This window comes from Thalassophryne amazonica, chromosome 3, assembly GCF_902500255.1.
Source record: "Thalassophryne amazonica chromosome 3, fThaAma1.1, whole genome shotgun sequence".
NCBI classification, from domain to species: domain Eukaryota; kingdom Metazoa; phylum Chordata; class Actinopteri; order Batrachoidiformes; family Batrachoididae; genus Thalassophryne; species Thalassophryne amazonica.
In genome coordinates, this window is record NC_047105.1 from 64,978,247 (window position 1) to 65,107,433 (window position 129,187).

At 41.2% G+C, this 129,187-nt stretch overlaps 2 protein-coding genes and 1 long non-coding RNA gene across 6 annotated transcripts in view; 2 read left to right on the top strand and 1 right to left on the bottom strand.

Moving 5' to 3' along the window:
* LOC117506906 (S-adenosylhomocysteine hydrolase-like protein 1) overlaps nucleotides 1-1,939 on the top strand; it is a 58,526-nt gene extending 56,587 nt beyond the window's left edge. The window contains exons 16-17 of the mRNA XM_034166583.1: nucleotides 44-164; nucleotides 1,234-1,939. Of these exons, the coding sequence (XP_034022474.1) occupies nucleotides 44-164; nucleotides 1,234-1,240 (128 nt within the window). The 3' untranslated portion in view covers nucleotides 1,241-1,939. The remainder of the gene's footprint in view (nucleotides 1-43; nucleotides 165-1,233) is intronic.
* The window catches only part of LOC117506907, a 14,250-nt gene extending 9,493 nt beyond the window's left edge, over nucleotides 1-4,757 (bottom strand). The window contains exons 1-2 of one of the 2 annotated variants that reach the window (XR_004559574.1): nucleotides 4,747-4,757; nucleotides 3,317-3,513 (exon numbers count right to left, since the gene is read on the bottom strand). This is a non-coding gene — a long non-coding RNA (uncharacterized LOC117506907). Of the gene's footprint in view, nucleotides 1-3,316; nucleotides 3,559-4,746 lie in introns of those variants that run through there. The other variant, XR_004559573.1, reaches the window with a different exon arrangement.
* Nucleotides 4,758-11,468: 6,711 nt separating this feature from the next.
* Nucleotides 11,469-81,934, top strand: strip1 (striatin interacting protein 1). Of its 3 annotated transcripts, none has more exons than XM_034166580.1 (20): nucleotides 11,469-11,642; nucleotides 12,944-13,013; nucleotides 13,970-14,044; nucleotides 14,158-14,292; nucleotides 17,071-17,191; nucleotides 19,441-19,616; nucleotides 19,700-19,827; nucleotides 19,914-20,096; nucleotides 20,587-20,807; nucleotides 29,901-29,966; nucleotides 30,083-30,146; nucleotides 30,254-30,325; nucleotides 30,724-30,798; nucleotides 31,448-31,545; nucleotides 33,153-33,279; nucleotides 36,062-36,162; nucleotides 36,253-36,319; nucleotides 36,405-36,509; nucleotides 36,597-36,801; nucleotides 80,071-81,934. In XM_034166580.1, exons 1-20 carry the CDS (start codon nucleotides 11,484-11,486, stop codon nucleotides 80,316-80,318), a joined length of 2,496 nt encoding a protein of 831 aa, XP_034022471.1. In that variant the 5' UTR covers nucleotides 11,469-11,483; the 3' UTR covers nucleotides 80,319-81,934. The 3 variants fall into 3 exon arrangements, with proteins under 3 accessions (XP_034022471.1, XP_034022469.1, XP_034022470.1); XM_034166578.1 differs by lacking the exon at nucleotides 80,071-81,934 and adding an exon at nucleotides 39,964-40,428; XM_034166579.1 differs by lacking the exon at nucleotides 80,071-81,934 and adding an exon at nucleotides 39,967-40,428.
* Nucleotides 81,935-129,187: the final 47,253 nt, after the last annotated feature.

The window sequence follows — 129,187 nt, forward strand, 5'->3', positions numbered from 1 at the left end:
GTTTGTTTCTTTCATTTACTATAGCTGTATCTGTGCGTTTCAGATGAATATGTTGCCAGTTTGCATCTGGCTACGTTTGATGCCCACCTCACAGAGCTGTCTGATGAGCAGGCCAAATATCTGGGCCTGAACAAGAATGGTCCTTTTAAACCCAACTACTACAGGTACAGACCTACACATATGAATGCTCAATTTTGAATTTTGCTGCAGCTACTGTCTACAACTAACTATTGGTAATCCAATATAATTCATGTTGTTTTTTTTTTTGTTTTTTTTTTTGTTTTTTTTTAGAAATCTTGCTGCTAATCCTATTTATTTTATCTGGCCATAACTGATCTAATTTAAATTATTCAATTTGCATTCATTACAGAATACACTAATCAAATCTTTACACATGTCACTTCAAATAGAGCTGGGGAATATGGCAAAAAAATGCTGCCAGTTTGAAAATTATCCTGATAATTGAAGAAACAAGAGGGTTCAAGTTACACTTTTGTCTTTTATTGTCTCTTATTTTGGAAAACACTTTGCACATAAGGCAATAAAGCGGCACACAAATAAATGGTTGATGCTGTTGTAGCAGCAGCGCATAGCTAGAGCGTGAAAGGACAGGCTGGAATGTTTTAGCCTTTTCCCTACATTTGGCTTGATGATGACTTCAGTGCAAAAAAAAAAAGTTCTCTTCCCACAGCTGAGTCTTGGTGTATTTATTCTTCTATTGTGCTATAAATATTACCCCAGCTGTAACCATCGGTTAAAGTTACTTTTTTGTCAACAATTTCCACGTTTTTTGAGATGTCAAAAGTTTAATTTCACAGTCACTTTTCATGCCCATCACCGGTTCCTCTTTTGTTTACCCAGCCTTATATTCTTTGCTTTCTTCACTAAACAGCTCAAACAACACTTTACAGTAGGAAATGGTTATGCACTTTGATGTGCAAGTGAAAAACTGCTGATATTGTTCTCGCCTTCATTTCTTCTGTGTAATAGACTTACATCTGTTCATATTGAGTGTAAAGTCCAAAACCTTTTGTTATTGAGTTAAATTGTATTGCAATACATTATGGGGGTTGTTTTATTGCCCAGCCCTAGCTATAAATAAGTGTTATTGTATTTTGTGCTCAATATATGAGATTTGGTTAGTTCATACTCACACAAATCTATAAAAGATGATGCTCACATTTTGCTGTTCAGATTTTTTTCGTCCACTGAATCTGTGTTTGACTTTTACAGGTACTAGTCTACAAAGGAACCCACCATTGACTAACCTGAAGACAGTTTTGTGTTTCATACTCGTCATGAGTATATTTAGCTGTAATTTACTACTTATGCCTCACTTGCTGCTTCCTGGAGAACAGCACATGGTATTCATTTGGCTGTGAAAAACTTAAGCACAACACATCTGCTGTCTTGTCAAATGTCTTTTTTTCATAAAAAATACCATTTTCAGATATTAATATACAATATATCATTATAATGTGCCAAATAACTGTGAGAGGGGGTATTTGTACATTGTTATGAAATATGAAAGGTTGAAAGACCACATTAAGGGATATTTTTGATAGTATATTGAATCAGAAGTTATGTGACACAGCTAAAGTTTTCTTTTTGCTTTGACATGGCAGTGCAAACTCGGCTAATGCATTCCATCCCCAAGAAACAGCAAAAATGTTTGGACCTCAGTTCACAAAAAGAAAAAGAACATCAATAGTCCAGTGTACCTCAGGGCATTCAGTTATCTCAAACTGTAATTTGATTTGTACCCCAAGCTGTGCTTTAGAGTCAGTCTGATCAGCCTTCACCACGTAGACCTCTGGGTCTGTTTTCTTTCAACTCTGATTTGACTCAACCCATCCACCTTTGCTTCAGCCTTCCCCTCCTTTTCTTCTCTCTGTGCTTACATTTTTTAAATGATTTGTGCATTTTTGTGTCATCACACTAAAACTAATCGGAAGATATCCATCTGATCTGTTTCATCCTTGTAAAATTACAATTTCCTGTGACTCAAGTTATGAGCGTTTGCTGCCTTTATGTCTAGTCAGCTGTTTATTTGAGTCATTTTTTTTCTCCCCTGTGTCAGACATGGGCTAAATTTGGTACAGTGGATAAGGATAAGACAATGACTTAAATAAGTGATATAAACAAACATTTGCTCTCCTTCTGATTTTTTTTTTTTTTTTTTTTTACTTTTGGTTATATCTCATGCTAAATATTTCAAATACCCAAACAAAATTTGATATGTCAGAACTATGGAAGTAAATCTGTGCCATCAACCTAAAAAAAAAAATTTAACCTAAAAAAAAATTCAACCTCAAAAATAGAAAAGCAGGGAGAAGCAATCAATCCCTGTCTCAATCGTCCTCGCATCTGTGGTTGCCAGTGACGACAAGCAGTAAATTCCAGGTCTGGCTTGGTAAACTTTGGCTGTCTTCAGCCAAAGCACACTTGCCACCTAGCAGATATGGTGGTTTGTGCACCAGCTGTACTGCCGTTAATAAAATTTGCCCAAAAAAAATGTAAAAATTAATGCGGCTGACGGGGATAATAAACTGTTTGTTTTGTTTTTGTTTTTTTATGGGGCCATAGTGGTTGAATGAGTTTATCTTTATAGAACCTAAGTAGTGTGTACATAGTTATTTTACTGAATTTTAAGCTCTTAAACGCATTTTTACAAACTGTATTGCACCCTAGTGTGTGTCTGTGCACGCAAATCCATGCAGTGCAGATGTGTCTCCGTCCCCACCAGCACCTTGCTACCTGAAGTTGTACACAAGTATTTACCAGCGACTGCGTATAAAGCATATTTTATATTATCTCTTCAGTTTCTGTTCACTTGCAACACCTTTCACAAAACTAAAAACATAAAACAGATATTTTCTGTTTAATGTTTGTGAAGTAAGGTTTTTTGTTTTTTTTTGTCTGTATTGGTTGATTTTTTTTTTTTTGGTCACTTGACCCGGTTATGTATTGAATAGTAGCTGATAGAAGCTACATCAGTGAGAGTACTTTCATTTTGCACTAAAACAGCTTTAAGGGCTTCAAGCCGATAGTTAGTGGTCAGCTGACGGTGTCTTGTCACTCAGTAATTCATTTTCATGTGGTAATACCCAACATGGCTCTATTAATCTGCAATATTCAATTAATTGCTATGCAGAAACACTGTCTTTTTCTGTCAGATGTATTGGATTTCTGTAATGTAGAAAGTTATACAAATTGGTGTTTTGCAGTACTTTGTAATGCATTGTAAGACATCTGATCATTTTAAAAATTGCATTACCTGTGTACCCCTTTTTTTTTAGGGGGATTTGTATCCTACTTATAAATAGAAAATTTAAATTAGTTTCACAATAGCACTTAAACCATTTAGGATAATTTTCTTATTTTTTTTTTTTTTGCACCAATCCTAGTTTCAATATTATTTGTATGTATGCTGATCAATGAATGTGTAATTGCTGGACTTGTCTAATCAAGGTAGTTAAGACATCACTGTAAGTGTTATTTCTGTCTCTGTATCTTAAGTCTATGTGCACAGCTCCCTTTAATAAACTTCGATTTAAATTTGAACATGCCTTGTGCATCATTGTGCAGGCAGTGTTTACCCAGTAAATGATTGGATAACATTTACCATTTGTTTTGAAACCCACTATAAATAAAATTCAGTGAATGTGGAAATTGGCAAATAGTTAGTTTTATTATTTCATACTAAGAGTTCATGTTCTCTTCACACTGGGGGGAAAAAAAAATCTAACAAATTGCTCCAAAATAACACAGTTTCAAAATAGGGTAAATGTGAAATTCCATGCAAGTAGTGAGGATGGAGGAGAAGTAATGCAATTAGCTAGTTAAGGTTCAGTTGTTAGTACAACCCCAATTCCAATGAAGTTGGGATGTTGTGTAAAATGTAAATACAACCCCAGTTCCAATGTAGTTGGGACGTTGTGTAAAATGTAAATAAAAACAGAATACTGTCATGATTTTGGCCTGATCAGGGCGTTGAGCCCACCCCCTTTCTGTTGTCCTCTTTCTGCCCCAGCTTTGATTTATTAGTAGTTTATTTTCATCTTGGTTTATTCTCTTATGTTTTAAGTTGTCATTTTGTTTTCCTTTATTATTTACTTTGGCCGTTGATTCTGTTCTAGTTTTCTTTAGTCAGTTGTGTTTTAATTTTTTTGTTCATTCATTATCACTTGTTTATCTAGTTCCCCTCATTTGTAATATTTGTTGTGCTGTAATGTCAGGATTTGTTTTCTGTTATTGTTTAGTCACTGCTTTTCTTATGGTTTGTTTTACCTCCTTGTTTTCTTAAGTCAGTTTCTGTTTAATTTAGTTTTAGTATTTCTCTATTTTCTCATGTAGTTTTCATTAGGTTATCATTAGGTTAGTTTTGCTTTAGTATTCATGCTCCATGTTTCCCAATCAGTTCTCATGCAGTTTCTTTTGCTCTCATGTTCATGCCTGCTTCTAGTTCTCATCATAGTTATATTCTGTGTTAGCTCGGTTCATAGTTCCCTGTGTTCCCTCACACCCATCCCATTATGTTCTCACTTGACATCTCTGCACCTGTCTCATGTCTTTGTCTTTCACTTTTTCTGTCCACTCTGTGTTTTCTTTCACTCTCACTCTTGGCACTTCCTCACGCATCTTTGTATCCTATATCACTTCACTTTGTGCACTCTTCTTCCCCATCTTGCACAGTGTTTAAGCTTTGTTCACTAGCCACGCCCCCTTTCTAGATTGTTCCTGCACCTTGTTAACTCCTGTCCTATTTAACCACCTCCCAGCCACCACTTCCCCGCCAGTTTGTCGTCATTCATATACATCCTAGCTCTTGTTTCCTGTCCTGTTTTGCCTTGCCGTGTTTTTTGAAATCTGCTCTGTGTTTTTGACTACGTCTTCTGCCTCATCTCTGAATACTGTTTGCTCGTGCCACGAACCCCTGCTTGATTATGACTGCGTATTTGCCTCACCCTGTTTATACCTTTGCTCCGCTGACTGGCAACCTGTGTACCGAACTTGAGCCTGAATTACAGATGATGACTTCTGTTACACCTAAACCTGGTCTGGGAGTCTGCATAGAGGGTCCACCCTCTTGGGGTGCCTGGCACCCGCCCGGCTTGTCAAATACAATGATTTGCAGATCCTCTTCAACCTATATTCAATTGACTACACCACAAAGACAAGGTATTTAATGTTCAAACTGATAAACTTTATTGTTTTTGTGCAAATATTTGCTCATTTTGAAATAGATGCCTGCAACATGTTTCAAAAAAGCTGGGACAGTGGTATGTTTACCACTGTGTTACATCACCCTTCCTTCTAACAACACTCAATAAGCGTTTAGGAACTGAGGACACTAATTGTTGAAGCTTTGTAGGTGGAATTCTTTCCCATTCTTGCTTGATGTATGACTTTAGTTGTTCAACAGTCCAGGGTCTCCGTTGTCGTATTTTGCGCTTCATAATGCACCAAACATTTTCAATGGGCGACAGGTCTGGATTGCAGGCAGGCCAGTCTTGTACCCGCACTCTTTTACTACGAAGACATGTTGTTGTAACACGTGCAGAATGTGGCTTGGCATTGTCTTGTTGAAATAGGCAGGGACATCCCAGAAAAAGATGTTGCTTGGATGGCAGCATGTGTTGCTCCAAAACCTGGATGTACCTTTCAGCATTGATGGTGCCATCACAGATGTGTAAGTTGCCCATGCCATGGGCACTAACACACCCCCCATACCATCACAGATGCTGGCTTTTGAACTTTGCCCTGGTAACAATCTGGATGGTCTTTTTTTCTCTGTTGTCCGGAGGACACGTCCATGATTTCCAAAAACAGTTTGAAATGTGGACTCATCAGACCACAGCACACTTTTCCACTTTGCATCTGTCCATTTCAAACGAGCTTGGGCCCAGAGAAGGTGGCGGCGTTTCTGGAGGTTTTTGATGTTTGGCTTTCACTTTGGATGGTAGAGTTTTAACTTGCACTTGTAGATGTAGCGATGAACTGTGTTAACTTACAATGGTTTTCTGAAGTGTTCCTGAGCCCACGCGGTAAGATCCTTTACACAATGTCTGTTTTTAATGCAGTGCCGCCTGAGGGGTTGAAGGTCATGGGCATTCTATGTTGTTTTCGGCTTTGCCGCTTAGGTGTAGAAAGTTCTCCAGATTTTCTGAATCTTCTGATTATATTATGGAATGTAGATAATGAAATCCCTAAATTCCTTGCAATTGAACGTTGGAAAACATTGTTCTTAAACTGTTGGACTATTTTTTTTCCATGCAGTTGTTCACAAAGTGGTGATCCTCACCCCATCTTTGCTTGTGAACAGCTGAGACTTTTAGGGATGCTCATTTTATACCCAATCATGACATTCACAATTAGTGTCCTCAGTTCCCAAACATGTTAGAAGGAAAGGTGATGTAACAGTGGTAAACATACCACTGTCCCAGCTTTTTTGAAACATGTTGCAGGCATCCATTTCAAAATGAGCAAATATTTGCACAAAAACAACAACGTTTATCAGTTTGAACATTAAATATCTTGTCTTTGTGGTGTATTCAATTGAATATAGGTTGAAGAGGATTTGCAAATCATTGTATTGTTTTTATTTACATTTCACACAACGTCCAAACTTCATTGGAATTGGGGTTGTAAAATGACCAAGGTATTTATTCCTTTTACAGGTCTTAAGACTAGAGCAGGGGTAGTGGACAAGTGGTTTGTGTGATTGGTTTCAGTGCAGAAGGTTTCCGATTCAAACCCCACCCCTGCCACATTTATCCATGTAATGTAGACTTGCGCCAGGAATGTGCCAAATCAACATGCAGACCCAACTTGGATCTGCTGTGGTGACCCCAAGTGAAAACAAGGGAGGAGCTGAAGGGAACAGGTCTCAAGACTGTTGTTGGGCAATTTGAATGCTGAAATTTTAGCTATTTGTCCTGCTTGGTTCTATATATTAAAACATTTTTGCTAGCATTATATTTAATATATTGGACACCATGTTCCGTATGTACTATATATTATCTGTATATTATGTATATATATTATCTCTTTGTTCTGTTGTTCTTTACAGAACAACATGGTTTTAGAGGGGAGTGAAGGAAGCATTGTATGTGAAACAGTTGAAACACAGCCTTAACCGGGGAGGGGGGGGTCTGAGACATGCTTTGTCCCCTGTTTACAATGGGGTACTCAGGTCAAAGCAGTTTCAGTCTTTTGTTCATGATAATGGGTCATTCACATCCTCAGGAGAGGCGTCAGTCCCATTGTTAGGAGGGACAGCTACCCTGTCATTAGGAGGGTGCTAACTAGAGTACAATGGGTGCTAATTAGAGCAATTGTTAGTCACTAGCCAATAGCAGTCTGCCTCTCAGTAGGAGGGGTCTGGTTAGGTTTAAAACTCCAGCTTTTTCTGGCTTCTGTTGTTCTTTTCTACAAGAGTCGAGACAGAAGTAGACTACCAGAGCAAGAAATTTAGCTGAGGAAGCTTCTGCGATTAGAAGTCCAGTCGAAGATTCGAGCTTCTCTAGTATAATTATCTAGGCAACCTTTAATAACTGGGAGAAGTGAGATATATAGCATTGAATGTCGTTGTACATATGCCATGGATCATAAACCCAGTGAAGATGACGGCGAGGAGCATAGCTGGCCTTAAATAAGCATTTTTCAAATGTTCAGCAGTAATTAAAGTCCATACCACATGCTTTGTTGTTAGGCAGTTTATGCATGGCGTCATACACCTCGTGTCATTGTAAACATCACTCATATCCTGTCATCCACATAATCCACCCGGCATGGTGTGATGGTCGTCTGGACTATAAGAATGCACTATTGGTTACAAAATGAGCCTACTACTCAGATTTTATTAAAAACAAGTAGAATTAAAAGTTTTTGTTTGGCACTGTGGCCACACTCATTTCAGGGTGGCCACCTGTAAGGCACTCTTCATTTACTACTCAGGATTTCTTAGATTATTTTGAAGAGAAAATAGAGGATATTAGGTCAAGTATATCTCAGCATGCTCTAGTTCCACCACTTGATCCTGCTACTGACGTGGCTGCCATCCCTGATAGGATGTGGAGACTAACCAAATTTGATACTGTTCCACTCGCAATGCTGATGAAACCTGTAACTTCTACTCAAAGCACAACCTGTCTTTTTAACCTGATACAAACTAAAATGTTTTCAGGATCTGTGGGCTACGCTTGAGCCTACTATGCTGGAAATTATTTACCTGTCATTAACCGTGAGTTTTGTACTCAAGAGTTTAAAATGTGCAATAATTAAACCAATCCTTAAGAAACCTAACCTAGACTTGAGGGTTACTGGAAAACTATAGATGAATATGAAGGCTTTCGCTGTAAAGTCTTTGAAAAAGTGGTTTCACAGCAGCTTGTGGACCATCTTACTGAGAATAACCTCTTTGAGCCACTGCAGTGCACTGATTTTAGAATGCACCATTCCACAGAAACAGCACTTAAGAGCCTTTCACACTGCACGTGTTTAGGGCATTAAATGCATCGCAGATCGCTCTAAAACACATTTTCAATACGACATGTCGCATCAAAAAAGGAGCTGACGTGACACTCCGCCGGGAACGCACATTGCTGTTGTCATCAAGCTGCCTTGGTGAAAGTTCAACCCAATGCAACTTTTGCTGATGCACGCTGTGATCTTTGCGTTGTCCAATAGAAACGAGGCATCAGGTCAAAACGCCAAAGACTACAGTGCAGAAATGTGTAACAGAACTACTAATTTATACACAGCGGTTTTATAAAGAAAAATCCTTACAAATGTTTTTTTTTTTTTTACCTCAAGATTAATTTCTGATTACTGTGCATTTTGAAGTTAAAATCTTGGTTCATCTGTAAATTAAAACCATAAATAACATGTTGTTTCAGATGAGATGATTGCTTGATTAACATTATAAGGAACCTTGGACATTTATTTTTAGACAAAATCGCATGAAAATTAATGTGTACATTTTAAGTCTGGTAAATTCATTCTTAGCTTCATTTCAACCAGGAAAAAGACATTGTGAATAAATACAAATATTTATTACCTCCGCCAAGGAGGTTATGTTTTCGGTCGAGTTTGTTTGTTTGTTTGTCTGTCTGTTTGTCAGCAGGATAACTCAAAAAGTTTTGAACGGATTTTGATGAAATTTTGTGGAGTGGTTTGAAATGACAAGAGGAACAAGTGATTAAATTTTAGTGGTGATCTGGATCACGATCCGGATCCAGGAATTTTTTTAAGGATTCTTCACCATTGCGGGATAGGGGGAATTTTGACATTCTAGTTTCTAACTCCACAAAAACAAGGCAGAAAGGCTTGAAAAAAATTAGGGTGTAACATAGTCAAATGTTCTATCAAACAACAAAGTTTGGTGATGATCAGATCCGGATTCCGGATCTGGTGATCCAGAATATGCAAAAATATAGGGAAAATAGAAAATGTGTCAGTGTGAGGTGACAAATGAAGCTAGAGATGCACAACTAACACCAAATTGTAGCTGAATATGTACTGATTCAGTAAGGTGTCATCAGATTTGATGTAGCTTCAAATGTTATGGAGCTAGATCCAGAAGAAAACCGCCATTACCGAAAAATCGTTTTTAACTTTTGAACTAATAAAGACATAAAAGTGATTCCAAGTTCTAGTGGTATGTTTTCATGGTCAAGGATGTCAAATATAAAGGAAAGAAAAGTATGTATCATAGTTTTGGTTGTAACACTGAATTGTTGAATAGATCACTGTGCCAAGGAGGGAATCTCTTTAGGTTCAGTGACCCTATGGCATTGTTAGTAAACGATGTCAAATACAACACACTGCAAAGAGGAAATCCCTCATGACAAACTATACAGGGCTGGGGAGCACAATGAATTTATTAGATGAAGGACTATCATTTGGCATTATTATATTTTAGTGGCAATGAATATCACTATCCAGATTACTTCATTTAGCAAAAGCAAAGTGATGAGTCAGCAGTGTACTCAGCAATGGTTAAGTTCTGGTTCAGTGCACATCACTGAACAAAATACACAAGGTGCAAAACCCACTCCCAGGTGTTGATGAATCACGCCTAGGATCCAGAAAACCCAGAGGCTGACATCAGCATCTTACTGTCGCATATATTATGCTTCGGTGCACTTCACTGAATATATATAAGGTGCACCTCATTATGTAGCACATGCAACACTTAAAAATAGTTCTATTTCAGAATTTACTGTTATTTATTTAGAGAAGTGTTTCATAAATGTTAAAAAATTCAGATATTTGCAGTTTAGTTGAATAATAAATTGAATTTTGTCTCATTTGTTTTTGTCTATAAGCACATGCAATATCAATATCAGTGCTCAGATGACAGTAGCTTCTGGGAAAGGTGCAAGTTGCAATAAACTGTGATGCCAAGTGCTAAGGATACATGCTATCCAGTCACAGCAGATGAAACTTTTTTTTTACTACTGAGCAAACATCATTGTTAGACTTTTTTAGGTTCAATGATTCCACGGCGTGTAGATGTTATGGTGTCAGTGACCCCATGGCCTTGGCGGAGGTTTGCACTCTCTGAGTGCTTCTAGTTATAAATGCAACAGGAGATGATGGAACAATGACTATAGTGCATCTATTAATTAGGATCAAATTAAATCTTTTTTTTTTTAATTTAGTCATTTCAACTTTTAATTATGTCCTCATTAGGGATGGGTATTGATAAGAGTTTATCGATATCGATGCCATTATCGATTCTGCTTATTGACTCAATTCTTTATCGATTTCCTTATCAATACCTCTTGTGAATTTTCTGTATACTAAAAGTAGGCTTTACCAGTTTTCTATGTCAAGAACATTTTATTGAGTCTTAAAAGTAAATAAATATGAAATTGGTCACTGGATCCTGTATCTCTGAACATAAATAAAATCGACGTGATGGATCCTAGATCTCTGGACAGAAATACAAATAGACAAGCTGAGATGATGACTCGAGTGCAGTTTTAAGCAGAAACAATGCGATAATCGGTGAATTGCAGCCAATGCTCTGAAGTGATGCATGTGCAGTGAAGGCAGGGGGCCAATTTTTAGAGGGGACCGTTTGGTCGGCGACACCGACTGGGTAAACGTCTGCCGTCGTCAGCCAAAGCATACTCCCTACCTAACGGACGTGTGTTCTTGCACCAGCTGTATCACCATCAATGAAAACTCGCCAAATAAATAAAATTAATGCAGGCTGATTTCAACATGTGGGCGGGGATGCTAAACTAATGTTTTTAATGGCGCCTAAACATGATCATGACGACATGATGTTTGTTAACTCCTCACCAAAGAAATTATTTTGGTACTGGTAGCTCACTTTACAAGTGAAAACCCTCCAGTTCTGTTGAAACTTGCTAAGACCCCGGCCATGTGAAAGTACGGAAGCGTGTGTGAAACGCACACATTCACCAACTGGGAAATGGCACCGTTGTTACCATGACAATCACGCAGCAATGACATCCTGTAATCTCGCGAGAGGAGACGTTTCAGCCAAAGAAATTATGGATGTCGGTGTGAACGGTGGTGTGTTACCTGTCAACAATAAACAGAGAGCCATGATACCGAATAAAAGCAGGGGCGAATTTATCCGCAACCAAAGAAAGGATTCAGAGGTATGTACGAAGAAGAGTGTACTTTTATTTTTCTATGAAGCAGAAACAAGACGGGCCTTTACAGCTGTTGCTACTTCAAATCACATTAGCATTAGCCAGGCTTACATGTAAGCTGAGTTATTGCTAATAAAATTGTAAAATGCCATCAATAGCCACATTGATTCTGTGTATCTCTGACATAACATTCACCCAAAGCTTCAGTGTTTCACTGTATTTAGCTGTTGTTTAACGTTGAGTGAGTTAGGCTGAACGAAGCCAGTTAGCTGCTGATTGGAATCCACAGGCCAGGATGAAGTGTCGAAATGTGAACCATCTAAGTCTGGTCGTTTCATTTTAACATATTTACCTGTTATGTTATTGTTATTCTAAGATGTAACGAAGGTATCACCTGTCTCTGAAGGTAGTTATTGAGTTACTGTTATTTAAAAAATACAAATATAGGGTTATATCGGTTTATTTTAGTAGTGGTTTAAAGATTATACAAGGGTTACATCTAGCGATTGATTCACTGTTGATTATAATTCATAATTCAATAATTCATAATTCATTCATTAGTGTGAAACATGTATACATATGTATAATAAAAGCGCACATTAGTACAATGTACATGTCAAAACAAAAATTTGACGTAAAACGTAAAAACAAGACATAAGAATCACATCTTAGAGATGGTTATAATTAGAAGCACACATCCAGCCTCAATTAAAATCAAAGTTAAAATGACAGTCAAATTGAGGTGGTATAACAGTGTATTAACAGTTTATTATGTAAAGACATGTTAGAAAATAATTCATTTGTTTATACAGTGCTAAATCACAAGTCATCTCAAAGTGCTCTACACAAAAAAGGTCTGGGTCTTACCCGCTCCTTGAGCAAACACAGTGGCAAGGAGAAACTCCCTCAGTGTTTTTTGATTATTGAAGGAAGACATCTCAAGCAAGCCAGGCTCAGTGGCGTGCCATCTGCTGTTGCCATACTAGCGATACAAAACAAAAGCATAGCACATATTTGAAAGGGCCTCCTGAGATGGTAATTTGACGGTGTTTGCCTGGAGAGTGGGCCGTGAGCCATGAGGGACAGTTGAGTTCTGATCTTTTTGGGTTTGTTTTCTGTTTTCTGTTGGTGTGTTACCCATACCAGCATTGGAAAGTTAAGTATAAAAGATTGGTCCTTTAAAAGAGTTTGTAGCTATTAACTGTATAACAAACAAAAAGGTATTCAAATCTGTTTGTGTAATTTATTTATGATGAAACTATTCTATCCTCAGTGATGGAATTAAATATGCGGTGTGTTGCGCACAGGGCCTCTCCGAGTCACCAGACCTCGAGTTTGAATATGCTGATACAGATAAGTGGGCTGCAGAGCTGTCAGGTGTGTGGATTCTTGTCAATTTTTGTTGTTTGACACTGAGAGTTCCCCCTCTTTCTCTCTGTCTCTCTGCCCCCCCATCTAGTCATTCCTTGAGAAAGTGCAACATACTTTGTGTCCACATTACTGTATTTTCTGGACTATAACTCATGACTTTAATAACCTGTTTGGCTAATCCTGTGACTTGTATTTTGAAGCAGTTTGTATGTCAAAAATATACTGCATTATTAATTATGGCCACAAGACTACATGCATGACAAGCTGCTTCTATAAATTGATCTGAATGAGGTGCTGTCTTGTCTGAAATCTGGAACAGAAGCAGGTGGTAACACACCATTAAGCTGGATGCTAACCACCTTAAATTAAGAATTGTTAATATAATAATATCTTAATGAGAAGGGTGTGCTAGGTCTCAGAGAGTGAGGGAAATTAATAAATTATGGTATTAAAATGAAATACCACACTCTTAAACAAAGAGAGAATAACCTTTATATGCTCTTGAATAAACATAGGAAATAATCTTCATACTACTCAGTACTTGACATGTTTACACTCACTAGGACAGCTAGAACTGCACTATGGAGGGTATAATAATTTTAAAACTGTAGCTGTTTTATTTACATTTAATGAGGTAAACATGTTCATGTTTAGTGCTGCTTTGATGTATTTGTTTGTTCAGTGGCCAAAAGAAGCAGTTGACTCTTGAGTTATTTGTGCCTTCTACAGTAACCTTAATTAGCCTTTTAGCTTCTGCTCACTAATGCAGTGTTTGTATGATTCACCAATTAAATTCACATTGCTTCTTGTTGCATGAAGCAGCAGCAGCACCACATCTTAAAAATAAGTGTGACTTATGGTCAGATGCAATGTCTGTCTCCCCCCTCCCTTTGTGATGCATTTTTGGACAGATGTGGGACATAATCTGAAAAATATTTTTTTTCTGTGTATATATGTTGTAGAGCTCTACAGTTACACAGAAGGACCAGAGTTTGCCTTTAATAGGAAATGCTTTGAGGAGGAATTTAGGGCACATGGTGAGTGGTAGCAATGTAGCAGCTCAATTGTGATGGCAAAAAAACTTGATATATCTACAACGAAAAATCCACTTACAATCTTTATGATTCTCTTACATTCCTTTGGGTCTTAGTGGCTGATACAAAGTGGATAGAACTTGATGCCGCACAGCACAGAGCACATGCCATGCGGCTTTTGGACAGCCTGGAGGTGATTGCCCGGGAAAAGCGGCTAAAGGTTGCCAGAGCCATTCTTTACATGGCTCAGGGTTGGTTCAATTTACTATAAACTGCTCTAGCATGAGTTGATACTGATCAGAATTCACATTTCCCTAAAGCTGGGCCCATGCTACAAGTTATTTTTTTGTGTTTGTTCAGAAGAACCACATGCACACTTGACAGCCAATATTTTTTGGCTTTGTCCAACTCTTTTCTATACACACATACAGTGAGGCAAATACGTATTTGATCCACTGTCAATTTTGTAAGTTTTCGCATCTACAAAGAAGGGAGAGGTCTTACTGAGGGAACGAGGTTGTTTGCCAAAATGTCGCGATACATGACCCCATCCATTCTCCCTTCAATACAGTGCAGTTGTCCTGTCCCCTTTGCAGAAAAGCACCCCCAAAAATGATGTTTCCACCCCCCCATGCTTCACGCTTGGGACAGTGTTCTTGGGGTTGTTCTGATCCTCCAAACATGGTAAGTGGAGTTGATTCCAAAAAGCTCTGATTTAGTCTCATCTGACCACATGACCTTCTCCCATGCCTCCTCTGGATCATCCAGATGGTCACTGGTGAACTTCAAACAGGCCTGGACATGTGCTGGCTTGAGCAGGGGGACCTTGCGTGCCCTGCAGGATTTTAAACCATGACGGCGTCTTGTGTTACTAATGTAATCTTTGTGACTGTGATCTCAGCTCAGTCTTTGACCTGATCTCCCGTGTAGTTCTGGGCTTTCTCAGAATCATCCTTACCCCACAAGGCAAGATCTTGCATGGAGCCCCAGACGAGGAAGATTGACAGTCATCTTGCATTTCTTCCTTAGATTCTGTCTCTCACAGTGTACCTACGATAAAAATTACAGACCTCTCCATTCTTTGTAGCTGGGAAAACTTGCAAAATCAACAGTGGATCAAATATTTACTTGCCTCACTGTAAACGGTGTCTTGACAAAAAAAGGGTAAATGTATAGACTGAGAACAACAGATGCAATTGACTCCATGCATGATATTGTGACTATATGGTAAAATTAGCTGCTGGTTGTGATTTAAAATTTTTTTTTTCAAATAAAAGTTCTTTATTAATGCAGTAATTTTTGTTTAAAAAACTTACATGATTAAACTTACATTAATACAAAATGAATGTGATGAAAGCTGTGGATCATGAAATTATGAAGCTTTTTGCCCCCCCCCCCCAAATAAAGTCATGTTCAAGCATGACTTTATTGGGCTGCACACATTTGAATGAATTGTGCCATACAAAATACTGGGCCTGATTTGGATTTGCACCAGTGGTAAGCAAGTAAGTAAAATTTATTTGTATAGCGCCTTTCAAGATAAATTCACAAAGTACTTTACAACAAAATAAATACAAATAGAAACACAGAACTTAAAACAGCAGTAACATAAAACTAATTAAAAGCAAGCCTGTAGAAATGGGTCATGAGCTTCTCTTTAAAAGTTTCAACAGAGTCCACAGAACATAGATGTAATGGCTGTACATTCCACAGTTTGGGAGCCACAACCTCAAACCTCTTTTGGTCTTCACTCTTGACCTAAGGACAGCCAACTGGTTCTGGTTCGAGGACCTCAGAGACCTGCTTGTTGTAACCTCCTGGCTTCCAGGACATATGTATTTACATATGTCCTGGTAGTCATGAGACTATATGGGGTGCAAGAGTACACTGATATAGAGAGGCATTTGACCGTGCAGAGCTCTAATAGTCATCACTAGTATTTTAAACTGCAGTCTGAACTGAATGGGGAACCAGTGCAAAGAGGACAAAATGGGTGTTACATGGGACCTCTCAGAGGACCTTGTAAGAAACCTTGCAGCAGCATTCTGGTCCATTTGTAAACAATCCAGAGAAGACTTACTGAGGCTAGGAAAGAGTGAATTACAATAGTTGAGATGTGATTATAAAAAGCATGGGTGATCATTTCCAGCTCAGCTTGAGACACAATGTTTCTAAGATGGGCAGTGTTCCATAAATGGAAGAAGCAAGATTGTACAAGACGGGTAATGTGTGTCAAAATTGAGAGACTGATCAAATGTAACACCCATATTTCTGACCTTTGAGTGAACAGAGGAGGACAGAGAGCCAACGTTCTTAATCACTGAGGGAACAGACTCTTCAGGGGCACAAAGAAGAACTTCAGTTTTTGTGGTATTAAGCGACCTTATGACATTATGACATTAATATAGTCTGAAGGACAGATACCTTTGTAACATTCTAAGGAGCAACCGTGATGTTCAGCTGAATATCATCTGCGTAACATTATGAGACCTCATCAAAATAATTCAAGATGTATCGAAGTGGGAGCAAGTACAATGCAAATAAAATCCCAGAATGGAATCTTGGGGCACACCAGAGGACAGAATGGTAGAAGAGGACATGCATTTAGCTGCAGCAACTGAGAAACTCCTGTTACAGGTAGGATGAGAACCAATCTATGGCTCACCCAGAGATGTCCTTTGTCTCTCAATCAAAAAACTGTAATTGTGCTGCAGACAGAGCCAAAAGTACAAGTACTGAATATTCACCTGCCTCTCTGCCCATTAAAATATTATTTGAAATGCTAAGAAGAGCTGTTTCATTAGCATGCTTGTGACGGAACCCAGATTCAAATCTGTCAAGAACATTGTGCTGGGCTATGTATGCATTAAGTATGCATTGCAGTGTTGGATTTTTCCCACCCTCAAAACCATTTTAAAATGTTTTTTTAATTGTGTAGTGTGGCCCCAGCTTAAGAGAAACATTTAGTTTAGGAGGATTATTTAATTAGTTTATTCATTGCTGTGTAATTTATTCAATTTTGTCTGTAGGAACTTTTGCTGAATGCAGCTGTGAAGCTGAGGTGCAGCACTGGATGAGATACAATATCCTTCTGCTGTTGGATGTGGGGACCTTCTCTGCTCTAGTGGAACTACTTAACATGGAGATCGAGTACGTTTTTTGGGGGGACAGCTGTCTACCCCTGACGTGAAGAGCAGAAGTCTACCTTCACTACAGGATATTAACCCGTTTATGCCCAGATTTATTTATTTATTTTTATAAGTGGAAAAAATTGCATGAGTCCCTTTTGAGATTTTTTAGCGTGAGTAGAAAATGACAGTGATACATTTCGGCAACAGTTGTTGCCAGTGGGGCAAAACATGTTAATCCATTATTCAGGCAGATGGGAATTCCACAGATTTGTGAATTTCTGTGGATCTACTGACCAAAATGTCCATTTCTGTGAGTCATTCAAATCTGTTAATCCTGGCAGGCAACATAGGAATTTCACAGCGGCCATGACGGCCTGAAAATTATTGGGCACCTTATGGCCGTCATGGGCTTTGTGTTACAAGTCTAATTTTCAGCTACTTTCAACTTAATTTGTATCCTGGCTTTAGCAGACATCACATGACTAGCGCAAAGTACTTTTAATTTTTGAAGCACTTTTCAAAGCTGAAGTTTTGCTCTTTAGTTTTGAAGAGCGCTCAAAATGCCTATCAGTATTAAAAAAGAAGCAGTTTATGGACCATAGCTGCTGGTTAACTAAGGTGCAGTATCTAGTTATTGATTGGAAACATTACATATCAAGGTAACATTGGGTAATCCACTGTATTAACAGACACCTATGCTTTAAGCTGCACTACCAACCATAACCAGTGGTTTTGTAGCAGTGCGCTGATTCACTATTATGCTAGCATTCAAATGGTTGTGCTAACTACAGGAAAAAAGTTTGCGAGAATCTGCACCAAAAATGCATGTGGCTGGATGATTTTGTTAAGCAGTGAGTTTTAAAACATTTCCATGATTCAGCTGAATATGCTCAGACACACAGTCTCATTTATTTCCAGGCAGAAGAGGATAAGTAAGTGAAGGGAAGCCTGTATTTAACAATCACTAGAAATATAGAGAAAGACAGAAGGAGTTACATTGTGTGATTGTGGAGTTAGGGAAAACTAATGGCAGGGCACCAAGAGAAGACTTGTGGTATTGCATGAGGAAGTCGAGTGGCAGAGAAGTGTGTGAGGATGGTGCAGGGTATGTACAAGGACAGCGGTGAGATGTGCAGTAGGAATGACAGATGCATTTAAGGTTTAGGTGGAATTACATCAAGGATTAGCTCTGAGCCCTTTCTTGTTTGCAGTGGTGATGGACAAGATTAGACAAGAGTCTCCATGGACTGTGATGTTTGCAGATTATATTGTGATCTGTAGTGAGAATAGAGAACAGGTTGAGACTAGCCTGGAGAGGTGGAGATATGCTCTGGAGAGAAGGGGATTGAAAGTCAGTAGGAGCAAGACTGAGTACATGTGTGTAAATGAGAAGGAGCCCAGTGGAATAGTGCAGTTACAAGAAGTAGAGGTGCTCAAGGTAGATGAGCTTAAATACTTGGGGTCAAATGTCCACACTAAGAGAGAGTGTGGTAGAGAGGTGAAGAAGAAGGATCTGCAAGAGCGAAGGGGAAAGTTTACAAATAGTGGTGAGACCAGCTGTGTTGTACGGCTTAGAGACAGGTGGCACTAACAAAAAGACAGGAGACAGAACTGACAGGTGGCAGAGCTGAAGACACGATGATTTTCTTTGGGAGTGATGACGTTGGACATATTAAAGGAGCAGCTCAGGTAGAACAGTTTAGGGACAAATTCAGAGCGGGGAGACTGAGATGGTTTGGATGTGCAGAAGAGGAACCCAGGGTATATGGGGAGCACGATGTTGATGATGGAGCCATCAGGCAGGTGGAGAAGAGGGAGGTCAAAAAGAGGTTTATGGATGTGTTGCTGGAGAACATGCAGGTGATTGGTGTGACAGGGGAAGATGCAGAGGACAGGGTGAGATAGAAACTGTTGACCTGCTGTGGCGACCCCTAATGGGAAAAGCTGAAAGAAGGAGAATTTAGCAGTCACGATCACATCCATGATTATTTGAAAGCTCCACAGCTTTAAGGTGGAACTGTTGGTAAGCTGTGAGGCAGTGGGTCCCTCGTGTTTTTTCAGAGCCATTACAGAGCAGCTAATACGACTGTGGAGTAAATGGGAAGAGGAAATAAATTTTAGCAAATCCAGTTTGGTCAGGGAAGAGGATCATGGTTTCTAAGGGTAAAGCCAAGTATTTCTTCTTTTTTTATACTTCTTTCTATGAGAACTTCTGTTGAAATTCCTTTGAGGAAATACTGTGTATTCCATAAATTTTCTCTCTTTCAGTAACAGTGCTGCATGTAGTAGTGCCGTACGGAAGCCAGCCATCTCCCTCGCAGATAGCACAGATCTCAGAGTGCTCCTTAACATCATGTACCTCATGGTGGAGACCATTCAGCAGGATGACCCAGCAGACAGGCCTGAGTGGAGAGTCATCAGGGAGACCTTCAGAGCAGAACTGGGTAAACTGAGATCAGTGCAGTCTCACCATATTTAGGGGAATAACATATTAATAGGCTTTTTCCACTCTGTGTCTCTACTCCAGGATCTGCTCTGTTTAACAATGAGCCTGTTTCTGTCATGCTCTTTGGTATGGTGACCAAGTTCTGCAGTGGCCATGCTCCACACTTCCCAATGAAGAAGGTGTTACTGCTGCTGTGGAAAAGTATACTGGTGAGAGAAGGAAGTGTCATTGCAACAATAGATTCTACTATTTAACCTTAAAGAAATGACTCAACAACTCCTCAATTTTGTTCCAGTTCACACTTGGAGGTTTTGAGCAGCTCCAAAGCATAAAAGTATGTAAACGAGAGGAGTTGGGATTGCCTCCCATGCCAGAGGACAGCATCCGAGTAATTCGCAGCATGAGGGCTGCGTCTCCTCCTGCGTCTGCATCTGATCTTATAGAGCAACAACAGAAACGGGCACGCCGTGAGCACAAGGTAGACATTACTACTCTCAGAAGAAATATTATTGGTAAATGCTCATTACATAAAAACAAGATTGTTATCCTCGTTGCAGGTGTTGTGCAGTTACATTTTTTAACAATTTAAATGTTTCTCTATCAATACAATAATATAGGAGAATTCTGGGATCTCAAAAGTGATGGCATTGTTGTGCATGCGCACTGCACTAACTATCAGAATGATCTCAGAGTTCATTTGTTTGCTACCACTATTAATACATGTGCAGTAGGTTAACTGCTTGAAAACCTGCACTGGTGACTACTTCTGCTGTATAAATACATGAAAACATGCTTTTAAACTGAATTTGCAGAATAGGGAAATGGTAATATTCTGACAGGGGACTCATGTTATAAGTAATTAAACTAAATGTCTTATGATACATTTAAATGTTGATGGCATGTGTCAGATGGTAAACTAGATGCTCTGAATGTTTTTTTTTTTTTTCTTCTTCTTCTCCCTCACACAGGCGTTGATCAAACAGGACAACTTGGATGCATTCAATGAGAAAGATCCTTATAAAGCAGATGACTCTCGCGATGATGAGGATGACAATGATGACAATGACAACTCCTTAGATGCAGAAACATTCCCGCTGGAGAGGGATGAGGTGATGCCTCCACCTGTTTCTCACCCTCCATCAGAGAGGGTCTCCTTCCCCAAAGGGCTGCCGTGGGCTCCGAAAGTCAGGTATTGTTCAGTCTGTCAATAAATGCCACTCTCTGTGTGGAGATGATTTTTGTTTTGGCTTTTATATTCCAGGAAAAGGAATTTCATGGTAATTTTAGTGACCTTGATATTCTAAGTTCTCTGTGAAGCCCGTAAAATTTTCACCGAAAGCCAGATACATTTTTCGAATAGTTTCCAGGTGCCAGTCTCTAACAGCTTCTGAAAAAATTCTGATGGAAAAAAACCCCAAATCATTCCGCCATTTCCAGACAATGAAAATCCGACGACGGGGCGGGACCACTCCTTCCACAAGGCGTGCTCACAGGCGAATGACGTCACCGACAGGCGTGGAAAAACTCACACATGCGCACAAGGGTTCAAGCTTGTCTGACGTGAAAACATATGAATCAAATCCATATAGTTTAAAAAAAAATAAAAAGGTACGATACTTTATGGACAGACCTCGTATATATAAGTATTTGAACACCCTGCAGTTTTGCAAGTTCTCCCACTTAGAAATCATGGAAGGGTCTGAAATTTTCATCTTAGGTGCATGTCCACTGTGAGAGACATAATCTAAACAAAAAAATCTGGAAATCACAATGTATGATTTTTTTTTTTAATAATTTATTTGTATGTTACTGCTGCAAATAAGTATTTGAACACCTACCAACCGGCAAGAATTCTGGCTCTCACTGACCTAATTAATTTTTCTTTAAGAAGCCCTCCTATTCTGCACTCTTTACCTGTATTAATTTCACCTGTTTGAACTTGTTACCTGTAAAAGACACCTGTTCACACACTCAATCACACTCCAACCTGTCCACCATAGCCAAGACCAAAGAGCTGTCTAAGGACACCGGGGACAAAACTGTAGACCTGCACAAGGCTGGGATGGACTACAGGACAACAGGCAAGCAGCTTGGTAGAAGACAACAACTGTTATGATTATTTATTAGAAAGTGGAAGAAACACAAGATGACTGTCAATCTCCCTCGGTCTGGGATTCCATGCAAGATCTCACTTTGTGGGGTAAGGATGATTCTGAGAAAGCTCAGAACTACACAGGAGGACCTGGTCAATGACCTGAAGAGAGCTGGGACCACAGTTACAAAGATTACATTAGTAACACATGATGCTGTCATGGTTTAAAGTCCTGCAGGGCAGCAAGGTCCCCCTGCTGAAGCCAGCACATGTCCAGGCCTGTTTGAAGTTCACCAGTGACCATCTAGATGATCCAGAGGAGGCATGGGAGAAGGTCATGTGGTCAGATGAGACCAGAATAGAGCTTTTTGGAATCAACTCCACTTACCATGTTTAGAGGATGAGAACAACCCCAAGAAAACCATCCCAACCGTGAAGCATGGGGGTGGAAACATCATACTTTGGGGGTGCTCTTCTGCAAAAGGGACAGGATGACTGCACCGTATTGAAGGGAGGATGGATGGGGTCATGTATTGCGAGATTTTGGCAAACAACCTCCTTCCCTCAGTAAGAGCATTGAAGATGGGTCCAAACATGAAAGATCTAGAGAAGATCTGACTGGAGGAGTGGACCAAAATCCCTGCTGCATTGTGTGCAAACCTGGTGAAAAACTACAGGAAACGTTTGACCTCTGTAATTGCAAACAAAGGCTACTGTACAAAATATTAACATTGATTTTCACAGGTGTTCAAATACTTATTTGCAGCAGTAACATACAAATAAATTATTAAAAAATCATACATTATGGTTTCCGGATTTTTTTTGTATATTATGTCTCTCACAGTGGACATGCACCTAAGATGAAAATTTCAGACCCCTCCATGATTTCTAAGTGGGAGAACTTGCAAAACCGCAGGGTGTTAAAATACTTATTTTCCTCACTGTTTTTATATATATATATATATATATATATATATATATATATATATATATATATATATATATATATATATATATATATATATATATATATATATATATATATATAATATAGTGTTCCTGTTCTACTCTTGGAAGTTAATTCCATTGACACATCCATAGATCGCATACACTAAAAAAAAACTGCACACACTAAAGCACTGGCTAAAATATGTTAGAGAGAAGCGTGCATGTACAGTATTGTTCAGAATAATAGTAGTGCTACGTGACTAAAAAGATTAATTCAGGTTTTGAGTATATTTCTTATTGTTACATGGGAAACAAGGTACCAGTAGATTCTCACAAATCCAACAAGACCAAGCATTCATGATATGCACACTCTTAAGGCTATGAAATTGGGCTATTAGTAAAAAAAAAAAAAAGTAGAAAAGGGGGTGTTCACAATAATAGTAGCATCTGCTGTTGACGCAACAAACTCAAAACTATTATGTTCAAACTGTTTTTTTTAGCAATCCTGTGAATCACTAAACTAGTATTTAGTTGTATAACCACAGTTTTTCATGATTTCTTCACATCTGCGAGGCATTAATTTTGTTGGTTTGGAACCAAGATTTTGCTCGTTTACTAGTGTGCTTGGGGTCATTGTCTTGTTGAAACACCCATTTCAAGGTCATGTCCTCTTCAGCATAAGGCAGCATGACCTCTTCAAGTATTTTGACATATCCAAACTGATCCATGATACCTGGTATGCGATATATAGGCCCAACACCATAGTAGGAGAAACATGCCCATATCATGATGCTTGCACCACCATGCTTCACTGTCTTCACTGTGAACTGTGGCTTGAATTCAGAGTTTGGGGGTCATCTCACAAACTGTCTGCGGCCCTTGGACCCAAAAAGAACAATTTTACTCTATCAGTCCACAAAATATTCCTCCATTTCTCTTTAGGACAGTTGATGTGTTCTTTGGCAGATTGTAACCTCTTCTGCACATGTCTTTTATTTAACAGAGGGAGTTTGCAGGGGATTATTGCAAATAAATTAGCTTCACACAGGCATCTTCTAACTGTCACAGCACTTACAGGTAACTCCAGACTGTCTTTGATCATCCTGGAGCTGATCAGTGGGTGAGCCTTTGCCATTCTGGTTATTCTTCTATCCATTGTGATTGGTTGTTTTCCGTTTTCTTCCACACATCTCTGTTTTTTTGTCCATTTTAAAGCATTGGAGATCATTGTAGATCATAGGTGTCAAACTGATTCCTGAAAGGGCCAAGAGGGTGCACATTTTCTTTGTAGCCACCAACTCCAGCAGGTGATTTCACTGACGAACTCTTCCCATCTGCTCAAAGTGATGTTCATCAGTGTAATCACCTGCTGGAGTTGGTGGCTACAAAGAAAACCTGCACCCTCTTGGCCCTTTCTGGAATCAGTTTGACACCTATGTTGTAGATGAACAGCCTATAATTTTTGCACCTGCGTATAAGTTTTCCCCTCTCCAATCAACTTTTTAATCAAACTACGCTGTTCTTCTATACAGTGTCTTGAACGTCCCATTTTCTTCAGGCTTTCAAAGAGAAAAGCATGTTCAACAGGTGCTGGCTTCATCCTTAAATAGGGGACACCTGATTCACACCTGTTTGTTCCACAAAATTGACGAACTCACTGACTGAATACCACACTACTATTATTGTGAACACCACCTTTTCTACTTTTTTTACTAATAGCCCAATTTCATAGCCTTAAGAGTGTGCATATCATGAATGCTTGGTATTGTTAGATTTGTGAGAATCTACTGAATCTACTGGTACCTTGTTTCTCATGTAACAATAAGAAATATACTCAAAACCTAGATTAATCTTTTTAGTCACATAGCACTACTATTATTCTGAACACTACTGTACCTCTTGGTTCCGGTGTCCTTAAGATGTTTCCTTAAGGTCACTGGAACTTGGGTTTACCTGACCATGTTTAAGTGGCTTCTCAGATGCATCGAGTCTGGCTAGAAATTTGTACATTGAGTTTCTGACTGTTGCTTGACAGTTGCAAATTCTAAAGTTTCACAACATCAAACTGGCACTGTGGTTGCATTATATGCAACAAAAGCTTGCATGTAGAAATTTAGCAATAGTTCCTCTTCAGCTGCGCACTATACATTGGAGAGCAGAATGCTACCACATATATGGATCTTCTGTCCTCCAGAGCTCATAATGAACGGCCTTTGTCATTGAGGTCTGAAATGTAATGTCCTAAATACATAATTTCTCACTGCTGCTTTAATGCCTAGGAGTTTTAAAGGATTTCTCAGATTTATAGCTGTATATCACTGGCAGCCTTAAGTACCTTTTGGCCAGGTTGTAGTGTGTCATTCACATACAGTGAGGAAAGTAAGTATTTGAACACCCTGCGGTTTTGCAAGTTCTCCCACTTAGAAATCATGGAGGGGTCTGAAATTTTCATCTTAGGTGCATGTCCACTGTGAGAGACATAATCTAAAAAAAATAAATAAAAAAAAATCCGGAAATAATAATGTATGATTTTTTTAATAATTATTTGTATGTTACTGCTGCAAATAAGTATTTGAACACCTGTGAAAATCAGTGTTAATATTTGGTACAGTAGCCTTTGTTTGCAATTACAGAGGTCAAATGTTTCCTGTAGTTTTTCACCAGGATTGCACACACTGCAGCAGGGATTTTGGTCCACTCCTCCATACAGATCTTCTCTAGATCTTTCAGGTTTGGAGTTTCAGCTCCCTCCAAAGATTTTCTATTGAGTTCAGGTCTGGAGACTGGCCAGACCACTCCAGGACCTTGAAATGCTTCTTACGGAGCCCCTCCTTAGTTACCTGGTTATGTGTTTGGGGTCATTGTCATGCTGGAAGACCCAGCCATGACCCATCTTCAATGCTCTTACTGAGGGAAGGAGGTTGTTTGTCAAAATCCCATAATACATGACCCCATACATCCTCCCTTCAATACGGTGCAGTCGTCCTGTCCCCTTTGCAGAAGAGCACCCCCAGAGTATGATGTTTCCACCCCCATGCTTCACGGTTGGGGTGGTTTTCTTGGAGTTGTTCTCATCCTCTAAACATGGCAAGTGGAGTTGATTCCAAAAAGCTCTATTCTGGTCTCATCTGACCACATGACCTTCTCCCATGCCTCCTCTGGATCATCCAGATGGTCACTGGTGAACTTCAAACGGGCCTGGACATGTGCTGGCTTGAGCAGGGGGACCTTGCTGCCCTGCAGGATTTTAAACCATGACAGCATCATGTGTTACTAATGTAATCTTTGTGACTGTGGTCCCAGCTCTCTTCAGGTCATTTACCAGGTCCTCCTGTGTAGTTCTGAGCTTTCTCAGAATCATCCTTACCCCACAAAGTGAGATCTTGCATAGAATCCCAGACCGAGGGAGTTTGACAGTCATCTTGTGTTTCTTCCACTTTCTAATAAATAATCATAACAGTTGTTGTCTTCTACCAAGCTGCTTGCCTGTTGTCCTGTAGTCCATCCCAGCCTTGTGCAGGTCTACAGTTTTGTCCCTGGTGTCCTTCGACAGCTCTTTGGTCTTGGCTATGGTGGACAGGTTGGAGTGTGATTGATTGAGTGTGTGAACAGGTGTCTTTTATACAGGTAACTAGTTCAAACAGGTGCAGTTAATACAGGTAAACAATGCAGAATATGTGTGTGGATCGGGAGGTTTGGGCGGCTTTGCTTGAGCTGCTGCCCCCGCGACCTGACTCCGGATAAAGCGGAAGAAAATGAATGGATTGATGGATGGATGGATGGATGGAGTGTAGAATAAGAGGGCTTCTTAAATGTCAATGAATAACCGCTATCACGTGATTTGCGTTTGTTTGATAGCTAGTCCATGTATTCACAAAAACAACATGTCTTATGCCTTTATTGACCTTAAACATTAACAGGCCTGTGTGAGCCAGAATTCTTGCTGGTTGGTAGGTGTTCAAATACCTATTTGCAGCAGTAACATACAAATAAATTATTAAAAAAATCATACATTGTGATTTCCAGATTTTTTTTTTTTGTTTTGTTTTTTTTAGATTATGTCTCTCACAGTGGACATGCACTGAAGATGAAAATTTCCATGATTTCTAAGTGGGAGAACTTGCCAAATTGCAGGGTGTTCAAATACTTATTTTCTTCACTGTATCTCTAAAGCTGCGTTCACACCGGGCGCGACGCGAGCGACTGCAGCCACAGGTTGCCATGTAATCCTTATGCCAAACCGCGCAGCGCGACGCGATGGACGCGAGTGAAGCGATTTTGAGCGTTTTGCGCATTTGTGGCGCGATATTGCGTCACGTTGCGTTGCCCTCCTCCCCAAGTTCAAAAATCTGAACTTTTTCGTCTTGTCGCGCCGCGATGACCAATCAGGGACTGAATATGTAGTGACATGGAGATGTCTGGAGTTTGACTGAAGATGTGAACATGTCCTGTATCTGGTAACAGCCTGTGAGCAGGACTTATGTCTCTTTTGTCCTTTATTTCACAATCATGACAGAGTTTTTGGAGCAAACAGCAGCACCACAGCAGTGGGGAGCGGAGTTTCTGTTTATTTTTATTTTACGTACGCGCGCGCGAATCGTCCTGGAGATTATTTTACTTATTAACTACACAGCTGTATAATAAAGCAAATGGTGACTGGTTTCTAAACACAATTATGACAGAGTTTTTGGAGCGAGCAGCAGCCCTACTTGCAGCAGCGGGTGCGGAGCTTTTTCCTTTTCTTTTTTTTTTACGTGCGCGCGCGAGCGAATCATCTGTAGAGAATATTTTATTAATTAACTACACAGATGTATAATAAAACAAATGGTGACTGGTTTCTAAACACAATTATGACAGTTTTTTTGGGGAAGAGCCAGCTGCAGCAAGCAGCAGAGTTTCCTTTTTTTATTTTTTATTGTTTACATGTGCGCGCGCGAACGGGACAGTTGATCCTCAAACTGGGTCCTGCAGAGGTGGAAGGACCGCTGAAAGCGGCCGTCACCCAGACACAGCTCCTGCAGCAAATAATGATACTCTCTATATTGGGAGCTTTCCACAGCAACTCGCTCCGTGTAATCAAGGTCCGTCATGTTAGCTTGACTGACAACCGGAGCCGGCGAGCGGAATGGAAGCTCCTCCTATTTGATGACGCACCGGGCGAATTTTCACAGCGAAAAGTCCACCCAAGCAGAGCGACACACCGGGCGAAGGAGGCGCGTCCGCCTGGCGACCCACGCGAATTTGTAGCATCTGATCGCACTTGGTGTGAACGCGGCAGCAGAGTCAATGAATAACCGCTATCACATGATTTGCGTTTGTTTGATAGCTAGTCCATGTATTCACAAAAACAACATGTCTTATGCCTTTATTGACCTTAAACATTCCACATAGTGTATCACCCTACCAAATTTCTACCCCATGTTTTCCCGTACTTGTAAGTCAGAATTCCAACAATGTAATCAGGTACATTGCTTAATTCTCACTCATCTCACTCATCTTCAACCGCTTTTCCGGGTTTGGGTCACGGGGGGTTGCTTAATTCTAATTAAAGAAAAACGTTTAGTATGGTTACTGTAGTCTTGGTTAAATGGCTTGGAAGCATCCAGAAAACAAATAAACATGGATGCATTCATGGACCATCATTGACTATGGTTTCGGTTTTTGTACATATATACACATTTGTACATTTGTACACATATATAAATATATATCTATACGAGGTACTTATGCTTAAAGCCAAACTGATTGGCGCTTGTGTCCAGATAAGCTTCCAGCCATGACATCAGAATCTTTGACATGACACTTGCAAGTGCAATAGATCTGTATTCTCCTTGCTACTAAACTGATGTGTTTTACTTCTGATGAATAAAATGGTCAAAATCATTGTCAGGTAAAGGATGATATACATGAAAACCTGTCAGGCAGAGTCCCAGCAATGAGAGTTCCTTTGTGCTAGCATACATGAGATGCTCTTTGTTCAGATGCAACCCAAAATTACATGTGATGTATTGTACGTCAGCATTTTCATTTTAGGAGGAGTAATCTTTCTAGGAACTAACAGGCAAAAACATAGCCTTCTTTGTGCAGGTAAATTGACTTTACTGTGAGGGTAAGCAGCCAGTCAGAAAGCTTTCTTTGGTGGCTCCCCCAATCTTGTTAGTGTGCACTCAGTCAGATGTTTTGCCTCAAAAGGGGGAACAAATTTCACAAATTCTGGCAGAGGTGGGACGAAGTCACTGTCAGGTCATTCTCAAGTCATCAATCTTCAAGTCCCAAGTCAAGTCTCAAGTCAGGTGGCAAACAATTGGTCATTATGACATGAGACTTGCCGATTCATGACTTCAATCAATCAATCAATCAATCAACATTTATTTATAAAGCGCTTTACAGCACCGACTGGTGTCCAAAGTGCTTAACATTAAAAACACAAATTTACAAAAATAAAACACATATAAAATAAAATTTTAAAACAACACATAAAAGAACATAAAAATAACAGAACATGTCACCTCCCCACTAAGTGTTAAAAGCCAGTTTAAATAAATAAGTCTTTAACTTAGATTTAAAAAGTGCTAGGTCAGGAATAGTACGTAACTCAAGAGGTAGCTCATTCCACAGTCTTGGGCCAGCTACCGCGAAAGCATGATCACCCCAGCGTTTATATCTTGACCTTGGAACATCTAAGTAAAGCTGGCCACTTGCTGGACTTGAGAGTGACTTGATGGTGACTTCATCCCACCTCTGAATTCTGGGCATGCTAACTTCTGCAGATAGCCTCCACAAGTGGGCTGAAAATCAGTTAGTGTATCAAGTCTCTTACCAGCTATGAGAAGATGCACACTTTTGTGATTCAACTATAACTAAACTTTAGAGAATCTTATGTTGTTGTCATTTCGGCTGCTCCCATTTTGTTCGGGGTGACCACAGCAGATAAAGCGAGATCCGCATTGGTATTTGGCACAAGTTTTACGCCAGATGCCCTTCCTGACGCAACTCCAGTGTAACCTGGAGAAACACATGCAGCCGCTGGTATTCCAAAGAGGTCTCCCATCCAAGTACTAACCAGATCCCACACTGCTTAGCTTCTTAGCTCTGACAGTTGAGGTTTACACAGAGCAGACCAGCTGCTTAGAGAATCTAATTATATGGTTCATTAATTTGTCATACACAAATGGCAAACATTTGATGAGTGTAGACAGACATTCAGTACTGTTTATGTCTTTGCCATATGTCCTTCAACAGGGAGAAAGACATTGAATGTTTCCTGGAATCAAGTAGAAGCAAATTCATTGGTTACACACTTGGAAGGTCAGTTTCCTTTGACTGTAAACAAAGCGAGAACACAATGGTGATCAGTGATTACTTCAATGAATATCTATGAGTGCGTTGTGTGTGCATTGATGTTTTTTGTGCATATCTTTCAGTGACACAGATACAGTTGTTGGCCTGCCAAGGCCAATTCATGAAAGCATCAAGACATTAAAGCAGGTGTTGCATCATGATGATATTTTATTGTTCTTTTTTACAGCAGTTGGTGCAGCACTGTAGTGATGGATTTTTTGATTCTCCCCCTCCTCCTCTTTTCTTCCCCCCAGCACAAATATGTGTCCATCGCTGAGATTCAGATTGCCAAAGAAGAAGAGTATCAGAAAACTCCCCTTTCTGGGGTAAGTTACAGCTAATACCATGAAGTTTATTTATTTAAACAAATACCACAATTCATTTTGACAGAATAACTCATAGGTAAGATAGCCAGACAGTTTGTTTATTTATTTAACCTAATACATGAAAGGACAAATACAAATTATTTCAAAAGATGTAAACATGGCCCAAAATAGAAGGTTCACAGGTCCACAGATACCTGCCAGAAACCACATTTGTTTTATATATATATATATATATATATATATATATATATATATATATATATATGCAGCATAATTACACAAATGCCATGCCAAACATTTTTGCAGTGTTGGTAGTTCTGTATACCACAGTTCCAGAACATGTTTTGGTGTGAAGCAGTAATTTAATTGTGTGTGTGTGTCCTGTGCTTCATTGCCAGGGTGAAGAGGAGTTGGAGATGTGTGCCACTGAGCTGCTGTATCAGGGAATTCTTCCCAGTTTGCCTCAGTACATGGTTAGTGTTGCGCAGCAAGACAGTTAAACAGTGGGGGAAAAAAAAAAAAAAAACTTTATAATGAACAAACAAATACATGGTTTGAGTCTGTACCTGGTTTTGTAGATACTGTATTGTATTTCCCCAGTTGTTCCCTGTTTGGGGAGTAAGGGAATGTTTGGGCAATCCCCAGTGACATCACAGGGAGCCAACAAATATGGCTGCTCTTAGTGTTGAAGTCTGATGCAAGAAGACTAAAAATGTGTCTCACTTTTATGGCACAAAAACACTTGTGGTAATATTGAGGCAAAATATCAAGTAGGTACTGGTACATTTCTTGACATTTGTCACTTTTATTTGGAAAAAATTGGGGAGTTATTGGAGAGAATGATAAAGATGCTGGAATATGCCAGAGGCTCTGGCGTTTTTCAATGTTGACATTGTCCTTCAAGGACTTTAGCTTCACAGGAACTTTATGATTTTACAGAAGAGGAATGAACAATATAGTGAAGGTAGTATAAAAGATGATTATTATTTTGGACATTTGCTTTCAGAACAAATAGTAATTACCACCACTGTTCATTTGACTGTTGATTCAGCACTGTAGTGGCAGCTGAGTGTCTGTGCTGAGTTGTATTTTTTTTTCTCTCTCTCGCTGCATAATTTCCAGATTGCATTACTGAAGATCTTGCTCGCTGCTGCACCAACCTCCAAGGCCAAGACTGATTCCATCAACATCCTGGCAGATGTGCTGCCAGAGGAGATGCCGTACGTGATTTTCCCAATGAAAATGAAATGCGCTTATTCAAACCTTCAAAGTTTTAATAGCTTTCCTGCTTTATTTCTCCACCAGTGGAAATATTCATGTGATGTTGCAGTCTTGAAGCAAAATCGTCAACATTTTTGTAAAATTTGCATCTCAACTGGAAAGCATTTGCTGCTGTCTAATGTTTATGCAGTGTATTACTGGATTACAGATTTTATTTTTTTTCCACAATATTTTTTATTTTATTTTCAAGTTTTACCACTTTTACATACAGCCTTTACATTTGTATAGCTTCATTAAGCTTTCATACTATAAGTTGCTGCATTTATTTAGAGACAGAAATAAAAAAACAGAACAAAACATAACGCTCAAAACACTCAAAACAAGAATGCTCCTCCTGTTAACAAAGATGGTAATCTATATATAACCAAGTTTTGTTTGTAATTAATGCAAATTAAAACACATATATAGAAAAAACAATATAAATCCCACAAGATTGGGAACTGCATTGTCCAAAAAGACTAGTCATCCATTACTTCGTCTGATAAATCCAAGTTCTTAATGTAGATAATGAAAGGGCTCCATATGTCCTCAAATACATGCCATTTTGCCTTTAATATGTAAGTTATTCTCTCTAATGGAAGGCTTGCTAACATCTGTCTTATCCATTGAGTAGTACAAGTACTAGGTCTATAAATTGTTTTCCACAATAGTGCAACACATTTCTTAGCATAAAGCAAGCTGAGGTCTATAAATGCCCGCTTATTCCTACTATAGTTATGTTTGTCTGGGTATAGGCCCAACAAAAAAAGTTTAGGGTCCAGTAAGATTTGTTTTGAAATAATCTTCTTGACTATAACTCTTACCTCTTCCCATAAAATTTTAATGTTTCTGCATTGCCAAATGCAGTGAAATAAAGTTCCTCTGAATTCCATACATTTTGTGCATACATCTGGTATATTTTTATTGTATCTATTTAAATCTATCGGTGTCACATAGTTCTGGATTACCCATTTGTACTGTATAAATTTAAGATGTGTATTTATAGACATAGTGTGAGCCTTAACACAGGCTGCTTTCCAATCCTCATCTAAAACTTCTTGATGCAAATCATCTTTCCATGCATTCAACTTATACTGTGCATTTTCTGATGAATAAGATGTCAGCAACCTGTAGACTTCCGAAATAATACCCTTTCTTAAACTGTTCTTTATCATAATTTCCTCCAGGGATGAATGTGGGGGTAAGCAAATTATTTTGATTTGCTCTAACAAAACATCTGAGCTGGAGGTACATGAAAAAGTGTTTCCTGTTGAGGCCAAACTTAAAGCTCAACTCCTCAAAAGACATAATATCTGAGTCTGTCCAGATTTTACATTTTGATGTAATTTTTCAGCGCAAACATTTTCTCCATCATGAAACGAAGCGGCACTGGAATATAAAGACAGTTTCACAAGTGATGTTGTACCTTTGAAATGTTTTTAATTCAGTAAAAGTATCAAAAAAAAAAAAAGTAAAAATTAGGGTTATGTGACCTGCTACATGAAAGCCTTTGAAGCTTTGGTTCTGGATTCTGGGATTCAGTCTGATTATTTGTGTTTTTCTGCAGGACCACAGTGTTGCAAAGCATGAAACTTGGTGTTGATGTGAATCGACACAAAGAAATCATTGTGAAGGCCATTTCTGCCATCCTGCTGCTGTTGCTGAAACACTTTAAACTAAACCACGTTTACCAGGTACGGTGGCCAAGCACCTTTCACATTTAATTATATGAGGTGTTTCCTTAAAGGTACTCAGTCACTTCCAACAGTGTGCATGTTTCACTCTGTCAGTTCATTTTGGCTTCATGCAGATGTTTCCTGGTGAAACCACCCTGAGTTATGAGCTTAGTATCTCTTATTAACCCGTTTTTTACACAATGTTTTGGTTCTTTGTGCTAGTAAACACAATTCACGTCAGTTTACAGTAACTGTGCAAAGGTATGATCATGTACATGGGTGAAAAACCACAAACTGAAAATCAGATAAGAAAGCGTTACAGTCTCAGATGAAGTGTTAGGAAACGAAAGAATGGTTTTGAGGGTTCTAAGTGTTTAAACTAGAGTCACGCTTGGGAGGGATAGAAAGACGTTGGTGCACACTAAAGATGGCACTAATGTTGAGTAAACATTCAGATTCTGCTGTCAAGCTAATGGAAGGGTTATTTATTATTTATTAATAGTAGTTTTTGACTGGATGATAAATGACGATTATGTTGTGCTCTTATAGTTTCTTAAAGCTTCGCTGAAATGGTACCAGTACAAATATCCTAATGAGAGTGAACAGTATTTTTATTGCCGGTATTGATTGCGTGGTAAATTTATTAAACCACCCAAAAATGACATTCCCTCTGAAATGGCTTTCACCAGTGGACCCACATCCATAAATTTGTAGTTTTACACAATAATAAATGATTACATCCGACATGTTTTCAGTTATTTCTTTTTCATCAACATGAAATATAAGACAGCTTCAGTTCACATTTTCTTTTTCTTTCTTACCAAACCAACTTGCATGGAATGAATCACAAATAAGTATTTACATTGAGCTAAACTTTTTTCACTTCTCGTTTCAACTGTATGTATTACTGCAATGCCACCACCAGATGGCGGGTGCACTATGTATTCACAACTTAAATTGATTGTGACTGTTTTTTTAAGTACAGTAAAACTCCTCTAAACCATTATCGTATAAACTAAATACACTGACCGGACAAAAGCAAAAGTCCCAATGCTTCTGTATGGTTTTCCATGTAATAAACGCCGTATATACCAGATATTGTATAACAGATTTTTTGCCGGACAGAGAGGTCTGAGCATGCCCAGTAACAGAGGTATGAAATGAAGTTAAGCACTGACACTTACCAATTCAAAGAAAGTGGGTACCGTATGTCCTTGATTAATCGCCCAGCCATTTATATTTTCAAACTGTGCCCAGACCCGCCTCCTATGCGAGACAGGGCGTAATTCATGGCCAGTGATTATTAACAAAATGCTGCTTGCTGCCTGCACTGTAATATGGTGTTAAGTTTCACACATATCCTTGGGTGTGACGAACCAAGCCACTTTAGATCAGAGCCCTTTGATTGTGTGTGAACTCTCCCTGGAGCCTGGTGTGCACCTGCTAAACCTTCATGCGCATGCGTGAGTTTTTTCACGCCTGTCGGTTGCGTCATTCGCCTGTCGGCAGGCTTTGAGTGAGCACTGGTCCACCCCCCTCGTGGGATTTTCATTGTCAGGAAAATGGCTGAGCGATTGGAGCAGCGCTGAATCAAATTTTTCCAGAAACTGTGAGAGACAGCCGGGTGGAACCATTCGGAAGATTCAGACGGCTTTCGGTGAAGATACTCTGGGCATCACACAGATTAAGGATCATTACAACCGGATTAAAGACGGCCCACAGTGGCGCAGGGCGCGCCGCGCTACGAGCGGCCATCGACAGGCTGAAACGACCAGATCATTTCCAAAGTGAAGGCTGTGTTGATCCGGGACCTCGTCTGACTACCAGAGAAAATTGTGGAAGAGGTGTACATCAGCACTTTTGCAGCACATTCCACTGTTACAGGAGATTTTGTAATGAAAGACGTGCGGAGGAATTCGGGCGTCGGGATGGAGCCGCTAATGGCGCACAACAAAAAGCACGTCCGTGTTGGAAGTCTCACAGGACAAGTTGTGACATGCCCAGCTGTTACACAATTTCTGGATACTCACTCGACTGAAAGCCACCGAAAGCTGTCTGAATCTTCCGAATGGTTTCCAACACGGACGTGCTTTTTGTTGTGCGCCATTAGCGGCTCCGTCCCGACACGTGAATTCCTCCGCACGTCTTTAATTTCTCTGGTAGTGAGACGACGTCCCGGATCAACACAGCCTTCACTTTGGAAATGATCTGGTCGTTTCAGCCTGTTGATGGCCACTCGGAGCGCGGCGCGCCCAGCGCCACTGTGGGCCGTCTTTAATCCGGTTGTAATGATCCTTAATCTGTGTGACGCCCAGAGTATCTTCACCGAAAGCCGTCTGAATCTTCCGAATGGTTTCCACCTGGCTGTCTCTCACAGTTTCTGGAAAAATTTGATTCAGCGCTGCTCCAATCACTCAGCCATTTTCCTGACAATGAAAATCCCACGAGGGGGGTGGACCAGTGCTCACTCAAAGCCTGCCCACAGGCGAATGACGCAACCGACAGGCGTGAAAAAACTCACGCATGTGCACGAAGGTTCAAGCTTGGCTGATGCAAGCGCACATGATTTAAGTCCATATAGTTTTTTTAAAAAAATAAAAAGGTCTGATAGTTTTCTAACAGACCTCGTATATATAGTTGTGCAGGGCTATCAAAGCAGTTTCAAACTGAAATCTTGGCAGATATCTTTATATTTCCAGGAGAAAGCACTGTATTTCATTTCATTTGTATTTTAGTGAGCTTTTTGCACATTGTTATATTTTCCACTTATGTGTTTGTCTTTGTGTGCTTGGTTTCATAGTTTGAGTACATGGCTCAACATTTGGTGTTTGCAAACTGCATTCCGCTAATTCTGAAGTTTTTCAACCAGAACATCATGTCCTACATCACAGCTAAGAATAGGTAATGACCAACATTGGTTGACAGAAATTCTGATTCCTGACATGAATAAAGTAATAAGCTGTATTTAAACATCAATGTTTCCTGTTTTAGTATTTCAGTACTTGATTTTCCTCACTGTGTGGTGCACGAGCTGCCGGAGTTAACTGCAGAGAGTTTGGTAAGTTCTCTGCTTTGATCAAACTGCTGCTCTAACTGTACGGTTGGTGTGATGTCATTTTTTGTGGTTATTCCAACTTTAACAGGAATCAGGAGACAACAATCAGTTTTGCTGGAGGAATCTGTTTTCGTGCATTAACCTGCTGAGAATCCTCAACAAACTGACAAAGTGGAAGCACTCCAGAACCATGGTGAGAACACTTCTCAACAAAAAGCTGTTGCCATAAACACACAACATACAAACGTTTAACTCCTCACACTAATCTTTGCTCCACAAGATGCTTGTAGTGTTCAAGTCAGCTCCCATTCTGAAGAGGGCGCTAAAAGTCAAGCAGGCGATGATGCAGCTCTACGTCCTCAAACTCCTCAAAGTGCAAACTAAATATTTGGGCCGTCAGTGGAGGAAGAGCAACATGAAGACAATGTCAGCCATCTACCAGAAAGTTCGACATCGCCTCAATGATGATTGGGCCTATGGAAACGGTGAGTTACAAACAAAATTAGTGCATCAGGATCTGTAGCATTGACCATCAGGTAGCTATTGTTTAAAGACATGGTGGTGAGCACAACTTTGAACTGATCGTAGCTGACTTGAAATTTTGTGTATGCACACACACACACACACACAGTAGTGTTCAGAATAATAGTAGTGCTATGTGACTAAAAGATTAATCCAGGTTTTGAGTATATTTCTTATTGTTACATGGGAACCAAGGTACCAGTAGATTCAGTAGATTCTCACAAATCCAAGACCAAGCATTCATGATATGCACACTCTTAAGGCTATGAAATTGGGTTTTTAGTAAAAAAAAAAGTAGAAAGGGGGGTGTTCACAATAATAGTAGTGTGGCATTCAGTCAGTGAGTTCGTCAGTTTTGTGGAACAAACAGGTGTGAATCAGGTGTCCCCTATTTAAGGATGAAGCCAGCACCTGTTGAACATGCTTTTCTCTTTGAAAGCCTGAGGAAAATGGGACATTCAAGACATTGATCAGAAGAACAGCGTAGCTTGATTAAAAAGTTGATTGGAGAGGGGAAAACGTATACGCAGGTGCAAAAAATTATAGGGTGTTCATCTACAGTGATCTGCAATGCTTTAAAATGGACAAAAAAACAGAGATGCATGGAAGAAAACAGAAAACAACCATCAAAATGGATAGAAGAATAACCAGAATGGCAAAGGCTCACCCATTAATCAGCTCCAGGATCAAAGACAGTCTGGAGTTACCTGTAAGTGCTGTGACAGTTAGAAGATGCCTGTGTGAAGCTAATTTATTTACAAGAATCCCCCGCAAAGTCCCTCTGTTAAATAAAAGACGTGCAGAAGAGGTTACAATTTGCCAAAGAACACATCAACTGACCTAAAGAGAAATGGAGGAATATTTTGTGGACTGATGAGAGTAAAACTGTTCTTTTTGGGTCCAAGGGCCACAGACAGTTTGTGAGACGACCCCCAAACTCTGAATTCAAGCCACAGTTCACAGTGAAGCATGGTGGTGCAAGCATCATGATATGGGCTTGTTTCTCCTACTATGGTTTTGGGCCTATATATCGCATACCAGGTATCATGGATCAGTTTGGATATGTCAAAATACTTGAAGAGGTCATGTTGCCTTATGCTGAAGAGGACATGCCCTTGAAATGGGTATTTCAACAAGACAATGACCCCAAGCACACTAGTAAACGAGCAAAATCTTGGTTCCAAACCAACAAAATTAATGCCTCGCAGATGTGAAGAAATCATGAAAAACTGTGGTTATACAACTAAATGCTAGTTTAGTGATTCACAGGATTGCTAAAAAAAAACAGTTTGAACATAATAGTATTGAGTTTGTAACGTCAACAGCAAATGCTACTATTTGTTGGGAAAGTGTAGTGACATGGACCCACAACAGGGGGCGCAAATGAACGGACAATGGAGGAAGTCAAATAACACTTTACTGTTGTGAATAAGCACAACAAACACAGCAGATTACAATAATAGTCAATGAAGTCAATTCACAAAAATGTGTCGCGTGGGCAGGCTCGAAGATAAGAGACGTCTGTCCAAAGCAGAACCGGAACCACACGATTTCCTCCGCCACTGAATCCCGGGAATACTGGAGCCGCCAAGTCCCGAACTCCCAGGTGGCCACTGCCTCCGCTTGTCGGATCTGGTACTGCTGGCGAGGAACAAAAACAGTTAGATGTGGGTGTGTCTGCACCCAGCAACACGTATGGTGGAAAACCACCTCCACCTCTCGTCGGAAAAAAGGAACAAAATATCTGCTATCCAACACACAAAGTAACAGGTATTCCTGTCAGGAAGACAACAAAGTCGGCTGAGTACGTTACCTCCTCGGTAGAGCGATATCTCGGCAAAGAGGTTGAGATGTCGTCCTGCTGATATACCACTGCTGATTGGATGATTGGTGACAACTGTTGTAGGCGATAAGTGACAGCTGTCACCCCGGCTGCTCCTGTGAGGCGGCGCCCTCTGGTGCCTGGAGCCCGCACTCCAGACAGGGCGCCCTCTGGTGGTGGTGGGCCAGCAGTACCTCCTCTTCAGCGGCCCACACAACACTATTATTGTGAACAGCCCCTTTTCTACTTTTTTTTTTTTACTAATAGCCCAATTTCATAGCCTTAAGAGTGTGCATATCAGGAATGCTTGGTCTTGTTGGATTTGTGAGAATCTACTGAATCTACTGGTACCTTGTTTCCCATGTAACAATAAGAAATATACTCAAAACCTGGATTAATCTTTTTAGTCACATAGCACTACTATTATTCTGAACACTACTGTATGTGTATATATACGAGGTCTGTGATAAAACTAACGTACCTTTTTATTTTTTTCAAAAACTATATGGATTTGAATCACGTGCGATTACATCAGACAACCTTGAACCCTCGTGTGCATGCGTGAGTTTTTTCACGCCGTCGGTTACGTCATTCGCCTGTGGGCAGGCTTTGAGTGAGGAGTGGTCTACCCCTCCTGTCGGAATCTCTTTGTCTGACTTCTTCCTGAGAGACTGACGCTTTGCTTGATCAAAATTTTTTCAAAAACTGTGAGGCACATCGAAGTGGACACCATTCGAGAAATTCAGCTGGTTTTCTGTAAAAATTTTAACGGCTGATGAGAGATTATGGACTGTTGCTGTCGCTTTAAGGACTGTCCACGGAGCGGGACGTCGCGACGCGCCCTGAGCCGCCGCTGCAACAGCAACAGTCCATAATCTCTCAACAGCCGTTAAAATTTTCACAGAAAACCAGCTGAATTTCTCGAATGGTGTCCACTTCGATGTGCCTCACAGTTTTTGAAAAATTTTGATCAAGCAAAGCGTCAGTCTCTCAGCAAGTTCTCAGACCAAAGAGATTCCGACAGAGGGGGGTGGACCACTCCTCACTCAAAGCCAGCCCACAGGCGAATGATGTAACCGACAGGCGTGAAAAAACTCTTTGCATGCCCACGAGGTTCAAGCTTGTCTGATGTAATCGCACGTGATTCAAATCCATATAGTTTTTGAAAAAAATAAAACGGTCCGATACTTTTCTAACAGACCTCTGATTTTCAGTGTCATTACTGAATTTGGTCATCCTTAATCAGAGAAAACTAGAGATTAAAAGTGCCCAAAATATGACTAGTCTTTTGCAATTCTGGCAGCAGATTTGGATGCTCGTCCATGGACTTCCAGGCGGAGGAGTGTGCTCTGCGGGCTAACATTGAGCGTTTCAACAGTCGCCGCTATGACAAAAACTACAGCAATCCAGACTTTCTGCCTGTAGATAACTGCCTGCAAAGTGTTCTCGGTCAAAGAGTGGACCTGCCAGAGGACTTCCAAATGAACTATGACCTCTGGCTGGAGCGTGAAGTCTTCTCTAAACCTATTTCTTGGGAAGAACTGCTGCAGTAAGAACCAACAACTTTCAGAATTGTCCTTTTTTTTTAATATAAATACATTGAAACTGTTTGAAGTAGGAATCCAGTTTTTACCAACACTAGAAAACATTATATTGTGAGTTCTCTATGGAATGAGGATGGGACTTATTCTGAGAAATCACCTGGATATTATCGTCATGTACCGTTGTATTATTCTTGTTGGGTTGGTGTGGTTTGTGAACAGGACTACATGCTTTCCATGATGATATGTGCTTTTTTAACAAGTTTTGAAATATTTAGATTCTTTTGGGCAGCGTGGTGGCTTAGTGGTTAGCACTGTTGCCTCACACCAAGAAGGTCATGGGATTGATTTCCTCATGTGACCTTTCTCTGTTCTGCCTGACTTTGTGTGGGTTCCCTCCGGGTGCTCCGGCTTCCTCCCGCATCCAAAAAGACATGCAGGTTAGGTGGATTGGAAACTTTAAATTGTCCGTAGGTGTGCACACAGGTGTGATTGCGTTTGTTTGTCTATATGTGGCCCTGCGACAGACTAGCATCCTGTCCACGGTGTACCCTGTCCTCATGCCCTATGACTGCTGGGATAGGCTCCAGCCCCCTTCCCCCTGGTTGCCCTTGGAGCAAGTGGTTGCAGATGAGTGAGTCAGTAGATTCTTTTGTTATTACAAATGATGTTAATTTTACCTGCTTGAAGACTGTTGAATCCTGCTCCAGATTTTCCAGTGAACAAGTACACTCTGTGATCTGTGTGCTTTGACGCAGTACATTATGTTCACATTATTTAAAATGATTCCATGGAAGAGGGTTTATGGTTTAACTACCCGGATGCAGCACAGATGACGGTGCTTTGTGTAAATGTATTGAGCCTTGGCTCAACAAACTCACGATAGAAAAAAATTTAATGTGTGACGCGTAGCATCTTCAGGGATGTTAAAATGGTCAGCCATAATGTAAATATGTACAAATACAAAACAGGTGTTACTTTTAGTAGTTAGAATCTGAAGGCCCCAAAATTATTGTACATTAAGAAGCCTTTGTTGTTAACCTGCTGAGTTAGCATGGTTGTGTTTTTTTTTTTCCCTGAATGAGTGAGAGTTGCTTTCCCATCTTTGCTGTGAAAATGTAATCATTCAGATATTGACTGAATAATGGGTTGGATTAACATGAAATAAAATAATAAGACCTTAAATTTGCAATGAAAGCAGTCGTCCTCCAAAATTCCTCCTTCATAAGTCAGAAAATAGCTAAGCCCCACTTTCAAATAGTATTTCATATTTCTTAAATGTTGTGTAAAATGGTATCAGAAAGGCCCCATTTTAATGAAATGAAAATAAATTTTTTAAAAGTACACAAAGGTGCCAGGAAACAGTATGGTAGATACTAAAAACCTGCTCACAAAATAAAATGCGTGAATTTCTTCTGACACCATTCAGAAGAATTTCCATATGGATCTGTTGTATAAATCACAATTGCTGAGACTGCACACATGAAAGAGTGGTGAGAGCAGTTTGTACACCATGAACATCCATAGAGGAGATTTTGGTATTTTATCACAAGGTTGCAGCTTTTGAAAATGCCACAATGCCAGTGGTGATGTCAGCATCACGAAACACAACAACAGATGATTATAGATTAAAAAAAAAACACTACATCCGGAAAATATTCACAGCACTTCAATTTTTCCACATTTTATGTTACAGCCTTATTCCAAAATGGAGTAAATTCACTTTTTCCTCTCACAAGTCTACTCACAATAACATGATTTTTTTGTACAGTTTATTAAAAATAAACAAAACAAAAAAAAAATCACGTGTACATAAGTATTCACACCTTTTGCTTGATACTTTGTTGATTCACCTTTGGCAGCAATTACAGCCTCAAGTCTTCTAGAATATGATACCACAGTTGGTGCACCTATCTTTGGGTAATTTTGTCCATTCCTTTTTGCAGCACCTCTCAAGCTCCGTCAGGTTGAATGGGGAGGGTCTGTGCACAGCCAATTTCAGATCACTCCAGAGATGCTCAATCGGATTCCGGTCTGGGCTCTGGCTGGACAATTCAAGGGCATTCACAGAGTTGTCATGAAACCACTCCTTTGATATCTTGACTGTTAGGGCCATTGTCCTGCTGAAAGATGAACCGTTGCCTCAGTCTGAGGTCAAGAGCGCTCTGGAGCAGGTTTTCTAAGCTGCAGAAACATCTCAAGAATGAGCAGTGGAAACAGGATGCATGTGAACTCAATTTTGAGCTTCATGACAAGGGCTGTTTTTATATTTGTGTACATGTGATTTCTTAGTTGTTTTTTATTATTATTATTTTGAATACATTTTAAAAAAAAAAAATCACATTGTCATTAGACTGTATGTAGAATTTTGAGCAAAAAAATAATTTCATCTATTTTGGAATAAGGCTGTAACATAACAAAATGTGGAAAATGAAATGCTGTGAATACTTTCCAGATGCACCGTACTATTTGACTGTAATTTTTATGTTATTGTAGCCACAAGCTGCCCTTCACATTTCTTTTCAGCTGAAGAACAATGCCCCCTCCCCTCCCGACCACTTTCAGAACCATCAAGCTAAAGAATTTGATTAAAAAAAAAAAAAAAAAAGGATTTGCTTTCAGTATAAGTGGGCGTGAGGTCACTTCTAACCTTGTGACAGAAAATAGAAACAAAGCTCTGCGACTTGTAGTTGGACATCGTTCTTCTGGTTTCTGATCTCTATAAAAAATTAGGCCAATCGGCCGACTTCCCCCCCCCCCCCCCCCCCCCCCCCCCCCCCCCCCCAAAAAAAAAGAAAAAGTGAAAGGACCATTTCCCAATTGTTTACTTTTAAATTTTGGTTGAGGAAAGAAAAAGACAAATTGTGAAACTTATTTATCATGGCTTTTGTCACCATTTTCTAGTTAAATGCTGTAATAAAATGATACTGCCATTTGTCTTGAATTCTTGTTTTTCTAGATTAATGTCTGAATAATATTTTTGGAGTCCATTGTCATTTCCACAGGAAAATTCTAATAAGTTTTTCAAAAGGCTATTTGATATTTCTTCACTCATCTGTGTTTCTTTTTTATAGTCATTGTAGAAAGGATAACCTCAGCCACATGGGGTGTGCAGCCAGTACATTCTGAGTGTCGGTCCCAAGCTCGGATAAATGAGGAGGGTTGCGTCAGGAAGGGCATCCGGCGTAAAACAAGCCAACCCAACTATGCAGACTAAGAATCGAATTTCCATACTGGATCGGTTGCGGCCCGGGTTAACAACGTCTGCCACCGGTGCTGTTGCCCAACAGGGTGCCGGTGGACATTGGGCTACTGCTGGGCGAAGACGACGAAGAAGGGGAGGAGAAGAAAACTAGAAAGGTGGAAATGAGAGTGGGGACTTTGAATCTTGGTAGTATGACTGGTAAAGGGAGAGAGCTGGCTGATATGATGGAGAGGAGAAAGGTAGACATATTGTGTGTGCAAGAGACCAAGTGGAAGGGAAGTAAGAGCAGGAGCATCGGCGGTGGGTACAAGTACCATGGTGAGGACAGAAAGAGAAATGGTGTTGGAGTCGTTTTAAAGGAAGAGTATGTTAAAAGTGTGTTAGGTTAAGCGAGTGTCTGACAGGGTGATGAGTGTGAAGTTGGAAATTGAAGGGGTGATGATGAATATCAGTGCATATGCCCCACAGGCAGTAAGATGAAGGAGAAAGAAGATTTTTGGAGTGTGTTAGATGAGGTGGTGGAGAGTGTGCCCAAGCATGAAAGAGTGGTGATAGGAGTGGACCTGAATGGGCATGTTGGTGAAGGGAACAGAGGTGATGAGGAAGTAATGGGTAGATATGGTATCAAGGGTAGGAATGGGGAAGGACAGATGGTAGTTGATTTTGCAAAAAGGATGGAAATGGCTGTGGTGAACACCTACTTTAAGAAAAGGGAGGAGCACAGGGTAACATACAGTGAGGAAAATAAGTATTTGAACACCATGCGGTTTTGCAAGTTTTTCCACTTAGAAATCATGGAGGGGTCTGAAATTTTCATCTTAGGTGCATGTCCACTGTGAGAGACATCTAAAAAAAAAAAATCCAGAAATCACAATGTATGATTTTTTTTTTTTTTACTAATTTATTTGTATGTTACTGCTGCAAATAAGTATTTGAACACCTGTGAAAATCAATGTTAATATTTGGTAGAGTAGCCTTTGTTTGCAATTACAGAGGTCAAATGTTTCCTGTAGTTTTTTCACCAGGTTTGCACACAATGCAGCAGGGATTTGGTCCACTCCTCCATACAGATCTTCTCTAGATCTTTCAGGTTTGGAGTTTCAGCTCCCTCCAAAGATTTTCTATTGAGTTCAGGTCTGGAGACTGGCCAGATCACTCCAGGACCTTGAAATGCTTCTTACGGAGCCCCTCCTTAGTTGCCCTGGCTGTGTGTTTGGGGTCATTGTCATGCTGGAAGACCCAGCCATGACCCATCTTCAGTGCTCTTACTGAGGTAAGGAGGTTGTTTGCCAAATCTCGCAATACATGACCCCATCCATCCTCCCTTCAATACGGTGCAGTTGTCCTGTCCCCTTAGCAGAAGAGCACCCCCAGAGTATGATGTTTCCACCCCCATGCTTCACAGTTGGGATGGTTTCTTGGGGTGTTCTCATCCTCTAAACATGGTAAAGTGGAGTTGATTCCAAAAAGCTCTAATCTGGTCTCATCTGACCACATGACCTTCTCCTATGCTTCCTCTGGATCATCCAGATGGTCACTGGTGAACTTCAAACGGGCCTGGACATGTGTTGGCTTGAGCAGGGGGACCTTGCTGCCCTGCAGGATTTTAAACCATGACAGCATCATGTGTTACTAATGTAATCTTTGTGACTGTGGTCCCAGCTCTCTTCAGGTCATTGACCAGGTCCTCCTGTGTAGTTCTGAGCTTTCTCAGAATCATCCTTACCCCACAAAGTGAGATCTTGCATGGAATCCCAGACCGAGTGAGATTGGCAGTCATCTTGTGTTTCTTCCACTTTCTAATAATAATAACAGTTGTTGTCTTCTACCAAGCTGCTTGCCTGTTGTCCTGTAGTCCATCCAGCCTTGTGCAGGTCTACAGTTTCATCCCTGGTATCCTTAGACAGCTCTTTGGTCTTGGCTATGGTGGACAGGTTGGAGTGTGATTGATTGAGTGTATGAACACGTGTCTTTTATACAGGTAACAAGTTCAAACAGGTGCAATTAATACAGGTAAAGAGTACAGAATAAGAGGGCTTCTTAAAAAAAAATTAGCAGGTCTGTGTGAGACAGAATTCTTGCTGGTTGGTAGGTGTTCAAATACTTATTTGCAGCAGTAACATACAAATAAATTATTTAAAAAATCATACATTGTGATTTCTGGATTTTTTTTTTTTTAGATGTCTCTCACAGTGGACATGCACCTAAGATGAAAATTTCAGACCCCATCCATGATTTCTAAGTGGGAGAACTTGCAAAACCGCAGGGTTGTTCAAATACTTATTTCCTCACTGTATAAGAGTGGAGGAAGGTGCACACAGGTGGACTACATTCTTTATAGGAGATGCAAGCTAAAAGAAATTAGAGACTGTAAAGTGGTGGCAGAAGAGAGTGTCACTAGACAGCATAGGATGGTTGTTTGTAGGATGACTTTAGAGGTGAAGAAGAAGAAAGAGAGCTCAACGAATGATCAGATGGTGGAAGCTGAAGGAGGAAGACGTGTGAAATTTAGTGAGCAGGTGAGAGAAGCGCTGGTTGGAGGGGAAGCAATTTTTGACAACTGGAAAAGTACTGCAGATGTGGTGAGGGAGACAGGACAGTACTGGGTATGACATCTGGACAGTGGAAGGAAGACAAGGAGACTTGGTGGTGGAACGAAGAGGTCCAGGAAAGCATAAGGAGAAAGGTTGGCGAAAGAGTTTTGGGATAGTCGGAGAGATGACGAAAGTAGACAGGAGTACAAGGAGATGCGGCGTAAGGCGAAACGAGAAGTGGCAAAAGCGAAGGAAAAGGCATATTGCGAACTGTACAAGAAGTTGAATAGTAAGGAGAAAGAGAAGGAGAGAGAAGGAGAAAAGGACTTGTACCGATTGGCCAGACAAAGGGACAGAGCTGGAAAGGATGTACAGCAGGTTAGGGTGGTAAAAGATGCACATGGTAATGTGCTGACAAGTGAGGAGCGTGTGCTGAGAAGGTGGAGGGAATATTTTGAAGAGCTGATGAATAAAGAAAATGAGCGAGAGAAAAGGCTGGATGATGTGGTGAGAGTAAATCAGGAAGTACAAGAGATTAGGAAGACGTGAGGGCTGCTATGAAGAGGATGAAGAGTGGAAAGGCAGTTGGTCCAGATGACATTCCAGTGGAGGCATGAAAATGTCTAGGAGAGATGGCAGTAGAGTTTAGATTAGTAGATTGTATAATAAAATCTTGGAAAGTGAGAGGATGCCTGAGGAGTGGAGACAGTGTGCTGGTTCCTATTTTCAAGAACAAGGGTGATGTGCAAAGCTGCAGTAACTACAGAGGCATAAAGTTGATCAGCCACAGCATGAAGTTATGGGAAAGAGTAGTAGAAGCTAGGCTTAGAAAACAGGTGAAGATCTGTGAGCAGCAGTATGGTTTCATGCCGAGGAAAGAGCACTACAGATGCAATGTTTGCTCTGAGAATACTGTTGGAGAAGTACAGAGAAGGCTAGAAAGAGTTACATTGTGTGTTTTGTGGACTTAGAAAAAGCTTATGATGGGGTGCCAAGAGAAGAGCTGTGGTATTGTATGAGGAAGTCTGGAGTGGCAGAGAAGTATGTTAGGGTAGTGCAGGACATGTACAAGAATAGTGTGACAGCGGTGAGATGCGCAGTCAGAATGACAGACTCATTCAAGGTGGAGGTGGGATTACACCAAGGGTCAGCTCTGAGTCCTTTCTTGTTTGCAGTGGTGATGGACAGATTGACAGATAAGATCAGACAGGAGTCCCCATGGACTATGATGTTTGCAGATGGACATTGTGATCTGTAGCGAGAGAGAGCAAGTTGAGTCTAGTCTGGAGAGGTGGAGATATGCTTTGGAGAGAAGGGGAATGAAAGTCAGTAGAAGCAAGACTGAGTACATGTGTGTAATGGGAGGGAGCCCAGTGGAATAGTGCAGTTACAAGGAATAGAAGTGGTGAAGTAGATGAGTTTAAATATTTGGGGTCAGCTGTTCAAAGTAATGGAGAGTGTGGTAGAGAGGTGAAGAAGAGAGTGCAGGCAGGGTGGAGTGGGAGGAGTGATTTGTGACCGAAGAAGGATCTGCAAGAGTGAAGGGGAAAGTTTACAAGACAGTAGTGAGACCAGCTATGTTGTACGGCTTAGAGACGGTGGCACTAACAAAAAGACAGGAGGTGGAGCTGGAGGTGGCAGAGCTGAAGATGTTGAGATTCTCTTTGGGAGTGATGAGAATGGACAAGATTAGGAATGAACATATCAGAGGGACAGCTCAGGTGGGATGGTTTGGAGACAAAGTCAGAGAGGTGAGATTGAGTTGGTTTGGACATGTGCAGAGGAGGGACCCAGGGTATATAGGGAGAAAGATGCTGAGGATGGAGCCACCAGGCAGGAGGAGAAGAGGGAGGCCAAAGAGGAGGTTTATGGATGTGCTGAGAGAGGACATGCAGGTGGTTGGTGTGACAGAGGAAGATACAGAGGACAGGGTGAGATGGAAACGATTGATCTGCTGTGGCGACCCCTAACAGGAACAGCCGAAGATGAAGTCATTGTAGAAAGGATGATGAAGCGGCCAACAGTCCTTGACTGTTTTACTCACTGCCTATTCTTATTCACCTTCAGCAGGTGCATCAAACCCATCGATTTCTATTTAATCACTAGATGGAGGAGGACCGGCCGATCCGCTCATTCGCTGGCTGTTGCCGCCATCTTGATTAGCGTCTAGGAACCAGGTATAAATAGAAATCGATGGGTATGATCAATGTTTTCAAGAGAGTTTCACAATAAATCTGCATTATCTGTGCTGTTACTGTGCTGTTACATTTACGAGGTCTGTTAGAAAAGTATCGGACCTTTTATTTTTTGCAAAAACCTGATGGATTTGAATCACGTGTGCTTGCTTGCATGAGCCAACCTTGAACCTTCGTGCGCATGCGTGAACTTTTTCACGCCTGTCGATTGCGTCATTTCCTGGTAAGCAACCTTTGTGTGGGACGTGTGTTGTGCGCTCAGCGGATTTTCATTTCAAGGAAAAAGACGGAACGACTGGAGCAGCACCACATCAAATTTTGCCAGAACCTGGGCGACAGCCAGGTGGAAACCATTTGGATGATTCAGACCGCTTTCGGTGACGATGCTTTGGCATCACACAGATTAAGGAGCGGTACAACTGGTTTAAAGACGTCCACACAACAGTGGAGAGCGAGCCATGCTCCAGTCGGCCATCAACATGCTGAAATGACCAGATCATTCCAAAGTCAAAGCTGTGGTGATGTGGGACCGTCGTGTGACTATCCGAGAAATTGCAGAAGAGGATATCAGCACTTTTTCGGTACATTCAACAGAAGATTTGGTCATGAAAGATTGGTGGTGAAATTCATGCTGCTGCTGAGTTGGAAGTCTCACAGGAGATGCTGTGACATGCCCACCTCTTCCACAATTTCTCGGATACTCACACGACTGAAAAGTCACCGAAAGCTGTCTGAATCATCCGAATGATTTCCACCTGGCTCTCGCCCAGTTTCTGGCAAAATTTGATGCGGTGCTGCTCCAGTCGTTCCGTCGTTTTCCTTGAAATGAAAATCCGCCGAGCATGCTACACACATCCCACACAAAGGCTGCTTACCAGGAAATGATGCAATTGACAGGCGTGAAAAAGTTCACGCATGCGCACGAAGGTTCAAGGTTTTGCTCTTGCAAGCACACGTGATTCAAATCCATCAGGTTTTTGCAAAAAATAAAAAGGTCCGATACTTTTCTAACAGACCTTGTATTCAAACTCAATCCCACATTTGTACAGCCAATATTTGTCAAAACACTATTTTTCATCCTAGTTTCTATTGCAGCATGAGATATTATTTGTGCACTGCAGTGGGATAGAGTGAGCAAGTTTACACCGCTAACATGACTTTTCCCCCATTATTCTGTTCGCTTTGTTATGGTAGGATGTTAAAAGATAGATATTTTTCTTGTCAAAGAACTCCTGGGAACAAGCACTTGATGAAATCACGAAACAATAGAAAGAAACTGTTCAAGAAGACTGAAGGGCATCCAGAGTAAACCAAATCAACATGCAGACCCACCTTGGATCTGCTGTGGGGACCCCAAGTGAAAATAAGGGAGCAGCCAAAGGAAGTTACTATATTTGTGTCCATGCAAATTCAACATGAAAAGACCATTAAAATTACAGTTTAATTTATTTATTTATTTGTAAATTGCAACAGGTTTAAACTTAAAAAAAAATCCATATTTTGTGTAAAACTCTTTACATATTCACTGTAATTTTTTTTACAGAATTCCCCTAGCAACAATTTTTTTTCTTTGTTTTTTCAGTGAACAACATTTGTTGATGAGCAAAGGCTGTTCAGTTAAAAGCAGTTCTATACATTTCGGGATATGACCAAACGTTGTTGGATACAAACATGGAACTAGTACTGCATCTATGGCTCAGGTTATGAAGGCTTCTAATCTGTACCTGCCAGGGCAGATGCAAGTGTTTACTGTATCTGTGGCATGTTGTCTCGGCACATACACTGGCATCTGTATGTGCCGTGCCAGATGCCAGTGGTTTCTGTATTTGTCACGCCAGCAGATGTGCCATCATTTTCTGTACCTGCCCTGGCAGATGGCAGTGTTTCGCCACTTGCCATAAATAAAGTTGATCTTTTTATATATATATGTTTTATATATATAAATAATATGTATATATATGTACATTATACAAAGCTATATCTTCACTATGTCACCTATTTTAAACTACAAGTGAATAACTCCTATGGCAGCTTGATGACAGCTGCCTTTTATCAGCGGTCATTATGAGGCTATAAATAGAGATATGTTTACAGTATATAGATTATACAAAGCTAGGTCTTCATTATTTCACCTGTTTTTAACTACAAAGGACTACTCTCAAACAACAAACTGTGGTGCTGCTACTTTATTCAGTCCTAAAATGATGAAGGTGGGTTCTGATGAATTGTCATTGTAAGCAGTAAGTCTCAGGATCTGAGGTCTACAAGGAGAAACATAATATGGCAAAAATTATATGTTAACAAGAGCAGCCAAGAGATTTCTGACTTTCGTAAATCCAGATCCGGCTCACCTCCAAAATTCAATGGCGTCTTCCATGCCTTAATATCTATATCTATCTGTGGTGCAAATTTGGTGAGAATCTGTGACATAGTTTTGGCGTAATCCTTCAAACCAGAGTGAAGTTGGTTACCAGTTACTTATATATACAGATCAGTATATATACAGATCAGTGATCGTGCCCCCAATGCATTTTTTGAATTTGTACCGCAGAAGGTGTATCCCCAACTACAATAATCCACAGCTCCCCAAATTTTACTCGATTTTCCCACAGTTTGGTTTGTTAGAAACAGCAGAGATTCAGTTACGATACAGGATGCTGTCACACATTAAAAATACATACTTTATGCTGAAAGACTTTGTCTTACGCTCTTTAACAAAGACATATTTTATGGCATATAGATAAATATATAAATTAATTTTATAATTTAGTAAAGAAACAAGTTTTTATTGAAAGAAACAAGCTTTTATTAGACACTGCTTAATAAAAAATAATAATAGCTTTTTACTGCATGGGAGTGCTTAGGCTGTGCGGATTTTTGCTTTATTGACTCTGTGAAGAGACCCATCCAATATGGCGGCGACGCTGAATCACGTTGCAGCAAGTTATGAGGCGTCTCCGTATATAATGTCTATGCTTGCCCCTGCTGCGCACTCTCATGAGTAGAAGTGGGCGATACCGGGAATTTTGGTATTGATCGATACCAAATAAATACAGGCCCAGTATCGCCGATATCGATACAGATACCGATACTTTTTCATATTGTTGTGAAAGTGTAGGAACACGGACCCACAACAGGGGGCGCAATGAACGGACAATGGAGGAAGATAAATAACAAGGTTTACTATTGTGAAACAAGCACAATAAGTACAACAATCACAATTTGGGTCGAATTTGCTGGTGTCGTGTGGGCAGGCTCGAAGGTAGGAGACGCCCGTCTCAGTCGAACCGGAACCACCCCGATCTCCTCTGCCACCGAACCCTGGAAATACTGGAACCGCCAAGTCCCGAATTCCCAGGTGGCCACTGCCTCCGCTCGTCGGATCCGGTACTGCTGGCAGGAGAGAGCAACAACACACAGGTGTGATGCGACAGCACCCAGTAACGAAGAGGGGAGAAGCCGCCTCCACCTCTTGTCAATGCACAACAGGAAGGTGAGTACTTATCCAAGCAATATAGCTTTTAGCAGTCAACAATCCTGAAAAGGTTTAACAAATGATTAGCTGGTTAATCAGAATAAGAATGCAGAGATACTACCTCAGTCTTAGGCGATATCTCGGCACTGAGGTGGAGACGCCGTCCTCCTGATATACCTTGGTGCCGAGTAGAAACAGCTGTGTCCAATAATGGGTGACAGCTGTCACCCTGGCTGCTCATCTCAGGTGGCGACGCCCTCTGGTGCCTGGAGCCCGCACTCCAGGCAGGGCGCCCTCTGGTGGTGGTGGGCCAGCAGTACCTCCTCTTCAGCGGCCCACACAACACATTTAATCTTCATAGATCCAAAGGACCCAAAAGACCTAGGATAGAATTTCGCCAAACACTGTACATGACAACAAAATACTTTATTATCAGAAACAACATTTTTGTTAAAAAAAATATCACTCAACACAACTTAAAATCTCCTGAGGTAGAGGGCTGACAAACCACAATACAAAGGTGCGCTGCTCCGTGTTGTGTGACGCAGCACAGCGCTGCTCTTACAGACAGAGAGTAGACTTTGATGAATCTGCGTGCGCAGCAGTCAGTGCGTGCTTGAGAGAAAAAAAAGCTTGAGTATCGATCTTTTTACACGAGGATTGTTCAATATCAATACCAGAGTTGGTATCGATATTATCGATATTAGGATCGATCCGCCCACCTCTACTCACGAGCGCCACCAGCTTAGCTTATGACAAGCAAAAAGTGGACGCTCTCGTTATAGCCGAACAACTGTTCAGTTTCTGGGTATTTTGTGTTAGTACGCGCCCGCGGCCGATGTGCTTGAGGAATTCCTGCCCAAAAAGTAATTCCCAGATAATTGTGATATATTCCTGTGAGATAATGAATATATCTCATCTAAATCAATTCTAAAATTTACCAGTAATAAAGTTAACTGAAGTTTTAAGAGTGGCCAAAAGAAATATTTAAGAAACTTAAAGTTTATGAGCAACTTCACCTGCTCAAGCACATTGTAAACATAATTGACACGATATTGTTTGATGCGGAAGAGTTCAGAAAAATACGATTGAAATGTTTTGATGAGGTTGAGGTTCTCTTATTTAACGTGGGTCACCAACGAAAGTCTCAATGAAGGACTTATTTCCAGAAGGAAATAAGAGTTAGTGGTTGTTGAGAGTGCCAGTTGGGAACGTGGCTACGAACGGGAGGCAAACCCGAGTCGCTGGCGTCCCAGTCCAACATGCAATCTATTACGCCACCACCACTTACAGTTGGTGATGAAAAACTTGGGTGTTAACTTCGTGTTAAAGTCAGAACAAGAAGCTGCACTGGAAGAGTTCTATCTGGGAAGAGACACATTCTGTGTGTTGTCGCTCCATCGAGAGCGGCGCGCAGAGCAGTGTGGTGAAAGTAGTCCGGCTCTCATGACCGCAACTAGCTTAGCTTATGAGAAGCTAAAAGCAGACGTATGCACCCGTGGCCGACGTGCTTGATGAATTCCTTTGCAAAAGTAGTTCCCAGATACTTGATAATGAGTATATCTCATCTACATTAATTCTAAAATTTACAATTTACTTTATAAAATTATAAAGATAACTGAAGTTTTAAGAGTGACCATAATAAATATTTAAGAAACTTAAAGTTTATGAGCAACTTCACCTGTTATTGCTCAAGCACATTGTAAACATTGACACAATGGAGTTTGAGCCGGAAGAGTTCAGAAAGATACGATTGAAATGTTTTGATTACTATTTGCAGTTGGTGATTAAAGACTTGGTTGTTAACTTTGTGTTAAAGTCAGAACAAGAAGCTACACTGAAAGATCTATCTGGGAAGAGACACATTCTGTATGTTGTCGCTCCAACGAGAGCGGGACGCTGAGCAGGGTGTTATGAGGCGTCTATGTATATAATGTCTATGTTTGTCCCTGCTGGTGCTAAGATTGATTGAGCAGAATCCACCACCATTAATAACTGACATGAAGACATGAACATCTTTGTTCATGCGGTCTGCAATGAAATAGATGTGGAAGCAAATGTAAGAATTACTTTTTTGTTGTTGTTTTTTTATAGGCAGTGGATATTTTGCCAGATACGGCAAACACGCACCTAGTGCTATTTGACCAGATCTCCTCGCTGATTGGCTAGTTCAAATGACATCATCAAAGAGTTTATTTCAACATGGTGGTGCTCTCGACAAAGTTGAACTGGACGATATTTCACTGTACGTGGCACTGACAAAATAGCGGGTTGCGCTGTTTTGCCAGCTGTCTAAATTTATTCACGATGGAACGGGACAGAACGGCCGCGGTCGGGCAGGAACTTAATGGCGATCGGAGTTTAATATCTTCTTATTTCACATTCATGATAGTAGCTTGATATTGGTGATTTTCATTATTGAAAATTGGCATATTTTACCATTCACTATTTTCAGGGGTGGACTAATCGAAGGTTTTGCAGACATGACACTGACAGAGAAAAAACAGGATAAACACACGTGCTGACGTGGACTTTCGTTTTTATTCTGTCTTGAATTTGCAGGTTTTGGAAAATCTAAGAAGAAGAAAGAAGGGGGACCGGAGGGTGTGTTCCAACTATAGGGGGATCACACTCCTCAGCCTCCCCGGTAAGGTCTATTCCAGAGTACTGGAGAGGAGAATTCGACTGATGGTCAAACCTCGGATTCAGGAGGAGCAGTGTGGTTTTCGTCCTGGTCGCGGCACACTGGACCAGCTCTACACGCTCCATCGGGTGCTCAAGGGTTCATGGGAGTTTGCCCAACCAGTCCACATGTGTTTTGTGGATCTGGAGAAGGCATTTGACCGTGTCCCTCGGGGCACCCTGTGGGGAGTGCTCCGGGAGTACGGGGTCCGGGGGTCCTTTGTTAAGGGCTATCCGGTCCCTGTACGACCGCAGCAGGAGCTTGGTTCGCATTGCCAGTAGTAAGTCAAACCTGTTTCCAGTCCACGTTGGCCTCCGCCAGGGCTGCCCTTTGTCACCAGTTCTGTTCATTATTTTTATGGACAGAATTTCTTGGTGCAGCCAGGGTGTAGAGGGAGTCTGGTTTGGGAACCACAGAATCTCGTCTTTGCTGTTTGCGGACGATGTGGTTCTGTTGGCTTCGTCAAATCAGGACCTTCAGCGTGCACTGGGGCGGTTTGCAGCCGAGTGTGAAGCGTCCGGGATGAAAATCAGCACCTCCAAATCCGAGGCCATGGTTCTCGACCGGAAAAAGGTGCTTTGTCCTCTTCAGGTGGAGTGTCCTTGCCTCAAGTGGAGGAGTTTAAGTATCTCGGGGTCTTGTTCACGAGTGAGGGACGGATGGAGCGTGAGATTGATAGACGGATCGGTGCAGCATCTGCAGTGATGCGGTCGCTGTATCGGACCGTCGTGGTGAAGAGAGAGCTGAGTAGGGGGGGCAAAGCTCTCGTTTTACCGATCGATCTACGTTCCGATCCTCACCTATGGTCATGAGATTTGACTCATGACCGAAAGAACGAGATCGCGAGTACAAGTGGCCGAGATGAGTTTCCTCCGCAGGGTGGCTGGGCGCTCCCTTAGAGATAGGGCGAGGAGCTCGGTCACTCGGGAGGAGCTCGGAGTCGAGCCGCTGCTCCTCCACGTCGAAAGGAGTCAGTTGAGGTGGCTCGGGCATCTTTTCCGGATGCCCCCTGGATGCCTCGCTGGAGAGGTGTTCCGGGCACGTCCCACTGGGAGGAGGCCCCGGGGAAGACCCAGGACACGCTGGAGGGACTACATCTCTTGGCTGGCTTGGGAACGCCTTGGGGTTCCCCCGGAGGAGCTGGGAGAGGTGTGTGTGGATCGGGAGGTCTGGGCGGCTTTGCTTGAGCTGCTGCCCCCGCGACCCGACTCCGGATAAAGCGGAAGAAAATGGATGGATGGATGGATGGATGGAAAAATCTAAGAGATTATTTCTGTTTACCATGGCATTTTGAATGTTTTATCATGTTAGCTACACAAAATGAGGCCACTTAAGGCAAAAAAAAAAAAAAAAAAAAGTTGTTGATCATCCCCGCCCAACAGAACATTACCAAGACTGCAAAAATTATTTACATCGTGCCCGAAATTATTTCCACCACGTGGCGAAAAGCACCGGTGGAAATCATTTTGGGCACGGCATCTGTTCCGATTCAAACGACTTTATGGCACCCAAAACGGCATAGAATCCCTCTGACTTTATGGCACCCAAAATGGCATTAAAAGATGAAAATTAGCACCAACACTCAATGCCGAAGGCGCCGCCATGTTGAAATAAACTCTTTGATGATGTAATTTGAACTAGCCAATCAGCGAGGAGATTCGGTCAAATATCGCTAGGTGCATGTTTGCCTATCCACTTTGTTTTTGATATGCTTTTTTTTTTTTGGGGGGGGGGGGGGGGTTATTGTACTTCCTCACTGAAAGTACATGAGTCATCCTGCTTGTCTGTGACCTTTTAGTCACACCCATGTCTGAATCAGTTATGAATGAAACTAAAGTTGTTCCAAAGCATGCGTTCTGTTCCATTTAAAGTTTATTGAAAGTTTATTCTCATAAAAACAATAAAAAACATAAAATCAGGGGTGTAAGGAACATGTGTATACTCCCCCTTGGGATTAATAACATACAATAGCAATTAACATAAATCATCAGTGTTGAAAGTAACAGATTTCATAAAGTGTTTAAACTGGTTGACTGAGTTACTGTTCACAATTTTAGATCCAATTTGTTCCAATATTTCACTATTCTATTGCACCAAAAATGTTTTCTAGCATCAGTTCTACTATAATAGTTATACAAGTGTTTGTTGTGGCCTCTACTACTATTAAATGGTTGTAAACTGCCTGGTACATTAATGCATGTAATGTTATTGAGAACTTTATAGTACAACAATAAATCTGCTTTAATTCTCTTGCACTGAAGACTTTCTAATTTAAATAAATCAAGTCTAGTCTGGACAATTTGAGAAACCTGGAAGTTTTCTTGTAAAATACCTTTGAACTAATTCTCGTTTAACAATATTGCCTTTCAGATAAGGTGACCAGACTTGGCTTGAGGACTCAAGGATTGGTCGAATATAGGTTTGGTACACGCTAACATAGAAGTCTACTTTATGACCTTTAAATCTATTAAACAGATTTCTAATGTTGAAATGACCCTTTCTTACAATATTTTTACATTGTGAGGTAAATTTCGGGTCAGATTGCATCTGAACACCAATATCACAAACAGTGTCAACCTTATCAATTTCAACTCCATTCAAGTAGTACAAATTAATGAATTCATTTTTACCAATTCTTAAATATTTGTTTTGTCAGGGTTAAGCCTGAGCTGCCACAAGGATGCCCAGTTGTATACATTGTTTAAGTCTATTTGGAGTAAGTTGCAATCATCAGCAGTTTTCATTTCCCTGTACACTTTCGTATCGTCTGTGAACATACTGACAGTGCTATATTCAATAACAGAGTTTATATCACTGGAAAAACACAAAAACAACAAGGGGCCCAACACTGTGTCCTGTGGAACACCAGATATGACAGTTTGTGGAGAAGACAAGCAGCTCCCTATTTTAACATATTGTACCCTTTGTATTAAACATTCAATCCATTTAAAGGCACTGTCAATAATACCATATTGTGAAATTTTGTAGAGTAATTTGCTATGTACCACCCAGTCGAAACATTTTGAGTAGTCTAGATAAATCACGTCCATCTGATAACCATTGCCATAGTTTCTAGTCCATCTGTCAAGGCACTTTATCAAATTTGAGACAGTAGATCTTCTAGACAAAAAAAAAAAAACAAGAACAACAACAACAAAAAAAAACATGCTGGTTTACAGGAATAATTTTTTTTTTTCAAAAAAGTAATCTAACATTTGCACACATACCACTCTTTCTAACACTTTGCAAAGAATTGATGTAAGACTAACTGAACGATAGTTTGAAGGTAGCTGTGGGTTACCTTTCTTAAATATTGGAATAACATGAGCAATTTTCCAATCATTTGGAACAAAACCGTCAGACATTTGTTATACAAAACATTGAAAGGGTTTGCTATTTTTGCAATAACATTTTTTAAAAAGAATGTAGTAATTTTGTCTGGACCTGGTGCAGATGAAAGTTTTAACTTCTTTACAATTTTGATCATAGTTGTGGTTTCACATAAGAATGACTTCAGTGTGTTATCACATCCTCAGGCATGACATTATTGTCTTTAACAAATACTGTTGTGAAATAATCTGAGAAAACATCAGCCTTCTCCTTGTCAATAGTAACAAGAGAGCTTTGTGTTCTAACACAAGGAATGTCTGAGCATACCAGGGTTTGCCTTTTAATATAGTTATAAAACCTTTTGCTGTTCCTGTTTTTGTTATCAAAAAGGTTTTTCTCATAATTGCACCTAGCCTGGAGTAATTCAGACTTAAACAGCTTGGCGCTCTCTTGATACTATGCAAATTTCATGATATTCTTGCTTAACTCTCTTCAAGCGCTTCAGCTTGTCATTAAACCAAGGAGCACACTTTTTTGAGGTAATGGTTGTTAAGGGAACAAAGTTCAGTATTCAATCAATCAAGTTTTATTTCTACAGCGCTTTACAACAACCATAGTTGATCAAAGTGCTGTATACATTTAAAAACAACCATAAGATAAAACATATACATCTAAAATATATTACAGTTGTCAATTCACAGGGAGTCATAGCTCTTTGTGTCAAAGGCCAATTGAAACTAATAGATTTTCAGCCTGGCTTTGAACAGGGGCAGGGATGAGATGGAGCGTAACTCCAGAGGAAGAGAGTTCCAGAGTTTAGGACCTGCCACGGCAAAGGCACAATCGCCCCACTGTCTATACCTTGACCTTGGAACCACCAGCAGGTGTTGGTCTGAGGAGCGCAAGGCTCTGCTAGGCTGGTGAGGGGTCAAAATATCACCGAGGTAAGGCGGTGCGAGGCCATGGATTGAACTAAAGATGAACATCAAGAGTTTAAATTGTATTCGGAACTGAACCGGGAGCCATGGAGGGAGTAAAGAACTGGTGTGATGTGGTCGTGTTTGCGAGTGCTGGTGAGGAAGCGAGCAGCTGCATTCTGCGCCAGTTGCAGACGGTGTATAGAGGGTTACAATAGGTACGGTCCAAACGTGAGCTGATAAAAGCATGGATGGTTTTCTCAAAATCTCTGTGGTTTAGTAAAGGTTTGACCTTAGCTAACTGAGTTGGAAAAAGCTTGCTCTAACCACGGAGTCAGTTTGTTTATTGAATTTTAAATCTGAGTCAAAATTACACCCAGATTCCTGACAGTGCGGTTGAGCTGAGAGCCAAATAAGTGATGTTTTTAACATATTTTACATGGCTGGAAGATCCAAAGAGGATGAATTCAGTTTTTGACTCGTTCAGACAGAGAAAGTTTTGTTATAGCCATCGCTTTATGTCAATGAGACAGGAATTGATGGACTGTGTGTCTGAAAAAGAAGTCACAGGCAGATAGATTTATAAGTCATCCGCGTACATATGAAAGGACACATCGTGATGGGCAATAACAGTATTACAAAATCAATAACTTTCTTAAATGCTTTGTAATAGTCATCTGCATGGTTGCAGTTAGAATAGATACTATCCCAGTCTAGTGTGACCAGATAACTATTAATCAGGACAAAGTCTGCCTTTATAAAACACGGTTTCAAGACTCTATCTTTGACCTGTTTCTCAAAAGGCTGAATTTTAAACTTGATACTGCAGTGATCACTAACACAAAAAAGGTTCACTGCAGTAAATTTCCTGATCAAGTTTTGTTCTGAGCAAAGTACAAGATCCAACATATTCTCATTACGGGTAGGAAAACTGACATTAGCTTGCACCAGATTTATGACAAAGATCTAGAAATTCCTCTGACACATGAGAGCGAGAGACAATCTTCTATAATAGCGTTAGGTGGTCTATACACACTACCTAGTCTCAGAAAAGTGGAGTCTTTCATTTTTACATCAACAAACACATTCACTGGTGCCAAATGATTGAGAACAAACAATATTGGAATTAAGCAAATTTGAAACAGCAATTAAAACACCTCCACCAGTGGTGGTTTCACGGTCTTGTCTAAGGACATGATATGAGGATTTACCACAGTCATTATTAAAAGCTGTGAGGTGGGCCTGGTCATGCACCAGGTTTCTGAGATGTAAATAACATTTGGACAGTCATTCGCTAATATTTGCTGGAGTTCATCTTGTTTGTTGTTGATGCTCCTGGCGTTAAAACACCAGAAGGTCTGACAAGAGGGAGTCTGTAAGTCCTATTCTGTAGGTCTGTCAGACATGCTATTGTCCAGAGATACTTTGTCAGTGATCATTCTGGCAGGAGTTGCAATGTCTACAGGTGGGGTAGCTGGACCAGGTAATACAACCCTGGTCCTGAGCATTCTGTCTACTGGTTAAATGAGTTCTCCTCTCTTGAGCATTCTGTCTGCTGTGTGAACGAGTCCTCCTCTCTGCAGCGATTGGTGAACTGTTGGCCTGAAAGTGGGTGCCACGTTTCGGTTGCCCGGATCCACCACCCTGGGCGTCCTGGTAGTCCTGTGGTCGTTGCAGTCCCACAGGCTGTTCTGTAGACTGCTCACCATTGCCAGTGGTCTCTTTAGAAGTCTGGCATCACTTGTAGTCAACGTCTCGCTGGACTTTCGTCCAGTCGGGTCGAATAAATATGTGTTTGTACACATGGTCATCTGGTAGCTTGCCAAGTTTCCTAGTGTTTTCAAGTACTCGCGTTTTGGTGGCACCGGACTTGAGGAACACCTTAACTGGCCGTGGATTCGCATTAGGGTCACGAGGCTTGCCCAATCTGAATGCTCTGTCAATGTCGCCATCTCTCACGTTGCACATTAGGCCGTTTTGAAACAGATTGAGTACAGACCGTCTCACATCTGCTTCCTCAGACTCAGAGCTAGGTGTTTCTTTAATGCCATAGATCACAACATTCACTTCCTTTTCTCTTCTCTGAGGAGTTCATCAATTACTGCACATACCATGGTCTGGACAATGTCACAGTTTAGAGTACCATTTGTTGCAGGGGTTGCAGGGTAGTAGAGTTCCATGTACCACGCTCATTCTCAAGTTCTTCTGCTCTCTTCAATAGAGCGTCCTGGCTTACAGCATAGGAGCTTTGCTCAGCTCTTAGCTTTCTAACTTCTTCTTTCAGTTCATAGTTGCTTTGGATTAGGGAGGCGATTTGTGTAATTAATTGTAACATGAGAACGTTGCTGGAGTCTGGCATATCAACTACTAAAGTGTTCGATTTCTTACTTCCCTTCTTGTGCGGTTTCTTCCTATCTGATATGATTGCCACTCACGTTGATTGAAACAAAGCAGTCCTATGTCAGGGATAACCCGTAAAAAATGGTGTGGTAGTAAGTAGTAGTAGTAACCCGTAGGAAGTCAAGCAGTGGTAGTGAAGAGGAGTCACCTATACTGATCAGCTCGCTTCTAACCTGGAGCTTTTCCAGGGGTTTTCTGCAGAGTTCCTTGCAGGCTCCAGCTGATCAAGGGCTGAACGACACAAAAGCCCCTGAGCTGAACTCTGGTGCTGGCAGGATGCAACGTTTCTCAGAAGAAGCTCATCCCCCAAAGAGACACTGGAGGTGTACAGCAGGGACATCAGAAAACACAAATAAGAACTGCAGCAGCCAATTAAAACCACGGACACGAACGGGTAGGCACAACCGGTGTTATGTCCAATACTGATTTCTCAAATTAACTGGTTTTCTTGCATTTACCTCACAGCAGCAACATCTGTCAGCTGATTCGACTCCCGCTCACGAACGCTTTGCTACTCACGAATATGAGCGTTAAATTACAGCTACCCACCCAGAGATGTCAAAAGTAAAAATAAATAAGTTAATAAATTAGAAATCTGAATAAATCCTGTAACTCATATTGACCTGGATTTGGCATAAACTGGTTACCGTGTGCTTATCCTCCAAAATCACCACAACATAGTTCCATTTTATTTTGCTTCTCAAGTTTGTGATTTAGCTGCTGACACTGAACCACAGAAAGAGTGAACATATTTTTACTACAATATTTGTTTTGATTTTACGCTGTTGTTTCTCAAGTATGGGCGAGGCCACCTGGTGGGCTGTGAAGGTACTGCACGGAGGTTGTGAGTTCATAAACGTCAATACAAATATATTTAATTGTCGTCATAAATTATAAATAAATAAATTATCATAATAAAAACGAAAATTGCCTCAAAATAGTGCATTGTGTTTTGTATATGTAACCAGAAACAATAAAACTATGACATAGAATTTAAGTCATTCATCTGCAGTGGTGGGCGCAGTTCCGCTAATCCGCTAATTATTGAAGCTAATGTTTCATTATCGGATTAGCTTTTCAGATAACTTTGAAAACCATCATTGGACCAATTATCTTCCGATAAGTTTTGGTCCGATTATTTTTAAACCGCTAACATATTTTTGCAGGTGTGGTGAACAAAGCTTAACAGTTACGAATATCTATTAAATCTAATATAAGTTGAGTACCTACCTGTTCAATGTTTTGTAGTAGATGTGGAATTCTATCTTTTACAAACAGAGTAGAGCTGGTTCCAAAAGAAACCACTCTATCCTCTGCAGGCAAAGGAGAACTGGTCACAGAAAAGAAAAAAGCTCATTTCTTTTGATTCCATGCTGATACGCTGGCAATATCACCCAAGTGATCCAGAGGCATACAGTTTTAACTTGTGGTTAAAATTTTAACCAAACTAATTTCGGGCAAGTTATTTAATTAACGTCAAGTCTGAAGTTTTTTTTTTTTTTTATAAAGTGAAAATATCAGATATATGTTTTAGTTTTAAAGTAATGCACTAATTTGAAGGTTTTCATACCTTCAGAATCATACCTTCAGCATGGTCAATAGATGAGGCTGAGGTAGGACGGCTTGATGTAGATTTCTGTTGCTTGTATATTGTGTATGGTATTGTGTGGTCTGAGGAAATTTAGAAGGTGTAGTGTTGTAAATATCTTGATTTTTGAGTTCAGCGTGTAGTCTTGACTTGAAGGTGTTGATGTTTTCAGCTGTACTGTGTGGCAAGATAGGTTGTTCCAGATGGGGATGACTCGGGTGACGAAGAAGTGCTTTCGTGGACCTGTTGCTGGTTGTACTTGTAACTTGTAGGGGTGACCTTGTGTTGTTGTTGCCAGGCTGGTCTCAAAGAGCACCTTGACACCACACACCGAGCAGTCTGTGATGGTGGTAATGTCGTCAATGCCTCTGATGACCTTGAAGGATTGCAGAAGGTCTGCTCGCTGATGTCTATACAGTAGCGCTGGTAGATTGAGGTGATTCAGGCAATCCTCATAACTGAGGTGCCGAATCTCTCGTACAAGCTTCGTTGCCCGTCGTTGGATGCGCTCGATCTTATCCATGTCCTTCTTGTAGCGTGGTGACAAGATACATGACGCATACTCAAGGATGGGGCGTACCATGGATTTGTAGAGCTGGAGGAAGACCTTCTTGTCAGGGTACTTGAAGGTGCGGGCCAGACTCCTAGGAACCGGTGGCTTTGACTATGATCTCCTCCACATGAGCTGAGAAGGTCAACTTGGAGTCGATAGTGACACCAAGGTCCTTCTCAGTGTCCACCTGTGTGAGAGCGATGTCTGTACCTTGGTCATTCTTCATGGTGTATGGTGTTGCAGTATTCTGGGCACCTAGGTATAGGATGTGGCACTTTCTGGATGGAACCGCATTTGCATTTTCTGAGACCACTGCTCTAGTTTCCTAAGATCTTCTTGCAGGTTTTCTCTAGATCTGTTGGAATTGACTATTGCTGTGAAGATCTTCATATCTTCTGTGAATATGTTGATTACACAATCTAGAAGGTCTGGGATGTCACTCACGTAGAGCAGGAACAGTGCCGGGCTGAGCACAGAGCTCTGTGGAACGCTGCTAATGACTGGTTTCCAGGTCGAGTGTGTTCCGTTCGCAGAGACCTTCTGTCGTCGCCCAACCAGGAATTGCTCGATCCATGCATGTGCCTTCCTGTGATTCTAAAGCTGTGTATCTGTCTCAGCAGCTATGGTGTACCACGGTATCAAATGCCTTGGTGTAGTCCAAGAATATGATATCCACTGGGATGTTGTGTCTCAGGGCCTCAGTCCAGATGTCTAGCGCCTCTAGTAGGTTGGTGACTATGTTTCTCCCCTTGGTAAACCATGCTGATGTACACACTGAAGTCCATTTCCTTGATGTGATGTGTCAGCTGTTCCACTATTAGGCCCTCAAGGGTCTTGCAGATGACGGAGGTCAGTGAAACTGGTCTGTAGTTGATGTCCTGTAGTCTGCTTCTTTTCTTGTAGATGGGCAACACCAGTGCATCTTTCCACTGTGTTGGTAGAGTCTGTGAGTCGATGCTCTTCCTGTATATGATGGCAAGAGGGGTGCAGAGTGTACTTGCAAGCTCCCTGAACAGTCTTGGATGTAGACCATCCAGGCCGGGTGACTTGTCAACCTTCAGACTCAGCAGAACTTTCTTGACCTTCTCAGGGGTAACACAGAAGTCACTCGGGGGGAGTCTTTGCTGGGATGTTGGGGATGTTTGTGGTGTCTTCTCTAGTGAATACACTGTAAAACTGTTTCCTGTGTCACAGCCGGGAGTTCACATACTTCCAGACAGCCTTGTTGTTTGTCTTACATTCCTGGCCAGCTTCTGTTCGAAGGATCTGGTAGCAGTTCGACATGCATGGGTGCTTGTTCCTGGCTCTGAAATACTTGAGAAATTCTTGGCCGTCTTTAGTGTAGTGATATCTGGTCAGGCGTGATGTTTTCTCTTGATAAACTTCAGGGTTTCTTGTTCATCCAGACAGGAAGAGAGGATACATCAGCTTGTACTTCTTTATGAGGTATATAGGTATCAACTAGGGACTTCAATGGCCTTCTAGAGAGTCCATAGATTCCTGGACCGACGTGCCATGAAATAACTCATTCCAGTCAAGATCCAGTGATCCTCCATAGCTTTTTAGTTTCCTCTGTCATAATGGTATATGTTGCGAGTTCTAGTCTCTCTGGTATTACTCAGCTCAGTGTGGCACGGAGACTGATGTGGTCACTGTTCCGAAGTGAGGTCCATACTCTAGGCTGTCAACCAGGCCTTCCTCATTGGTGAACAGAAGGCCCACCAGGGTGGTGCGTTGGTTGAGTCTGTATCTGGGATGTGACGTGTTGGAAGAGATACATATCCAAAACACATTCCAGAAAGCCCTCTTCAGGCGAATGATCTGGTAGGTTTTCTGGTAAGTGGGGTTCTGGGTCCCACTGTATCTTGTTCAGATTAAAATCTCCTGTAATCACAAGATGCTGGAACTGTGTAAGTTGTGCAGTGTGCTGTAGAATGTGGTGCAGTGATGTGTCCAGGGGCTGTGCAGTTGCAGGTGTGCCACTTCTGTAGATACAGCCAATCAGCATGGTGTCTCCTTCTTCCATCTTAACCTGGATCCATTTACTGTCAGCATAGGAGTCTACAATATTATCCCTGTACTCTGTAGCTATGATATTATCTCTGGTGTAGATGGCAACTCCTCTGGTGTATTGTGTCTGAAGATCTGTGCAGAATAGTTTGAAGCCTGGGATCTCTAGTAGACTTGTGTTAGGCTGACTTCCATGCTTGGCTTTAACTTCAGTGACTGCAAGTATGTCATGATGTAGTGCAACAGTGCAAAGTTCAACACATTTACATAGCAACAAATTGTCAGAGTTTGTATAATATAATCTTATGTTGTTCCGGCCGGTGGTTGTCCGGGACTGCTGCTTATCCCTCCTTTCGTTGACTATTGGCCATGCTTGATTCTGAACTTTCATTCCGGGTTCTGTTCCCTCTTCCCCTTGAGTTCTCTGCTTAAGTTTTTTTGAAGCTTCCCGCTGCTTCTTGGTGAGGTCTGGCCTTATGAAAATGTCCTGTAGCCCTGTGTCCTCATCAAATTCCCGTAACTTGGTAGCTTTGGCCAGGACAGCTTTTTGTCTTGGAGAGACTGCATGGTGATGCGTAGAGGTCTTATGTAGTTAACTTGTCTATTTCCCAGGCATTGTGCGGTAATGTTTTAGTGTGGACATGCTGTGTCCAGGTGCATTATGGGTAATCTCAGTACATTCATGACAGAAGAAATGCATTTGAGACGCTCTGATCAGGCTCTACACAGACAACAGCATTAAATTCTTTGTATATTGTGCCTAAAACTCTCGTGAATATATTTTCTGGGTTTATAGATGTTATTGTGTTTGTTTTATGTAAAAATGTCAGAAGCCCAGGTTGCTTCTCCATTATTTTCAATTGGAATCATTGCAATCAATTCCTGTTTGGTATTTAGAGTCCAGCTTATGTCAAACACTGTCTGTCGTGTTTGTTCCAGAGTAATATATATAATGTCTGAAATTCAGTTTGCGTTTATTAAATTCCACGCATCTTAAATGTAGCAGACACGGATTATCTGGAATTTTGTTTTGGCAAGTTTTCACGGTCTCTGCTGTCATCTACTGGCCAGTAGTGTTCATGGCAGTATGAGCGTCTGGATGCCAGTAGATGGCAGTGTTCTGTTTATTTTGACCCCGGTTATATCAGACGGTTGTCAAATCAGTTCACAACTTGACTTTTTGGCTTTTTGCAAATGGCTTTTTTTTTTTTTTTACCAATAAAAAAGGGCATATTTTGCAAAAGCACATTTATATGTAAACACCAATACACACACCTCATATTAACGTGTTGGTTTTTACATAGAATGAATGAGTCAACTAATCACTGTTAGCGGAGGCACATTTTACCCATAATCCCTTTGGCATCTGTCTGTGTACAAAACTTCAGAATTAGTGCATTATTTAAAATTCAAATATATACGTTATATTTTAACTTTGTACAAATGACAGAATGACATTAATGGAGTTATTCTATCTGTATTAATTTTATTTATAAATCAGAACCATAAGTCAGCACGTTTCTGTGTAGGCTCTCAGTTGTCCAGGTGGTTTCCATAGTAGAGAAGCTTGAATCTTCGACTGGACTGGGTTGCTTGACGCGAGGACGTTTTGCTTCAAATCACAAAAGCTTCCTCAGCTAAAATTCTTGCTCTGGTAGTCTGACTTCTGTCTGACCCTTGTAGAGAAGAACAAACAGAAGCCACAAAAGCTGGAGTTTTAAACCTAGACCCCTCCTACCGAGAGGCAGACTGCTATTGGCTAGTGACTAAACAATTGCTTTAATTAGGACCTATTGTGTTCTTGTTAGCATGCTCCTAATGACAGGGTAGCTGTCCCTCCATCGTTAGGAGGGACACCTACCCTGAGATTCCGATAAATTTTTGGGTGGTCTATCGGTTTAGCTTTATATAAGATAACTTTTCAGTTAGCTGATTATCTCTTATCTAAGCTAACTTTTTGGTTAGCTGTGCCCACCATTGTTCATCTGGCACATATTATATATATGAAAGTAAGTCCCTTTGGCTGCTCCCTTGTTTTCACTGTGTCGCCACAGCAAATCCAAGGTGGATCTGCATGTTGAATTGGCACAAGTTTTATGACAGATACCCTGTCTGATGCCAACTCCACACTGAAACCAAGTGCACTAAACATTTGACTATTCACGCCGCACGCCATGCGCACGCAAACAATAATACGCAGTACATAGGCTCAATAATTGTGCTTTTTTGTGATAAAAGCATCAAATTTGGTACATGTATAGCCAAAGGTATTCCAAATAAAATTGGATGTTGTGCTGTCATGAATTTTCCGTATCTCACCATGGCAGCTATTTTTCAAAATGAATATTGAAAAATGTTCTAAATGTACTGAAAAATTAGTACAAGCCCTTGGCCAGGAAAAAATGAGTCAGATGCACTTTGGCTCCCTGAAAAATTCCATTGTCACCATGCATTTCCCTGACCACGATATATACGTATAACCAGTCTGTTGTCTGTAGTTGTCCAAAGTGGTACAAATTTTTTCTACGGAAGTTGATATGACGCCCCCTCCGAGACTACTTTTTGTGCATGTGTGCCATGGATCACAGCACATAAGCACTGTAATCATCAAAAGCTTCCAAAATTCACAATATAGGGTAATTTTGGGGTGCTGAATTCTAATATGGCCATTTAATTTAAGTATCATGAATAACATGAGAGTTATTCAACATGGCAGCCAATATGGCCGCCAATTGCAGAAAGCGTAATATCTTCGCTTCTAGTAAGGTAGTCAATCAAAATAAATGGTAAATGAACTGCATTTATATAGTGCTTTTCCATCTGCATCAGACGCTCAAAATGGTTTACACATCAGTGCCTCATATTCACCCTGATGTCAGGCTGCTGCCATGCAAGGTGCCCACTACACACCGGGAGCAACTAGGGGATTAACAACCCAGTCTTGTGGCAGGTCGTGGGACTGGGGAATGAAAAGTACATTAATCTATGGGTTCATGACGGGGTTATGACAATGGGGCATTTTTTGTAATGGGGGGACTAATTCATTTCGTGACGGCGACCACAAAATGTGGGGTGAAGGGGGAGAGGTCTGGGGGAGTCATGGTTAATCATTGAACCAAGGTGACTGTGTTTTGGGAGAGCACAGTTTTAAAAAAGGTGGCGCAATCATGTCGAGTGTAGTTTTACGCACTGAGTTTAAACTATCCACAAGACTATCTCCTGATTGGGTATTTGCCAAATATGAAGCTAAGACATCAGGCAGTCTAGCTTCGAGTTCAGTCTTAGTTGAGGTGTTGATGCATTGCTGTAGTGATATATAAGGTTGTTGTTCCACTAAACACGGCAGCGAAACTGTGCACTTAATAAGTGAGTGTTCAGAGACCACTGATGTAAGAGGCATGATGTCAATATTCGTGACAGCAATAACACATGTCGCCGCAGAGATAGACAAGGCTTTCGGTCCACTAAACGCGGCAACATAAATGCACACCTAATAAATGAGTGGTCAGAGAGCTCCGAGGCAAGAGGCAAAATGTCAATGTTTGTGACAGCAAGGCCACGTGTGAGAACCAAAAACAGGGTATTTCCACTAATGTGCGCCGAGTCCCGAATGCATTGCTGAAATCCTAATGCATACACAATTTCCAGAAATGATTTGCAGAGGGGATCAGAAAGCTTATTTATATGAACGTTAAAGTCACCAATAATCCGAATGTTATCTGCACTAGTTGACAAGTTAGAGATGAACGCACCAAATTCATCTAAGAATTCAGAATATGGACCAGGAGGCCTATATACAGTGACAAAGTAATACGGCTGATTCTTATTCTTCTGACCTTGGCAATGCGTAATATCCTGAGCAGAGCAGAGAATCAGATGCTCAAGCGAGTTATATTTGTGACCCCCAACAGCTAATAAGCTAAACATAGATTTATAAATAAGACCAACACCCCCGCCTTGCTTTACATCACGAAGGATGTGACTAAATGTATATGCTGCTGGGCAGGCCTCATTTAAGGGGAGGACAGCTGTAGGTTTAAGGCAGGTTTCACATAACCCAATCATATCTAAGTGATAATCAATAATTAGATCATTAATCAATGATTTTAAGGATTGTGATCTTATGTTAATGAGACCCAGACTAAGGGCCTCAGTGGGGTTGACAGTTGAACTGTTTGGGTTTAGGGGTAGTTCAGAGTAGCATATAAGATGCCTAGAAGTAGGTTTAGGTTTGAGACATTTCACGCCAGTTGTAGGTAGCAGACACGAAATCTTTGATATTGCTGGAACAACCATTGGGCCATCCTCAATTCAGGCATTATCCAATGTAGTAATGGCATTAAGTTTGCAAAGCATATCCCTCTGTGATTTTTATGGACACATCTACGGAAGCAGGCCACAGTCTCAAGTTGTTGAATTTCTCTCCTGGCAGATAACTGCACAATCACCATAGTGGATTTTCTGCACTAATTTCCCAGCTAAGCTAATGGATTCCACACCCACATTTGTCATAAACCTTTGCAGGGTCTCTAATCACCTGCTCCGTGGCCTGCTGTAAATTCCTCATGTTACCCCTCCCTGTAGAGCTCTACGAGGTCTGTCCATAAAGTATCGTACCTTTTTATTTTTTTTAAACTATATGGATTTGATTCATATGTTTTCACGTCAGACAAGCTTGAACCCTCGTGCACATGCGTGAGTTTTTCCACGCCAGTCGGTGACGTTATTCGCCTGTGAGCACACCTTGTGGAAGAGTGGTCCCGCCCCGTCGTCGGATTTTCATTGTCTGGAAATGGCGGAATGTTTTGGGGTTTTTTTTCCATCAGAATTTTTTTCAGAAGAGAGACTGGCACCTGGAAACCATTCGAAAAATTTATCTGGCTTTCGGTGAAAATTTTACGGGTTTCACAGAGAATAAGGTCTGTTAGTACCGCTTTAAGGACCCCTTTAAGGACCCTCGGCACACCGCGCTCCGAGCTGCGACGACGCGGCACAAGCCACTGGACCATTTCTAAATGGATGGCTCCTGTGGATACGGAGACCGGTCGTGTGCTCTTTCTCTGGTTATCACAAGAGCTGGACATCAGCCATTTTCTGGTAGATTTCACTTTTAACAAGAGATTTTGTCATGGAAAGCCGCGCGGAGGCTTTGCGCGTCACGACCGATTCGCTTTGGAAGCGAGACAAGGAACATCTCCGTTTCGGCGTGTCAGAGGACAAGTTTGGACATGCCTATCTCGGCTTTCAATGCTTACCAGTCGAGTGAGTTATAAGAGAAATTGTGGAGAGCTGGTCATGTCCAGAACTTGTCCTCTTGCACGCCGAAACGGAGGCGTTCTTTGTCTCGCTTGAACAGCGAAATCGGTTGTGACGCACAAAGCCTCCGCACGGCTTTCCACGACAAAATCGCTGTTAAAAGTGAAATCTGCCAGAAAATGGTTGATGTCCAGCTCTTGTGATAACCAGAGAAAGTGCACATGACGGTCCCAGCTCCACACAGCCAACCATTTAGAAATGATCCGGTGGTTCGTGCTGTCGTCGTGGCTCAGAGCGCGGCGGGCCGAGCGCCATTGTGGGCCTTAAAGCTGTAGTAATAGTCCTTATTCTCTGTGAAGCCCGTACAATTTTCACCAAAAGCCAGATAAATTTTTCGAATGGTTTCCAGGTGCCAGTCTCTAACAGCTTCTGAAAAAATTCTGATGGAAAAAAAACCCAAAATCATTCTGCCATTTCCAGACAATGAAAATCCGATGACGGGGCGGGACCACTCCTTCCACAAGGCGTGCTCACAGGCGAATGACGTCACTGACAGGCGTGGAAAAACTCACGCATGCGCACAAGGGTTCAAGCTTGTCTGACGTGAAAACATATGAATGAAATCCATATAGTTTAAAAAAAAATAAAAAGGTACGATACTTTATGGACAGACCTCGTATCTATGTTCGCAGACAAGATGGCGGCGCCTTCCCCAGTAGGGTGAAGGCCGTCCGGCATCAGCAAGCCACGGCGGCCCGAGAACAAAGGCCAGTTATCAATAAAGCTAAAGCCTTGCTGTCTACAAAGTTATAAGTAAAAAAAAAAAACATATTATGAACCAACAAACCTATTGTTTGCTTGTCTGCCTATTTTGAAATTTCAAGATTTGGTGCATTATTTTATGATACAGACCATGTATAAAGTTAAAAAATAGATTGTTTGCCTCAACATATTCAAGAGTTCTTAAAATGAGGGAGTCCAGTTATCATCTATGAAGTACACTGATATTCGATAGAAGAAAGATTCAAACTACTGTTAAAAGTCATTGTTTTTCTGTAAAAGGTGTTAAAATCTGGAATAACTGTTACCGATAGTATTAAATTATCTGGTACATTAGCTGGTGTTAAAAGACTATGAAAAAATGAATTTCCTTACTATATAGTACATCCCCAATTCCAATGAAGTTGGGACATTGTGTAAAATGTAAATAAAAACAGAATACAATGATTTGCAAATCCTCTTCAACCTTTATTGAATTGAATACACCACAAAGACAAGATATTTAATGTTCAAACTGATAAACGTTATTGTTGTTGTGTAAATATTTGCTCATTTGAAATAGATGCCTGCAAACACATTTCAAAAAAGTTGGGACAGTGGTATGTTTACACTGTGTTACATCATCTTTCCTTCTAACAACACTCAATAAGTTTTGGAACTGAGGACACTAATTGTTGAGGCTTTGTAGGTGGAATTCTTTCCCATTCTGGCTTGATGTACAACTTCAGTTGTTCAACAGTCTGGGGTCTCCGTTGTCGTATTTGCGCTTCATAATGCGCCACACATTTTCAACGGGTGACAGGTCTGGACTGCAGGCAGACGTTGCTTGGATGGCAGCATATGTTGCTCCAAAACCTGGATGTATCTTTCAGCACTGATGGTGCCATCACAGATGTGTAAGTTGCCCATACCATGGGCATGAAGACACCCCATACCATCACAGATGCTGGCTTTTGAACTTTGCTCTGGTAACAATCTGGAAGGTCTTTTTCCTCTTTTGTCTGGAGGACACGATGTCCATGATTTCCAAAAACAATTTGAAATGTGGATTCATCAGACCACAGAACACTTTTCCACTTTGTGTCTGTTCATTTCAAATGAGCTTGGGGCTCAGAGAAAGCGGCGGCGTTTCTGGATGTTGTTGATGTGTGGCTTTCGCTTTGCATGATATAGTTTTAACTTGCACTTGTAGATGTAGCGACGAACTATGTTAACTGACAATGGTTTTCTGAAGTGTTCCTGAGCCCACACGGTAAGATCCTTTACACAATGATGTCGGTTTTTAATGCAGTGCCGCCTGAGGGATCGAAGCTCACGGGCATTCAAAGTTGGTTTTCGACCTTGTAGAAAGTTCTCCAGATTCTCTGAATCTTCTGATTATAGTATGGACTGTAGATGATGGAATCCCTAAATCCCTTGCAATTGAATGTTGAGAAACATTGTTCTTAAACTGTTGGACTATTTTTTCACGCAGTTGTTCACAAAGTGAACCAAAGCCTTTTGGGAATGCTCCTTTTATACCCAATCATGAAACACACCTGTTTCCAATTAACCTGTTCACCTGTGGAATGTTCCAAACAGGTGTTCTTTAAGCATTCATCAACTTTCCCAGTCTTTTGTTGCCACTATCCCAACTTTTTTGAAACGTGTTGCAGGCATCCATTTTAAAATGAGCAAATATTTGCACAAAAACAATATAGTTTATCAGTTTGAACATTAAATATCTTGTCTTTGTGGTGTATTCAGTTGAACATAGGTTGAAGAGGATTTGCAAATCATTGTATTTGTTTTTATTTACATTTCACACATCGTCCAAACTTAATTAGAATTGGGGTTGTAATATTAGGTTAACTGTCTTTGTGGCTGTTCTTTTGTTTAAATGGTAAATAAATGGCAAATGGACTGCATATATAAAGCGCTTTTCCATCTGCATCAGATGGTCAAAGTGCTTTACAAATAATGCCTCACATTCACCTCGATATGAGGGTGCTGCTATACAAGGCGCTCACTACACACCGGGTGCAATAGAGGAGACCTTGCCCAAGGGCCCTTAGTGATTTTCCAGTCAGGCTGGGATTTGAACCGAGGATCTTCTGGTATTAAGCCCAATGCCTTAACCACTAGACCATCACCTCCCCTAATTTTAATTGGACATTATATTACTGATTGTTTTATCAGTTGCATTATTTTTCTGATTAGTACTGTGTTCTGAGTGTTTCGCAGTGACTGCATGCAACTTTGTGATTTTCTGGGATTGGAGACTGGCGTTATGTGTTTGCCGCTCCTCTGGTTTTTCTCTAGTTTTTCTCTAGTTTTCTCATTTGTAACTTGGTTTTAGTGGCTTGAGTGTAATTTTTTATCTTTGGGTATGCACTTGACGTAGTTCTTGGTCCTTCAGTGTGCATTTTTAACCATTTTTGATTGTTTAGTGCCTTTTTTGCACTGTATGACGCCGCACTTCACTCCCTCAGCTAGTGCGATGCTAAGCTACTCTGCAGCTGCGGAGCCTGAACAACAACAATGTCCCTCGGGACATTCTCGCTATCAGAGAGCTTGGTTTGCTCCGCCGACTCAGATGAAGTGTTAGGAAACGAAAGAATGGTTTTGAGGGTTCTAAGTGTTTAAACTAGAGTCACGCTTGGGAGGGATAGAAGACGTTGGTGCACACTAAAGATGGCACTAATGTTGAGTAAACATTCAGATTCTGCTGTCAAGCTAATGGAAGGGTTATTTATTATTTATTAATAGTAGTTTTTGACTGGATGATAAATGACGATTATGTTGTGCTTATAGTTTCTTAAAGCTTCGCTGAAATGGTACCAGTACAAATATCCTAATGAGAGTGAACAGTATTTTTATTGCCGGTATTGATTGCGTGGTAAATTTATTAAACCACCCAAAAATGACATTCCCTCTGAAATGGCTTTCACCAGTGGACCCACATCCATAAATTTGTAGTTTTACACAATAATAAATGATTACATCCGACATGTTTTCAGTTATTTCTTTTTCATCAACATGAAATTAAGACAGCTTCAGTTCACATTTTCTTTTTCTTTCTTACCAAACCAACTTGCATGGAATGAATCACAAATAAGTATTTACATTGAGCTAAACTTTTTTCACTTCTCGTTTCAACTGTATGTATTACTGCAATGCCACCACCAGATGGCGGGTGCACTATGTATTCACAACTTAAATTGATTGTGACTGTTTTTTTAAGTACAGTAAAACTCCTCTAAACCATTATCGTATAAACTAAATACACTGACCGGACAAAAGCAAAAGTCCCAATGCTTCTGTATGGTTTTCCATGTAATAAACGCCGTATATACCAGATATTGTATAACAGATTTTTGCTCGGACAGAGAGGTCTGAGCATGCCCAGTAACAGAGGTATGAAATGAAGTTAAGCACTGACACTTACCAATTCAAAGAAAGTGGGTACCGTATGTCCTTGATTAATCGCCCAGCCATTTATATTTTCAAACTGTGCCCAGACCCGCCTCCTATGCGAGACAGGGCGTAATTCATGGCCAGTGATTATTAACAAAATGCTGCTTGCTGCCTGCACTGTAATATGGTGTTAAGTTTCACACATATCCTTGGGTGTGACGAACCAAGCCACTTTAGATCAGAGCCCTTTGATTGTGTGTGAACTCTCCCTGGAGCCTGGTGTGCACCTGCTAAACCTTCATGCGCATGCGTGAGTTTTTTCACGCCTGTCGGTTGCGTCATTCGCCTGTGGGCAGGCTTTGAGTGAGCACTGGTCCACCCCCCTCGTGGGATTTTCATTGTCAGGAAAATGGCTGAGCGATTGGAGCAGCGCTGAATCAAATTTTTCCAGAAACTGTGAGAGACAGCCGGGTGGAAACCATTCGGAAGATTCAGACGGCTTTCGGTGAAGATACTCTGGGCATCACACAGATTAAGGATCATTACAACCGGATTAAAGACGGCCCACAGTGGCGCAGGGCGCGCCGCGCTACGAGCGGCCATCGACAGGCTGAAACGACCAGATCATTTCCAAAGTGAAGGCTGTGTTGATCCGGGACCTCGTCTGACTACCAGAGAAATTGTGGAAGAGGTGTACATCAGCACTTTTGCAGCACATTCCACTGTTACAGGAGATTTTGTAATGAAAGACGTGCGGAGGAATTCGGGCGTCGGGATGGAGCCGCTAATGGCGCACAACAAAAAGCACGTCCGTGTTGGAAGTCTCACAGGACAAGTTGTGACATGCCCAGCTGTTACACAATTTCTCGGATACTCACTCGACTGAAAAGCCACCGAAAGCTGTCTGAATCTTCCGAATGGTTTCCAACACGGACGTGCTTTTTGTTGTGCGCCATTAGCGGCTCCGTCCCGACACGTGAATTCCTCCGCACGTCTTTAATTTCTCTGGTAGTGAGACGACGTCCCGGATCAACACAGCCTTCACTTTGGAAATGATCTGGTCGTTTCAGCCTGTTGATGGCCACTCGGAGCGCGGCGCGCCCAGCGCCACTGTGGGCCGTCTTTAATCCGGTTGTAATGATCCTTAATCTGTGTGACGCCCAGAGTATCTTCACCGAAAGCCGTCTGAATCTTCCGAATGGTTTCCACCTGGCTGTCTCTCACAGTTTCTGGAAAAATTTGATTCAGCGCTGCTCCAATCACTCAGCCATTTTCCTGACAATGAAAATCCCACGAGGGGGGTGGACCAGTGCTCACTCAAAGCCTGCCCACAGGCGAATGACGCAACCGACAGGCGTGAAAAAACTCACGCATGTGCACGAAGGTTCAAGCTTGGCTGATGCAAGCGCACATGATTTAAGTCCATATAGTTTTTAAAAAAATAAAAAGGTCTGATAGTTTTCTAACAGACCTCGTATATATAGTTGTGCAGGGCTATCAAAGCAGTTTCAAACTGAAATCTTGGCAGATATCTTTATATTTCCAGGAGAAAGCACTGTATTTCATTTCATTTGTATTTTAGTGAGCTTTTTGCACATTGTTATATTTTCCACTTATGTGTTGTCTTTGTGTGCTTGGTTTCATAGTTTGAGTACATGGCTCAACATTTGGTGTTTGCAAACTGCATTCCGCTAATTCTGAAGTTTTTCAACCAGAACATCATGTCCTACATCACAGCTAAGAATAGGTAATGACCAACATTGGTTGACAGAAATTCTGATTCCTGACATGAATAAAGTAATAAGCTGTATTTAAACATCAATGTTTCCTGTTTTAGTATTTCAGTACTTGATTTTCCTCACTGTGTGGTGCACGAGCTGCCGGAGTTAACTGCAGAGAGTTTGGTAAGTTCTCTGCTTTGATCAAACTGCTGCTCTAACTGTACGGTTGGTGTGATGTCATTTTTTGTGGTTATTCCAACTTTAACAGGAATCAGGAGACAACAATCAGTTTTGCTGGAGGAATCTGTTTTCGTGCATTAACCTGCTGAGAATCCTCAACAAACTGACAAAGTGGAAGCACTCCAGAACCATGGTGAGAACACTTCTCAACAAAAAGCTGTTGCCATAAACACACACAACAAACGTTTAACTCCTCACACTAATCTTTGCTCCACAAGATGCTTGTAGTGTTCAAGTCAGCTCCCATTCTGAAGAGGGCGCTAAAAGTCAAGCAGGCGATGATGCAGCTCTACGTCCTCAAACTCCTCAAAGTGCAAACTAAATATTTGGGCCGTCAGTGGAGGAAGAGCAACATGAAGACAATGTCAGCCATCTACCAGAAAGTTCGACATCGCCTCAATGATGATTGGGCCTATGGAAACGGTGAGTTACAAACAAAATTAGTGCATCAGGATCTGTAGCATTGACCATCAGGTAGCTATTGTTTAAAGACATGGTGGTGAGCACAACTTTGAACTGATCGTAGCTGACTTGAAATTTTGTGTATGCACACACACACACACACACAGTAGTGTTCAGAATAATAGTAGTGCTATGTGACTAAAAAGATTAATCCAGGTTTTGAGTATATTTCTTATTGTTACATGGGAACCAAGGTACCAGTAGATTCAGTAGATTCTCACAAATCCAAGACCAAGCATTCATGATATGCACACTCTTAAGGCTATGAAATTGGGTTTTTAGTAAAAAAAAAAGTAGAAAGGGGGGTGTTCACAATAATAGTAGTGTGGCATTCAGTCAGTGAGTTCGTCAGTTTTGTGGAACAAACAGGTGTGAATCAGGTGTCCCCTATTTAAGGATGAAGCCAGCACCTGTTGAACATGCTTTTCTCTTTGAAAGCCTGAGGAAAATGGGACATTCAAGACATTGTTCAGAAGAACAGCGTAGCTTGATTAAAAAGTTGATTGGAGAGGGGAAAACGTATACGCAGGTGCAAAAAATTATAGGGTGTTCATCTACAGTGATCTGCAATGCTTTAAAATGGACAAAAAACCAGAGATGCATGGAAGAAAACAGAAAACAACCATCAAAATGGATAGAAGAATAACCAGAATGGCAAAGGCTCACCCATTAATCAGCTCCAGGATCAAAGACAGTCTGGAGTTACCTGTAAGTGCTGTGACAGTTAGAAGATGCCTGTGTGAAGCTAATTTATTTACAAGAATCCCCCGCAAAGTCCCTCTGTTAAATAAAAGACGTGCAGAAGAGGTTACAATTTGCCAAAGAACACATCAACTGACCTAAAGAGAAATGGAGGAATATTTTGTGGACTGATGAGAGTAAAACTGTTCTTTTTGGGTCCAAGGGCCACAGACAGTTTGTGAGACGACCCCCAAACTCTGAATTCAAGCCACAGTTCACAGTGAAGCATGGTGGTGCAAGCATCATGATATGGGCTTGTTTCTCCTACTATGGTTTTGGGCCTATATATCGCATACCAGGTATCATGGATCAGTTTGGATATGTCAAAATACTTGAAGAGGTCATGTTGCCTTATGCTGAAGAGGACATGCCCTTGAAATGGGTATTTCAACAAGACAATGACCCCAAGCACACTAGTAAACGAGCAAAATCTTGGTTCCAAACCAACAAAATTAATGCCTCGCAGATGTGAAGAAATCATGAAAAACTGTGGTTATACAACTAAATGCTAGTTTAGTGATTCACAGGATTGCTAAAAAAAAACAGTTTGAACATAATAGTATTGAGTTTGTAACGTCAACAGCAAATGCTACTATTGTTGGGAAAGTGTAGTGACATGGACCCACAACAGGGGGCGCAAATGAACGGACAATGGAGGAAGTCAAATAACACTTTACTGTTGTGAATAAGCACAACAAACACAGCAGATTACAATAATAGTCAATGAAGTCAATTCACAAAAATGTGTCGCGTGGGCAGGCTCGAAGATAAGAGACGTCTGTCCAAAGCAGAACCGGAACCACACGATTTCCTCCGCCACTGAATCCCGGGAATACTGGAGCCGCCAAGTCCCGAACTCCCAGGTGGCCACTGCCTCCGCTTGTCGGATCTGGTACTGCTGGCGAGGAACAAAAACAGTTAGATGTGGGTGTGTCTGCACCCAGCAACACGTATGGTGGAAAACCACCTCCACCTCTCGTCGGAAAAAAGGAAACAAAATATCTGCTATCCAACACACAAAGTAACAGGTATTCCTGTCAGGAAGACAACAAAGTCGGCTGAGTACGTTACCTCCTCGGTAGAGCGATATCTCGGCAAAGAGGTTGAGATGTCGTCCTGCTGATATACCACTGCTGATTGGATGATTGGTGACAACTGTTGTAGGCGATAAGTGACAGCTGTCACCCCGGCTGCTCCTGTGAGGCGGCGCCCTCTGGTGCCTGGAGCCCGCACTCCAGACAGGGCGCCCTCTGGTGGTGGTGGGCCAGCAGTACCTCCTCTTCAGCGGCCCACACAACACTATTATTGTGAACAGCCCCTTTTCTACTTTTTTTTTTTACTAATAGCCCAATTTCATAGCCTTAAGAGTGTGCATATCAGGAATGCTTGGTCTTGTTGGATTTGTGAGAATCTACTGAATCTACTGGTACCTTGTTTCCCATGTAACAATAAGAAATATACTCAAAACCTGGATTAATCTTTTTAGTCACATAGCACTACTATTATCTGAACACTACTGTATGTATATATACGAGGTCTGTGATAAAACTAACGTACCTTTTTATTTTTTTCAAAAACTATATGGATTTGAATCACGTGCGATTACATCAGACAACCTTGAACCCTCGTGTGCATGCGTGAGTTTTTTCACGCCGTCGGTTACGTCATTCGCCTGTGGGCAGGCTTTGAGTGAGGAGTGGTCTACCCCTCCTGTCGGAATCTCTTTGTCTGACTTCTTCCTGAGAGACTGACGCTTTGCTTGATCAAAATTTTTTCAAAAACTGTGAGGCACATCGAAGTGGACACCATTCGAGAAATTCAGCTGGTTTTCTGTAAAAATTTTAACGGCTGATGAGAGATTATGGACTGTTGCTGTCGCTTTAAGGACTGTCCACGGAGCGGGACGTCGCGACGCGCCCTGAGCCGCCGCTGCAACAGCAACAGTCCATAATCTCTCAACAGCCGTTAAAATTTTCACAGAAAACCAGCTGAATTTCTCGAATGGTGTCCACTTCGATGTGCCTCACAGTTTTTGAAAAAATTTTGATCAAGCAAAGCGTCAGTCTCTCAGCAAGTTCTCAGACAAAGAGATTCCGACAGAGGGGGGTGGACCACTCCTCACTCAAAGCCAGCCCACAGGCGAATGATGTAACCGACAGGCGTGAAAAAACTCTTGCATGCCCACGAGGGTTCAAGCTTGTCTGATGTAATCGCACGTGATTCAAATCCATATAGTTTTTGAAAAAAATAAAACGGTCCGATACTTTTCTAACAGACCTCTGATTTTCAGTGTCATTACTGAATTTGGTCATCCTTAATCAGAAGAAAACTAGAGATTAAAAGTGCCCAAAATATGACTAGTCTTTTGCAATTCTGGCAGCAGATTTGGATGCTCGTCCATGGGACTTCCAGGCGGAGGAGTGTGCTCTGCGGGCTAACATTGAGCGTTTCAACAGTCGCCGCTATGACAAAAACTACAGCAATCCAGACTTTCTGCCTGTAGATAACTGCCTGCAAAGTGTTCTCGGTCAAAGAGTGGACCTGCCAGAGGACTTCCAAATGAACTATGACCTCTGGCTGGAGCGTGAAGTCTTCTCTAAACCTATTTCTTGGGAAGAACTGCTGCAGTAAGAACCAACAACTTTCAGAATTGTCCTTTTTTTTTAATATAAATACATTGAAACTGTTTGAAGTAGGAATCCAGTTTTTACCAACACTAGAAAACATTATATTGTGAGTTCTCTATGGAATGAGGATGGGACTTATTCTGAGAAATCACCTGGATATTATCGTCATGTACCGTTGTATTATTCTTGTTGGGTTGGTGTGGTTTGTGAACAGGACTACATGCTTTCCATGATGATATGTTGCTTTTTTAACAAGTTTTGAAATATTTAGATTCTTTTGGGCAGCGTGGTGGCTTAGTGGTTAGCACTGTTGCCTCACACCAAGAAGGTCATGGGATTGATTTCCTCATGTGACCTTTCTCTGTTCTGCCTGACTTTGTGTGGGTTCCCTCCGGGTGCTCCGGCTTCCTCCCGCATCCAAAAAGACATGCAGGTTAGGTGGATTGGAAACTTTAAATTGTCCGTAGGTGTGCACACAGGTGTGATTGCGTTTGTTTGTCTATATGTGGCCCTGCGACAGACTAGCATCCTGTCCACGGTGTACCCTGTCTCATGCCCTATGACTGCTGGGATAGGCTCCAGCCCCCTTCCCCCTGGTTGCCCTTGGAGCAAGTGGTTGCAGATGAGTGAGTCAGTAGATTCTTTTGTTATTACAAATGATGTTAATTTTACCTGCTTGAAGACTGTTGAATCCTGCTCCAGATTTTCCAGTGAACAAGTACACTCTGTGATCTGTGTGCTTTGACGCAGTACATTATGTTCACATTATTTAAAATGATTCCATGGAAGAGGGTTTATGGTTTAACTACCCGGATGCAGCACAGATGACGGTGCTTTGTGTAAATGTATTGAGCCTTGGCTCAACAAACTCACGATAGAAAAAAATTTAATGTGTGACGCGTAGCATCTTCAGGGATGTTAAAATGGTCAGCCATAATGTAAATATGTACAAATACAAAACAGGTGTTACTTTTTAGTAGTTAGAATCTGAAGGCCCCAAAATTATTGTACATTAAGAAGCCTTTGTTGTTAACCTGCTGAGTTAGCATGGTTGTGGTTTTTTTTTCCCTGAATGAGTGAGAGTTGCTTTCCCATCTTTGCTGTGAAAATGTAATCATTCAGATATTGACTGAATAATGGGTTGGATTAACATGAAATAAAATAATAAGACCTTAAATTTGCAATGAAAGCAGTCGTCCTCCAAAATTCCTCCTTCATAAGTCAGAAAATAGCTAAGCCCCACTTTCAAATAGTATTTCATATTTCTTAAATGTTGTGTAAAATGGTATCAGAAAGGCCCCATTTTAATGAAATGAAAATAAATTTTTTAAAAGTACACAAAGGTGCCAGGAAACAGTATGGTAGATACTAAAAACCTGCTCACAAAATAAAATGCGTGAATTTCTTCTGACACCATTCAGAAGAATTTCCATATGGATCTGTTGTATAAATCACAATTGCTGAGACTGCACACATGAAAGAGTGGTGAGAGCAGTTTGTACACCATGAACATCCATAGAGGAGATTTTGGTATTTTATCACAAGGTTGCAGCTTTTGAAAATGCCACAATGCCAGTGGTGATGTCAGCATCACGAAACACAACAACAGATGATTATAGATTAAAAAAAAAAACACTACATCCGGAAAATATTCACAGCACTTCAATTTTTCCACATTTTATGTTACAGCCTTATTCCAAAATGGAGTAAATTCACTTTTTCCTCTCACAAGTCTACTCACAATAACATGATTTTTTTGTACAGTTTATTAAAAATAAACAAAAAAAAAAAAAATCACGTGTACATAAGTATTCACACCTTTTGCTTGATACTTTGTTGATTCACCTTTGGCAGCAATTACAGCCTCAAGTCTTCTAGAATATGATACCACAGTTGGTGCACCTATCTTTGGGTAATTTTGTCCATTCCTTTTTGCAGCACCTCTCAAGCTCCGTCAGGTTGAATGGGGAGGGTCTGTGCACAGCCAATTTCAGATCACTCCAGAGATGCTCAATCGGATTCCGGTCTGGGCTCTGGCTGGACAATTCAAGGGCATTCACAGAGTTGTCATGAAACCACTCCTTTGATATCTTGACTGTTAGGGCCATTGTCCTGCTGAAAGATGAACCGTTGCCTCAGTCTGAGGTCAAGAGCGCTCTGGAGCAGGTTTTCTAAGCTGCAGAAACATCTCAAGAATGAGCAGTGGAAACAGGATGCATGTGAACTCAATTTTGAGCTTCATGACAAGGGCTGTTTTTATATTTGTGTACATGTGATTTCTTAGTTGTTTTTTATTATTATATTTTGAATACATTTTTAAAAAAAAAATCACATTGTCATTAGACTGTATGTAGAATTTTGAGCAAAAAAATAATTTCATCTATTTTGGAATAAGGCTGTAACATAACAAAATGTGGAAAATGAAATGCTGTGAATACTTTCCAGATGCACCGTACTATTTGACTGTAATTTTTATGTTATTGTAGCCACAAGCTGCCCTTCACATTTCTTTTCAGCTGAAGAACAATGCCCCCTCCCCTCCCGACCACTTTCAGAACCATCAAGCTAAAGAATTTGATTAAAAAAAAAAAAAAAAAAGATTTGCTTTCAGTATAAGTGGGCGTGAGGTCACTTCTAACCTTGTGACAGAAAATAGAAACAAAGCTCTGCGACTTGTAGTTGGACATCGTTCTTCTGGTTTCTGATCTCTATAAAAAATTAGGCCAATCGGCCGACTTCCCCCCCCCCCCCCCCCCCCCCCCCCAAAAAAAAAGAAAAAGTGAAAGGACCATTTCCCAATTGTTTACTTTTAAATTTTGGTTGAGGAAAGAAAAAGACAAATTGTGAAACTTATTTATCATGGCTTTTGTCACCATTTTCTAGTTAAATGCTGTAATAAAATGATACTGCCATTTGTCTTGAATTCTTGTTTTTCTAGATTAATGTCTGAATAATATTTTTGGAGTCCATTGTCATTTCCACAGGAAAATTCTAATAAGTTTTTCAAAAGGCTATTTGATATTTCTTCACTCATCTGTGTTTCTTTTTTATAGTCATTGTAGAAAGGATAACTCAGCCACATGGGGTGTGCAGCCAGTACATTCTGAGTGTCGGTCCCAAGCTCGGATAAATGAGGAGGGTTGCGTCAGGAAGGGCATCCGGCGTAAAACAAGCCAACCCAACTATGCAGACTAAGAATCGAATTTCCATACTGGATCGGTTGCGGCCCGGGTTAACAACGTCTGCCACCGGTGCTGTTGCCCAACAGGGTGCCGGTGGACATTGGGCTACTGCTGGGCGAAGACGACGAAGAAGGGGAGGAGAAGAAAACTAGAAAGGTGGAAATGAGAGTGGGGACTTTGAATCTTGGTAGTATGACTGGTAAAGGGAGAGAGCTGGCTGATATGATGGAGAGGAGAAAGGTAGACATATTGTGTGTGCAAGAGACCAAGTGGAAGGGAAGTAAGAGCAGGAGCATCGGCGGTGGGTACAAGTACCATGGTGAGGACAGAAAGAGAAATGGTGTTGGAGTCGTTTTAAAGGAAGAGTATGTTAAAAGTGTGTTAGGTTAAGCGAGTGTCTGACAGGGTGATGAGTGTGAAGTTGGAAATTGAAGGGGTGATGATGAATATCATCAGTGCATATGCCCCACAGGCAGTAAGATGAAGGAGAAAGAAGATTTTTGGAGTGTGTTAGATGAGGTGGTGGAGAGTGTGCCCAAGCATGAAAGAGTGGTGATAGGAGTGGACCTGAATGGGCATGTTGGTGAAGGGAACAGAGGTGATGAGGAAGTAATGGGTAGATATGGTATCAAGGGTAGGAATGGGGAAGGACAGATGGTAGTTGATTTTGCAAAAAGGATGGAAATGGCTGTGGTGAACACCTACTTTAAGAAAAGGGAGGAGCACAGGGTAACATACAGTGAGGAAAATAAGTATTTGAACACCATGCGGTTTTGCAAGTTTTTCCACTTAGAAATCATGGAGGGGTCTGAAATTTTCATCTTAGGTGCATGTCCACTGTGAGAGACATCTAAAAAAAAAAAATCCAGAAATCACAATGTATGATTTTTTTTTTTTTACTAATTTATTTGTATGTTACTGCTGCAAATAAGTATTTGAACACCTGTGAAAATCAATGTTAATATTTGGTAGAGTAGCCTTTGTTTGCAATTACAGAGGTCAAATGTTTCCTGTAGTTTTTCACCAGGTTTGCACACAATGCAGCAGGGATTTTGGTCCACTCCTCCATACAGATCTTCTCTAGATCTTTCAGGTTTGGAGTTTCAGCTCCCTCCAAAGATTTTCTATTGAGTTCAGGTCTGGAGACTGGCCAGATCACTCCAGGACCTTGAAATGCTTCTTACGGAGCCCCTCCTTAGTTGCCCTGGCTGTGTGTTTGGGGTCATTGTCATGCTGGAAGACCCAGCCATGACCCATCTTCAGTGCTCTTACTGAGGGAAGGAGGTTGTTTGCCAAAATCTCGCAATACATGACCCCATCCATCCTCCCTTCAATACGGTGCAGTTGTCCTGTCCCCTTAGCAGAAGAGCACCCCCAGAGTATGATGTTTCCACCCCCATGCTTCACAGTTGGGATGGTTTTCTTGGGGTTGTTCTCATCCTCTAAACATGGTAAGTGGAGTTGATTCCAAAAAGCTCTAATCTGGTCTCATCTGACCACATGACCTTCTCCTATGCTTCCTCTGGATCATCCAGATGGTCACTGGTGAACTTCAAACGGGCCTGGACATGTGTTGGCTTGAGCAGGGGGACCTTGCTGCCCTGCAGGATTTTAAACCATGACAGCATCATGTGTTACTAATGTAATCTTTGTGACTGTGGTCCCAGCTCTCTTCAGGTCATTGACCAGGTCCTCCTGTGTAGTTCTGAGCTTTCTCAGAATCATCCTTACCCCACAAAGTGAGATCTTGCATGGAATCCCAGACCGAGTGAGATTGGCAGTCATCTTGTGTTTCTTCCACTTTCTAATAAATAATAACAGTTGTTGTCTTCTACCAAGCTGCTTGCCTGTTGTCCTGTAGTCCATCCCAGCCTTGTGCAGGTCTACAGTTTCATCCCTGGTATCCTTAGACAGCTCTTTGGTCTTGGCTATGGTGGACAGGTTGGAGTGTGATTGATTGAGTGTATGAACACGTGTCTTTTATACAGGTAACAAGTTCAAACAGGTGCAATTAATACAGGTAAAGAGTACAGAATAAGAGGGCTTCTTAAAAAAAATTAGCAGGTCTGTGTGAGACAGAATTCTTGCTGGTTGGTAGGTGTTCAAATACTTATTTGCAGCAGTAACATACAAATAAATTATTTAAAAAATCATACATTGTGATTTCTGGATTTTTTTTTTTTTAGATGTCTCTCACAGTGGACATGCACCTAAGATGAAAATTTCAGACCCCTCCATGATTTCTAAGTGGGAGAACTTGCAAAACCGCAGGGTGTTCAAATACTTATTTTCCTCACTGTATAAGAGTGGAGGAAGGTGCACACAGGTGGACTACATTCTTTATAGGAGATGCAAGCTAAAAGAAATTAGAGACTGTAAAGTGGTGGCAGAAGAGAGTGTCACTAGACAGCATAGGATGGTTGTTTGTAGGATGACTTTAGAGGTGAAGAAGAAGAAAGAGAGCTCAACGAATGATCAGATGGTGGAAGCTGAAGGAGGAAGACGTGTGAAATTTAGTGAGCAGGTGAGAGAAGCGCTGGTTGGAGGGGAAGCAATTTTGACAACTGGAAAAGTACTGCAGATGTGGTGAGGGAGACAGGACAGTACTGGGTATGACATCTGGACAGTGGAAGGAAGACAAGGAGACTTGGTGGTGGAACGAAGAGGTCCAGGAAAGCATAAGGAGAAAGGTTGGCGAAAGAGTTTTGGGATAGTCGGAGAGATGACGAAAGTAGACAGGAGTACAAGGGATGCGGCGTAAGGCGAAACGAGAAGTGGCAAAAGCGAAGGAAAAGGCATATTGCGAACTGTACAAGAAGTTGAATAGTAAGGAGAAAGAGAAGGAGAGAGAGAGGAGAAAAGGACTTGTACCGATTGGCCAGACAAAGGGACAGAGCTGGAAAGGATGTACAGCAGGTTAGGGTGGTAAAAGATGCACATGGTAATGTGCTGACAAGTGAGGAGCGTGTGCTGAGAAGGTGGAGGGAATATTTTGAAGAGCTGATGATAAAGAAAATGAGCGAGAAAAGGCTGGATGATGTGGTGAGAGTAAATCAGGAAGTACAAGAGATTAGGAAGACGTGAGGGCTGCTATGAAGAGGATGAAGAGTGGAAAGGCAGTTGGTCCAGATGACATTCCAGTGGAGGCATGGAAATGTCTAGGAGAGATGGCAGTAGAGTTTAGATTAGTAGATTGTATAATAAAATCTTGGAAAGTGAGAGGATGCCTGAGGAGTGGAGACAGTGTGCTGGTTCCTATTTTCAAGAACAAGGGTGATGTGCAAAGCTGCAGTAACTACAGAGGCATAAAGTTGATCAGCCACAGCATGAAGTTATGGGAAAGAGTAGTAGAAGCTAGGCTTAGAAAACAGGTGAAGATCTGTGAGCAGCAGTATGGTTTCATGCCGAGAAAGAGCACTACAGATGCAATGTTTGCTCTGAGAATACTGTTGGAGAAGTACAGAGAAGGCTAGAAAGAGTTACATTGTGTGTTTGTGGACTTAGAAAAAGCTTATGATGGGGTGCCAAGAGAAGAGCTGTGGTATTGTATGAGGAAGTCTGGAGTGGCAGAGAAGTATGTTAGGGTAGTGCAGGACATGTACAAGAATAGTGTGACAGCGGTGAGATGCGCAGTCAGAATGACAGACTCATTCAAGGTGGAGGTGGGATTACACCAAGGGTCAGCTCTGAGTCCTTTCTTGTTTGCAGTGGTGATGGACAGATTGACAGATAAGATCAGACAGGAGTCCCCATGGACTATGATGTTTGCAGATGACATTGTGATCTGTAGCGAGAGAGCAAGTTGAGTCTAGTCTGGAGAGGTGGAGATATGCTTTGGAGAGAAGGGGAATGAAAGTCAGTAGAAGCAAGACTGAGTACATGTGTGTAATGGGAGGGAGCCCAGTGGAATAGTGCAGTTACAAGGAATAGAAGTGGTGAAAGTAGATGAGTTTAAATATTTGGGGTCAGCTGTTCAAAGTAATGGAGAGTGTGGTAGAGAGGTGAAGAAGAGAGTGCAGGCAGGGTGGAGTGGGAGGAGTGATTTGTGACCGAAGAAGGATCTGCAAGAGTGAAGGGGAAAGTTTACAAGACAGTAGTGAGACCAGCTATGTTGTACGGCTTAGAGACGGTGGCACTAACAAAAAGACAGGAGGTGGAGCTGGAGGTGGCAGAGCTGAAGATGTTGAGATTCTCTTTGGGAGTGATGAGAATGGACAAGATTAGGAATGAACATATCAGAGGACAGCTCAGGTGGGATGGTTTGGAGACAAAGTCAGAGAGGTGAGATTGAGTTGGTTTGGACATGTGCAGAGGAGGGACCCAGGGTATATAGGGAGAAAGATGCTGAGGATGGAGCCACCAGGCAGGAGGAGAAGAGGGAGGCCAAAGAGGAGGTTTATGGATGTGCTGAGAGAGGACATGCAGGTGGTTGGTGTGACAGAGGAAGATACAGAGGACAGGGTGAGATGGAAACGATTGATCTGCTGTGGCGACCCCTAACAGGAACAGCCGAAAGATGAAGTCATTGTAGAAAGGATGATGAAGCGGCCAACAGTCCTTGACTGTTTTACTCACTGCCTATTCTTATTCACCTTCAGCAGGTGCATCAAACCCATCGATTTCTATTTAATCACTAGATGGAGGAGGACCGGCCGATCCGCTCATTCGCTGGCTGTTGCCGCCATCTTGATTAGCGTCTAGGAACCAGGTATAAATAGAAATCGATGGGTATGATCAATGTTTTCAAGAGAGTTTCACAATAAATCTGCATTATCTGTGCTGTTACTGTGCTGTTACATTTACGAGGTCTGTTAGAAAAGTATCGGACCTTTTTATTTTTTGCAAAAACCTGATGGATTTGAATCACGTGTGCTTGCTTGCATGAGCCAACCTTGAACCTTCGTGCGCATGCGTGAACTTTTTCACGCCTGTCGATTGCGTCATTTCCTGGTAAGCAACCTTTGTGTGGGACGTGTGTTGTGCGCTCAGCGGATTTTCATTTCAAGGAAAAAGACGGAACGACTGGAGCAGCACCACATCAAATTTTGCCAGAACCTGGGCGACAGCCAGGTGGAAACCATTTGGATGATTCAGACCGCTTTCGGTGACGATGCTTTGGCATCACACAGATTAAGGAGCGGTACAACTGGTTTAAAGACGTCCACACAACAGTGGAGAGCGAGCCATGCTCCAGTCGGCCATCAACATGCTGAAATGACCAGATCATTCCAAAGTCAAAGCTGTGGTGATGTGGGACCGTCGTGTGACTATCCGAGAAATTGCAGAAGAGGATATCAGCACTTTTTCGGTACATTCAACAGAAGATTTGGTCATGAAAAGATTGGTGGTGAAATTCATGCTGCTGCTGAGTTGGAAGTCTCACAGGAGATGCTGTGACATGCCCACCTCTTCCACAATTTCTCGGATACTCACACGACTGAAAAGTCACCGAAAGCTGTCTGAATCATCCGAATGATTTCCACCTGGCTCTCGCCCAGTTTCTGGCAAAATTTGATGCGGTGCTGCTCCAGTCGTTCCGTCGTTTTCCTTGAAATGAAAATCCGCCGAGCATGCTACACACATCCCACACAAAGGCTGCTTACCAGGAAATGATGCAATTGACAGGCGTGAAAAAGTTCACGCATGCGCACGAAGGTTCAAGGTTTGCTCTTGCAAGCACACGTGATTCAAATCCATCAGGTTTTTGCAAAAAATAAAAAGGTCCGATACTTTTCTAACAGACCTTGTATTCAAACTCAATCCCACATTTGTACAGCCAATATTTGTCAAAACACTATTTTTCATCCTAGTTTCTATTGCAGCATGAGATATTATTTGTGCACTGCAGTGGGATAGAGTGAGCAAGTTTACACCGCTAACATGACTTTTCCCCCATTATTCTGTTCGCTTTGTTATGGTAGGATGTTAAAAGATAGATATTTTCTTGTCAAAGAACTCCTGGGAACAAGCACTTGATGAAATCACGAAACAATAGAAAGAAACTGTTCAAGAAGACTGAAGGGCATCCAGAGTAAACCAAATCAACATGCAGACCCACCTTGGATCTGCTGTGGGGACCCCAAGTGAAAATAAGGGAGCAGCCAAAGGAAGTTACTATATTTGTGTCCATGCAAATTCAACATGAAAAGACCATTAAAATTACAGTTTAATTTATTTATTTATTTGTAAATTGCAACAGGTTTAAACTTAAAAAAAAATCCATATTTTGTGTAAAACTCTTTACATATTCACTGTAATTTTTTTTACAGAATTCCCCTAGCAACAATTTTTTTTCTTTGTTTTTTCAGTGAACAACATTTGTTGATGAGCAAAGGCTGTTCAGTTAAAAGCAGTTCTATACATTTCGGGATATGACCAAACGTTGTTGGATACAAACATGGAACTAGTACTGCATCTATGGCTCAGGTTATGAAGGCTTCTAATCTGTACCTGCCAGGGCAGATGCAAGTGTTTACTGTATCTGTGGCATGTTGTCTCGGCACATACACTGGCATCTGTATGTGCCGCCAGATGCCAGTGGTTTCTGTATTTGTCACGCCAGCAGATGTGCCATCATTTTCTGTACCTGCCCTGGCAGATGGCAGTGTTTCGCCACTTGCCATAAATAAAGTTGATCTTTTTAATATATATGTTTTATATATAAATAATATGTATATATATGTACATTATACAAAGCTATATCTTCACTATGTCACCTATTTTAAACTACAAGTGATAACTCCTATGGCAGCTTGATGACAGCTGCCTTTTATCAGCGGTCATTATGAGGCTATAAATAGAGATATGTTTACAGTATATAGATTATACAAAGCTAGGTCTTCATTATTTCACCTGTTTTTAACTACAAAGGACTACTCTCAAACAACAAACTGTGGTGCTGCTACTTTATTCAGTCCTAAAATGATGAAGGTGGGTTCTGATGAATTGTCATTGTAAGCAGTAAGTCTCAGGATCTGAGGTCTACAAGGAGAAACATAATATGGCAAAAATTATATGTTAACAAGAGCAGCCAAGAGATTTCTGACTTTCGTAAATCCAGATCCGGCTCACCTCCAAAATTCAATGGCGTCTTCCATGCCTTAATATCTATATCTATCTGTGGTGCAAATTTGGTGAGAATCTGTGACATAGTTTTGGCGTAATCCTTCAAACCAGAGTGAAGTTGGTTACCAGTTACTTATATATACAGATCAGTATATATACAGATCAGTGATCGTGCCCCCAATGCATTTTTTGAATTTGTACCGCAGAAGGTGTATCCCCAACTACAATAATCCACAGCTCCCCAAATTTTTACTCGATTTTCCCACAGTTTGGTTTGTTAGAAACAGCAGAGATTCAGTTACGATACAGGATGCTGTCACACATTAAAAATACATACTTTATGCTGAAAGACTTTGTCTTACGCTCTTTAACAAAGACATATTTTATGGCATATAGATAAATATATAAATTAATTTTATAATTTAGTAAAGAAACAAGTTTTTATTGAAAGAAACAAGCTTTTATTAGACACTGCTTAATAAAAAATAATAATAGCTTTTTACTGCATGGGAGTGCTTAGGCTGTGCGGATTTTTGCTTTATTGACTCTGTGAAGAGACCCATCCAATATGGCGGCGACGCTGAATCACGTTGCAGCAAGTTATGAGGCGTCTCCGTATATAATGTCTATGCTTGCCCCTGCTGCGCACTCTCATGAGTAGAAGTGGGCGATACCGGGAATTTTGGTATTGATCCGATACCAAATAAATACAGGCCCAGTATCGCCGATATCGATACAGATACCGATACTTTTTCATATTGTTGTGAAAGTGTAGGAACACGGACCCACAACAGGGGGCGCAATGAACGGACAATGGAGGAAGATAAATAACAAGGTTTACTATTGTGAACAAGCACAATAAGTACAACAATCACAATTTGGGGTCGAATTTGCTGGTGTCGTGTGGGCAGGCTCGAAGGTAGGAGACGCCCGTCTCAGTCGAACCGGAACCACCCCGATCTCCTCTGCCACCGAACCCTGGAAATACTGGAACCGCCAAGTCCCGAATTCCCAGGTGGCCACTGCCTCCGCTCGTCGGATCCGGTACTGCTGGCAGGAGAGAGCAACAACACACAGGTGTGATGCGACAGCACCCAGTAACGAAGAGGGAGAAGCCGCCTCCACCTCTTGTCAATGCACAACAGGAAGGTGAGTACTTATCCAAGCAATATAGCTTTTAGCAGTCAACAATCCTGAAAAGGTTTAACAAATGATTAGCTGGTTAATCAGAATAAGAATGCAGAGATACTACCTCAGTCTTAGGCGATATCTCGGCACTGAGGTGGAGACGCCGTCCTCCTGATATACCTTGGTGCCGAGTAGAAACAGCTGTGTCCAATAATGGGTGACAGCTGTCACCCTGGCTGCTCATCTCAGGTGGCGACGCCCTCTGGTGCCTGGAGCCCGCACTCCAGGCAGGGCGCCCTCTGGTGGTGGTGGGCCAGCAGTACCTCCTCTTCAGCGGCCCACACAACACATTTAATCTTCATAGATCCAAAGGACCCAAAAGACCTAGGATAGAATTTCGCCAAACACTGTACATGACAACAAAATACTTTATTATCAGAAACAACATTTTTGTTAAAAAAAATATCACTCAACACAACTTAAAATCTCCTGGTAGAGGGCTGACAAACCACAATACAAAGGTGCGCTGCTCCGTGTTGTGTGACGCAGCACAGCGCTGCTCTTACAGACAGAGAGTAGACTTTGATGAATCTGCGTGCGCAGCAGTCAGTGCGTGCTTGAGAGAAAAAAAGCTTGAGTATCGATCTTTTTACACGAGGATTGTTCAATATCAATACCAGAGTTGGTATCGATATTATCGATATTAGGATCGATCCGCCCACCTCTACTCACGAGCGCCACCAGCTTAGCTTATGACAAGCAAAAAGTGGACGCTCTCGTTATAGCCGAACAACTGTTCAGTTTCTGGGTATTTTGTGTTAGTACGCGCCCGCGGCCGATGTGCTTGAGGAATTCCTGCCCAAAAAGTAATTCCCAGATAATTGTGATATATTCCTGTGAGATAATGAATATATCTCATCTAAATCAATTCTAAAATTTACCAGTAATAAAGTTAACTGAAGTTTTAAGAGTGGCCAAAAGAAATATTTAAGAAACTTAAAGTTTATGAGCAACTTCACCTGCTCAAGCACATTGTAAACATAATTGACACGATATTGTTTGATGCGGAAGAGTTCAGAAAAATACGATTGAAATGTTTTGATGAGGTTGAGGTCTCTTATTTAACGTGGGTCACCAACGAAAGTCTCAATGAAGGACTTATTTCCAGAAGGAAATAAGAGTTAGTGGTTGTTGAGAGTGCCAGTTGGGAACGTGGCTACGAACGGGAGGCAAACCCGAGTCGCTGGCGTCCCAGTCCAACATGCAATCTATTACGCCACCACCACTTACAGTTGGTGATGAAAAACTTGGGTGTTAACTTCGTGTTAAAGTCAGAACAAGAAGCTGCACTGGAAGAGTTCTATCTGGGAAGAGACACATTCTGTGTGTTGTCGCTCCATCGAGAGCGGCGCGCAGAGCAGTGTGGTGAAAGTAGTCCGGCTCTCATGACCGCAACTAGCTTAGCTTATGAGAAGCTAAAAGCAGACGTATGCACCCGTGGCCGACGTGCTTGATGAATTCCTTTGCAAAAGTAGTTCCCAGATACTTGATAATGAGTATATCTCATCTACATTAATTCTAAAATTTACAATTTACTTTATAAAATTATAAAGATAACTGAAGTTTTAAGAGTGACCATAATAAATATTTAAGAAACTTAAAGTTTATGAGCAACTTCACCTGTTATTGCTCAAGCACATTGTAAACATTGACACAATGGAGTTTGAGCCGGAAGAGTTCAGAAAGATACGATTGAAATGTTTTGATTACTATTTGCAGTTGGTGATTAAAGACTTGGTTGTTAACTTTGTGTTAAAGTCAGAACAAGAAGCTACACTGAAAGATCTATCTGGGAAGAGACACATTCTGTATGTTGTCGCTCCAACGAGAGCGGGACGCTGAGCAGGGTGTTATGAGGCGTCTATGTATATAATGTCTATGTTTGTCCCTGCTGGTGCTAAGATTGATTGAGCAGAATCCACCACCATTAATAACTGACATGAAGACATGAACATCTTTGTTCATGCGGTCTGCAATGAAATAGATGTGGAAGCAAATGTAAGAATTACTTTTTTGTTGTTGTTTTTTTATAGGCAGTGGATATTTTGCCAGATACGGCAAACACGCACCTAGTGCTATTTGACCAGATCTCCTCGCTGATTGGCTAGTTCAAATGACATCATCAAAGAGTTTATTTCAACATGGTGGTGCTCTCGACAAAGTTGAACTGGACGATATTTCACTGTACGTGGCACTGACAAAATAGCGGGTTGCGCTGTTTTGCCAGCTGTCTAAATTTATTCACGATGGAACGGGACAGAACGGCCGCGGTCGGGCAGGAACTTAATGGCGATCGGAGTTTAATATCTTATTTCACATTCATGATAGTAGCTTGATATTGGTGATTTTCATTATTGAAAATTGGCATATTTTACCATTCACTATTTTCAGGGGTGGACTAATCGAAGGTTTTGCAGACATGACACTGACAGAGAAAAAACAGGATAAACACACGTGCTGACGTGGACTTTCGTTTTTATTCTGTCTTGAATTTGCAGGTTTTGGAAAAATCTAAGAAAGAAGAAAGAAGGGGGACCGGAGGGTGTGTTCCAACTATAGGGGGATCACACTCCTCAGCCTCCCCGGTAAGGTCTATTCCAGAGTACTGGAGAGGAGAATTCGACTGATGGTCAAACCTCGGATTCAGGAGGAGCAGTGTGGTTTTCGTCCTGGTCGCGGCACACTGGACCAGCTCTACACGCTCCATCGGGTGCTCAAGGGTTCATGGGAGTTTGCCCAACCAGTCCACATGTGTTTTGTGGATCTGGAGAAGGCATTTGACCGTGTCCCTCGGGGCACCCTGTGGGGAGTGCTCCGGGAGTACGGGGTCCGGGGTCCTTTGTTAAGGGCTATCCGGTCCCTGTACGACCGCAGCAGGAGCTTGGTTCGCATTGCCAGTAGTAAGTCAAACCTGTTTCCAGTCCACGTTGGCCTCCGCCAGGGCTGCCCTTTGTCACCAGTTCTGTTCATTATTTTTATGGACAGAATTTCTTGGTGCAGCCAGGGTGTAGAGGGAGTCTGGTTTGGGAACCACAGAATCTCGTCTTTGCTGTTTGCGGACGATGTGGTTCTGTTGGCTTCGTCAAATCAGGACCTTCAGCGTGCACTGGGGCGGTTTGCAGCCGAGTGTGAAGCGTCCGGGATGAAAATCAGCACCTCCAAATCCGAGGCCATGGTTCTCGACCGGAAAAAGGTGCTTTGTCCTCTTCAGGTGGAGTGTCCTTGCCTCAAGTGGAGGAGTTTAAGTATCTCGGGGTCTTGTTCACGAGTGAGGGACGGATGGAGCGTGAGATTGATAGACGGATCGGTGCAGCATCTGCAGTGATGCGGTCGCTGTATCGGACCGTCGTGGTGAAGAGAGAGCTGAGTAGGGGGGGCAAAGCTCTCGTTTTACCGATCGATCTACGTTCCGATCCTCACCTATGGTCATGAGATTTGACTCATGACCGAAAGAACGAGATCGCGAGTACAAGTGGCCGAGATGAGTTTCCTCCGCAGGGTGGCTGGGCGCTCCCTTAGAGATAGGGCGAGGAGCTCGGTCACTCGGGAGGAGCTCGGAGTCGAGCCGCTGCTCCTCCACGTCGAAAGGAGTCAGTTGAGGTGGCTCGGGCATCTTTTCCGGATGCCCCCTGGATGCCTCGCTGGAGAGGTGTTCCGGGCACGTCCCACTGGGAGGAGGCCCCGGGGAAGACCCAGGACACGCTGGAGGGACTACATCTCTTGGCTGGCTTGGGAACGCCTTGGGTTCCCCCGGAGGAGCTGGGAGAGGTGTGTGTGGATCGGGAGGTCTGGGCGGCTTTGCTTGAGCTGCTGCCCCCGCGACCCGACTCCGGATAAAGCGGAAGAAAATGGATGGATGGATGGATGGATGGAAAAATCTAAGAGATTATTTCTGTTTACCATGGCATTTTGAATGTTTTATCATGTTAGCTACACAAAATGAGGCCACTTAAGGCAAAAAAAAAAAAAAAAAAAGTTGTTGATCATCCCCGCCCAACAGAACATTACCAAGACTGCAAAATTATTTACATCGTGCCCGAAATTATTTCCACCACGTGGCGAAAAGCACCGGTGGAAATCATTTTGGGCACGGCATCTGTTCCGATTCAAACGACTTTATGGCACCCAAAACGGCATAGAATCCCTCTGACTTTATGGCACCCAAAATGGCATTAAAAGATGAAAAATTAGCACCAACACTCAATGCCGAAGGCGCCGCCATGTTGAAATAAACTCTTTGATGATGTAATTTGAACTAGCCAATCAGCGAGGAGATTCGGTCAAATATCGCTAGGTGCATGTTTGCCTATCCACTTTGTTTTTGATATGCTTTTTTTTTTTGGGGGGGGGGGGGGGGTTATTGTACTTCCTCACTGAAAGTACATGAGTCATCCTGCTTGTCTGTGAGTCACACCCATGTCTGAACTAAAAAAAAGTTGTTCCAAAGCATGCGTTCTGTTCCATTTAAAGTTTATTGAAAGTTTATTCTCATAAAACAATAAAAAACATAAAATCAGGGGTGTAAGGAACATGTGTATACTCCCCCTTGGGATTAATAACATACAATAGCAATTAACATAAATCATCAGTGTTGAAAGTAACAGATTTCATAAAGTGTTTAAACTGGTTGACTGAGTTACTGTTCACAATTTTAGATCCAATTTGTTCCAATATTTCACTATTCTATTGCACCAAAAATGTTTTCTAGCATCAGTTCTACTATAATAGTTATACAAGTGTTTGTTGTGGCCTCTACTACTATTAAATGGTTGTAAACTGCCTGGTACATTAATGCATGTAATGTTATTGAGAACTTTATAGTACAACAATAAATCTGCTTTAATTCTCTTGCACTGAAGACTTTCTAATTTAAATAAATCAAGTCTAGTCTGGACAATTTGAGAAACCTGGAAGTTTTCTTGTAAAATACCTTTGACTAATTCTCGTTAACAATATTGCCTTTCAGATAAGGTGACCAGACTTAGGCTTGAGGACTCAAGGATTGGTCGAATATAGGTTTGGTACACGCTAACATAGAAGTCTACTTTATGACCTTTAAATCTATTAAACAGATTTCTAATGTTGAATGACCCTTTCTTACAATATTTTTACATTGTGAGGTAAATTTCGGGTCAGATTGCATCTGAACACCAATATCACAAACAGTGTCAACCTTATCAATTTCAACTTCCAGTCAAGTAGTACAAATTAATGAATTCATTTTAACCAATTCTTAAATATTTGTTTTGTCAGGGTTAAGCCTGAGCTGCCACAAGGATGCCCAGTTGTATACATTGTTTAAGTCTATTTGGAGTAAGTTGCAATCATCAGCAGTTTTCATTTCCCTGTACACTTTCGTATCGTCTGTGAACATACTGACAGTGCTATATTCAATAACAGAGTTTATATCACTGGAAAAACACAAAAACACAAGGGGGCCCAACACTGTGTCCTGTGGAACACCAGATATGACAGTTTGTGGAGAAGACAAGCAGCTCCCTATTTTAACATATTGTACCCTTTGTATTAAACAATTCAATCCATTTAAAGGCACTGTCAATAATACCATATTGTGAAATTTTGTAGAGTAATTTGCTATGTACCACCCAGATCGAAACATTTTGAGTAGTCTAGATAAATCACGTCCATCTGATAACCATTGCCATAGTTTCTAGTCCATCTGTCAAGGCACTTTATCAAATTGAGACAGTAGATCTTCTAGACAAAAAAAAAAAAAACAAGAACAACAACAACAAAAAAAAAACATGCTGGTTTACAGGAATAATTTTTTTTTTTCAAAAAAGTAATCTAACATTTGCACACATACCACTCTTTCTAACACTTTGCAAAGAATTGATGTAAGACTAACTGAACGATAGTTTGAAGGTAGCTGTGGGTTACCTTTCTTAAATATTGGAATAACATGAGCAATTTTCCAATCATTTGGAACAAAACCGTCAGACATTTGTTATACAAAACATTGAAAGGGTTTGCTATTTTTGCAATAACATTTTTTAAAAAGAATGTAGTAATTTTGTCTGGACCTGGTGCAGATGAAAGTTTTAACTTCTTTACAATTTTGATCATAGTTGTGGTTTCACATAAGAATGACTTCAGTGTTATCACATCCTCAGGCATGACATTATTGTCTTTAACAAATACTGTTGTGAAATAATCTGAGAAAACATCAGCCTTCTCCTTGTCAATAGTAACAAGAGAGCTTTGTGTTCTAACACAAGGAATGTCTGAGCATACCAGGGTTTGCCTTTTAATATAGTTATAAAACCTTTTGCTGTTCCTGTTTTTGTTATCAAAAAGGTTTTTCTCATAATTGCACCTAGCCTGGAGTAATTCAGACTTAAACAGCTTGGCGCTCTCTTGATACTATGCAAATTTCATGATATTCTTGCTTAACTCTCTTCAAGCGCTTCAGCTTGTCATTAAACCAAGGAGCACACTTTTTTGAGGTAATGGTTGTTAAGGGAACAAAGTTCAGTATTCAATCAATCAAGTTTTATTTCTACAGCGCTTTACAACAACCATAGTTGATCAAAGTGCTGTATACATTTAAAAACAACCATAAGATAAAAAATACATCTAAAATATATTACAGTTGTCAATTCACAGGGAGTCATAGCTCTTTGTGTCAAAGGCCAATTGAAACTAATAGATTTTCAGCCTGGCTTTGAACAGGGGCAGGGATGAGATGGAGCGTAACTCCAGAGGAAGAGAGTTCCAGAGTTTAGGACCTGCCACGGCAAAGGCACAATCGCCCCACTGTCTATACCTTGACCTTGGAACCACCAGCAGGTGTTGGTCTGAGGAGCGCAAGGCTCTGCTAGGCTGGTGAGGGGTCAAAATATCACCGAGGTAAGGCGGTGCGAGGCCATGGATTGAACTAAAGATGAACATCAAGAGTTTAAATTGTATTCGGAACTGAACCGGGAGCCAATGGAGGGAGTAAAGAACTGGTGTGATGTGGTCGTGTTTGCGAGTGCTGGTGAGGAAGCGAGCAGCTGCATTCTGCGCCAGTTGCAGACGGTGTATAGAGGGTTACAATAGGTACGGTCCAAACGTGAGCTGATAAAAGCATGGATGGTTTTCTCAAAATCTCTGTGGTTTAGTAAAGGTTTGACCTTAGCTAACTGAGTTGGAAAAAGCTTGCTCTAACCACGGAGTCAGTTTGTTTATTGAATTTTAAATCTGAGTCAAAAATTACACCCAGATTCCTGACAGTGCGGTTGAGCTGAGAGCCAAAATAAGTGATGTTTTTAACATATTTTACATGGCTGGAAGATCCAAAGAGGATGAATTCAGTTTTTGACTCGTTCAGACAGAGAAAGTTTTGTTATAGCCATCGCTTTATGTCAATGAGACAGGAATTGATGGACTGTGTGTCTGAAAAAGAAGTCACAGGCAGATAGATTTATAAGTCATCCGCGTACATATGAAAGGACACATCGTGATGGGCAATAACAGTATTACAAAATCAATAACTTTCTTAAATGCTTTGTAATAGTCATCTGCATGGTTGCAGTTAGAATAGATACTCCCAGTCTAGTGTGACCAGATAACTATTAATCAGGACAAAGTCTGCCTTATAAAACACGGTTTCAAGACTCTATCTTTGACCTGTTTCTCAAAAGGCTGATTTTAAACTTGATACTGCAGTGATCACTAACACAAAAAAGGTTCACTGCAGTAATTTCCTGATCAAGTTTTGTTCTGAGCAAAGTACAAGATCCAACATATTCTCATTACGGGTAGGAAAACTGACATTAGCTTGCACCAGATTTATGACAAAGATCTAGAAATTCCTCTGACACATGAGGAGCGAGAGACATCTTCTATAATAGCGTTAGGTGGTCTATACACACTACCTAGTCTCAGAAAAGTGGAGTCTTTCATTTTTACATCAACAAACACATTCACTGGTGCCAATGATTGAGAACAAACAATATTGGAATTAAGCAAATTTGAAACAGCAATTAAAACACCTCCACCAGTGGTGGTTTCACGGTCTTGTCTAAGGACATGATATGAGGGATTTACCACAGTCATTATTAAAAGCTGTGAGGTGGGCCTGGTCATGCACCAGGTTTCTGAGATGTAAATAACATTTGGACAGTCATTCGCATAATATTTGCTGGAGTTCATCTTGTTTGTTGTTGATGCTCCTGGCGTTAAACACCAGAAGGTCTGACAAGAGGGAGTCTGTAAGTCCTATTCTGTAGGTCTGTCAGACATGCTATTGTCCAGAGATACTTTGTCAGTGATCATTCTGGCAGGAGTTGCAATGTCTACAGGTGGGGTAGCTGGACCAGGTAATACAACCCGGTCCTGAGCATTCTGTCTACTGGTTAAATGAGTTCTCCTCTCTTGAGCATTCTGTCTGCTGTGTGAACGAGTCCTCCTCTCTGCAGCGATTGGTGAACTGTTGGCCTGAAAGTGGGTGCCACGTTTCGGTTTGCCCGGATCCACCACCCTGGGCGTCCTGGTAGTCCTGTGGTCGTTGCAGTCCCACAGGCTGTTCTGTAGACTGCTCACCATTGCCAGTGGTCTCTTTAGAAGTCTGGCATCACTTGTAGTCAACGTCTCGCTGGACTTTCGTCCAGTCGGGTCGAATAAATATGTGTTTGTACACATGGTCATCTGGTAGCTTGCCAAGTTTCCTAGTGTTTTCAAGTACTCGCGTTTTGGTGGCACCGGACTTGAGGAACACCTTAACTGGCCGTGGATTCGCATTAGGGTCACGAGGCTTGCCCAATCTGAATGCTCTGTCAATGTCGCCATCTCTCACGTTGCACATTAGGCCGTTTTGAAACAGATTGAGTACAGACCGTCTCACATCTGCTTCCTCAGACTCAGAGCTAGGTGTTTCTTTAATGCCATAGATCACAACATTCACTTCCTTTTCTCTTCTCTGAGAGAGTTCATCAATTACTGCACATACCATGGTCTGGACAATGTCACAGTTTAGAGTACCATTTGTTGCAGGGGTTGCAGGGGTAGTAGAGTTCCATGTACCACGCTCATTCTCAAGTTCTTCTGCTCTCTTCAATAGAGCGTCCTGGCTTACAGCATAGGAGCTTTGCTCAGCTCTTAGCTTTCTAACTTCTTCTTTCAGTTCATAGTTGCTTTGGATTAGGGAGGCGATTTGTGTAATTAATTGTAACATGAGAACGTTGCTGGAGTCTGGCATATCAACTACTAAAGTGTTCGATTTCTTACTTCCCTTCTTGTGCGGTTTCTTCCTATCTGATATGATTGCCACTCACGTTGATTGAAACAAAGCAGTCCTATGTCAGGGATAACCCGTAAAAAATGGTGTGGTAGTAAGTAGTAGTAGTAACCCGTAGAAGTCAGCAGTGGTAGTGAAGAGAGTCACCTATACTGATCAGCTCGCTTCTAAACCTGGAGCTTTTCCAGGGGTTTTCTGCAGAGTTCCTTGCAGGCTCCAGCTGATCAAGGGCTGAACGACACAAAAGCCCCTGAGCTGAACTCTGGTGCTGGCAGGATGCAACGTTTCTCAGAAGAAGCTCATCCCCCAAAGAGACACTGGAGGTGTACAGCAGGGACATCAGAAAACACAAATAAGAACTGCAGCAGCCAATTAAAACCACGGACACGAACGGGTAGGCACAACCGGTGTTATGTCCAATACTGATTTCTCAAATTAACTGGTTTTCTTGCATTTACCTCACAGCAGCAACATCTGTCAGCTGATTCGACTCCCGCTCACGAACGCTTTGCTACTCACGAATATGAGCGTTAAATTACAGCTACCCACCCAGAGATGTCAAAAGTAAAAATAAATAAGTTAATAAATTAGAAATCTGAATAAATCCTGTAAACTCATATTGACCTGGATTTGGCATAAACTGGTTACCGTGTGCTTATCCTCCAAAATCACCACAACATAGTTCCATTTTATTTTGCTTCTCAAGTTTGTGATTTAGCTGCTGACACTGAACCACAGAAAGAGTTGAACATATTTTTACTACAATATTTGTTTTGATTTTACGCTGTTGTTTCTCAAGTATGGGCGAGGCCACCTGGTGGGCTGTGAAGGTACTGCACGGAGGTTGTGAGTTCATAAAACGTCAATACAAATATATTTAATTGTCGTCATAAATTATAAATAAATAAATTATCATAATAAAAACGAAAATTGCCTCAAAATAGTGCATTGTGTTTTGTATATGTAACCAGAAACAATAAAACTATGACATAGAATTTAAGTCATTCATCTGCAGTGGTGGGCGCAGTTCCGCTAATCCGCTAATTATTGAAGCTAATGTTTCATTATCGGATTAGCTTTTCAGATAACTTTGAAAACCATCATTGGACCAATTATCTTCCGATAAGTTTTGGTCCGATTATTTTTAAACCGCTAACATATTTTTGCAGGTGTGGTGAACAAAGCTTAACAGTTACGAATATCTATTAAATCTAATATAAGTTGAGTACCTACCTGTTCAATGTTTTGTAGTAGATGTGGAATTCTATCTTTTACAAACAGAGTAGAGCTGGTTCCAAAAGAAACCACTCTATCCTCTGCAGGCAAAGGAGAACTGGTCACAGAAAAGAAAAAAGCTCATTTCTTTTGATTCCATGCTGATACGCTGGCAATATCACCCAAGTGATCCAGAGGCATACAGTTTTAACTTGTGGTTAAAATTTTAACCAAACTAATTTCGGGCAAGTTATTTAAATTAACGTCAAGTCTGAAGTTTTTTTTTTTTTTTATAAAGTGAAAATATCAGATATATGTTTTAGTTTTAAAGTAATGCACTAATTTTGAAGGTTTTCATACCTTCAGAATCATACCTTCAGCATGGTCAATAGATGAGGCTGAGGTAGGACGGCTTGATGTAGATTTCTGTTGCTTGTATATTGTGTATGGTATTGTGTGGTCTGAGGAAATTTAGAAGGGGTAGTTGTTGTAAATATCTTGATTTTTGAGTTCAGCGTGTAGTCTTGACTTGAAGGTGTTGATGTTTTCAGCTGTTACTGTGTGGCAAGATAGGTTGTTCCAGATGGGGATGACTCGGGTGACGAAGAAGTGCTTTCGTGGACCTGTTGCTGGTTGTACTTGTAACTTGTAGGGGTGACCTTGTGTTGTTGTTGCCAGGCTGGTCTCAAAGAGCACCTTGACACCACACACCGAGCAGTCTGTGATGGTGGTAATGTCGTCAATGCCTCTGATGACCTTGAAGGATTGCAGAAGGTCTGCTCGCTGATGTCTATACAGTAGCGCTGGTAGATTGAGGTGATTCAGGCAATCCTCATAACTGAGGTGCCGAATCTCTCGTACAAGCTTCGTTGCCCGTCGTTGGATGCGCTCGATCTTATCCATGTCCTTCTTGTAGCGTGGTGACAAGATACATGACGCATACTCAAGGATGGGGCGTACCATGGATTTGTAGAGCTGGAGGAAGACCTTCTTGTCAGGGTACTTGAAGGTGCGGGCCAGACATCCTAGGAACCGGTTGGCTTTGACTATGATCTCCTCCACATGAGCTGAGAAGGTCAACTTGGAGTCGATAGTGACACCAAGGTCCTTCTCAGTGTCCACCTGTGTGAGAGCGATGTCTGTACCTTGGTCATTCTTCATGGTGTATGGTGTTGCAGTATTCTGGGCACCTAGGTATAGGATGTGGCACTTTTCTGGATGGAACCGCATTTGCATTTTCTGAGACCACTGCTCTAGTTTCCTAAGATCTTCTTGCAGGTTTTCTCTAGATCTGTTGGAATTGACTATTGCTGTGAAGATCTTCATATCTTCTGTGAATATGTTGATTACACAATCTAGAAGGTCTGGGATGTCACTCACGTAGAGCAGGAACAGTGCCGGGCTGAGCACAGAGCTCTGTGGAACGCTGCTAATGACTGGTTTCCAGGTCGAGTGTGTTCCGTTCGCAGAGACCTTCTGTCGTCGCCCAACCAGGAATTGCTCGATCCATGCATGTGCCTTCCCTGTGATTCTAAAGCTGTGTATCTGTCTCAGCAGCTATTGGTGTACCACGGTATCAAATGCCTTGGTGTAGTCCAAGAATATGATATCCACTGGGATGTTGTGTCTCAGGGCCTCAGTCCAGATGTCTAGCGCCTCTAGTAGGTTGGTGACTATGTTTCTCCCCTTGGTAAAACCATGCTGATGTACACACTGAAGTCCATTTTCCTTGATGTGATGTGTCAGCTGTTCCACTATTAGGCCCTCAAGGGTCTTGCAGATGACGGAGGTCAGTGAAACTGGTCTGTAGTTGATGTCCTGTAGTCTGCTTCTTTTCTTGTAGATGGGCAACACCAGTGCATCTTTCCACTGTGTTGGTAGAGTCTGTGAGTCGATGCTCTTCCTGTATATGATGGCAAGAGGGGTGCAGAGTGTACTTGCAAGCTCCCTGAACAGTCTTGGATGTAGACCATCCAGGCCGGGTGACTTGTCAACCTTCAGACTCAGCAGAACTTTCTTGACCTTCTCAGGGGTAACACAGAAGTCACTCGGGGGGAGTCTTTGCTGGGATGTTGGGGATGTTTGTGGTGTCTTCTCTAGTGAATACACTGTAAAACTGTTTCCTGTGTCACAGCCGGGAGTTCACATACTTCCAGACAGCCTTGTTGTTTGTCTTACATTCCTTGGCCAGCTTCTGTTCGAAGGATCTGGTAGCAGTTCGACATGCATGGGTTGCTTTGTTCCTGGCTCTGAAATACTTGAGAAATTCTTGGCCGTCTTTAGTGTAGTGATATCTGGTCCAGGCGTGATGTTTTCTCTTGATAAACTTCAGGGTTTCTTTGTTCATCCAGACAGGAAGAGAGGATACATCAGCTTGTACTTCTTTATGAGGTATATAGGTATCAACTAGGGACTTCAATTGGCCTTCTAGAGAGTCCATAGATTCCTGGACCGACTTGCCATGAAATAACTCATTCCAGTCAAGATCCAGTGAATCCTCCATAGCTTTTTAGTTTCCTCTGTCATAATGGTATATGTTGCGAGTTCTAGTCTCTCTGGTATTACTCAGCTTCAGTGTGGCACGGAGACTGATGTGGTCACTGTTTCCGAAGTGAGGTCCATACTCTAGGCTGTCAACCAGGCCTTCCTCATTGGTGAACAGAAGGCCCACCAGGGTGGTGCGTTGGTTGAGTCTGTATCTGGGATGTGACGTGTTGGAAGAGATACATATCCAAAACACATTCCAGAAAGCCCTCTTCAGGCGAATGATCTGGTAGGTTTTCTGGTAAGTGGGGTTCTGGGTCCCACTGTATCTTGTTCAGATTAAAATCTCCTGTAATCACAAGATGCTGGAACTGTGTAAGTTGTGCAGTGTGCTGTAGAATGTGGTGCAGTGATGTGTCCAGGGGCTGTGCAGTTGCAGGTGTGCCACTTCTGTAGATACAGCCAATCAGCATGGTGTCTCCTTCTTCCATCTTAACCTGGATCCATTTACTGTCAGCATAGGAGTCTACAATATTATCCCTGTACTCTGTAGCTATGATATTATCTCTGGTGTAGATGGCAACTCCTCTGGTGTATTGTGTCTGAAGATCTGTGCAGAATAGTTTGAAGCCTGGGATCTCTAGTAGACTTGTGTTAGGCTGACTTCCATGCTTGGCTTTAACTTCAGTGACTGCAAGTATGTCATGATGTAGTGCAACAGTGCAAAGTTCAACACATTTACATAGCAACAATTGTCAGAGTTTGTATAATATAATCTTATGTTGTTCCGGCGGTGGTTTGTCCGGGACTGCTGCTTATCCCTCCTCTTCGTTGACTATTTGGCCATGCTTGATTCTGAACTTTCATTCCGGGTTCTGTTCCCTCTTCCCCTTGAGTTCTCTGCTTAAGTTTTTTTGAAGCTTCCCGCTGCTTCTTGGTGAGGTCTGGCCTTATGAAAATGTCCTGTAGCCCTGTGTCCTCATCAAATTCCCGTAACTTGGTAGCTTTGGCCAGGACAGCTTTTTTGTCTTGGAGAGACTGCATGGTGATGCGTAGAGGTCTTATGTAGTTAACTTGTCTATTTCCCAGGCATTGTGCGGTAATGTTTTAGTGTGGACATGCTGTGTCCAGGTGCATTATGGGTAATCTCAGTACATTCATGACAGAAGAAATGCATTTGAGACGCTCTGATCAGGCTCTACACAGACAACAGCATTAAATTCTTTGTATATTGTGCCTAAAACTCTCGTGAATATATTTCTGGGTTTATAGATGTTATTGTGTTTGGTTTTATGTAAAAATGTCAGAAGCCCAGGTTGCTTCTTCCATTATTTTCAATTGGAATCATTGCAATCAATTCCTGTTTGGTATTTAGAGTCCAGCTTATGTCAAACACGGTCTGTCGTGTTTGTTCCAGAGTAATATATATAATGTCTGAAATTCAGTTTGCGTTTATAAATTCCACGCATCTTAAATGTAGCAGACACGGATTATCTGAATTTTGTTTTGGCAAGTTTTCACGGTCTCTGCTGTCATCTACTGGCCAGTAGTGTTCATGGCAGTATGAGCGTCTGGATGCCAGTAGATGGCAGTGTTCTGTTTATTTTGACCCCGGTTATATCAGACGGTTGTCAAATCAGTTCACAACTTGACTTTTTGGCTTTTTGCAAATGGCTTTTTTTTTTTTTTTTACCAATAAAAAAGGGCATATTTTGCAAAAGCACATTTATATGTAAACACCAATACACACACCTCATATTAACGTGTTGGTTTTTACATAGAATGAATGAGTCAACTAATCACTGTTAGCGGAGGCACATTTTACCCATAATCCCTTTGGCATCTGTCTGTGTACAAAACTTCAGAATTAGTGCATTATTTAAAATTCAAATATATACGTTATATTTTAACTTTGTACAAATGACAGAATTGACATTAATGGAGTTATTCTATCTGTATTAATTTTATTTATAAATCAGAACCATAAGTCAGCACGTTTCTGTGTAGGCTCTCAGTTGTCCAGGTGGTTTCCATAGTAGAGAAGCTTGAATCTTCGACTGGACTGGTTGCTTGACGCGAGGACGTTTTGCTTCAAATCACAAAAGCTTCCTCAGCTAAAATTCTTGCTCTGGTAGTCTGACTTCTGTCTGACCCTTGTAGAGAAGAACAAACAGAAGCCCACAAAAGCTGGAGTTTTAAACCTAGACCCCTCCTACCGAGAGGCAGACTGCTATTGCTAGTGACTAAACAATTGCTTTAATTAGGACCTATTGTGTTCTTGTTAGCATGCTCCTAATGACAGGGTAGCTGTCCCTCCATCGTTAGGAAGGGACACCTACCCTGAGATTCCGATAAATTTTGGGTGGTCTATCGGTTTAGCTTTATATAAGATAACTTTTCAGTTAGCTGATTATCTCTTATCTAAGCTAACTTTTTGGTTAGCTGTGCCCACCATTGTTCATCTGGCACATATTATATATATGAAAGTAAGTCCCTTTGGCTGCTCCCTTGTTTTCACTGTGTCGCCACAGCAAATCCAAGGTGGATCTGCATGTTGAATTGGCACAAGTTTTATGACAGATACCCTGTCTGATGCAACTCCACACTGAAACCAAGTGCACTAAACATTTGACTATATGCACGCACGCATGCGCACGCAAACAAATAATACGCAGTACATAGGCTAAATAATTGTGCTTTTTTTGTGATAAAAGCATCAAATTTGGTACATGTATAGCCAAAGGTATTCCAAATAAAATTGGATGTTGTGCTGTCATGAATTTTCCGTATCTCACCATGGCAGCTATTTTTCAAAATGAATATTGAAAAATGTTCTAAATGTACTGAAAAATTAGTACAAGCCTTGGCCAGGAAAAAATGAGTCAGATGCACTTTGGCTCCCTGAAAAATTCCATTGTCACCATGCATTTCCCTGACCACGATATATACGTATAACCAGTCTGTTGTCTGTAGTTGTCCAAAGTGGTACAAATTTTTTCTACGAAGTTGATATGACGCCCCCTCCGAGACTACTTTTTGTGCATGTGTGCCATGGATTCACAGCACATAAGCACTGTAATCATCAAAAGCTTCCAAAATTCACAATATAGGGTAATTTTGGGGTGCTGAATTCTAATATGGCCATTTAATTTAAGTATCATGAATAACATGAGAGTTATTCAACTGGCAGCCAATATGGCCGCCAATTGCAGAAAGCGTAATATCTTCGCTTCTAGTAAGGTAGTCAATCAAAATAAATGGTAAATGAACTGCATTTATATAGTGCTTTTCCATCTGCATCAGACGCTCAAAATGGTTTACACATCAGTGCCTCATATTCACCCTGATGTCAGGCTGCTGCCATGCAAGGTGCCCACTACACACCGGGAGCAACTAGGGGATTAACAACCCAGTCTTGTGGCAGGTCGTGGGACTGGGGAATGAAAAGTACATTAATCTATGGGTTCATGACGGGGTTATGACAATGGGGCATTTTTTGTAATGGGGGGACTAATTCATTTCGTGACGGCGACCACAAAATGTGGGGTGAAGGGGGGAGAGGTCTGGGGGAGTCATGGTAATCATTGAACCAAGGTGACTGTGTTTTGGGATGAGCACAGTTTTAAAAAGGTGGCGCAATCATGTCGAGTGTAGTTTTACGCACTGAGTTTAAACTATCCACAAGACTATCTCCTGATTGGGTATTTGCCAAATATGAAGCTAAGACATCAGGCCAGTCTAGCTTCGAGTTCAGGTCTTAGTTGAGGTGTTGATGCATTGCTGTAGTGATATATAAGGTTGTTGTTCCACTAAAACACGGCAGCGAAACTGTGCACTTAATAAGTGAGGTTCAGAGACCACTGATGTAAGAGGCATGATGTCAATATCGTGACAGCAATAACACATGTCGCCGCAAGAGATAGACAAGGCTTTCGCGCCACTAAACGTGGCAACGTAAATGTAAACCGAATAAACGAGTGGTCAGAGACCACCAAGGCAAGAGGCAAAATGTCAATGTTTGTGACAGCAAGGCCACGTGTGAGAACCAACCAACTAATGTGCGCCGAGTTCCGAATGCATTGCGAAATCCTAATGCATCCACAATTTCCATAAATGATTTGCAGAGGGATCAGAGGGCTTATTTATATGAATGCTGAAGTCACCAATAATCAAAATGTCTGCACTAGTTGACAGGTTAGAGAGATGAACGCACCAAATTCATCTAAGAATTCAGAATATGGACCAGGAGGCCTATATACAGTGACAAAGTAATACGGCTGATTCTTATTCTTCTGACCTTGGCAATGCGTATATCCTGAGCAGAGCAGAGAATCAGATGCTCAAGCGAGTTATATTTGTGACCCCCAACAGCTAATAAGCTAAACATAGATTTATAAATAAGACCAACACCCCCGCCTTGCTTTACATCACGAAGGATGTGACTAAATGTATATGCTGCTGGGCAGGCCTCATTTAAGGGGAGGACAGCTGTAGGTTTAAGGCAGGTTTCACATAACCCAATCATATCTAAGTGATAATCAATAATTAGATCATTAATCAATGATTTTAAGGATTGTGATCTTATGTTAATGAGACCCAGACTAAGGGCCTCAGTGGGGTTGACAGTTGAACTGTTTGGGTTTAGGGGTAGTTCCAGAGTAGCATATATAAGATGCCTAGAAGTAGGTTTAGGTTTGAGACATTTCACGCCAGTTGTAGGTAGCAGACACGAAATCTTTGATATTGCTGGAACAACCATTGGGCCATCCTCAATTTCAGCATTATCCAATGTAGTAATGGGCATTAAGTTTGCAAAGCATATCCCTCTGTGATTTTTATGGACACATCTACGGAAGCAGGCCACAGTCTCAAGTTGTTGAATTTCTCTCCCTGGCAGATAAACTGCACAATCACCATAGTGGATTTTCTGCACTAATTTCCCAGCTAAGCTAATGGATTCCACACCCACATTTGTCATAAACCTTTGCAGGGTCTCTAATCACCTGCTCCGTGGCCTGCTGTAAATTCCTCATGTTACCCTCCCTGTAGAGCTCTACGAGGTCTGTCCATAAAGTATCGTACCTTTTTATTTTTTTTTAAACTATATGGATTTGATTCATATGTTTTCACGTCAGACAAGCTTGAACCCTCGTGCACATGCGTGAGTTTTTCCACGCCAGTCGGTGACGTTATTCGCCTGTGAGCACACCTTGTGGAAGAGTGGTCCCGCCCCGTCGTCGGATTTTCATTGTCTGGAAATGGCGGAATGTTTTGGGGTTTTTTCCATCAGAATTTTTTCAGAAGAGAGACTGGCACCTGGAAACCATTCGAAAAATTTATCTGGCTTTCGGTGAAAATTTTACGGGTTTCACAGAGAATAAGGTCTGTTAGTACAGCTTTAAGGACCCCTTTAAGGACCCTCGGCACACCGCGCTCCGAGCTGCGACGACGCGGCACAAGCCACTGGACCATTTCTAAATGGATGGCTCTGTGGATACGAGACCGTCGTGTGCTCTTTCTCTGGTTATCACAAGAGCTGGACATCAGCCATTTTCTGGTAGATTTCACTTTTAACAAGAGATTTTGTCATGGAAAGCCGCGCGGAGGCTTTGCGCGTCACGACCGATTCGCTTTGGAAGCGAGACAAAGGAACATCTCCGTTTCGGCGTGTCAGAGGACAAGTTTGGACATGCCTATCTCGGCTTTCAATGCTTACCAGTCGAGTGAGTTATAAGAGAAATTGTGGAGAGCTGGTCATGTCCGAACTTGTCCTCTGGCACGCCGAAACGGAGGCGTTCTTTGTCTCGCTTGAACAGCGAATCGGTTGTGACGCACAAAGCCTCCGCACGGCTTTCCACGACAAAATCGCTTGTTAAAAGTGAAATCTGCCAGAAAATGGTTGATGTCCAGCTCTTGTGATAACCAGAGAAAGTGCACATGACGGTCCCAGCTCCACACAGCCATCCATTTAGAAATGATCCGGTGGTTCGTGCCTGTCGTCGTGGCTCAGAGCGCGGCGGGCCGAGCGCCATTGTGGGCCTTAAAGCTGTAGTAATAGTCCTTATTCTCTGTGAAGCCCGTACAATTTTCACCAAAAGCCAGATAAATTTTTCGAATGGTTTCCAGGTGCCAGTCTCTAACAGCTTCTGAAAAAATTCTGATGGAAAAAAAAACCCAAAATCATTCTGCCATTTCCAGACAATGAAAATCCGATGACGGGGCGGGACCACTCCTTCCACAAGGCGTGCTCACAGGCGAATGACGTCACTGACAGGCGTGGAAAAACTCACGCATGCGCACAAGGGTTCAAGCTTGTCTGACGTGAAAACATATGAATGAAATCCATATAGTTTAAAAAAAAATAAAAAGGTACGATACTTTATGGACAGACCTCGTATCTATGTTCGCAGACAAGATGGCGGCGCCTTCCCCAGTAGGGTGAAGGCCGTCCGGCATCAGCAAGCCACGGCGGCCCGAGAACAAAGGCCAGTTATCAATAAAGCTAAAGCCTTGCTGTCTACAAAGTTATAAGTAAAAAAAAAAAACATATTATGAACCAACAAACCTATTGTTTGCTTGTCTGCCTATTTTGAAATTTCAAGATTTGGTGCATTATTTTATGATACAGACCATGTATAAAGTTAAAAATAGATTGTTGCCTCAACATATTCAAGAGTTCTTTAAAATGAGGGAGTCCAGTTATCATCTATGAAGTACACTGATATTCGATAGAAGAAAGATTCAAACTACTGTTAAAAGTCATTGTTTTTCTGTAAAAGGTGTTAAAATCTGGAATAACTGTTCCGATAGTATTAAATTATCTGGTACATTAGCTGGTGTTAAAAGACTATGAAAAAAATGAATTTCCTTACTATATAGTACATCCCCAATTCCAATGAAGTTGGGACATTGTGTAAAATGTAAATAAAAACAGAATACAATGATTTGCAAATCCTCTTCAACCTTTATTGAATTGAATACACCACAAAGACAAGATATTTAATGTTCAAACTGATAAACGTTATTGTTGTTGTGTAAATATTTGCTCATTTTGAAATAGATGCCTGCAACACATTTCAAAAAAGTTGGGACAGTGGTATGTTTACCACTGTGTTACATCATCTTTCCTTCTAACAACACTCAATAAGTGTTTGGGAACTGAGGACACTAATTGTTGAGGCTTTGTAGGTGGAATTCTTTCCCATTCTGGCTTGATGTACAACTTCAGTTGTTCAACAGTCTGGGGTCTCCGTTGTCGTATTTTGCGCTTCATAATGCGCCACACATTTTCAACGGGTGACAGGTCTGGACTGCAGGCAGACGTTGCTTGGATGGCAGCATATGTTGCTCCAAAACCTGGATGTATCTTTCAGCACTGATGGTGCCATCACAGATGTGTAAGTTGCCCATACCATGGGCATGAAGACACCCCATACCATCACAGATGCTGGCTTTTGAACTTTGCTCTGGTAACAATCTGGAAGGTCTTTTTCCTCTTTTGTCTGGAGGACACGATGTCCATGATTTCCAAAAACAATTTGAATGTGGATTCATCAGACCACAGAACACTTTTCCACTTTGTGTCTGTTCATTTCAAATGAGCTTGGGGCTCAGAGAAAGCGGCGGCGTTTCTGGATGTTGTTGATGTGTGGCTTTCGCTTTGCATGATATAGTTTTAACTTGCACTTGTAGATGTAGCGACGAACTATGTTAACTGACAATGGTTTTCTGAAGTGTTCCTGAGCCCACACGGTAAGATCCTTTACACAATGATGTCGGTTTTTAATGCAGTGCCGCCTGAGGGATCGAAGCTCACGGGCATTCAAAGTTGGTTTTCGACCTTGTAGAAAGTTCTCCAGATTCTCTGAATCTTCTGATTATAGTATGGACTGTAGATGATGGAATCCCTAAATCCCTTGCAATTGAATGTTGAGAAACATTGTTCTTAAACTGTTGGACTATTTTTTCACGCAGTTGTTCACAAAGTGAACCAAAGCCTTTTGGGAATGCTCCTTTTATACCCAATCATGAAACACACCTGTTTCCAATTAACCTGTTCACCTGTGGAATGTTCCAAACAGGTGTTCTTTAAGCATTCATCAACTTTCCCAGTCTTTTGTTGCCACTATCCCAACTTTTTTGAAACGTGTTGCAGGCATCCATTTTAAATGAGCAAATATTTGCACAAAAACAATATAGTTTATCAGTTTGAACATTAAATATCTTGTCTTTGTGGTGTATTCAGTTGAACATAGGTTGAAGAGGATTTGCAAATCATTGTATTTGTTTTTATTTACATTTCACACATCGTCCAAACTTAATTAGAATTGGGGTTGTAATATTAGGTTAACTGTCTTTGTGGCTGTTCTTTTGTTTAAATGGTAAATAAATGGCAAATGGACTGCATATATAAAGCGCTTTTTCCATCTGCATCAGATGGTCAAAGTGCTTTACAAATAATGCCTCACATTCACCTCGATATGAGGGTGCTGCTATACAAGGCGCTCACTACACACCGGGTGCAATAGAGGAGACCTTGCCCAAGGGCCCTTAGTGATTTTCCAGTCAGGCTGGGATTTGAACCGAGGATCTTCTGGTATTAAGCCCAATGCCTTAACCACTAGACCATCACCTCCCCTAATTTTAATTGGACATTATATTACTGATTGTTTTATCAGTTGCATTATTTTTCTGATTAGTACTGTGTTCTGAGTGTTTCGCAGTGACTGCATGCAACTTTGTGATTTTCTGGGATTGGAGACTGGCGTTATGTGTTTGCCGCTCCTCTGGTTTTTCTCTAGTTTTTCTCTAGTTTTCTCATTTGTAACTTGGTTTTTAGTGGCTTGAGTGTAATTTTTTATCTTTGGGTATGCACTTGACGTAGTTCTTGGTCCTTCAGTGTGCATTTTTAACCATTTTTGATTGTTTAGTGCCTTTTTTGCACTGTATGACGCCGCACTTCACTCCCTCAGCTAGTGCGATGCTAAGCTACTCTGCAGCTGAGCTGCGGAGCCTGAACAACAACAATGTCCCTCGGGACATTCTCGCTATCAGAGAGCTTGGTTTGCTCCGCCGACCTCGCTGCATCCACAGAAGCTCCCGGAGAAAGTTTGTATTCCATCGGACTGGGTTGTCTGTGCCAGTTATTAGATGTGGGGGGATTGATCCTAATTAGGGTTGCCAACTCTCTGAAAAATAAATAAGGGACACCTCACTGGCAGGGCTGACCGGCCCATGGAAATATAGACTGGAATGGACATGCGCGCCTCTGTCTATTAGCGTCACTCAGGACAGGAAGGTGCCATTACTAAGGGCGGAAATGTGCAGCTCATCAATAATAAACTGACCGCTTTTTTTGCACTAGCGTCACTATTTCTTAATGGATTTTAATAACTGTAGGCTTGTTTCAAAGCCCTTTGAAAGCTCTTTCCAATGCACCTATGCATGTGTGGGTTAAAAAAAAAAAAACTTTTATGTAAAATGCAGAAATTTGGGGAAATTACGACAAACTGTGCTGCTTTTCTCGCTCTATTGTCGCTAGTTGTTGACAGATTTTAATAAAAGTAGGCTTGTTTTAAAGCCCTTTCATTGCTCTTTCTAATGGACCCATACATGTCTAGGTAGAAAAAAATGTTTTATGTAAAGTGTGGAAATTTGTGGAAAATATTCCATTCTGTTCATTTACTGTGATTTTTTTTTTCCTGTCATCATAATTCTCGATGGATTTTTATAAATGACGCTTGTAAGTTGTATTCATGCTAATTAAAAAGTCTAACGAACCCATACATGTCTGGATAAACAATCCTTATGTATTAAAATATAAATCTGAAGTATGCCTTGGCATTGTGCTCATTTATCTTGCTGCTTTTTCCACTGTAATATTACTGCGACTTTTAATGACAACAACATATATATGATTTTTACTAACATTTTATTACAAGTAGATATAAAGCCATTCAGAATTTATGACTTTTGACCCTCAGTCAGGGTAAAAAGTACCTCCTCCATCCCCTCCAACCACACTGTTCAAATTTAAATGCCTCCTGTGACCACCATGTACATATCATATTAAACAACAGCTGCAAGTATATGTATAGACATAAATATATTTAAACATTTTTGTTTCCGCATGTGAACGCAGCTTAATGAAAAGAACTTATGGCGTTGAGTTATAGTCTCAGTATATTGACATTAAATTGCGGCATAACGACTTTAAAATAGACATTTGTTTTACATAATTACATTAAGGCTCTTGTACAGTTCATTTTAGTATTGGAGAATTTGTTTTTGTGGTTCGTGCAGTTGATGATGAAGCACTGGCTGCCTTTTTTCTCATCATATCGCTTCTGTTTAACAGGATCAAGGTCTCTCTCCACCCTCAGTAACGGCCGCCGTGCAGCACGCCGCTAGTCACGTGACGTCCATTCCAGTCTCTATTTCCATGGACCGGCCAACTGACCATTGCCTTCACCCTTCCCAGCGTGTGTGTGAAACGATTTTTAACCATTTGACTATTGACTTGACCCTGAATTTAAGTAGATGCACACATGCATTTGTTCTGATATGAACATGCGGAAAACAAATTATTATTTAGCAATTTATTTTTAGTGCAAAATAAATTTTCACTCACAATTTCAATATGAGCATCCTGTCCTGCTTCAAAATATAAAAAAAAAAATATTTAAAAATAAATCTTTCTGTCGTGCTATTGCTTAACTTAAAAGTGTATAAATTAACAAAAAAAAATCATCCAAAACAATGTAACAGTGAAAGTCTGAAAAAGTAAACAATACTTATAGCTGTTGTCGCGCACCTTTTCCCATTTGCCCATGTATTTTTGCTTTCTTTTTTGTTTTGTTTTTTTCGAGAAGGAGTAACGACGTTACAGACATTGCTGTTCGTAGGCGTATCTGCAATGCCAGTGTCGGTGTCTGTGTCAGCCATGCTGCTATGGTCGTCCGACGACCATCGTCGGCTCAGGATTCTCGTCCGGGATCTTCTTGCGAGCAGATGTCCCTCGACCAATGAGATAAGAGTGATTCTGTATTGTCAACTCGTGTCTGTCAGCTCATTGGTGAAGAGCAGGAGAGAGGCTGGGATCAAATTTACCGTAAGTTTCCATATAAAGCGCAAGTCAATTCCATTGACATTTTACAGACTTTTTGATTCTCACAGAAATACGGAACAGACTGCGTCCCGTTTCAGGTCAATACGGAACACACACTTTTATTTCCAAATAAGGGACGATTCCGTTTTTCAAGGGACGGTTGGCAACCCTAATCCTAATATCGATAATATTGATACCAATGCTAGTATTGATATTGAACGATCCTCGTGTAAAAAGATCGATACTCAAGCTTTTTTTCTCTCACGACTGTTGCGCATGCAGATTCATCAAAGTCTACTCTCTGTCTGTAAGAGCAGTGCTGTGTAATGCCGCGTTCACCACAAATTCGCGTCGGTCACGTGGCGACGCGCGACCACCATTGTGCGGTGTGTCGCTCTGCTTTCGCTGCGAAAATTCACCCCAGTGCGTCATCAAATAGGAGGAGCTTCCATTCCGCTCGCCGGCTCCGGTTGTCAGTCAAGTTAACTTGACGGCCCTTGATCACATGGAGCGAGTTGTTGTGGAAAGCTGACAAACGTCATGAGACGTTCCCAATTCGGTGAGTATCATTATTTGCTGCAGGAGCTGGGCCTGCATGACGGCCGCTTTCATCGGTACTTCCGCCTCTGCAGGACCCAGTTTGAGAACCTCCTGTCCCGTTCACGCGTGCACATGTAAACAATTAAAAAAAAAAAAAACTCTGCTGCTTGCTGTGGCACTGCTCCTCGCTCTTCCCCCAAAAACTCTGTCGTAATTGTGTTTAGAAACCAGTCACCATTCGCTTTATTATACATCTGTGTAGTTAATAAATAAAATAATCTTCATGGACGATTCGCTCGCGCGCACGTAACAGAAAAAAAAAACTCTGCTCCCCCTGCTGTGGGGCTGCTCCTCACTCTTCCCTCAAAGACTGTCATAATTGTGTTTAGAAACCAGTCACCATTTGTTTTATTATACATCTGTGTAGTTAATAAATAAAATAATCTTCAAGGACGATTCGCTCATGCGCGCACTTGAAAGAAAAAAAAACTCTCCGCTGCCTGCTGCGGGGCTGTTGCTCGCTCCAAAAACTCTGTCATAATTGTGTTTATAAACCAGTCACCATTTGTTTTATTATACGTCTGTGTAGTTAATAAATAAAATAATCTTCACAGACGATTCGCTTGTGTGCACGTGAGAGAAAACTGTCCGCTGCTTGCTGTGGGGCTTCTGCTCGCTCCAAAAACTCTGTCATAATTCTGTTTAGAAACCAGTCACCATTTGCTTTATTATACATCTGTGTAGTTAATAAATAAAATAATCTTCACGGACGATTCACTCGCGCGCGCACGTAAGATTAAAAAAAAAACTCTCCGCTGCCTGCTGTGGGGCTGCTCCTCGCTCTTCCCCCAAACTCTGTCATAATTGTGAAATAAAGGACAAAAGGGACATAAGTCCTGCTCACAGGCTGACTACCAGTGACAGGACATGTTCACATCCAACTCAGTCAAACTCCACACATCTCCACATCACTACATATTCAGTCCTTGATTGGTCATCGCACCACGACAAGACGAAAAAGTTCAGATTTTTCAACTTGGGGAGGAGGGTAATGCGACAGGACGCGACACAATTGCTCAAAATTGCTTCACTCGCATCACTTCATTCACGTCCATCACCCCGCGCTGCGTGGCTTTGCACCACAACGCCTCCTTCCATAGGGATTACATGGCAACCTGTCACTGCTGTCGCTCGTGTCGTGCTCGGTGTGAATGCGGCATAACACAACACGGAGCAGCGCACCCTTGTATTGTGGTTTGTCAGCCCTCTACCTCAGGAGATTTTGTTTTAAGTTGTGTTGAGTGATTTTTTTTTAAACAAAAATGTTGATTGTGATAATAAAGTATTTTGTTGTCACGTACAATGTTTGGCAAAATTCTATCCAAGGTCTTTTGGATCCTTTGGATCTATGAAGCTTAAATATGAAAAGGTATCGGTATCAATATCGGCGATACTGGGCCTGTATTTACTTGGTATCAGATCAATACCAGAATTCCCAGTATCGCCCACCTCTACCAGTTATCTGGTCAGCAGAGCGCATTGGCGCTCGGCGCCCACGTCATCAGAGCGCTGCAGCTTCTGGGACTTGTAGTCCTGATGTGATGACAAGGGTTTCTGACACTCTCCGGGCGCTGGATGGAAAACGTGGAGTGGATTTTAAGATACTCAGGCCTATTCAAAGATGTCAGTCTGTCAAACCGACAGAAGTCTTCAGTTTGGGTCTCATTAACATCAGATCACTGTCCTCAAAATCCCTGTTGATCAACGATCTAATTATGGATCATCACTTGGACATGATTGGGTTATGTGAAACCTGGCTCAAACCCACAGCTGTTGTTCCTCTGAATGAGGCCTGCCCACCAGGGTACACATTTAGTACATGTCTCGTGGTGCGAAGCAAGGCGGGGGTGTCGCTTTTATTTATAAATCCAGGTTTACCTTATTGACTGTTGGGGGTCATAAATATAATTCGTTTGATCATCTGACTCTCCGCTCTGCCCATGATGCTACATATTGTCAGGGTCAGAAGTATGGAAATCAGTCATGCTATTTTGTCACTGTGTATAGGCCTCCTGGCCCATATTCTGAATTCTTAGATGAATTCGGTGCCTGTCAGCTAATGCCTGTCAGCTAATGCCTGTCAGCTAATGCGGACAACATTTTGATTATTGGTGACTTTAACATTCATATAAATAAGCTCTCTGATCCGCTTTGCAAGTCATTTATGGAACTTGTGGATGCGTTGGGATTCCAGCAATGTGTTCAGGATTCAACGCACATTAGTGGAAATACCCTTGATTTGGTTCTCACACGTGGCCTTGCTGTCACGAACATTGACATTTTGCCTCTTGCCTCTGTGGTCTCTGACCACTCATTTATTAGGTGTGCATTTATGTTGCCGCGTTTAGTGGACCGAAAGCCTTGTCTATCTCTGCGGCGACGCATTAATCCCTCAACTATGACTGAACTCGAAGCCAGACTGCCTGAAATTTTGGCTTCAGGTTTGGAGAATATTCAGTCAGTGGATAGTCTTGCGGATGGCTTGAATTCAGCACTACACTGAATTCAAGGCTACACTGGATAAGGTTGCACCTCCTCTTTTAAGTCCACGCCTTCCCAAGGTGCAGTCACCTTGGTTCAATGGTTACTTGCGTGACCTTAGGCAGAAGGCTCGAGGTTTGGAATGGAAATGGTGTAGTTCTAAATTAGAGGTCTTCCACCTTGCATGGCGTGATGCTGTCTTACATTATAAGCATGCACGACTGGCTACAAAGCATGCCTATTATTCTGATTTGATCACAAAAAAAAAAGTATAACTCAAAGTTTTTGTTTGAAACTGTAGCTTTTCTCATTCATGAACGGCCAGCTGTTATTCACTCTCCCTTTTCAGCACAGGACTTCTTGGACTATTTCAAGAAGAAAATTGAGGATATTAGGTTGAGCATATCTCAGCAGGCTTGGTCCAACCATCGCATACTGCTATGGAGGTGGATCCACCCACTGAGATGTTACCCAGATTTACAGATTTTGATGGTATCTCGCTAGGCGCGCTGACGAAGCTCGTGATGTCTACTAAAAGCACAACGTGTTTATTTGATCCTATACCAACAAAACTGTTTAAAGACCTCTGGCCCATTCTTGGGCCGACTGTGCTGGAAATTATAAATCTCTCATTAACTTCTGGATCTGTTCCTAAATGTTTCAAGTCTGCAATGATTAAACCATTACTTCAGAAATCCAATCTCGACCCTAGTGTATTGAAAAATTATAGGCCGATATCAAATCTATCATTTTGTTCTAAAATCCTGGAAAAAGTGGTTTTGCGACAGCTCGTGGACTACCTTACTGAGAATAATCTTTTTGAGCCACTGCAGTCTGCTTTTAGAAACTATCACTCCACAGAGACAGCACTTACTAAAGTAGTGAATGACCTTTTGCGAGCAATGGACTCATATACCACTACAGTCTTGGTGCTGCTGGATCTTAGTGCTGCGTTTGATACTGTGGATCATCATATTTTACTCAATAGGCTGAAGAATCACTTTGGGATTACTGGAACTGCTCTTGCATGGTTGACGTCATACCTGTCCAGTCGTTCTTACTGTGTATTGTGTAATGGCACCTCCTCTGATCGTAGGGACATGAAGTTTGGGGTTCTGCAGGGATCCATTTTAGGCCGTCTGCTGTTTTCCCTTTATGTAGCACCCCTTGGGAATATACTGCGGCACTTTGGGATTCCCTTTCATTGCTATGCTGAAGACACTCAATTGTACATGCCAATAACTGTTGGTAATCTCATTCACATAAAATCTTTGGAAGATTGCCTTGCATCAGTAAGACGTTGGATGTCTAGTAACTTCCTACTTTTAAATTCTGATAAGAATGAAGTTATGGTTCTTGGTCCAGCGAGGTATCAGCATCAATTTGATCAGCTAGCACTTAGCTTAGGTTCGTGTGTTATACATCATACGGATAAAGTGAGGAACCTTGGAGTAATTTTTGATCCTATGGTGTCCTTTGATCTCCACATTAGAGACATTACGAGGACTGCTTTCTTCCATTTACGAAATATAGTGAAGATTCATCCCATCCTGTCTACGGCTGATGCTGAGACTTTGATTCATGCATTTGTCTCTTCTAGATTGCACCATTGTAATGCTCTATTTTCTGGCTTACCGCAGTCCAGGATTAGGGGTCTTCAACTGGTTCAAAATGCTGCTGCCAGACTTTTGACACAAAGCAGAAAGTTTGACCACATACGCCCATTTTGGTGTCCCTGCACTGGCTTCCAGTTGCTGCAAGATCGGATTTTAAAGTACTGTTATTAGTTTATAAAATTGTTCATGGACTTGCACCTCCCTATCTGGCTGACCTGGTAAGCCCCTATGTACCGGCTCGGGCCCTGCATTCTCAGGGTGCAGGACTTTTATGTGTTCCCAGGGTGAATAAAAAGCCTGCCGGTCACAGAGCTTTCTCCTATCATGCCCCATCTCTGTGGAACAATCTCCCGGCACACATTCGGCAGTCGGATACTGTGGAGACTTTTAAGTCACGTTTAAAGACTCATTTGTTTTCCCTGTTTTATCATTTGTGTTATGTGTTTTTATTCTTGTATTCTTTTATGGTCGTCTTTTTATTGTGTTTTAAAATTTTAATTCAGTTTTTTTTTTTATTTTGTGTGAAGCGCCTTGAGACGATTTCATCGTGAATTGGTGCTATATAAATTAATAAATTTGATTTTAATTTTTGATTTGTATCTAAATGTGTATATTAACTGGTAAGGGGTGGGCATTTATGAGCTTTTGCTTCAGCCCACACCCTTTCAGCCTCACCCAACTGGAAAATGGTTTATGAGTGATTGCTGTATTTTCTTCTGTTTTTTTTTTTTTTTTGTTAGTAAGAGATTTTTTTTGTATTTTTGTGTGCATGCTGAATAAACTCACTAACTCATTCATTCATTCAAAATGCTGATAAGACTTACCTGTCAATCTGGCCGTGTTTTCTGCATAAATAAACATGCATTCTTCTGCTCAAACAGCAAATCAGGGGTGATTCCACATGGGAAGGAGCCGTGGGCAGGAGACATGGCTCCCCACAACAGCCCTAGATTAAAGGTCCACTTTTGAAGACATTTTTTCATGCTATTACTACTACTAATACTACTTACAATGATAATATTAATAATAATCATTTCAACAACTAAAATGTTTTGAAAGAATTTAAATGTTAGAAAAATGCTAGAAAGAATTTAATAGTTACATTTATAAATGATCTTGGTAGAAATTGTAAGTTTTACCGTTAGTGCTATCAGCAGTTAAATATGGGGTCAAGAAAGATGTCTTCATTTTATTTTTGTAAAACAAGTATTTATGTTCATTGAAGTCAAGAAAGGGTGACTATAAAGTGAGTTTTGGCAAAATGGGTTATCATTTTCATGTTGATCTGGCAGGGCGGTGTTGTTGGCATCTCTTGAAAGTAACTCATAAAGTAACTAGTAACTTTTAACTTAGTTACTTTTAAAATTGAGTAATCAGTAAAGTAACTATGTTACTTTTTCAAGGAGTAATCAGTATTCCATAATTACTTTTTCAAAGTATGTAACTATGGCAGCACTGCGAATAAAGTATTTATGCATGCAGCCATCCATCATGCACCGTGCCAGCTTCTAGCCCATTCCCAACCCAACCAATGCATTTGCGCATCACATATGGTTTGAACATTGAAAATGTTTCCTAATAATGAAAACAAATTCAGGTGATGGTCCATTTATAGCAATGTGTGTGCAGTCAATAGCTCCGATTACATTAGAGAAACCGGCTCTCGCTGCAAATTGTGCTTTCATGTTGGCATGTGATGTACCCGGATGATATTCGGATGACTCCATCCCACACATGGCTTGGCGCAAGGTTGACTGGCACACTCCTGACCGATCACGAGCTCACACTGGAATGCCCCTGTTGCCAGGAAGCCCACCGTGGTCGGCACCTGTGTGGGCACAGGCGACCCCTGACTCCTCACCGTATTGCGCTCTCAGCCAGCTGTGTTCTGGACGAAATTCCAGTAACAGTGGTTTTGGTAATTGAAATCAGCTTATGAGCCAATCATTGTCATTTGCATGTAAACCCTCACATACCCTGAATACACACTCACATTAGAGTGCACCATTTGCAAGGTCCTCAAACAACACTAACGCAGCCATTGTTAATGGGATTTTATATATCACTTTGCACATGCTTTTATGTCCATACATATAATTACAAACATGTGGGTGTGTTAATTGTTCATCAGTGTGTCTCTGATGTGCACATCACTCTGATGACCTCTTCTTTTCACAATATTAACAGTTTCCCAGCATCACCTCTATGTGTTGGCAGTGGAACAATAGCTGTAGAAACGTGCGTACACTGAAAAAAAATGCTACTTTGGATTAACTTAAAAAAATTGATGTAATTTATTACAGCTAATTTTTTTTAGTTTCTCACAATGTATATTTATGATTTTGTAAAGTGATTCCAGAAGATTTAAACTGGAAACCACAATTTTCCATTAGACCAATAAGTACTTTGAATGAAGTGCACCGTGTTTCACTTTTTTCAGTGTATGCCAGCCAGGATTTTTGCGTGACGCACCGCATATTTCCATGGTCATTTCACTTTTGATACATCTGAACATTAGTTTGGAGACTGACGTACACCACGTTTTTGTGCATATGCACGCTTTGTACATGAGGCCCCAGGTCTGTTCAGAGATTCCTTGACTACTGCTGGACTAACTTTGTGTCAAACAGGTGGTTTACCTAGGGAGACTCAGACGGGGAGTATCACTTGCATGGTAAGGGAGCATCAACAATGAAAATTTGCTATTTGTCACATTTTTTCTGGTCATGGTCCAGAATACTGGTGCCTCGCTGTTGAGGACCTCAGCAGCTGGAGAAGGCCAAGGGCATGCCCAAATTTCACCAGGCTGCGACAGATGGATGGTTACTTTTGAGAGGTGGGTAGGGACCAATTGTCTCCATGGATGGTTGCCATCTAGGACGAGGGCTGGATCAGTGATTTGGTGGATGTGGATGCAGTGAAACATGGCACCAGTGCGTGTGTAAAAATATTATGGTGAGTTTATTCTTTGTTAGTTACATTTTCTTTTTCTTATGCTAGCTTGTCTTTCTATTGTGACCTGAATAAAACCACTGTGCCTTTGCTTGCTAAAAAAATGCTGTTTTCTATTTTTCTGATGATTCATGTAACTGAGACAAGGCCAAGTTTGTTTGTCTTATCGGGCAATCAGGATACAAAGTCAAGTTGTTTTTCTCATTGAGGCAGGGGTGACACGAGCAGCTCAATCAGGATGGGGGGGGGGGTTGTATGATATTTCCTAGGTCATGATCAGCGCTGGGATACAAGAAGAAACAAGACTGCACTGCATGCAGAATGAGAAGTGGACCAATTAAAAAAGAATACAACATCTTAGTGTTGTGACACAATGTTTAGACAGAAACTCAGACGGTAACCTCTCCCTGGGTTCAGGGAGAGGTTGACGGGGTTCCTACTCAGAGCCTGATTGCTAGGGCAAACTAAGTGTGAACCCAGAGACTCTGTTATTGTTGCTTTGGCTCATTATCTGTATTAAAGGCGAGGTCAGTCTGAGAACTGGACTGAGTCCTGGTCATCTTTTCCTCTCTAATCAACGGACGCGTGGGGTGTGACTGAGGTAAATTGTTAAACAATTTGATGTTGATGTTTTGGGTTTACAGTTGTGTGATACTGTAGTAAAAGGTCTGCTCCAACATGTGCTCCCATACTTGTCCTGACTTGAGTCTATGGACAGCATTGGTCAAAAGGGCCAAATTAAAGCACTACTCTGCCAATTATTTCTAGTTTTTTTTAACAATTCCATAAAGCTTGTAGCTGTGAATCATTTTAGGTCAGTTCTGGGAACATGTGCTGCTGCCGCACATTACTTCATCCACCTATGAAACCACCTTGGGTCCTGCGTGCCACCCACCATTTCAGAACAGGAAAGATCCAAAGTACCTCTGCAGCTAGTCCACGCTTTATTAGTATTCTTTTTGGTTATGTTTACAACTTTTTTTTCTTTAACATCTTACAACCAAAAGGGCAGGGGACAATTCCATTAGTAAATATGTGTCCAGTACTGACAGTGCTTAAAATGTGTTCATTCTTGCATACACAGGAATATATACACTAACACTTGTAGGGAAAAATCATTTATCCTTTATATACACAAGGGAAAGTTCTTAGTCACTGCTATTATCTGACTCTAGCTTGATATTGCTTTGACACAGATTATGTATTTACTGTTATGTACAAACAAAAGTTTTTTCCCCCTTGCAGTCCTAGTGGAAAAAGTGAATCACATTCATCATTCTGTTACATTTACTGCTTAAACAGCTGTGTAGACATTTTAAGACAATGATATGCTTCACATGAATAAAACCTATCATCAGTTTGATTACACAAGAATATTTACAGTCTTTGACATAAAAGAGATTTTCCTACATAATGCATAAATGAGACTAAATCAAACAGAATAAAACAATATCAACACCAACAACAATAGGGCATAAACATTTGTCCTGAGAGCAACGCCACTAAAAGACTCATTCAGACCCAAATTTAGAGGTTTTGTGCCTCTTGAACGTGTCTGGCTCAGTTCTTTCCTGTCAGATTTAACAGTCTTCAGTGTAACCTTTATTTTGTCAGCCTCAGCTGTGGTTTGTTCTAAATGATTAGTGTGAAAATTAATGTGTAATGCAAAAATACCACCTTAATGCGCTGGTGTTTCATAACATGGGCAGACACACTTCAGTTTTGGCAGTGAATTTTTTACAATGAATTTTAAAACATTTTTGTGAAATTGACCACAATCAATTTGTTTAAATTTGCAGAAGGGGATGAAATTAATCCTCTGAATAATCTGTGTTAGTATATCATATTGCTTCATATATGGAAAACTCTGACAGGGAAAGTTGGAGCAAAACTGTCAGTGTGTTTGAAAAACAAAAAGGCTACAAAATCTAATTTGGGGACTGACAAAGACCTCGCTTCCAGAACTCACCAGTTGCTTAATACATCACACAAAAATCACATATTTGTCTTCACAATTTTTCATTTTCGCAATATAGTTTTGCTGCAGAAACTACAAAATAGATTTAATATAAAATTTAAATAAAGTTATTAATAAGTAAGTAAACATTACATAAGATAAAAATATAGATATACTGCATATGTTACATTTACAAGTTAAATCTTTGATGTTCATCAGTAGAATTTAGGTCATCATACTCTGAAACATTTACCAGAATATGAACTTAAATGTGTGCAATTTAAACTTGTAGACAGTATTTGTAAAAGTACATATAAACAGTGTGCATACAGTGGATGAACATTGTGTGTGTGTGATATTCATTTATTATTCAGACATAATTAGTAACTGCTGTTCATTGTGTTTCCATTTACACCCTAAAGTACATTTACTTTTTGAACTTTCACAATTATATGACCCCAGAGCTGATTTATCTACAATTGCAAAGATTGTGCATTACAGTTTGTGCTCCAGTATGCAGCAAAAGTGTTTTTTACTTATTCATTGTGTGCTTGGACATTTTACAGTCATGTGAAAATTTGTGTGCATTAACTACCTATTTCACTCCTGTGAGGGTGAAAGAAGAAACTATGCATTTCTGCTCTCTCCACACAGACGTGTTCATAAATATTTGGATGGCAACACGATTTTTGTTGTTTTGGGACTGCCTGCTACAGACAGATTGACTATAAAGTAGCCAGATGGTTTGTATTTCTTAATGACTGATGAACAATCAAAGTTCAAATCATGTCAGAATCTGAATCACATTTATTGCCAAGTAAGTTCTCACATACAAGGAATTTGATTTGGCGTCATTGGTGCATGAACAACAATACAAATAAAAAGGAAAAAAATACTTCTGTAAGAAGTAAAGGAGTCAAATAGACAAATGGTCAAAATTATGTTCACTGTCAAATAAATATAACTTAGTGGAATGGGGCTGTGCAAAGGCATGCAGATTTACAGAACCTTTAAGAGCAGGGATGATCAATCTGTACTTTGTGGGAGAGGGAGGCAGGGTAAATGGGGGTCTCTGGCGTTATTTATTAGTCTAGCTGCGGGTGGAATGAAGCTGTTTTTGTGTCATGAGGTTTTAGTCCTGATGGAATTCCTAAATGGGTTATGTGAAATTTTTATATAATCCCACAAACAAAAGTAAACTTAAATTGATTTTTATTTCAGCTCCACTGTGGTGGTGTACAGCGGCAAAATAACACAAATTGTCACTGTCCAAAGGCTTATGTACTTAACTGTATCTAATGAAAATGTGTAACTTTAAAGTGTTTTCTCGCTAATGTTTCACTCTTTGGTGGAGAAACGGAAATTAATGAATACCGACAGCACAATGTAAAAGAGATGGATGACAATGGAGTCTTTTCCAGACAAGAAAAACTAATATTATAAATACAGTATAATGTTGGATCTTTTTCTATAATGAACTAGATCAGGGGTGGCCAAGTTTGGTCCTCGAGAGCCACCTTCCTGACACTCTTAGTTGTCTCCCTGCTCCAACACACCTGAATCCAATGAAAGACTTGTTATCATTAAAAGTCTGCTAACAAGTCTTTCATTGGATTCAGGTGTGTTGGAGCAGGGAGACAACTAAGAGTGTCAGGAAGGTGGCTCTCGAGGACCGAACTTGGCCACCCCTGAACTTGAACATTATTACAAAGTTTGGGAAACCGGAGCATGGTGAATCAGTAGCTATATCTGCAGAACTACATATATATTTGCAGCAGCTATGCCATATTTTTATGCATAAATACATCCCCCTTATAAATTAGTGTTTTGTTTTGGATACATTAAGGGTAAAACTACGTGGCAAGTGAAGTCAGTTTTTTTTTTCCTATCACAAGTAAATTTTGTGGATGTCAGTGTCTGTATTTATTTCTCACAACAGAGGAAAGGTGGCCCAAAAAATGTTTATTAGTTAGAAGACTAACCCGTCCAGCTGATGAGCATGTGTTATGTCTTCTCCAGACTATCAGCTATTTGATAACATGACTCCTGTGTGTCACATGCACCCATGGCACAGCGAATCAGTCTAGAAAGTGATTTACTAAGGCCCCAGTATCAAGTGAATGACAAATATTACTTGTTGAAGCTTATACGTACATTTATTTTTCCATGAATTATTTCTATAATTTGTGTATATAAACAACTGTTTTCACGTTTGAACAAAAATGATGACAGCTGTATTTACAACCCCAATTCCACTGAAGTTGGGACGTTGTGTAAAATGTAAATAAAAACAGAATACAATGATTTGCAAATCCTCTTCAACCTATATTCAATTGAATACACCACAAAGACATGTTTAATGTTCAAACTGATAAACGTTGTTGTTTTTGTGCAAATATTTGCTCAATTTGAAATGGATTTGAAATGGATGCCTGCAACATGTTTCAAAAAAGTTGGGATGGGGCAACAAAAGACAGGGAAAGTTGATGAATGCTCAAAGAACACCTAATTTGAAACAGGTGAGTGTCATGATTGGGTATAAAAGCGCATCCCCAAAAGGCTCAGCTGTTCACAAGCAAAGATGGGGTGAGGATCACCACTTTGGGAACAACTGCATGAAAATACAGTTTACGAACAATGTTTCTCAACGTTCAACTGCAAGGAATTTATGGATTCTATTATCTACAGTCCATAATATAATCAGAAGATTCAGAGAATCTGGAGAGCGTTCTACACATAAGCGGCAAGACCGAAACCAACATTGAATGCCCGTGACCTTCGATCCCTCAGGCGGCACTGCATTAAAAACCAACATAATTGTGTAAAGGATCTTACCGCATGGGCTCAGGAAAACTTCAGAAAACCATTGTCAGTAAACAGTGTGCAACATAGTGCCCATGGCATGGGCAACTTACACATCTGTGATGGCACCATCAATGCTGAAAGGTACATCCAGGTTTGGAGCAACACATGTTGTCATCCAAGCAACGTCTTATTCAGGGACGTCCCTGCTTATTTCAGCAAGACAATGCCAAGCCACATTCTGCACGTGTTAACAACAGCGTGGCTTTGTAGCAAAAGAGTGCGGGTACTAGACTGGCCTGCCTGCAGTCCAGACCTGTCGCCCATTGAAAATGTGGCGCATTATGAAGGGCAAAATACGACAACAGAGAACTCAGACATTTGAACAACTGAAGTCATACATCAAGCAAAAATGGGAAAGAATTCCACCTACAAAGCTTCAACAATTAGTGTCCTCAGTTCCAAACGCTTATTGAGTGTTGTTAGAAGGAAAGGTGATGTAACACAGTGGTAAACATACCACTGTCCCAGCTTTTTTGAAATGTGTTGCAGACATCCATTTCAAAATGAGCAAACATTTGCACAAAAACAATAAAGTTTATCAGTTTGAACATTAAATATCTTGTCTTTGTGGTGTATTCAAATGAATATAGGTTGAAGAGGATTTGCAAATCATTGTATTCTCTTTTTATTTACATTTTACACACCGTCCCAACTTCACTGGAATTGGGGTTGTATAATAGTCTGTAAAGGACTTATATCACTATATAAGACACTCACACATTACATAGCTGGTTTGCTGGATTATAGTTTGTATATGCATCAGCATATATTTAATAATTTAGAAAAAATCTTTATCATCATGTGATTTTTCATTATATTCTAAGTTGATTCACTAGGCCCCATGAATTAGTGTCTGGGGCACAGTGAACCAAAAATTTTAAAATCGATTTTAAACACCTGTAAATTACACTTGGGGAGAA

Bases quoted from the DNA above. Each gene is read 5' to 3' on its own strand.
- strip1 (XM_034166580.1), top strand. From the start codon at position 11,484: ATGACATCCTGTAATCTCGCGAGAGGAGACGTTTCAGCCAAAGAAATT. The intron at 17,192-19,440 runs GTACGTTTTTTG...TCTCTCTTTCAG, and splicing joins CTACTTAACATGGAGATCGA to TAACAGTGCTGCATGTAGTA. The intron at 33,280-36,061 runs GTACGGTGGCCA...TTGGTTTCATAG, and splicing joins AACTAAACCACGTTTACCAG to TTTGAGTACATGGCTCAACA.